This window comes from Bombina bombina, chromosome 2 (genome assembly GCF_027579735.1).
Source record: "Bombina bombina isolate aBomBom1 chromosome 2, aBomBom1.pri, whole genome shotgun sequence".
In the NCBI taxonomy this organism is placed as follows: Eukaryota; Metazoa; Chordata; class Amphibia; order Anura; family Bombinatoridae; genus Bombina; species Bombina bombina.
This window is the reverse complement of record NC_069500.1, coordinates 79,172,548-79,316,726: the sequence shown is the minus strand read 5'-3', so window position 1 is coordinate 79,316,726 and position 144,179 is coordinate 79,172,548. Positions and strand designations below refer to the sequence as shown.

Here is a 144,179-nt window from a genome sequence, read left to right as displayed (position 1 = left end):
ACCGCAAGCATTTTAGCCTGTAGTTATGAGTTTTGCGCCACAAAAATGTTTCACAAAACTCATAACTAAACTGTTACAAAGTACAATAACACCTGTAAACTACCTATTAACCCTTAAGCCGTCACCCTTCTGCATTGCAAACACTATATAAAACCTATTAACCCCTAATCTGCCACCCACCCACATCGCCAACACTATTTAAATATATTAACCCCTATTACCCTGCACCCCATCACCACCACTATAATAAAGTTATTAACCCCTATTCCGCCGCTCCCCGACATCACCGCCACTAAATAAAGTTATTAACCCCTAAACCTCTGGCCTCCCACATCTCCGCCTCCAAATAAACCTATTAACCCCTAAACCGCCAGCCCCCCACATCACAAAAGACTCAATTAAACTATTAACCCCTAAATCTAACACCCCCTAACTTTAAATTAAAATTATAATTTAACTATTTAAATAAATGAAAATTTACCTGTGAAATAAAAATAAACCTAACATTAAACTATAAATTAACCTAACATAACTAATCTGATAAAATAAAAAGTACTACCAATAAAATATCTAAATTACAAATTTTTAAAAAAATAACACTTAGAAAAAAATTTACTAAAAAAACAAATCCTACGAAAAATTTAAAAAATCTAACGGCTAGATTTAGAGTTTTGTCGGTAACGACCCGCGTAGCAAACGCTGGCTTTTTTCTGGCCGCACCTTTAAAATAACTCTGGTATTGAGAGTCCACAGAATGGCTGCGTTAGGCTCCAAAAAAGGAGCGTAGAGGCATATTTAATGCCACTCCAACTCTCGATACCAGAGTAGAAAACAATGGGGCTGTTTGAGCTGAAAAAAAACCTAACACCTGCAAAAAAGCCGCGTTCAGCTCCTAACGCAGCCCCATTGTTTGCTATGGGGAAACACTTCCTAAGTCTACACCTAACACTCGAACATGTACCCCGAGTCTAAACACCCCTAACCTTACACTTATTAACCCCTATTCTGCCGCCCCCGCTATCGCTGACCGCTTCATATTATTATTAACCCCTAATCTGCCGCTCCGTAAACCGCCGCTACTTACATTATCCCTATGTACCCCTAATCTGCTGCCCCTAACACCGCCGACCCCTATGTTATATTTATTAACCCCTAATCTGCCCCCCACAACGTCGCCGCCAGCTACCTACAATAATTAACCCCTAATCTGCCGAGCGCAAAGCGCCGCCACCTACGTTATCCTTATGTACCCCTAATCTGCTGCCCCTAACACCGCCGACCCCTATATTATATTTATTAACCTCTAGTCTGCCCCCCACAACGTCGCCGCCAGCTACCTACAATAATTAACCCCTAATCTGCCGACCGGAGCTCACCGCTATTCTAATAAATTTTTTAACCCCTAAAGCTAATTCTAACCCTAACCCTAACACCCCCCTAAGTTAAATATAATTTTATTCTAACGAAATAAATTAACTCTTATTAAATAACTTATTCCTATTTAAAACTAAATACTTACCTGTAAAATAAATCCTAATATAGCTACAATATAAATTATAATTACATTGTAGCTATTTTAGGATTAATATTTATTTTACAGGCAACTTTGTAATTATTTTAACCAGGTACAATAGCTATTAAATAGTTAAGAACTATTTAATAGTTACCTAGTTAAAATAATTACAAAATTAACTGTAAAATAAACCCTAACCTAAGTTACAATTAAACCTAACACTACACTATCAATAAATTAATTAAATAAAATACCTACAATTACCTACAATTAAACCTAACACTACACTATCAATAAATTAATTAAATACAATATCTACAAATAACTACAATGAAATAAACTAACTAAAGTACAAAAAATAAAAAAGAACTAAGTTACAAAAAATAAAAAAATATTTACAAACATAAGAAAAATATTACAACAATTTTAAACTAATTACACCTACTCTAAGCCCCCTAATAAAATAACAAAGACCCCCAAAATAAAAAAATGCCCTACCCTATTCTAAATTACTAAAGTTCAAAGCTCTTTTACCTTACCAGCCCTGAACAGGGCCCTTTGCGGGGCATGCCCCAAAAAATTCACCTCTTTTTCCTGTAAAAAAACACATACAATACCCCCCCCCCAACATTACAACCCACTCCCCACATACCCCTAATCTAACCCAAACCCCCCTTAAATAAACCTAACACTAAGCCCCTGAAGATCTTCCTACCTTGTGTTCACCTCGCCGGGTTCACCGATCGGTCCAGAGTCTTGATCCAAGCCCAAGCGGGGGGCTGAAGAGTGATGTCCATCCTCGGGCTGAAGTCTGGATCCAAGCGGCTGCTGAAGAAATCCATCATCGGGCTGAAGTCGGAAGTCCATCTTCGGGATGAAGTCTTCTATCAAGCCGCATCTTCAATCTTCTTTCTTCTGGAGCGGAGCAGAGCCATCTTCTTCCAAGCCGACGCGGAACATCCTCTTCAACCGACGACTAGACGACGAATGACGGTTCCTTTAAGGGACGACATCCAAGATGGCGTCCCTCGAATTCCGATTGGCTGATAGGATTCTATCAGCCAATCGGAAATAAGGTAGGAATAATCAGATTGAGCTCGCATTCTATTGGCTGATCAGAACAGCCAATAGAATGCGAGCTCAATCTGATTGGCTGATTGGATCAGCCAATCGGATTGAACTTGATTCTGATTGGCTGATTCCATCAGCCAATCAAAATATTCCTACCTTAATTCCGATTGGCTGATAGAATCCTATCAGCCAATCGGAATTCGAGGGACGCCATCTTGGATGACGTCCCTTAAAGGAACCGTCATTCGTCTTCTAGTCGTCGGTTGAAGAGGATGTTCCGCGTCGGCTTGGAAGAAGATGGCTCCGCTCCGCTAGAGAAGAAAGAAGATTGAAGATGCGGCTTGATAGAAGACTTCATCCCGATGATGGACTTCCGACTTCAGCCCGATGATGGATTTCTTCAGCCGCCGCTTGGATCCAGACTTCAGCCCGAGGATGGACATCACTCTTCAGCCCCCCGCTTGGGCTTGGATCAAGACTCTGGACCGATCGGTGAACCCGGCGAGGTGAACACAAGGTAGAAAGATCTTCAGGGGCTTAGTGTTAGGTTTATTTAAGGGGGGTTTGGGTTAGATTAGGGGTATGTGGGTGGTGGGTTGTAATGTTGGGGGGGGGGTATTGTATGTGTTTTTTTACAGGAAAAAGAGGTGAATTTTTTGGGGCATGCCCCGCAAAGGGCCCTGTTCAGGGCTGGTAAGGTAAAAGAGCTTTGAACTTTAGTAATTTAGAATAGGGTAGGGCATTTTTTTATTTTGGGGGTCTTTGTTATTTTATTAGGGGGCTTAGAGTAGGTGTAATTAGTTTAAAATTGTTGTAATATTTTTCTTATGTTTGTAAATATTTTTTTATTTTTTGTAACTTTGTTCTTTTTTATTTTTTGTACTTTAGTTAGTTTATTTCATTGTAGTTATTTGTAGATATTGTATTTAATTAATTTATTGATAGTGTAGTGTTAGGTTTAATTGTAGGTAATTGTAGGTATTTTATTTAATTAATTTATTGATAGTGTAGTGTTAGGTTTAATTGTAACTTAGGTTAGGGTTTATTTTACAGGTAATTTTGTAATTATTTTAACTAGGTAACTATTAAATAGTTCTTAACTATTTAATAGCTATTGTACCTGGTTAAAATAATTACAAAGTTGCCTGTAAAATAAATATTAATCCTAAAATAGCTACAATGTAATAATAATTTATATTGTAGCTATATTAGGATTTATTTTACAGGTAAGTATTTAGCTTTAAATAGGAATAATTTATTTAATAAGAGTTAATTAATTTCGTTAGATTAAAATTATATTTAATTTAGGGGGGTGTTAGTGTTAGGGTTAGATTTAGCTTTAGGGGTTAATACATTTATTAGAATAGCGGTGAGCTCCAGTCGGCAGATTAGGGGTTAATAATTGAAGTTAGGTGTCGGAGATGTTAGGGAGGGCAGATTAGGGGTTAATACTATTTATTATAGGGTTAGTGAGGCGGATTAGGGGTTAATAACTTTATAATAGTAGCGGTGCGGTCCGCTCGGCAGATTAGGGGTTAATAAGTGTAGGCAGGTGGAGGCGACGTTGAGGGGGGCAGATTAGGGGTTAATAAGTGTAGGCAGGTGGAGGCGACGTTGAGGGGGGCAGATTAGGGGTTAATAAGTGTAGGCAGGTGGAGGCGACGTTGAGGGGGGCAGATTAGGGGTTAATAAATATAATATAGGGGTCGACGGTGTTAGGGGCAGCAGATTAGGGGTACATAGCTATAATGTAGGTGGCGGCTCTTTGCGGTCGGCAGATTAGGGGTTAATTATTGTAGGTAGTTGGCGGCGACGTTGTGGGGGGCAGATTAGGGGTACATAAGGATAACGTAGGTGGCGGTCGGCAGATTAGGGGTTAAAAAATTTAATCGAGTGTCGGCGATGTGGGGGGGCCTCGGTTTAGGGGTACATAGGTAGTTTATGGGTGTTAGTGTACTGTAGAGCACAGTAGTTAAGAGCTTTATGAACCGGCGTTAGCCCAGAAAGCTCTTAACTACTGACTTTTTTCTGCGGCTGGAGTTTTGTCGTTAGATTTCTAACGCTCACTTCAGACACGACTCTAAATACCGGAGTTAGGAAGATCCCATTGAAAAGATAGGATACGCAATTGACGTAAGGGGATCTGCGGTATGGAAAAGTCGCGGCTGAAAAGTGAGCGTTAGACCCTTTTTTTAATGACTCCAAATACCGGCGGTAGCCTAAAACCAGCGTTAGGAGCCTCTAACGCTGGTTAACACGGCTACCGTCAAACTCCAAATCTAGGCCTCAGTTTGCCAAATATAATTAGCACTAAGTTCACGAAATATTAAAAACACTAAGATTACAACCCCCCCCCCCAAAATTATCAAAAATAAAAACAATTACACCTAATCTAATAGCCCTATAAAAATAAAAAGCCCCCCCAAAATAAAAAAACACCCCCTATCCTACAATAAACTACCAATAGCCCTTATGCTTGTAGGGCATTGCCCTAAAAAAATCAGCTCTTTTACCTGTAAAAAATACAAAGTACCCCCAACAGTAAAACCCACCACCCAACCAACCCCCCAAAATAAAAAAACTTAACTCTAAAAAAAAACCTAAGCTACCCATTGCCCCTAAAGGGGCATTTGTATGGGCATTGCCCTTAAAATGGTATTCAGCTCTTTTTCATTGCCCTTAAAAGAGCATTTTCAAAGCCCAGAGCCCTAAACTAAACCTCCCCACCCAAATAAATAAAAAAAACTAACACTAAACCCAGAAAATCTACTCACTGTTTCTGAAGTCCGGATATCCATCTCCATCTAGGCGGTGAGGACTTCATCCAGGCGACGAAGTTTTCATACATGTCTTCTATCTTCATCCCGGCGGCGCGGAACGTAGCTATTCTGGATCCCATCCTGCGCGGAATGTCTTCTTTATAGGGGCGCCGCCATACACTGAAGTTGAATGCGAGGTAGCCGTTTCAAAATAGCGTACCTTGCATTCCTATCGGCTGATTTGATTCTTCACATTCAAATCAGCCAATAGGATGGGAGCTTCTGAAATCCTATTGGCTGTTCAAATTGGCTGTGAGTAGATCTTCTGGGGTTAGTGTTAGGTATTTTTTGGGTGTTTTTTTTTTTTTTTAGTTTAGGGCTTTGGGCTTTGAAAAGGAGCTAAATGTCCTTTTAAGGGCAATGCCCATACAAATGCCCCTTTAGGGGCAATGGGTAGCTTAACTTTTTTAGAGTTAGGTTTTTTATTTTGGGGGGTTGGTTGGGTGGGGGTTTTACTGTTGGGGGACTTTGTATTTTTTACAGGTAAAAGAGCTGATTTTATTGTAGGTTAGGGTCTGTTTGTATTTTGGGGGGCTATTTTATTTTTATAGGGCTATTAGATTAGGTGTAATTGTTTTGTTTTTTTGTTTTTTTTAAATATTATTTTTATTGAGGCATTCAACAAAAGTATAACAGGCAGGGTGCATTAGACAGTTTCAATGTGGACATAAATATACAAGAAATGCAGGTGGGTCACAGGTCAAATTACTTTATCAAAACAGTGTTATCTAAACATCCAATTGCTCCCAGTTAAATAAGACCTCATTTTCTAATATATATTATGAAAGATAAATGATCCCCCCTAATGATCTGTAGCGGCCGCTCTTGGACCTCTCTAATTGTATAGTCACCTTGATGGGGGGTTATGGAGGGGAAACATAAAAATAAAACACAAACAAATAGGGCCACTCTTGGACCCTTAGGATACATTTGAAGGCTGTTAGACCTTAGAGGATGATAAAACAGGGATGATATAACCTTCAACTAGGGTGAAATATGTATTCAACTTGTAGGTGAGGACAGAAATCGTAATGAGGCTTGTTTGCTAAGAGGCATATTGTACCAAGCATTAATACAAATTAAAGGGGGGGGGGACCCCATACAGCACCCAGTTGGATGGTAAGTAGTTAGAGGGGCTGAGAGCAATACAAGTATATGGGGAATAACAACTTTTGAAGGGAGATAGAGACCAGCTGGGAGAGCCCAGAGAGAAAAACTGTGGTTTAAAAAGTACAAATAACTTATGGTGTCTGACGGTTTACTACATGGCTATGGTAATTGCTGTAGCAACTAAAGTTATAGGCAATATACAATACCTAGGTTAGTTAAAGAAGATATTCACTCATATACAATTCCTATAAAAAAGAAATATACCCCTTATGCCTGAGCAATCTCTGTTTTGCTCTAAGGGCAACAGTATACTATAGTGCAGTATAGTGAGAGGCATTGTATGCTTATATAACAAGGCATACCAAAACTGTTAGTTTGATTACTGCTATATATCCTCTGCTAAGTAGAACAATAAACATAAACGTAAAGAATAGGTAAGCAGAGGAGGGAGTGGATTGGGTTCATAAACTGTGAAGAGCAGAGGAGACTTTATAGGCCGCACTAGTCACCAAAAGCAGGAAAACAGTAGCATAGTAACATGGGGTATATGGGGGCACTTGACAGAGAGTCTATGCACAGATATTTTGCCAAGTCCGACTTAGGGCCAAGTTAGACAGGTTCAGGGCACTCCGTTTAATATCTAATTAGATCTGTCCCAGGGTGGCCATGACTACTGGTATCCAGCAGCCCGATGTATGAGAAAAAACAAACAAAAAGAAGATGCCGTCTGAGTGTCGGCTGTTTACTAGTGCTGTTCACATATTTACCCCACTCCAACTCTGCACAGGGCTGCTTGTAGTAAGAGTACAATTGAAGCCGTCTCTGCGGCAACTTCTCCCGCTAAGAGCAAGCCACCCGGGCTCACACTGGAGTTGTTCCAGGCCCCAGCGCTCGGCTGTGCTTCTGCCACATGAAGGTCTGCAGTCCCATGATGGATGACGAGGTAGGCACTATCTGTTCCTCCCAAAGCCATCTCTGATGCCTTATTAGGTCTCGCCTGCACAGTGGTCATTTTGCGGTCCAGTTCTGCGACGGACAGGGCAGTCTCCGAAGTTTGCCGGCTCCTTGCATCATGTGGTGGGAACCTCTGTTCATCATGCCGGTCGCTAGTGTAGGAGCTGCCATCCGATTGGTAAGTATTGAAGATTATAGGCGGATCAAGGGGCTTCTGGACAGGGATATTGGCCACTCTCAGTTTATCACATGTGCCGATCTCCATTGAGGCAAGTGAGTGTCCTGCAGACCGCACATAGCTCTTTGTAGCAGAGGCCTGTATCACACTCGGGGAGATGTGGTTTATCAGCCCGGGCTCAAACGAGGCGTCTCTCTCTGTCTCCACAGGATCGCAGTCTCTCCGCGGGTCTCCCACCCGGTTAGTAGCTGAGGGTAGGTATAGCCCATTTTGTAGGGTTATTTCAAAGGTAGCCTGGTAGTCTTCCAAAAGATTGCTAAGCTCTGTTAGCAATGAAGCAGCTGAATACATATTAAGCTTAGTTTGGGACTGCACACTCAAGACACAGCTCGTTACGGGGACAGGCTGAGGCTTCTATTATAGGGGAAGGCCTCAAAGTGTAAAGTCCGGTACTGAGGGCCGTGGAGCCCAGTCACCTTCCAAAACCCTATTTCTGGAATGTAGACCTCTTCAGACAAGCCTCTCCACCTTTTTATACAAAGTCTTGATAGAAATGTATCTTTAATTTGGAAAGTAATGAAGGAAGCTTGAGGAGCTGAAGCTCAGTGCGACCTGCAAGATGGCCGCCGCCCGGGTGTCCCCCAATTGTTTTTATTTTTGATAATTTTGTTTAATTGTTTTTTGCATCTTAGTGTTATTTATTTTTCATGATTTTAGTGTTAATTATTTTTGGTAAACTTTTTTTTAAAATTTGTAATTTAGATATTTTAATTGGTAGTATTTTTTATTTTATTAGATTAGTTATGTTAGGTTAATTTATAGTTTAATAGGTTTATTTTTATTTCACAGATAAGTTTTTATTTATTTAAATAGAGTTATATTGTAATTTTAATTTAAAGTTAGGGTGTTAGGTTTAGGGGTTAATAGTTTAATTTAGTGTTTTGCGATGTGGGGAGCCGACGGTTTAGGGGTTAATAGGTTTATTTAGTGGCAGAGATGTGGGAGGCCGGAGGTTTGTGGGTTAATAGCTTTATTTAGTGGCGGCGATGTCAGGGAGCGGCGGATTAAGGGTTAATAACTTTATTTAGGTGTCGATGATGTCGGGGGCGGCAGATTAGGGGTGTTTAGACTTGGGGTTTATGTTAGGGTGTTAGGATTAAACTTAACTTTTTTTTCCTCATAGACATCAATGGGGTTGCGTTTCGGAGATTTTTCATTCCGTGTTATTTTTTTTTCTGACACTCTCTCCCCATTGATGTCTAGGGGGAAAGCGTGTACGAGCACGTCAAACCAGCCTTTGGATTTTGTGCGGTATGGAGCTTAACGCCACCATATCGCACGGACAAGGAGGCTTTTCAGAAACTCGTAATGGCAACTCTATGGGGGGTGAAATAACACAAATTTTGTTGCGTTCGTTTCGCACCCTGTTTAGCGCAAAACTCGTAATCTAGTTGTATATTAGTTGAAAGTAAACTAGAAATTTGGCCCTCAATGTCCACATAGTCCCTATTCCTCCTCTTTCTCTTTTGTTAGTAACAAGATAAGTGCTTTCTAATTACTAATCTTGTTTATTGCATAATAAAAAAAAATGTCTACACGTATATATTTTCCTGTCCCTTCTAACTACTTTATTATTCACCCCCACTATCCTTTCCTTAGTTTTGAAACTTTCCGGTAACACTTTTCTTTTTTTGTATATCCTTATATACTTCTTACTTTTCCTAGTACTCTTTCCAGCAATTTTTCCTCACCGGCACACTTGCCTCCCCTCCTCTTTCCTTTTGAAAGCTTTTCTTCTCTATCTCCAAGCCGGTCAGTTCCCCTTTAGACGCAGCTCCTTCCGATGCAATTTAGCTGTGATGTCATGCCTTCTGTTTTCCCGCCCCTTCTTCCCGCCCTCCGGCTTACCTCAGCATCAATGCCCATTTTCTTTATCCTCTGGCTCTCAAACAGATACTGTTGCGGTTCTGCAAATAATTTATAGTGCAACTTTGTAAGTCAATATATTATTTTCAACCATTTCTCCTGTAATTGCTATTTTAGTTTTCTTCACTGAGTCTCTCCCTCCTTTTTTGTTTCAGGCTGCCTCAATATATATATTAAACACACCTTTTCCCTCACATTATTTCTTTTTCATTGCCCTCCCTTTCAAACAGTAATTTTTATTTTTTTATTAAAAAAAAATCACAATCTGACAAGCAGAAGAATCTGTCAGTTTTTTTAACAATAAATTAACATCCTTTATTTAAAATATGGATGATAAAATGAATTCCCTTATGGCTTTAATTAACTCTGAACATAATCCCTCTAAATAATGTAAAGCTAAAACAAAACAATTAACTTCTTCATCATCTAATAAAGCAAACAAAATACCTTTAAGCCTGTCTCAATCAGACATCATTATTGCTGCTACACTGAAAAATGCAGACAGTACCTCTTCTAGCTGGTACATTGTCCAAGGCACCAGAACCCCAGATCATATAAGAAGCCATATGTCAGGGCACATTTTTTCAGATTCAGATCTTAACAATTCCTTTTTGCACAGACCAGTTTCTGACCTTTTTAAGGCTCATAAAACCACATAAGAATATTTCTCCAATAAGGACAGCCAAAAATTTTCTGAAGAATATTCATCAGATTCAGATTTTGATTAATTTCTTAAACATAAAAGATGGAAGAAGGCCCATACGGCTACTTCTCATAATGAAAAAGTATTTTTGGACTCTGTAATGGAAGCCTCAGTTACTTTTGTGCTTGGAGAAGACTGCAGGCCAGCCTCCTCCCCACCGACTATTGACCTTGAAACTTAAGGGGATTCTGTGTTTTGAGAGGTGGGTGCCCAGGGGACATTTGGAGTAATTTTACCCTGGATTCAGGTTTACCCCTTTTCCACAAATTCCCAGAGACTCTGAGAACTATAGGGCCCTGATGCAGGAGTTCAGGATCCTGTGTTTTGTTTGGGTATAAGGTGACAGCCTAAACCAGCATTGCCTGCTCCAACCCCCCCCCCTAGACTCAGAGACTCAGAGTAGGAGGTTGCAATCAGCATAGACATTCTAATGCTGAGGTCTCCTGCTGTTATGTGTCTGCATATCCAGTCTAGGTGTGAAGTGTCTTTCTGTCATTGTGTGAGTCATCCATTGTCCTTTTGTAAGTCAGAATGTGATTAAAGTCTTGTTTAACTAACCATTGTCTGATGTTTATCCTGTTGTATAATTTTTTGTTTCTATTGATCATGTGGTTACTATCCCCCTTGTGTTTTCTATGCAATAAAGCAGTTCCTGTTTTGACTCTCAAGCATTCAGTCTCAGCTTATGTTCTTGGGGGTAGCTATAACAACTTACAGCGGCCGTTATTCTAATAGTGACCGGTATCCAGTAAAGGTTCCTTGGTTGGCGTTTGGCGAGAGGAAGCTGACTTTAGCAGGTATACCCAGTCTGGGGTATCAAGATCTGCTACACTACAGACTCTCTTGGTAATCCCTTAACTAAACCAGATTAATTGCAACATCTCCTTTCTTACAAATAGTTCCCTTCAAGGGAAATTGCTGACTATATGAATCATTACTTATGTACCTCTCTCAAAAAAATCTGCAAGGCCTAAACTCAGAATTTAATGTCCTAGACCCTTCCTATCTAACAATTCTACCACCACCCTTGACATTGACCCTTACATTATTACATTTCTCTGCCCAGCCTTAAAAGAGGCTCTGACAGACTTCTTAGAGCCTATCAAGACAAGCTATTAGATACCACAGGCCAAATAGCAAAAAATGTTGACCTTACAGAGGAAGCAATCGCCTCTAACTGCCCTCTTGACCCCTTTACAATAAGAGAGTGGTTACTAAGATCAATTGCATTCTTAGGTAATACTAATGAAGCCATTGTTGCAGAGAGAAGGAGAAATATTATTTGCAGATTAGAACCAAAATTATCTGATTTTACCTGGCCGCTCCTCTTACAACTCATACAATTCCAGGTCCCAATACTACTACTCCAACCAATAACAAACCGAAGCTCAAAATCAAACATTCTTCCACTCGAGAAGCCATCCTTGGCACTCAAGATCCTTCAGGTCTAGAGATTGCTCCAGGAACAACCCAGGTAACTTAATTTCTTCGTTCATTTAAAAAAAAATTCCCCACAAAAAATAGGTGGCAGACTCACTTTTTCATTCAAAATTGGCATTTAATAACCTCAGATCCCTGGGTTCTCCAAGCAATTTTTGGAGCAACAATATAATTAATTTCTCCTCCCTACAACTTACAAATCCAAATCCCATAAAGTTCTCAAAGCAAGATAAGTCCTCCAAAGATTTAGAAATTTCATCTCTAACCTCAAAACAGGCAATAGAACTTGTTCTCATGGAGGCGAACAGCTACACAAGCAATTTATTCCTTGTAAAAAAAGAAAAACTGATCATTTTGGCCAGTCATCAACCTCAGAAAGCTGAATTCTTCTTTACTTTAACAACTCTTCAAGATGGACGGCATTCATCTTTTTGGAGACTCCAAGACTGAGACTGGTTAGTTCTCTTATGCCTAACCTATGCTTATTTAACTGTTCCCATCCATTAGTCCCACAGGAGATTCCTTTGTTTCTACTGGAACAACATCTTATGGCAATTCACTTGTCTTCATTTCAGACTTTCCTCTGTCCCCTGGATCTTTACCAAGATCTTAAAACCTGTCACTGCTTGGCTCAGATTTAGAGGTGTTCATCTTGTAATTTACATGGATGACATCCTGATTATGAATCAGAATCTCTCCATTCTTATTTCACACCCCAGCCTTACCATTTCTCTCTTAAAAATCTTGATAAACAAGGAGAAGTCTGTCCTTCCTACACAGAACCTAATCTGTCTAGGTTTACAAATCGACACTCCATCCTCCATTCTCAGTCTTCCTCAAGACAAAATTTACAAAAGTAAAGAACAAATATCCTCTGTTCTCAAAAAATCATCCTTTCATTTCAGACTCCTAGTCCAGATAATTAGATTCCTCTCCTCCTCGATCCAAGCTATCTTTATTGTTCCATTGCATTATCGTGCCCTTCAATGGGCTCCATGTACTAATCGGCGGACGGACAGCTTCTTAACTCGCGAAGCTGTCCGCCCGCCTTCGCTACACACGGGTAGTGGATCTGTTAATCAGCTTGCCCGTATGTATCATTACACACTCATCGGAGTGTGTAATGCCTGCCCCTTCATTTGCGCAACCAATCACGTGACTGAAAGGGTTGTCAATCACTGAGAGCGAGCAAGCTCTCGTTGATTCTCCCTCGCTACCTCAGAGGTGGCGTAGGGTGTAAGAAGCAGTGGTCTAATGACTGCTGCTTCATACATTGCGGGAAGCAGGCTCTCATATGCGAACCTGCCCCGCAAGGGCTCCAGAGCAGCTTTCGCTGCTTCGTACATGGAGCCCTATGCCTCAAAATCTTTTTTTGCCATGATCCAACTTAGACTTGAACCTGGGAACTGTTTTTACATCTGCTACAATTGTTTTCCTACATTTAGTCACCAATAAACACGCATAACACAGGTTCTGACCAAAAATGGGCTGGCTCCTAAGCTTTACATTCCTGCATTTTAAATAAAGATAGCAAGAGAATGATAAAAATAATAATAGGAGTAAATTAGAAAGATGCTTAAAATTGTTTGCTCTATCTGAATCATTAAAGAAAAAAAATGGGTTTATTTCCCTTTAATATACAATGTTCTAGATATATTTTTTATCATCCTTTACTATTGGTTGGTTCTTTATCCATATTAATTGCCTAGTTATATGTACTACCTAAACAACAATCGCAAACTCTGGTAAACCATTGTGCAAACGCCATGATGCAATCCCTGTATGTATTCAATATATGCATTAGTGTAATTTCAATTTACACTATTGTCATTATTCAAAACATGATTTTTCTCCTTAAGCACATCATGGCTTTGTGCTGAAAGGGGTTTTTTTTGCTTTCAAGAACCATTGTACGATCTTTCAAAAATATCAAGATGAAATATGAGGGTAAGTAATAGACATCATTTTGAATGTACAGTATTTCAAGCCATGGTGTGTGGTGACAATTACAAATATATTTATAGGTTCTGTAATCAATCATTTGTCTTAAAGAAAATAAAAAATTATTGTTTAATCCATTTGAACTAGGGCATAAAGGGTACACAACGCATGTGTTTAGAGCGTATTATTTATATGTATTATACAGTAAAATTGTTCATTATACAGTTATTTTCTAAACTTCATTTATTATATTTTATAATATTATATAAAAAAATGTTTTAATTTTGTGAAGTTTTGCTCTAGAATCAAGACGATGCAGGATATTAATATCTCACATATAAAATGGCTGTAACTTTTCATGTACACAATACTAGGCTTTTAAACTTTTCGTACATTGTACAACGTGTTTTGTACATTTTCTAAAATGGCACTGTTTCTACCATTGAAACTAAAGAGTATAATACATATAACTAACATCATACACGCATGCTCTATATTCAACATGTTTATTCACAGGTTTCTGATACCTCCGAATGCGGAAAAAGGTGGCCGCTCCCGGCATCTGTCTCTTTCCAGAGCCCGATTTCTGCTTGTGACAGTGCAGCACACTCAGATCTGTCTTTACATAGATCTTAGTATATTGCACTTTTACAAGCAGACATCTTTCTCCGAAAAGAGCCAAACACTGCAAGTGGCTGCCATTTTCCAAATTTAAAGTCATCCAAAACCTCAGAATGCACATGTCTACACTGTTTACCCATAATGCTTCAGCTCAAATCTATGAAAATTTAATTTACAAGTTTTCCTATTAGTTTGGAAGTGTAAAAACTTTACTTTCAATTTCACTCAATTTACACTAGAAATCTGGCACTCTTATTGTAATCTAATACAAAATCAGTGTATTGTTATAACAATATACAGTGTTTAATCTCATACATTGCAGAAGATATCAGATCAAAGTTTGAAATGTGTTGCATATGACAGTGATTCTGTCACAGCTGGTGGTTATTACTGAAAGATCTTAATCTTATCCCTGTTGATCAATGAATCAGGGAGATAAAGTCAGACCCAAAGATACATCACTCACAGATCCATAAACGATAGATCAATGGAGATACACAGGTCTATTTATCAAACTCCGAACGGAGCTTGATGATCCGTGTTTCTGGCGAGCCTTCTGCTCTGAATTGGCGGACAGAAATCAACCCGATCGAATACGATTGGGTTGATTGACACCCCCTGCTAGCCGCAAATCTGCAGGGGGCGGTATTGCACCAGCAGTTCACAAGAACTGCTGGTGCAATGATAAATGCCGTTAGGGTATGCTGTCAGCATTTATCGATGTGCCGCGGACATGGTTCACTATAGCGGATCATGTCCGTCCGCACAATGATAAATGGGGGCCACAGTGTGCACTTAACCTTAGATACTCAGGGTTCCAATATGCCACTATATGTCATAGGTACAACACAAACACTGGTACCAGGTTTCCAGCTTTACAGTGAGGACTCAAGTGAAATAATTTTGACCTTAATCCGCTCACGATCAACTAAATATCAAAATCTAACTTAATAGTTTAAAGTCAATCATAGCATTTGAGATCCAGCATTGGATTACTCCCATAAAGATATGGGGCTGATTCATCAAGCTCCGAATGGAGCTTGATGCAGCTGTTTCTGCACGAGCCTTCAGAAGTTAAAGGGACAGTAAAGTCAAAATTAAACTTTCATGATTCAGATAGAGCATGCAATTTTAAACAACTTTCCAAATTACTTCTGTTTTCAGATTTGCTTTGTTCTTTTTGTATGTTTTATTGAAGAGTAAAACTAGGTAGGCTCATAAGAGATCAGGAGTGTGCACGTATCTTTATTGAAGGAACTGTATGTCTACATTTTACAGTCTCTTGCCATTTGTTGTGGCGCATGTTAATTTGTCTCATGGCAGGAAGCCGGTGCAATACCTTATATTTGTTGGTTTGTACAGGTTAAGGTGATTAAATATTTATTACATTTCAAGCTGCTGCAGTTTACATAACTAAGGATCAACAGTGTGCATCAGTATGTTTGCTTAATATCTATGTTTACTTTAAACTGGCTATTTACACTTAGTAAAAATATTGGATATAAATACAATAGTCATTTCCAGATGAGTTTTTAAATATTACACTTGCACAAGATCAGCCAGGATCAATTTTGCATTGTGATAGTTATAATTCATATGTGTGTTTATTACAGGGTCCCCGTATACTACTGTTTTTAACTTGCTGTGTGCATATAGTGTATGCGTTATACTAAAGTCACAACCAGTAGTGCGACAGCACAGGATAGGGAGTTGTCATGGTTACTATGAACATCAGGCCACATCAGACTCAACCTTGACATGGTCTCCTGTTTCATCTGTTATTGTGTGTCACTATGGCTTAGTGACATCATCAGACATCACGCACATGCACACTCTTTACTTATTTGGGTAGAAAATATTTTACACCAGAAGCTGAGCCCTTCTTCATATTTGCAAGATTCAAAGTTCTGAGAAAAGTAGATCTCTGAAATATTAAAACTAAAAGAAAATTCTACAAGTGCAGTTATATCCTCTACACACATATACACACACGCACACCCACACATCCACGCACCCACACACCCACACACACCCACACACACACACACACACACACACACACCCCCACACCCACACACACCCACTCACCCACACCCACACCCACCCACACCCATCCACACACACACACCCACGCACCCACACCCACACACACACATATACACACACACCCACACATCCACACCCACGCACCCACACCCACACACACACATACACACATATACACCCATACACACACACACACCCACACACACCCACACACCCACACCCACACCCATCCACACACACCCACGCACCCACACACACACACACACACACACATATACACACACATATACACACACACCCACACACACACCCACACCCACCCACACCCACACACACCCACACCCACACACACACCCACACACGCACACACATACCCACACACACACACTCACACACCCACATACCCACACACACACACAAACACACATACCCACACACACACACTCACACACCCACATACCCACACAAAAAAACACACACCCACACATACACACACCATATATATACTTAGGAGTAGTAAAGGTGTAATAACCCTTTGTATATTTTACTTAAAGGACTAGTAAATACAGTAGATTTGCAAAATCAATAAATACATGATATAAAGAAATGCAATAGCACTTAGGGGGAAATTTAATAAGCAGTGGATGCTGCTTTCTCTGCCCGATGTTTCTGGCTCGCCGTAAAAATAAGTTAAGAAGCAGCGGTCGTAAGATGGCGGACTGCAATCATACTGATCCGATCGGGATGATTGACACCCTCTGCTAGCGGCCGATTGTCCGCATATGTGCAGGGGGCAGCATTGCACAAGCATTTCTTATGAAATGCTTATGCAATGTTAAATGCCAACAGCGTATGCTGTCAGCATTTAGCGATGCAGGGCGGACATGATTCCCTATAAGGGTTTAATAAATTTATTTAGTCTGAAATTCAAATGAGTAGTAGATTTTTTTCTGACAAATTTCAGTTATGTCTATTTCCCCTCCCCTTGTATCATGTGACAGCCATCAGCCAATCACAAATGCATATACGTATAATCTGTGAATTCTTGCACATGCTCAGTAGGAGATGGTGACTCCAAAAAGTGTAAATATAAAAAGACTGTGCACATTTTGTTAATGGAGCTAAATTGGAAAGTTGTTTAAAATGCCATACTCTATCTAAATCATGAAAGTTTTATTTTGACTTGAGGGTCCCTTTAATAATACTTGTTCTGTTATTAGTGACCCTTTCATCAGCATCCAAGACATTTTGGTCCACTATGTCTAGCTTTGAGTAGTAATCAATAAATAGGAATTAACCTTAACCACCTTAAACATTAATTAGCTGTCTACTTTCCTTTAAAGGTTTACATAATCTGTATTGAAAGTATTTTGTATTCTTAGAGGGCTTTTTTTGGAGTTGCTCTATTATTTTTAACTTCCCCCTGCAACTCTCCAATAGTAATTTTTTTTTTTATTCAGATGCCCTAAACACGTTTATCATTTGGGGACTTTTTCCACTATTTCATGTACATTAACAGATAATGTTTGTATAGTTATCTTTAGAGCACAGTTCACTCTCTTCCTCTTGTTATTAATAAGACTGTTATTGTGCTCCGTGTGGATTTTTTTGTGTTTTAATTAAGAATCCCAAAGCCTATCCAGTGAGTTTATATTTCTTATCAATAGGATTGTTAAAGCCTGGCAGATGGATGTTGACAATAGATACTATAGTCTATAACTATTCTCCACAGTTTCATTGTTTATATATTATAAGTACCTAGTATCTATACTAAATTCTTTCTATACCACTTGCTTTCCTAAGTTTTCTAAATGTTACATTGTTCTAAGGCCCAAAAGTGGCCCTATGACCCCACAGTTAGCTAGCTAGACTCCTCCATGTTTCATAAAAATGCTTAGGTCCAATTATTACCCCTGACTAGGGGGAGGACTTTATATTAAGAAATAGAGGTTTCATTATAAATGTATATTTTTATTGCTGTAATTTATTCTTTGGGTACTATGCTGTTTGAGTATTTTTGTCATGTAATTATATTCTGCAATACTATGGGGCCAATTTATCAAAGTTCTTGCGGACCTGATCCGACAGTGCGGATCAGGTCGGCAAGACCGCACTGAATGCGGAGAGCAATACGCTCTCCGTATTCAGCATTGCACCAGCAGCTCACAAATGCCGCCCCCAGCGGACTCATGGCCAATCAGCCGCAAGCAGGGAGGTGTCAATCAACCCGATCATACTCGATCTGGTTGAATTCCGGCGATTCCTGTCCGCCTGCTCAGAGACCGCTCTTTAGACCGCTGCTTCATAACTTCTGTTTCTGGCGAATCTGAAGACTCGCCAGAAACACAGGCCCACAAGCTCCGTTCGGAGCTTGATAAATGGGCTCCATTATGTCTGTATTCGTGTCTTAATTATAAAAAGATAGAGAGATGCACTCAGCTGAGACAGAACAAAAGCTGGAAAAACTTCTGTGCCTGTTCATTTTTGGGTGCCACTCAGGGTGCATACTCTTTTAGCACACTATGCCCCTTCACAGAAAAAAAATATCCTGTAGCATATCAGTCTGATCCTGCCCAATGACAGTCCAGCGCCAAAATACCAGGCAATTCTTCTCTGAACAAGGGAAGCAACAACCCCAGACAATCGTTTCGGCCTTCTTTGGGCCTCGTCAGTGAGGTGCAGTTGTATCTCTCTAAGGGCATGTGTGCAAGGAGTCCACGTCTGGTTTCCCCTTTTACTCTTAGGGAGACCCAAGAGCAATTTGCATAAATATAAAAAGAGAGAGAGATGCACTCAGCTGAGACAGAACAAAAGCTGGAAAAACTTCCGTGCCTGTTCATTTTTGGGTGCCACTCAGGGTGCATACTCTTTTAGCACACTATGCCCCTTCACAGAAAAAAAATATCCTGTAGCATATCAGTCTGATCCTGCCCAATGACAGTCCAGCGCCGAAATACCAGGCAATTCTTCTCTGAACAAAGGAAGCAACAACCCCAGACGATCGTTTCGGCCTTCTTTGGGCCTCGTCAGTGAGGTGCAGTTGTATCTCTCTAAGGGCATGTGTGCAAGGAGTCCACGTCTGGTTTCCCCTTTTACTCTTAGGGAGACCCAAGAGCAATTTGCATAAATATAAAAAGAGAGAGAGATGCACTCAGCTGAGACAGAACAAAAGCTGGAAAAACTTCCGTGCCTGTTCATTTTTGGGTGCCACTCAGGGTGCATACTCTTTTAGCACACTATGCCCCTTCACAGAAAAAAAATATCCTGTAGCATATCAGTCTGATCCTGCCCAATGACAGTCCAGCGCCGAAATACCAGGCAATTCTTCTCTGAACAAGGGAAGCAACAACCCCAGACGATCGTTTTGGCCTTCTTTGGGCCTCGTCAGTGAGGTGCAGTTGTATCTCTCTAAGGGCATGTGTGCAAGGAGTCCACGTCTGGTTTCCCCTTTTACTCTTAGGGAGACCCAAGAGCAATTTGCATAAATATAAAAAGAGAGAGAGATGCACTCAGCTGAGACAGAACAAAAGCTGGAAAAACTTCTGTGCCTGTTCATTTTTGGGTGCCACTCAGGGTGCATACTCTTTTAGCACACTATGCCCCTTCACAGAAAAAAAATATCCTGTAGCATATCAGTCTGATCCTGCCCAATGACAGTCCAGCGCCGAAATACCAGGCAATTCTTCTCTGAACAAGGGAAGCAACAACCCCAGACGATCGTTTCGGCCTTCTTTGGGCCTCGTCAGTGAAGTGCAGTTGTATCTCTCTAAGGGCATGTGTGCAAGGAGTCCACGTCTGGTTTCCCCTTTTACTCTTAGGGAGACCCAAGAGCAATTTGCATAAATATAAAAAGAGAGAGAGATGCACTCAGCTGAGACAGAACAAAAGCTGGAAAAACTTCCGTGCCTGTTCATTTTTGGGTGCCACTCAGGGTGCATACTCTTTTAGCACACTATGCCCCTTCACAGAAAAAAAATATCCTGTAGCATATCAGTCTGATCCTGCCCAATGACAGTCCAGCGCCGAAATACCAGGCAATTCTTCTCTGAACAAGGGAAGCAACAACCCCAGACGATCGTTTCGGCCTTCTTTGGGCCTCGTCAGTGAGGTGCAGTTGTATCTCTCTAACGGCATGTGTGCAAGGAGTCCACGTCTGGTTTCCCCTTTTACTCTTAGGGAGACCCAAGAGCAATTTGCATAAATATAAAAAGAGAGAGAGATGCACTCAGCTGAGACAGAACAAAAGCTGGAAAAACTTCTGTGCCTGTTCATTTTTGGGTGCCACTCAGGGTGCATACTCTTTTAGCACACTATGCCCCTTCAGAGGTTGGGGTTGTTGTTTCTCTTGTTCAGAGAAGAATTGCCTGGTATTTCGGCGCTGGACTGTCATTGGGCAGGGTCAGACTGATATGCTACAGGATATTTTTTCTCTGTGAAGGGGCATAGTGTGCTAAAAGAGTATGCACCCTGAGTGACACACTATAATAAAATGAACAGGCACTGAGGTTTTTCCAGCTTTTGGTCTGTCTCAGCTGAGTGCATCTCTCTCTCTCTTTTTATTTATGCAAATTGCTCTTGGGTCTCCCTAAGAGTAAAAGGGGAAACCAGACGTGGACTCCTTGCACACATGCCCTTAGGGAGATGCGACTGCACCTCACTGACGAGGCCCACAGAAGGCTGAAACGATCGTCTGGGGTTGTTGTTTCTCTTGTTCCGAGAAGAATTGCCTGGTATTTCGGCGCTGGACTGTCATTGGGCAGGGTCAGACTGATATGCTACAGGATATTTTTTCTCTGTGAAGGGGCATAGTGTGCTAAAAGAGTATGCACCCTGAGTGACACACTATAATAAAATGAACAGGCACGGAGGTTTTTCCAGCTTTTGTTCTGTCTCAGCTGAGTGCATCTCTCTCTCTCTTTTTATTTATGCAAATTGCTCTTGGGTCTCCCTAAGAGTAAAAGGGGGAAACCAGACATGGACTCCTTGCACACATGCCCTTAGAGAGATGCGACTGCACCTCACTGACGAGGCCCACAGAAGGCCGAAACGATCGTCTGGGGTTGTTGTTTCTCTTGTTCAGAGAAGAATTGCCTGGTATTTCGGCGCTGGACTGTCATTGGGCAGGGTCAGACTGATATGCTACAGGATATTTTTTCTCTGTGAAGGGGCATAGTGTGCTAAAAGAGTATGCACCCTGAGTGACACACTATAATAAAATGAACAGGCACGGAGGTTTTTCCAGCTTTTGTTCTGTCTCAGCTGAGTGCATCTCTCTCTCTCTTTTTATTTATGCAAATTGCTCTTGGGTCTCCCTAAGAGTAAAAGGGGAAACCAGACGTGGACTCCTTGCACACATGCCCTTAGAGAGATGCGATTGCACCTCACTGACGAGGCCCACAGAAGGCCGAAACGATCGTCTGGGGTTGTTGTTTCTCTTGTTCAGAGTAGAATTGCCTGGTAATTCGGCGCTGGACTGTCATTGGGCAGGGTCAGACTGATATGCTACAGGATATTTTTTCTCTGTGAAGGGGCATAGTGTGCTAAAAGAGTATGCACCCTGAGTGACACACTATAATAAAATGAACAGGCACGGAGGTTTTTCCAGCTTTTGTTCTGTCTCAGCTGAGTGCATCTCTCTCTCTCTTTTTATGTATTCGTGTCTTACCTTTTTTATATATTACCTGGTAGACAATTTGTAAGCCTGATGTCATCGTTGCTGAGACTTTAAAGGGACGGTAAAGTGAAAATTAAACTTTCAGGATTCAGAATGAGCATGCAATTTTTAACATTTATTAATTATTTATTTATTTATTTTCGTAGTGTTGTTGTGGTCAAACACAATACTTGTAAGCAAAAAGTGTTAGATATTGTATATATTTTTTTTTTAAACATAATTTTTTATTGAGGTTTAGTTAAAGGCATACATAGATCATAATAACCAATTCTTATGTCACATGAGGTAAAGCTTTCAATGTTACAGGAGTAGTAAAATAGGCATAAAAGAGACGTATAATATATAATAGCCGACAAGTTACATAGCCTGCAAGCATTATACAGGTAGGATACTGATCTTTCGGGAACCTTCTATATGACACATTAAATCACTTTTGAACCAACAAAAGAAACAGGTTGTAATAAAGCAAAAGAAGGAAATTGTACCTAAGGAGATCACTTTTGGATCTCATTAATAAACCTTGATTTTTTAAGATTAACAACAGTTTTGTTCTTGAGGTCCCGAGGACTCATACACCATAGAACAAGGAGGGTATTAACTGGGACTATTAATAAATCCACAGGACTACTCATAAATTGTATAGATTATTAAAGTAAATAAAGGAAATATTGTGGACTAAAATTAGCTAGTTGAATGGGTGCTTTTGGACCTGTTAGTGTAAGGTAGTTAAAGGTTGGTATTGTAAGCACCAATATGAGTAAATATATAGATTTGTTGTGTAGACATTATGGTGGAATATGCAGGTAAAAATAATTAAAGTATGGCATAGGCAAGATAAGCCATATAGATAGCCCTCCAACATTAGGGGGTACCTTAGGGGTTGGGGGGAGAGGAGGTGGTAAGTTGAATAAGGTTTATGCGATTTATATGGAATACCATGAATATGGTGTTAATGGTAACAGAGCAGGTCCAGCCTGCACCAGGAACCTATCTACTGCGTGCCACTCAGGGTGCATACTCTTTTAGCACACTATGCCCCTTCACAGAAAAAAAATATCCTGTAGCATATCAGTCTGATCCTGCCCAATGACAGTCCAGCGCCAAAATACCAGGCAATTCTTCTCTGAACAAGGGAAGCAACAACCCCAGACAATCGTTTCGGCCTTCTTTGGGCCTCGTCAGTGAGGTGCAGTTGTATCTCTCTAAGGGCATGTGTGCAAGGAGTCCACGTCTGGTTTCCCCTTTTACTCTTAGGGAGACCCAAGAGCAATTTGCATAAATATAAAAAGAGAGAGAGATGCACTCAGCTGAGACAGAACAAAAGCTGGAAAAACTTCCGTGCCTGTTCATTTTTGGGTGCCACTCAGGGTGCATACTCTTTTAGCACACTATGCCCCTTCACAGAAAAAAAATATCCTGTAGCATATCAGTCTGATCCTGCCCAATGACAGTCCAGCGCCGAAATACCAGGCAATTCTTCTCTGAACAAAGGAAGCAACAACCCCAGACGATCGTTTCGGCCTTCTTTGGGCCTCGTCAGTGAGGTGCAGTTGTATCTCTCTAAGGGCATGTGTGCAAGGAGTCCACGTCTGGTTTCCCCTTTTACTCTTAGGGAGACCCAAGAGCAATTTGCATAAATATAAAAAGAGAGAGAGATGCACTCAGCTGAGACAGAACAAAAGCTGGAAAAACTTCCGTGCCTGTTCATTTTTGGGTGCCACTCAGGGTGCATACTCTTTTAGCACACTATGCCCCTTCACAGAAAAAAAATATCCTGTAGCATATCAGTCTGATCCTGCCCAATGACAGTCCAGCGCCGAAATACCAGGCAATTCTTCTCTGAACAAGGGAAGCAACAACCCCAGACGATCGTTTTGGCCTTCTTTGGGCCTCGTCAGTGAGGTGCAGTTGTATCTCTCTAAGGGCATGTGTGCAAGGAGTCCACGTCTGGTTTCCCCTTTTACTCTTAGGGAGACCCAAGAGCAATTTGCATAAATATAAAAAGAGAGAGAGATGCACTCAGCTGAGACAGAACAAAAGCTGGAAAAACTTCTGTGCCTGTTCATTTTTGGGTGCCACTCAGGGTGCATACTCTTTTAGCACAGTTTCTCTTGTTCAGAGAAGAATTGCCTGGTATTTCGGCGCTGGACTGTCATTGGGCAGGGTCAGACTGATATGCTACAGGATATTTTTTCTCTGTGAAGGGGCATAGTGTGCTAAAAGAGTATGCACCCTGAGTGACACACTATAATAAAATGAACAGGCACTGAGGTTTTTCCAGCTTTTGGTCTGTCTCAGCTGAGTGCATCTCTCTCTCTCTTTTTATTTATGCAAATTGCTCTTGGGTCTCCCTAAGAGTAAAAGGGGAAACCAGACGTGGACTCCTTGCACACATGCCCTTAGGGAGATGCGACTGCACCTCACTGACGAGGCCCACAGAAGGCTGAAACGATCGTCTGGGGTTGTTGTTTCTCTTGTTCCGAGAAGAATTGCCTGGTATTTCGGCGCTGGACTGTCATTGGGCAGGGTCAGACTGATATGCTACAGGATATTTTTTCTCTGTGAAGGGGCATAGTGTGCTAAAAGAGTATGCACCCTGAGTGACACACTATAATAAAATGAACAGGCACGGAGGTTTTTCCAGCTTTTGTTCTGTCTCAGCTGAGTGCATCTCTCTCTCTCTTTTTATTTATGCAAATTGCTCTTGGGTCTCCCTAAGAGTAAAAGGGGAAACCAGACATGGACTCCTTGCACACATGCCCTTAGAGAGATGCGACTGCACCTCACTGACGAGGCCCACAGAAGGCCGAAACGATCGTCTGGGGTTGTTGTTTCTCTTGTTCAGAGAAGAATTGCCTGGTATTTCGGCGCTGGACTGTCATTGGGCAGGGTCAGACTGATATGCTACAGGATATTTTTTCTCTGTGAAGGGGCATAGTGTGCTAAAAGAGTATGCACCCTGAGTGACACACTATAATAAAATGAACAGGCACGGAGGTTTTTCCAGCTTTTGTTCTGTCTCAGCTGAGTGCATCTCTCTCTCTCTTTTTATTTATGCAAATTGCTCTTGGGTCTCCCTAAGAGTAAAAGGGGAAACCAGACGTGGACTCCTTGCACACATGCCCTTAGAGAGATGCGATTGCACCTCACTGACGAGGCCCACAGAAGGCCGAAACGATCGTCTGGGGTTGTTGTTTCTCTTGTTCAGAGTAGAATTGCCTGGTAATTCGGCGCTGGACTGTCATTGGGCAGGGTCAGACTGATATGCTACAGGATATTTTTTCTCTGTGAAGGGGCATAGTGTGCTAAAAGAGTATGCACCCTGAGTGACACACTATAATAAAATGAACAGGCACGGAGGTTTTTCCAGCTTTTGTTCTGTCTCAGCTGAGTGCATCTCTCTCTCTCTTTTTATGTATTCGTGTCTTACCTTTTTTATATATTACCTGGTAGACAATTTGTAAGCCTGATGTCATCGTTGCTGAGACTTTAAAGGGACGGTAAAGTGAAAATTAAACTTTCAGGATTCAGAATGAGCATGCAATTTTTAACATTTATTAATTATTTATTTATTTATTTTCGTAGTGTTGTTGTGGTCAAACACAATACTTGTAAGCAAAAAGTGTTAGATATTGTATATATTTTTTTTTTTAAACATAATTTTTTATTGAGGTTTAGTTAAAGGCATACATAGATCATAATAACCAATTCTTATGTCACATGAGGTAAAGCTTTCAATGTTACAGGAGTAGTAAAATAGGCATAAAAGAGACGTATAATATATAATAGCCGACAAGTTACATAGCCTGCAAGCATTATACAGGTAGGATACTGATCTTTCGGGAACCTTCTATATGACACATTAAATCACTTTTGAACCAACAAAAGAAACAGGTTGTAATAAAGCAAAAGAAGGAAATTGTACCTAAGGAGATCACTTTTGGATCTCATTAATAAACCTTGATTTTTTAAGATTAACAACAGTTTTGTTCTTGAGGTCCCGAGGACTCATACACCATAGAACAAGGAGGGTATTAACTGGGACTATTAATAAATCCACAGGACTACTCATAAATTGTATAGATTATTAAAGTAAATAAAGGAAATATTGTGGACTAAAATTAGCTAGTTGAATGGGTGCTTTTGGACCTGTTAGTGTAAGGTAGTTAAAGGTTGGTATTGTAAGCACCAATATGAGTAAATATATAGATTTGTTGTGTAGACATTATGGTGGAATATGCAGGTAAAAATAATTAAAGTATGGCATAGGCAAGATAAGCCATATAGATAGCCCTCCAACATTAGGGGGTACCTTAGGGGTTGGGGGGAGAGGAGGTGGTAAGTTGAATAAGGTTTATGCGATTTATATGGAATACCATGAATATGGTGTTAATGGTAACAGAGCAGGTCCAGCCTGCACCAGGAACCTATCTACTGCGGCTATGTGACAGAGCTGCAGATCACATCATAGTTCTACCAGGCTCACAGAAGAATTAAGCTGTAGCCCAATTTCTTAACTACTATTTATGTGGCTTTAGAGGTTATGTTGCGGGAATAAAAGAGAACATATATACATAGGTAATCCAAACCAGTTATTGATATGTGAGGGTTGAAACTAACCCCTTATATTGAAATATGAGTAATTATGTTGCTCATGGCTCACCGCCTCGGCCGCCGGCAGTGGCACCATACAAGACCAGTCAGCAGGGGTTGGAAGAGTATTTTTAAGTAGATATATAGCAGTCAAAGTTTATGAGAAACTGCGTTTAGAACTTAAACCATTCCTATGTGTAACATATTCTTTTACTGAGGAAAGTCTTCAACATTACTGCCATACAGCTGACTTGCAAACTAGAGGTACTGTTAGGTAGTTGAGAATTATAAATTAGAATGCTACCAGGGATATCTATGGGTACATATTGACATTAACCGTCAGGCAGGTGCTTAGCACCTCTGAACCAAGTGTATTAGGGTAAACATATAACTAGGAACTGTGCCATAACCTTAGAACCTTACGTAAACATTAATATTGCGCCAAAATAAGATGTGCATGGGATAGGTTTTCTGTTTTGTAGGGACTTACAGTATTCTAAAGCCCATTGGAGCTAGAAGTGTAGGATATCGCAATTAAACATGGTACTAATGCATCAAGAACTGCAGGAAATACAATATACAAAAACCCTCTACATGTTGGCTCCACTATAATAAGAAGAGACTCTAAAATAGTGGCTAATATAAACAAGTTAGAATTCAGAGAGCGGTAATGTTAAGGGTAAGCAATTGCAAGCATTGGGATCATTAAAGTGAGAATATTGAATTGCAAACAAGTGTATAGCCTGTACACTGCGGAGGTTAGTTTAAAACAGGAAGCAAGGTAGAAGAAGTGAGCTCTTTGGATTGATGTGAATGGGTGCGGTCTACATTATGTTATGAGTGTGCTATAATTAGTGCTCAGCACGTGTGTAAACCAGACAGAATTGGAGTTGTAAATTGCTCCTTTAAGCTCTACAACCTAGATGGGAGTGTGGCCCTATGGAGAAAAGCTATCTGGAAGAGCTGTGAATGAGAGGCTGCACGAGCAATAATATAAACAACATGTACAAACATCTATATGCTCTGCAGCGGTATGACCTGAGAGACTGAGCTCACTTCCTGTTTACTGAAGTAATAATGCCTTGGTACCGTAGTCAGCCACAGGCCTACTCATATAGTGTGAAATATTGTCCCTGGAAACAATGAGCTCTCAACTCAAATATAGGGGCCACACACATGAAAGTCAGAGCATAGCAATATTAAAGGACAAAACAAGTCTATGGTAGTTGTACTAAAAGTAATTGTTATGGCTAAAGAAATGTAGCAGCACAATAAGCAGTCCCATTAGTATGTGTGCGGGAGGATGTTCAGACTGGAAATAGTTTTCATACATGCTGTAAATCAAAAGCTGCTAGCATAGTCATAAGGAGCTCCAAATTAGCCGATGCCACTTCTCAGGTTACCGGGAGCATATTGTACTTGTAGTGTGAGGCCCATTAATGCACACCAACTTACAGTGCTCATCCTGTGCTGAGACTCCCAACGTGAACACAGCGCATAGGCTCTGAGTCTATCTGTCCCTGTGAGAAATGTGTTGTGCGGTCCGTACCTCTCCAGTGGGTTCCAAGATGTCAGCAGGAATTTGCGCGGTCCCTGCCTTTGTGTCCAGCTGCAGCTGCTCCGTAGCGCATTTGTCTGCGGCGTTTCTCTAGAGGCTTCAAGGTGCGCAGCTGTTGGGGAATCGCCCAGATCATCCTCGGACTGCGATCCGCCGCCGGTATCCAGCTGAGTGAGCTCCCTGGTCCTCTCGACCATGCTTTGTAGGCAAATGGGTGTCGGTCTTGGAAGAGAAGATGGCGGCTGCCTCTGTTCTAAGCTGCTTTCTGTGTCTTCTGAGTTCCTCACATGAGTAGTCAAGGTGGGTAGATAGTTAGCATGTCTGGCGTGAGGCTTACAAAATTCAGTCAATGTGTTACTAAGAGTCCCGCCATATCGGTCTATTAGTACATGCATCTGACTCAAGATGGAAGCTGCAGTGTCGTCGCACATTGTAGGCCAGAGAGAATCAGAGAGCCCGGGACTCGAAAGATAGGGCGGTAAGTGCTGTGCTGCTTTCCAGAAGTAGTGATAGATAGATCTTCCACATACACCCCTTAGGCAAAGTGAAAAGTGGAGAAAATAGACAGTAGATCACTTGAAAATAATAAATATATCAGGAGCTCTGTAAAAGTGCGTCTTGTCTTAGTGAAGGTTGGCTCCTCCCCCCAGATATTGTATATTTAATTTGCATATCTTACCCAGAGTTCCCTGATGAATTGATAACAAAGTACTTCTGGGGATACTTGCCTAGATTTGCTGATTCTCTGTACAATAATTCTATGGCTCTTACTTTTATGAAATGGATGATTTTAATCTCATGCTTTTATCTCCATCAACACTCAAATGAGTGTATATATGGTAAAATACACAAAAAAGAAAAAATAGACACAACGGCTATATATATATATATATATATATATATATATATATATACTAGTCCTAAAGCCCGTGTACACGGGCCATTTTTTGCAGTACAGCGGTCCCACCCCTTGCTCTCTCTCTATCCCCCCTCTCTTTTGCTCTCTCTTTCTCCCCTCTCTTTTGCTCTCTCTTTCTCCCCTCTCTTTTGCTCTCTCTCTCCTCTCTTTTACTCTCTCTCTCCCCCCTCTCTTTTACTCTATCTGTCCCCCCTCTCTTTTGCTCTCTCTCTCCCCCCTCTCTTTTGCTCTCTCTCTCCCCCCTCTCTTTTGCTGTCTCTCTCCCCCCTCTCTTTTGCTCTCTCTCTCCCCTCTCGTTTGCTCTCTCTTCCCCCTCTCTTTTGCTCTCTCTCTCCCCACTCTCTTTTGCGCTCTCTCCCCCTCTCTTTTGCGCTCTCTCCTTCTCTCTTTTGTGCTCTCTCCCCCTCTCTTTTGCGCTCTCTCCCACTCTCTTTTGTGCACTCTCCCCCCTCTCTTTTGTTCACTCTCCCTCCTCTCTTTTGTGCACTCTCCCCCTCTCTTTTGTGCACTCCCCCCCTCTCTTTTGTGCTCTATCCCCCCTCTCTTTTGCTGTCTCTCTTCCCCCTCTCTTTTGCCGTCTCTCTCCCCCTCTCTTTTGCCGTCTCTCTCCCCCTCTCTTTTGTGCTCTCTCCCCCTCTCTTTTGTGCACTCTCTCCCCCCTCTCTTTTGTGCACTCTCCCTCCTCTCTTTTGTGCACTCTCCCCCTCTCTTTTGTGCACTCTCCCCCCCTCTCTTTTGTGCTCTATCCCCCCTCTCTTTTGCCGTCTCTCTCCCCCCTCTCTTTTGCCGTCTCTCTCCCCCCTCTCTTTTGCCGTCTCTCTCCCCCCTCTCTTTTGCAGTCTATCTCCCCCCTCTCTTTTGTGCTCTCTCCCCCCTCTCTTTTGTGCTCTCTCCCCCCTCTCTTTTGCTGGCTCTCTCCCCCCTCTCTTTTGCTGGCTATCTCCCCCCTCTCTTTTGTGCTCTCTCCCCCCTCTCTTTTGCTGTCTCTCTCCCCCTCTCTTTTGTGCTCTCCCCCCTCTCTTTTGCTGTCTCTCTCCCCCTCTCTTTTCCTGTCTCCCTACCCCCTCTCTTTTGTGCTCTCTCCCCCCTCTCTTTTGCTGTCTCTCTCCCCCCTCTCTTTTGCTGTCTCTCTCCCCCCTCTCTTTTGCTGTCTCTCTCCCCCTCTCTTTTGCTGTCTCTCTCCCCCCTCTCTTTTGCTGTCTCTCTCCCCCCTCTCTTTTGCTGTCTCTCTCCCCCCTCCCTCCTCTCTTTTGTGCTCTATCCCCCCTCTCTTTTGCCGTCTCACTCCCCCCTCTCTTTTGCCGTCTCTCTCCCCCCTCTCTTTTGCCATCTCTCTCCCCCTCTCTTTTGCGCTCTCTCCCCCTATCTTTTGCGCTCTCTCCCCCTCTCTTTTGTGCACTCTCTCCCCCCTCTCTTTTGTGCACTCTCCCTCCTCTCTTTTGTGCACTCTCCCCCCTCTCTTTTGTGCACTCTCCCCCCTCTCTTTTGTGCTCTATATCCCCTCTCTTTTGCCGTCTCTCTCCCCCCTCTCTTTTGCCGTCTCTCTCCCCCTCTCTTTTGCCGTCTCTCTCCCCCCTCTCTTTTGCCGTCTATCTCCCCCTCTCTTTTCCTGTCTCCCTACCCCCCTCTCTTTTGTGCTCTCTCCCCCCTCTCTTTTGCTGTCTCTCTCCCCCCTCTCTTTTGCTGTCTCTCTCCCCCCTCTCTTTTGCTGTCTCTCTCCCCCTCTCTTTTGCTGTCTCTCTCCCCCCTCTCTTTTGCTGTCTCTCTCCCCCCTCTCTTTTGCTGTCTCTCTCCCCCCTCCCCCCTCTCTTTTGCCATCTCTCTCCCCCCTCTCTTTTGTGCTCTCTCCCCCCTCTCTTTTGTGCTCTCTCCCCCCTCTCTTTTGCTGGCTCTCTCCCCCCTCTCTTTTGCTGGCTCTCTCCCCCCTCTCTTTTGTGCTCTCTCCCCCCTCTCTTTTGCTGTCTCTCTCCCCCTCTCTTTTGTGCTCTCCCCCTTCTCTTTTGCTGTCTCTCTCCCCCCTCTCTTTTGCCGTCTCTCTCCCCCCTCTCTTTTGCCATCTCTCTCCCCCTCTCTTTTGCGCTCTCTCCCCCTCTCTTTTGCGCTCTCTCCCCCTCTCTTTTGTGCACTCTCTCCCCCCTCTCTTTTGTGCACTCTCCCTCCTCTCTTTTGTGCACTCTCCCCCCTCTCTTTTGTGCTCTATCCCCCCTCTCTTTTGTGCTCTATCCCCCCTCTCTTTTGCCGTCTCTCTCCCCCCTCTCTTTTGTCATCTCTCTCCCCCCTCTCTTTTGCCGTCTCTCTCCCCCCCCTCTTTTGCCGTCTCTCTCCCCCCTCTCTTTTGCCGTCTATCTCCCCCCTCTCTTTTGCCGTCTCTCTCCCCCCTCTCTTTTGTGCTCTCTCCCCCCTCTCTTTTGTGCTCTCTCCCCCCTCTCTTTTGCTGGCTCTCTCCCCCCTCTCTTTTGCTGGCTCTCTCCCCCCTCTCTTTTGTGCTCTCTCCCCCCTCTCTTTTGCTGTCTCTCTCCCCCTCTCTTTTGTGCTCTCTCCCCCCTCTCTTTTGTGCTCTCCCCCCCTCTCTTTTGCTGTCTCTCTCCCCCCTCTCTTTTCCTGTCTCCTACCCCCCCTCTCTTTTGTGCTCTCTCCCCCCTCTCTTTTGCTGTCTCTCTCCCCCCTCTCTTTTGCTGTCTCTCTCCCCCTCTCTTTTGCTGTCTCTCTCCCCCCTCTCTTTTGCTGTCTCTCTCCCCCCTCTCTTTTGCTGTCTCTCTCCCCCCCTCTCTTTTGCTGTCTCTCTCTCCCTCCCTCCCTCTTTTGCTGTCTCTCTCTCCCTCTCTCTATCCCCCTCTTCTGCTCTCTCTATCCCTACCTCTTTAGAGCTCTCTGTCTCTTAGCAGCCAGCCCCGCCCGCGTCACACCCACATCCCACCCGCCCGGCCGCGCCCACTCCACCACACGATGCCAGGTTAGTTGGAAGGCCAGGTGCGTTTGTCCTCGTGCGCAGTCTCTACTGCACATGACAGCTTCGGACAAACACACTTGGCCTTTTATTATATAGGATATATATATATATATATATATATATATATATATATATATATATACAGGTGACCCTCGGTTTACAAAGGTTCAATTTGCACCGTTTAAGATTAACAATCTTTTTTTCCAGTCATGTGACTGCTATTGAAAAGCATTGAGAAGCAGTGCATTGATTAAAATAGCCAGTAGGTGGAGCTGTCCGCTTGTGTTGCAGCAAAGATATGCAAGCCAAGCAAGCTAAAATAAATCAGTATAACTAGACCTGAGCTATCAAGCAGCTTTCATAGGAACAAGATCTTCCTGTCTATAAATCAGTCCAAATTGGAATGCATAGAAAGGATTGTTTGCAGAAAAATGCAAGTAAAGTGTGTGTTGTGTGATTATTGTATTAGGTTTATAATGCTGTTTAACAAATGTTTTTGTTCATTTAACTTAGTTTAATTATATATTCTGTGTTGTGTGATTATTTTATTAGGTTTATAATGCTGTTTAGCATTTAAAGTCTTCATTTCAAAGCTTTAAAAATAATGTGTTAGGTGTTACTTATGACAATTTTGAGAGGGGCCTGGAACCTAACTCCCTCACTTCCCATTGACTTACATTATAAACTGGGTTTCAATTTACAACGGTTTCGATTTACAACCATTCCTTCTGTAACCTATCCCCAGCGTAAACTGAGGGCTACCTGTATATGTATATATATATATATATATATATATATATATATATGTGTGTGTGTGTGTGTATATGTATGTGCATTTGTTGTCTCATGTACAAATATAGCAGCAGTCAGCAGAATTAGACCATTGTTAGTGCCAGATTTCCTCATATGAAAGTGAGTTGTACTTTTACATAAAGAAATCTGGCACTAAAAATAGACGAATGGCACAGACTGCTGCCACATTCACCATTCGTTTTGCACATGAAACAGCAAATTCCCATATGTAATATATATATAAAATCTTCAGTTCTTTAAAGAACAATGTGCATGAAAATCATGTTATGTAGCAATTATTTTTAAGCCATGAAGATGCAAAATTTCCACATATACATGTTTGCTGAAAGATGTTATTTATACTTTAGGTTAATAGGTTCCAGGGGCCATGTGCACTCAGTAATACAATTAAAAGGTTGTGACTCCCCTACTAAATGTGAACTTCCCTTAATCTTATATAAACATGATTTAGGTCACAGCAGACAATGTCACATTATATACACTGATGATACAGCAGTGACATGGAACAACTAGTGTACCTGCTGCTGGGTGCTTGTGGCGCTTCAGATCTCCTCACAGGAGAAATGCCTTAGTTTCACCACAGTTAATAGAGATCACATATTTTATACAACATAACACCCATATGACATCTTAATCTTAACATCTATTTTCTTCTTTAAAGGGACAATCTAGTAAAAACTAAACTTTCGTGATTCAGATAGTGCATGCAATTTTAAACAACTTTCCAATTTACTTTTATCATCAAATTTGCTTTGTTCTTTTGGTATTCTTTGTTAAAAGCTAAACCTAGGTAGACTCATATGCTAATTTGTAAGCCCTTGAATTTAGGAGTCAGCACTTATTGGCTAAATTGCAAGCCTGTCAAAAGAACTGAAATAAGAAGGCAGTCTGCAGAGGTTTAGAAACAAGGTAATCACTGAGGTAAAAAGTATATTAATATAACCGTGTTGGTTTTGCAAAACTGGGGAATGGGTAATAAAAGAATTATCTATTTTTTTAATCAATAAAAAAAAATTTATTGTCCCTTTTATTTACTTCCTCCCCCAACACACATGGTCACTGGTGTATACATAATAAAACATAATGCTCCATGAGATATATATTTTTTTACCAATTTTCCAATATTTGAACTCTGAAAATTGTGCTTCTTCTACTGCTCTAGTGCCGATGGAAAACCTGGAAGGCCTGTGGCAGATTAAAGCATTTCACCCATCAACACTCTTTAGCTAGCCTCAGCATAAGAGTCAAGATTAACAGGCTCAAGAAGCTTTTCAAGAGGTGTGTTCCTGGACTGCAAAATAATGTAAGTTGTGCTAATAAACAGTCAGCCAGATTACGAGTTTTGCGTTATCGCTGCTCGCTAATTACTTGTATGTTATTTTCACCGCTCACCTTTCATATCGCTGGTATTACAGGTTTTAAAAAAAACAGCTTGTGCAGGCGATATGGTTGCATTGAGCTCCATACCTCACCCAAATACAAGCGGTGTTTTGACATCAATGGGGAGAGCTGACAAAAAAAAAGCCTAACACCTGCGATTGCGGAAACAAAAGCTCCATAACACAGCCCCATTTTATGGGGAAAGAAAAAGTTACGTTTAACCCTAACACCCTAACATAAACCCCACGTCTAGAAATGACTAATCTGATGCCCCTAACAACACCGCCACCTACATAAAACTATTAACCACTAACCTGCTGCCCTTAACATTGCTCCCACATAAATAAACCTATTAACCCCTAATCTGCTGCCCCTAACATCGCCGCCAATTACATTACAGTTATTAACCCCTAAACCACCACCCTCCCGCATCGCAAACACTATTTAAATATTATTAACCCATAATCTGCCGTCCGCCTACACCACACCAATACAATAAACCTATTAACCCCTAATCGCATTCTGTTGGCTGATTGGATCAGCCAATAGGATGAAAGCTCAATCCTATTGGCTGATTGCAACAGCCAATAGGATTTTTTACCCTGTAATTCCTATTGGCTGATAGAATTCTATCAGCCAATCGGAATGTAAGGGATGCCTTCTTGGATGACGTACCTTAAAGGGAAACTTCATTCTTCGTTGACCATCGGAAGAAGAGGATGCTCAACGCCGCATGTCTTGAAGATGGACCCGCTCCGCGCCTGTCAGAGTGCCAGGAATCAGACTGAGACGAGAAGTGCAAAAATAATCACACCTTTATTAATAGCAAAAAATAATAAAAAGTCCACAAGTCAAATAACAAGCCAGGAGTCAAAACCAGAGCTTTTAGTCAGACAAGCCGAGTCAGGAGCCAAAGCGAATAGTCAGACGAGCCGGAATCAGCAACAAGGAAAACAGCAAGTCAGAAGTCAGAAACAAGTCAGGGATCAGGAACCAGGAAGGACGTCAGGCAGCAAGGTAATACACAGGAACTCTCACAGACAGGTCTGAGACAATGCAAAGGCAAAGCATACTGAACAGAGGCCCTTTAAATAATAAGTGATGACATCACAATTCTGAGACTGCATCCTGTCTCACATGGATGATGCATACCAGTCTGGCCATAAAAGGAAGTGCAGGAAATGAGCAGCATCCCCCACAATGCACCATAGTCAGGAAGAGAGGTGAGTAAAATGGCTGCCAGCAGCACATAGCAAACAAAACAGGGAAAAACCCCTGACAGTACCCTCCCCTCAATGACCCCTCCCCCGCGGGAGGACAAAAGGCTTATTGGGGAAACGGGCATGGAAGGCACGGAGGAGGGCAGGAGCATGAACATCAGAGGAGGGAACCCAAGAACGCTCCTCCGGACTGTAGCCCCTCCAGTGAACCAAATACTGTACACGGCCCCTGGACATACGAGAGTCAATAATACTGTTGACCTCATACTCCTCATGGTTGTCAACAAAGATAGGACGGGGATGAGGCAAAACAGTGGTAAACCGATTACAAACCAATGGTTTCAAGAGGGAGACATGAAAAACATTGGAGATGCGCATAGCAGGAGAAAGGTCAAGAGCGTAGGCCACAGGATTAACCCGTCGGAGTATTCGAAAAGGACCAACATAACGGGGAGCCAATTGATTGGAAGGCACAAGAAGGTTCACGTTGCGGGAGGACAGCCAAACTCTCTCACCAACCTGGTAGGAAGGCACGGGCAGACGCCTACGATCAGCCTGGAACTTTAGGCGCTGCATAGAACGATGAAGGCAATCCTGAATCCCTCAGACATGAATGAATTGCGCAACAAGGATGGTTGAAACCCATAATTCGCCATGAGCGGGGATAACTTGGAGGAAGCATTAATAGCACTATTACGAGCAAACTCTGCCCAAGGTAACAGTTCAGACCAATTATTGTGGTGATCTGAGACATAGCAATGGAGGAACTGTTCCAGAGCTTGATTAGACCGTTCCGCAGCCCCATTGGATTGAGGGTGATATGCCGAGGAGAAGGAAAGCAGGATCCCCATTTGAGCACAAAAGGAACGCCAAAATCTGGAGACAAACTGGCTTCCCTCGGTCCGACACTATCTCCTTGGGTAACCCATGTAAACGGAAGACCTCCCGGGCAAAAATTGAAGCAAGCTCCTGAGCGGTAGGCAGCTTCATCAAGGGAATGCAATGTGACATTTTAGAAAAACTGTCAACCACCATAAGGATAACAGTATCGCCATTGGAAACAGAGAGCTCGACAATGAAGTCCATGGAAAGATGTGTCCAAGGACGCTCACCATTAGCAATGGGTTAAAGAAGACCCACAGGAAGACGTTGAGGAGTCTTATTCTGTGCAAAAACTGAGCAGGAGGCAACATACGCAGCAACATCAGAACGAAGACCAGGCCAGCAGAATTGTCGAGTGACAGACCAAATCATTTGGTTCTTGCCTGGGTGACCTGCGGCTTTAGGATAGTGGTAATGTGCAAAAGTTTAGTTTGAAGATTCTCAGGAACAAAACGCTTACCACTAGGTTTCTCAGGAGGTGCATTGGTTTGTTCAGCCAGAATCTCCTCCGCCAAGGGAGAAGTCAAATTAGTACGTATGGTAGCCAAAATATGGTCAGGAGGTATAACAGGAGTAGGTACAGACTCCTCTTTGGACAGAGGCGAAAATTGTCAAGAGAGGGCATCAGCCCTAACATTCTTACTACCAGGCAGGTAGGAGACCACAAAATTAAACCGAGACAAAAATAGCGCCCATCTGGTCTGTTGGGGCGACAAACGTTTTGCTTCAGATAGATAAGTTAAATTCTTGTGGTCAGTAAGAATGAGCACTGGCACGCTAGTACCCTCGAGAAGATGCCTCCATTCCTTGAGTGCCAAAATTATGGCCAGTAATTCCCTGTCGCCAATTTCATAATTGCACTCCGCTGGAGGCAATTTCTTAGAGAAGAAACCACACGGATGCAAGGAACCGTCAGGCATAGGACATTGAGATAAGAGGGCACCTACTCCAGTCTCAGACGCATCAACCTCAAGAACGAAAGGCAGGACAGGGTTAGGATGAGCCAGAACTGGAGCGGCAGCAAAGGCAGTCTTAAGACTATCAAAGGCCTTAGTGGCAGTAGGTGACCAATGGAGTGGATCATTCGCTTTACGGGTCATGTCTGTGATAGGTTTGACCAAGGAAAAAAAGTTTTTAATAAACTTTCTATAGTAATTGGCGAACCCCAAAAAACGTTGAATAGACAGAAGACCAACTGGGCGAGGCCACCGCAGAACTGCAGATAACTTGTCAGGATCCATGGAGAACCCTGCATAGGAGATAACATAACCTAGGAAGGTTACTTGAGTCTGATGAAACTCACATCTCGAGTTTACAAAACAGGCCATTCTCACGTAGTCTCTGAAGAACCCGTGTAATATCAGAACTATGAGCCTCAAGTATGGGTGAGTGTATGAGGATGTCGTCTAAGTACACCACAACACACTGTTGCTACATATCTAGTAGGACATCATTAATAAATTCCTGAAAAACAGCAGGAGCATTACATAGGCCAAAGGGCATTACAAGATACTCATAATGCCCGCTCCTGGTGTTAAATGCTGTTTTCCTTTCGTGGTCCTCCTTAATCCTAACGAGATTGCACGCTCCTCTCAAATAAATTTTATTAAAGACCGTAGCTCCCTTGAGGCGGTCAAAGAGTTCTGTAATGAGCAGAATATGGTAAGCATTCTTAATGGTAAGACGATTAAGACCCCTATAATCAATGCATGGTCTTAACTCACCACCCTTTTTCTTCACAAAGAAGAAGCCAGCCCCTGCAGGAGAGCAGGATTTGCGGATGATGCCCCGTGACAGAGCATCAGCAACATACTCCTCCATAGCACAATTCTCTGCAACAGACAGAGGGTACACTCGTCCCCGAGGAGGAATGGCTCTGGGTTGCAGGTCTATGGCACAAGCATAAGACCGGTGAGGAGGCAACGTACCGGCACGCACCTTGTCAAAAACGTCTAGGAACTCTCGGTACTCCTCTGGCAATTGAGATACCGAATGTTAAGGGTTAATGTGAACCAGACTAGCGCCATCTTCTTCTTTGCATACATCCTGTAATGATTAAACTTTATTATAATGGGTTATTCTGTAGTGAGAAATATATGCTTGTCATTTTATTCTGCAAAGCTAACTAACCTTGTAGATGTCCCTGGTATTATCCCAAGGAGGGTATTATCTCAATAAGATGGTCCAACGACCTTGTTGCTCTCGCAGATGTTAGCTTGTTATGACTATAGATATTGTTTATGAGCTAGTACTTTTCCCTGACAAACACTGTGTATAACTGTGTAAAATGACGCGTCATAACGTGTCATCACCTTAACCCTATATGCTGTTACTGAAGTCTATAAGACATGCTTTCACTGTTCAATAAAGATGAATAGCTTTAGATCATTTTCTGTGTGGTCTGAGTCTGTTCTAAGGATATCCTTATCAGATAATCTACATCTGCTTCAGGTGGTACAGTGGGCCCACGGCTTCGGCCTGACCTGACACTTCCCCCCTGGGAATAACACCTAACAATTCTGGTGTCAGCTCATGGGATTCGCAGTCGGTGAGTATGAGTGTTTTTACCATGCTTTCCCTCTGTGAATCTGAACCTAAATTTAGTCTTGTAATAGGTGTTGGTAATATATGATAAAGGGTTAAGGGGTTCCTGCGGTGGAGGCGCAGGTTTGCGGAGGTTAAAGTCCTGCCGGCAGTTGTGATAATCCCTCCAGCCAGGTTAATAGTCCTGTGCTGGTTTAAGACAGATATTGTAGTTCTGTCTGGTAAGTGCGCAAGAGATAAAAGTTAGCATGCAATTTGACGGAAGATTTTAGGTTAAGTTCCCCGTGCAAGTTGGCAGTGCTTTGTTACAGTGAGTGAGGCTCACATGTGTTAAAGTTTTCCATATTCATTCCTATAATAGAGTTTTGTTACCCACCTGGATCTCATGTTTGATATCTGATGCTTTGCTTAGTTTATTTGTTTTTTACTGCTATAAAATTGTGCTGTGCTTAGAAAATATTAAGTGGCTATGCATTTTATTATTGTTGCTATTAGTGTGTTGAGGAATGGGATCTGCTTATAGCTAATAATGCACAGAGAAGAGTACATATTTAATGTCTACAAAAGTGTTAACAGTTTCTGTTAAAGAAAGAAACAGGATCATAAAAAATACTGTCAGTAAGCACTGCTGTGTAGATTTAATGAGCAATCTCTGTGTTAAAAGAATGTAGCGGGCAAAGAAGGGGGGCCACCACTGAGCGCACACACAGATCAGAGAAAAAAAAAACTGTTAGAGCAGCTCCGTTAAGTACAAACGCTTTCTTTCTTTTGTTTGCAGTAATGAAAAGGAAATTTTGTATATTTTGATGTGTCATGTCTCTGTGTTATGTGTCTGGTATTATGTGTCAAAGAGTTGCTTAGATCAACAGAATAACAAAATAAAAAATAAATAAATAAAAAAAGGGAATGGAAGATGTTTTTATCCTGTTTTGAAATGTTTTCTCAAGTTGTAGGGAGATGGCCATCCCTTACAATTTCAGAGACTTTTCAAATACATTGTAAATTTGGTAGAAAGTTGATCTTATGGTATTTTAATGTGTCTTTGGTATGTTATTTTGAATATTTGTTTTCCGGAGAAAAGGAAAAAAAGGGGGAGTGAATTCTGGTATGCGAGATGAGATGGGCTTGTGTGTCTGTATCGCTGTAAAAATGTTTCTTTCTGTTTCTCTGCTGGGAAATCAGACGTTGTAAGGAGGTATTTTGTAGTGTTATTTTTTTATAAATGTATTTTAAAGTTAACAGCATGTTTTAAGTATGTGTGTTATTAATAAGCAGTTTTAGTTTTAAGTGATAATTGTTGTATGCAAGTATAAAAAAAACTGTCCACCTGTTGCGGCATATAAATATATTGTTTTTGCAAGTGAAGTAACTAACTGCTTTGAAAGTGCGATGGTGTGTGTGATTTTTGTCACGCTCTAGTAAATATGAGAGTTTTTCTGGTATGATTAATGGGTTAACTATGTTGTATTTGTAAGGTCTGTGCACGGAGTTAGTGCAAAAGATAAAATATAGTTATAGGCTGTATATCATTAAATGTATCTAAAAGTATTTGGGTCCGTTTCTGTTGCAAGTAAATTAATCTGCAGGTCATGATGCAGTACAGAGGTGGAATTTGTGTGGTAAATCATACAAGCAGTCTAAATTATGGTTAGGGTATACATATGTAATTTACGTGATAAATGGTTAGTCCTTAAAGGGACAGTCCACTGTAACATAGTGTTGATATTAATGTATTGTCCATGGCTTGTTATCCAAGCTGAATAGTTTAAAATGTAGGAGAAGTTGAATTTGCAAGTTTGTGTATATATGAAGTAAATTGTAATGGGTTGAATTTCAGATAATCCTTATCTTATATTTGTCTGTAAAATCAGAGCTCAGTGCGTAGACAGAGCACTAGAAAATTGTAATTTTATTATTTAAAGGACCAGTTCACTGATGTGAAAGGAGTTCAGGAGCAGCAATAACACTGTATTAGTAGTTTGCAAAATATATTTTAAGAGACCTTTCTTTTTAAATCTGCCGTTTAGATAGCAGATATTTCTTTTGCAGTGTAACTGAATTCTATCTGTAATGCAAACTGGATTGATTAGTTGTCTACAATCTAACGGCTAGATTTAGAGTTGGGCGGTAGCCGTGAAACCCAGCGTTAGAGGCTCCTAACGCTGGTTTTGGGCTACCGCCGGTATTTAGAGTCAGTCATTAAAGGGTCTAACGCTCACTTTCCAGCGCGACTTTTCCATACCGCAGATCCCCTTACGTCAATTGCGTATCCTATCTTTTCAATGGGATATTTCTAACGCCGGTATTTAGAGTCGTGGCTGAAGTGAGCGCTAGAAATCTAACGACAAAACTCCAGCCGCAGAAAAAAAACAGTAGTTAAGAGCTTTCTGGGCTAACGCCGGTTTATAAAGCTCTTAACTACTGTGCTCTAAAGTACACTAACAACCATAAACTACCTATGTACCCCTAAACTGAGGTCCCCCCACATCGCCGCCACTCTATTAAAATTTTTTAACCCCTAATCTGCCGACCGCACACCGCTGCCACCTACATTATCCCTATGAACCCCTAATCTACTGCCCCTAACACCGCCGACCCTATATTATATTTATTAACCCCTAATATGCCGCCCCCAACGTCGCCGCTACCTACCTACACTTATTAACCCCTAATCTGCCGACCGGACCGCGCCGCTATTATAATAAAGTTATTAACCCCTAATCCGCCTCACTCCCGCCTCAATAACCCTATAATAAACAGTATTAACCCCTAATCTGCCCTCCCTAACATCGCCGACACCTAACTTCAAGTATTAACCCCTAATCTGCCGATCGGAGCTCACCGCTACTCTAATAAATTTTTTAACCCCTAAAGCTAATTCTAACCCTAACCCTAACACCCCCCTAAATTAAATATAATTTTATTCTAACGAAATAAATTAACTCTTATTAAATAAATTATTCCTATTTAAATCTAAATACTTACCTGTAAAATAAACCCTAATATAGCTACAATATAAATTATAATTATATTGCAGCTATTTTAGGATTAATATTTATTTTACAGGCAACTTTGTATTTATTTTAACCAGGTACAATAGCTATTAAATAGTTAATAACTATTTAATAGTTACCTAGTTAAAATAATTACAAAATTACCTGTAAAATAAATCCTAACCTAAGTTACAATTAAACCTAACACTACACTATCAATAAATTAATTAAATAAAATACCTACAATTATCTACAATTAAACCTAACACTACACTATCAATAAATAAATTAAATACAATTCTTACAAATAAATACAATTAAATAAACTAACTAAAGTACAAAAAATAAAAAAGAACTAAGTTACAAAAAATAAAAAAATATTTACAAACATTAGAAAAAAATTACAACAATTTTAAACTAATTACACCTACTCTAAGCCCCCTAATAAAATAACAAAGACCCCCAAAATAAAAAATGCCCTACCCTATTCTAAATTACAAAAGTTCAAAGCTCTTTTACCTTACCAGCCCTTAAAAGGGCCCTTTGCGGGGCATGCCCCAAAGAATTCAGCTCTTTTGCCTGTAAAAAAAAAACATACAATACCCCCCCCACATTACAACCCACCACCCACATACCCCTAATCTAACCCAAACCCCCCTTAAATAAACCTAACACTAAGCCCCTGAAGATCTCCCTACCTTGTCTTCACCATGCCAGGTTCACCGATCCGTCCAGAAGAGGGTCCGAAGTCTTGATTCAAGCCCAAGCGGGGGGCTGAAGAGTGACGTCCATCCTCGGGCTGAAGTCTGGATCCAAGCGGCGGCTGAAGAAATCCATCATCGGGCTGAAGTCTTGATCCAAGCGGGCGCTGAAGAAGTCCATCATCGGGATGAAGTCTTCTATGAAGCAGCATCTTCAATTTTCTTTCTTCCGGAGCCATCATCGTCCAGCCGACGCGGAACATCCTCTTCTACCGACGCCTACTAGCCGAATGACGGTTCCTTTAAATGATGTCATCCAAGATGGCAGCCGTCGAATTCCGATTGGCTGATAGGATTCTATCAGCCAATCGGAATTAAGGTAGGAAAATTCTGATTGGCTGATGGAATCAGCCAATCAGAATCAAGTTCAATCCGATTGGCTGATCCGATCAGCCAATCAGATTGAGCTCGCATTCTATTGGCTGATCGGAACAGAGCCAAGGTATAGATGGTTCTTATGGGATGTTTTTAATTCTGTTTAGTGTTTTGCGAGTGCTGTGTTTCAGGGAATGTCAGTATAGGTGTTGAATTTCAGGTTAATTGTGGTTGTTTAAAGTTTGTGTCGGCTATTAATGTTTTGTTGTGTAGAATGGACAAGTGTTTTTAAATGTTTTCTAAGACATTGTTATGTTTTTCTCTTTTGTGACTGCGTGTGGAAGCGTGCTGTATGGATGGCATATTGAATAGTGAGGTGTATTTGATTTTGCTTGCTATTGAGAATTGTATTCTGCATGCATGAGTGGAGTGCATGATTTGTCTTTTAGTTTATTGTTATGTTGTGTTTGCGTGTCACATGGGAGGTTTCACGCAAACAAGGGGGGATATTGATGAGTATTGATGAGTATCTTTATGTGATGGTGGTGATTGTTTTAGGAAAGAAGGTGAACCTAAAATGTTTTGACTCTCCTCTCACAATGTTAGTGCCTAACCACCAGCTGTGCCCTAAATTTCCCTGTCTTATCCCTATGCAGGATGGTGATGGCCACCCCGGTCGCCGCCTGTATACCCATACCCCACTCCTTTTTCCCTCCCTGGTGGTTTCTATCTCTTCATTGTCTTTCTGTGTTTTATTTTTCTCTCATATTTCAGAGACCTAAAATGTTTTTATTTTTCTATTTGGTTCTTAACACTATATTTGTATTTGCAGGATGAGATTATGCAGATTAAAGACACTAACTGAATTATTTTTGAGTTTCCATATTTAGGTAAAATCTGTACAGACAAAATTCCATAAGTGCACTCTTCAAAAAAATGAAGATTGAATGCAAGTAAACCTTTAAAGAAAGAAAAAATAAAGATAAAAGTCCTTTTGTCAAGCTTGTTTTAACCACCATACTGCAGTAAAAGTTGCTGAACTATCTTTGGATCCATTCTTTGCTTTGCATACTGGTACCAGCCCCTGAACTGGACTCTGGGTAATTCCTCTGATGTGTGTCGTCAGGACATAAAGACTATCCTTCTCTGGACTGTGCCTTGCCGGTTGATATGGAGGACCTGTTATGCTGTTACAGGGTCAACCAATTAAATTAGGGGAATATTGTTTTAACTCGGTTACTTATATTGCTTGTGTTGTATGTTCTTGTATTTGTGTTATTTTTGTTGATCATATTAGGTTTAGCAAATCATATAGTTTTGTCTGCAGAAAAGCATGCCTGATTGGTATTAGTGCACATTGTGGTTTATGTACTTAACAAAGTAACCCTTTAGATAAGTGTAACTCTAAACCTCGCAGTATTGTACCCTATTGAATGGCCCACTGAGTATAAAAATATGTTTAAGGAAAATGCTGCAATATATCAGAATATTTTAGACCCTTCACCCTCTAGAACATAAGGAGGACATGTCTCAGCTAGAAGTTTATATTAATTATACAGAGAAATATTTATTTAGGGAATAGCATAATTATAGTTTATGAAAGCAAATGTATTTTTCCCTTTTATTAATTGGTATGGTATCTGCAAAGTGAATTTGGTAATTCCTGATGTTTGTCAAAGAAAGGATTTATCTTTATCATAAAGATGTGTTTATTTTTAAAAGATTCTGTAGTTTTAGATGGTGTTAGGATTGTATTATTTCCTCATATAGGAGTGTGAGAGAATTTAGGTTGCATAAACTAATTAGTAAACTAAGAGTGTTTATATCAGATGAGATTGTTGACTATTAGGATCATGGTTGGAGAATTACAAACATTATAGATAGTAGATGTGCTGAATTAAGCAACACTTGGTTCTTTTATTTTCAGAAGTTCAGACGTTATGCCTTAGCATAAGTTCTAGCATAGCCATTCAGCCTCTTGATGAAGTCTGGCAGTTTTCACTTTCTTAGTATTCATGAAGTATCGTTTAAATTGTATAGAGAAGCTGTGAGTTATTCTCTGTAAAAGTATCAATGTATTTAGTTTGTATTATATATCAACAATGTTTTTCTTGGTTTTGACATAGGATGAGGTAAGCTAAAGGAATTGTGAAGTGTTATTTGGACATAATTGTGATTGTATTGGGGTGTGTACTCATCTTGTACTGTTTCTGTTTTCTTCCTAGACTCCCTGTGACTCAAGTGTTTGCTTGCCATGGGGATCCGCTGGCTGCCTCATCCACCCCATGAACAAACCATCAGATGTCCAGCATCTCCCTGCGGAAGAACACTGGATAAGCACCCCTACTGCAAATGAACTGTAACTGTATTAAAGCAAAGTGTCTGAGGAAGGTGGAGCGCTCTAAGGGGACAAAGACTGTTCTTCAAGTGATCAGAGGCCACCTAGAGACAGTTGTGCTGTTACCATGTCATGCTTTACTGTGGTGAAAGAACTGTTGGACATATTGGGGGGTGCTAGCAATGCAGGTGGAGAAATAAAAGATGTAGCGTTGTTTGGGGGTAGATGGGGGGCTGGTTGGGTCTTTGTGCAGATAGACCGGTAGTTTTGGGGATGCTGGAAGGTAGATGGAAGGTATTGCCCTATTGGCCTATAAAAGTATCTCAAATACATGTGAATATTTTTTCTCTCTAGTATTCTCACATAGAGTTCTGTTACCATAGTATAAGGCTCATACTGTTGTTAAAGGCTTTCCTTATTTTCTGCGCCTGTCTATTTTTATGTTATTCTGTTAGAATAAAAGAGTGGTATGTTAAGGGTTAATGTGAACCTGACTAGCGCCATCTTGTTCTTTGCATACATCCTGTAATGATTAAACTTTATTATAATTGGTTATTCTGTAGTGAGAAATATATGCTTGTCATTTTATTCTGCAAAGCTAGCTAACCTTGTAGATGTCCCTGGCATTATGCCAAGGAGGGTATTATCTCAATAAGATGGTCCAACGACCTTGTTGTTCTCGCAGATGTTAGCTTGTTATGACTATAGATATTGTTTATGAGCTAGTACTTTTCCCTGACAAACACTGTGTATAACTGTGTAAAATAATGTGTCATCACCTTAACCCCATATGCTGTTACTGAAGTCTATAAGACATGCTTGCACTGTTCAATAAATATGAATAGCTTTAGATCATTTTCTGCATGGTCTGAGTCTGTTCTAAGGATATCCTTATCAGATAATCTACATCTGCTTCAGGTGGTACAGTGGGCCCGCGGCTTCGGCCTGACCTGACACTCCCCCCCTGGGAATAACACCTAACACCGAAGAAGTGCACAAGACTTTAACTGGTTTCCGAAGACAAGTGGAAATACATTGCAGGGACCACAACAAAATTTCGGACCTGCGCCAGTCGAGACTGGGATTGTGCTTTTGGAGCCAGGGATAACCCAGAACAACCGGAAAATGCGGAGAGTTTATCATCTGGAACTTGAGGGTTTCAAAATGGAGAGCCCCAACAGCCACGGACAACGGAGCAGTTTCGTGAGTAACGAGTGCGGGCTGAAGGGGCCTACCATCAATGGCCTCAATAGCAAGTGGAACGGACCGAGGCAAAACAGGAATGGAGTGCTTTGATACAAAAGCACTGTCATGAAATAGCCTGCAGCACCGGAGTCAACAAGAGCCTGAGTGACTATGGAGGAATCCACCCAGGAAAGGACAACTGTGACCAAAGGTTTCTCCTTAAGCGGTTCCGGGGACGACGATAAACCACCCAAGATCTGCCCCAGACAGGACCTTAGGTGTGAGAGTTTCCTGGCCGTGTAGGACAAGACTTCAAAAGGTGGCCCTGTAACCCACAATAGAGGCAGAGCCCCTCCCTCCTCCTAAAGGCCCTCTCCGCCATGGAGAGACGCGTGAATCCCAACTGCATCGGCTCAGCAGTACCTGGCGACTCGGGACCAGGAGGCATGGGAGGAAAGGGAGGCATGGGTGGGAATGAACACGTAGGAGACAAAAGAACAGGAGGCTTCCGCAAGCGCTCCTTGAAAGAGGGCCTCTCTCTGAGTCTGATGTCAATTAGGATAACAAAAGACACCAATGCCTCGAGATCCTCTGGTAAATCTCTGGCAGCAACTTCGTCTTTAATCGCATCAGAGAGCCCATGAAAGAAGGCGGCACCAAGGGCTTCATTGTTCCAACCTACTTCTGCGGCAAGCGTACGGAACTCAATAGCATACTGAGCAACAGATCTTGTACCTTGCTGAATGGACATGAGTCGTTTAGCAGCAGAGGAGGAGCGAGCCGGAACATCAAATACCCTTCGAAAGGAGGCCACAAATTCAGGGTAATTTGAAATCACAGATTTATTTGTCTCCCACAAGGGATTAGCCCAGGCAAGAGCTGTGTCAGAGAGTAACGAGATGACAAATCACACATTAGCTCTGTCAGAGGGAAACGCCTGAGGTAACATCTCAAAGTAAATGCCCACCCGGTTCAAAAACCCTCTGCACTGAATAGGATCGCCTCCATATCGCTGAGGTAGAGGTGCAGAACCGGAAATGCTCCTGGTAGGCATAGGTGAAGCAGCGGATACAGGAGCAGCCATAACTTGCGGGACACTTTGGTCCAAATGTGCAGTGCGAGTCAGCAGGGTTTGCAGGGCTACTGCAAATTGATCCAAGCGGTGATCCTGTACATCCATCCTGGAAATGATGGCAGGTAAAGGTGGATTATTAGCACCATCAGGATTCATGGCCTTTGCGTAATGTCAGGGTGCCAGGAATCAGACTGAGACGAGAAGTGCAAAAATAATCACACCTTTATTAATAGCAAAAAATAATAAAAAGTCCACAAGTCAAATAACAAGCCAGGAGTCAAAACCAGAGCTGGTAGTCAGACAAGCCGAGTCAGGAGCCAAAGCGAATAGTCAGACGAGACGGAATCAGCAACAAGGAAAACAGCAGAGTCAGGAACAAGCCAGGGATCAGGAACCAGGAAGGACGTCAGGCAGCCAGGTAATACACAGGAATTCTCACAAACAGGTCTGAGACAACGCGAAGGCAAAGCATACTGAAAAGAGGCCCTTTAAATAATAAGTGATGACATCACAATTCTGATATTGCATCCTGTCTCACATGGATGATGCATACCAGTCTGGCCATAAAAGGAAGTGCAGGAAATGAGCAGCATCCCCCACAATGCACCATAGTCAGGAAGAGAAGTGAGTAAAATGGCTGCCAGCAGCAAATGGCAAACAAAACAGGGAAAAAACCCTGACAACGCCGGATGGATGAAGATAGAAGATGCCGTCTGGATGAATAGTTCTGCCCGCTTGGATGAAGACTTCTGCTGGCTTCGAGGAGGACTTCTGCCTGCTTGGATGAAGACTTCTGCCGCCTGGATGAGGATGGATGTCCGGCCTTCGAAAACTGTAAGTGGATCGTCAGGGGTTAGTTTTAGTTTTTTTTTAAGGGTTTATTGGGTGGGTTTTATTTTTAGCTTAGGGTTTGGGCAGTAAAAGAGCTAAATGCCTTTTTAAGGAAAATGCCCATCCAAATGCCCTTTTCAGAACAGTGGGGAGCTTAGGTTTATTTAGGTTTTTATTTGGGGGGTTTGGTTGTGTGAGTTGTTGGTTTTTCTGTTGGGGGGGTGTTTTTTTTTTTTACAGGTAAAATAGCTAATATCTTTGGGGAAATGCCCCACAAAAGGCACTTTTAAGGGCCATTGGCAGTTTAGTGTAGGCTAGGGTTTTTTTTTAATTTTGGGGCGCTTTTTTATTTTGATAGGGCTATTAGATTAGAAGTAATTCTTTTTTATTTTTGATAATTTTGTTTTTTATTTTGTGTAATTTAGTGTTTATTTTTTTTGGTAATTTAGATAAATGTAATTTATTAATTTAATTTATTTTATTGTAATGTTAGGTTTTAGTGTAAGGCAGATTAGGTTTTATTTCACATGTAAGTTTGTATTTATTTTAACTAGGTAGCTAGTAAATAGTTAATAACTATTTACTAACTAGTCTACCTAGTTAAAATAAATACAAACTTACCTGTGAAATAAAAATAAAGCCTAAGCTAGCTACAATATAACTATTAGTTATATTGTAGCTAGCTTAGGTTTTATTTCACAGGTAAGTTTGTATTTAGTTTAAAATAGGTATTATTTAGTTAATAATTGTACGTTTAATTTAGCTGTATTTTAATTATGTTAAAGTTAGAGGGTGTTAGAGTTAGGGTTACGTTAGGGTTAGGTTTAGGAGTTAATAGGTTTATTATAGCGGTGGTGTGGGCGGATGGTGAATTAGGGGTTAATAATGTTTAAATAGTGTTTGCGATGGGGTTTAGGGGTCAATATGTTTATTTTAGTGGCGACGATGTCGGGAAGCGACGGAATAGGGGTTAATAAATTTTTTAAATGGTGGCGATGTCCGGAGTGGCAGATTACGGGGTTAATAAATTTATTATAGTATTTGCGATGCGGGAGGGCCTTGGTTTAGGGGTTAATAGGTAGTTTATGGGTGTTAGTGTACTTTGTGACAGTTTAGTTATGAGTTTTATGGTACAACTTTGTAGCATAAAACTCATAACTACTGACTTTAGATGGCGGTACGGATCTTGTCATTTTAGGCTGTACCGCTCACTTTTTGGCCTCACAGCAAAACTCGTAATACCGGCGCTATGGAAGTCCCATTGAAAAAGGTATTTTCTTAAAGTGAGGTACTGACGTTGCGCGACGGCCAAAAAAGTGTGCGGTACAGCTATTCTGACAAGACTTGGGCCATAACGATACTTTTCCACTCATAGCCAAACTCGTAATCTAGGTTAGTATTAAAGGGCCATAATACCCAAATGTTTAAACACTTGAAAGTGATGCAGCATAGCTGTAAAAAGCTGACTATAAAATATCTCCTGAACTTCTCTATGTAAAAAAGAAAGATATTTTACCTCAAAAGTTCCTCAGTAGCCACCTCCCATTGTAAAGGATTTCTAAGCAGCATTTTAGCGTGTCTGTCCTAGGACAGCTTAGGGGATGAGCCTCATGAACTCTCATATTATTTCACCAATCAGGTAAAGGAAGCTTACTATGAAATCTCATGAGAGTTAAGTCAAATCTCATGAGATCACAGTAAGAGTTCATGACCTCAGCACTGCTGATGCTGATTGGCTGCTGACTTAATTTCTTTTTTATTTTTACCTGCAGCTGGGAGCAGGTGAAGTATAACTTTTTACACAGAACTTACTCTTCTGAGCTGAGGAGATTGTGAGGTAAAATATCTTCCTTTTTTACATAGAGATGCTCAGGTGATATTTTCCTGTCAACTTTTTACAGTTATACTGCATCAGTTTCAAGTGATTTAGCATATGAGTATTATGTCCCTTTAACTATGAATATACACTGTTCATATATTAAAAAACTTTAATGGCCTTTTAAACACTGCTGTAATAAGTCTAACAAAAGAGTAAAAAATACATTTCCAGGATTTGCAACCCTTTAAATGACTGTCACAGCAATAAGGTAGATTTGAAAATCATCGCTTTCAACAGGATGAGAAATGTGTGTATTATCTGTATAAAAATAAGCAGATCTGTTTGCCTTTCACATACAACATCAAAGGTTGACACCAATACATTTCCACTAACACTAAAGTCTACACAATATCCACTTTAATCAAATAAGACCACATTTGTTTTTTTGTAATCAAAGGACTTTTTTAAGATTCCATAAATCTTAACTAGTTTAGCAAGACATATTGACACAATTACCACACGTTTATATATATATACTTATTTATATACAGGTAGAAAAAACATTTATCTAAACTGCTTTTGGTAATAGTTTAGATTTTGGAATATTTGCATCTGTAAAATGGGAGAGATTGAAGAGGAGATATCATGTATCTCCTCTTCAATCTCTCCCATTGGATGTATTGGTAGAGGTATTTGCAGCAGAAATAGTAAGGTTCTTATGCCACTTTATAGGTCATTAGTTAGGCCTCATCTTGAGTATTGTGTGCAGTTCTGGAGACCATATCTTCAGAAGGATATTAACAAACTTGAATCTGTGCAAAGGAGGGCTACCAAAATGGTACATGGTCTAAAAAATAAAACTTACCAGGATAGGCTCAATGACCTAAATATGTATAGCTTAGAGGAGAGAAGGGAAAGAGGTGATATGATAGCAACTTTCAAGTACATTAAAGGGTTTAGTAAAACTGAGGCTGTGGGTATTTTACATAAAATGGAAAATTCAAGAACAAGGGGTCATGAGCTCAAGCTAAAGGGTAGTAGATTCAGGAGTAATTTGAGGAAGCACTTCTTTACAGAAAGAGTGATTGATTTATGGAATAAACTTCCTCAAGAGGTAGTAGCAACAAACACTGTGGGGGACTTTAAAAATGCATGGGACAAGCATAGGGCTATCCTACGAACTAGATAAGTTTATACTGTTAGGTAAGGTCGGGCAGACTTGCTGGGCCTATGGCTCTTATCTGCCGTCAATATCTATGTTTCTATGTTTCTATCATTTGTCATTTAGGCAATATTTACATGTCATAATACAATTTATACATGAAACCTAAAGGTAGTTTTATATAATTTTTAATACTTTTGTATACATAGTACCCTCAAAAAGATAGTGCAGCACTATAATCAGAAAGGTAATATTTGTTGTTTTAAATAAATATTAGAATTTCGTTTTATTACAAATGCAAATTTGTGACAAAACACAGATATTCATTTTGTATTCACATAACAAATATCCGAATGTATAACGTATGCGCCAACTACATTTAAAGAAAACAAATAAATACTGACAAAATTAAAATACTTACCTTTAACGTGATGAAAAGTTGGCTTAACCCCTTAGTGACGAGACTCATTTTCAATTTTCTTACCATTAAGGACCAGGGCTGCTTTTACATTTCTGTGGTGTTTGTGTTTAGCTGTAATTTTCCTTTTACTTTTTTAGTGTATCCACACATATTATATATGTTTTTTTTCTTGCCATTAAATGGACTTTCTAAGGTAACCATTATTTTCATCATATCATATAATTTACTATAAAAAAATTATAAAATATGAAGAAAAAATGGAAAAAACACACTTTTTCTAACTTTTACCCCCAAAATATGTTACACATCTACAGCCACCAAAAAACACCCATGCTAAATAGTTTCTAAATTTTGTCCTGAGTTTAGAAATACCCAATGTTTACATGTTCTTTGCTTTTTTTGCAAGTTATAGGGCAATAAGTACAAGTAGCACTTTGCTATTTCCAAACCATTTTAAAAAAAAATTAGCGATAGTTACATTGTAACACTGATATCTGTCAGGAATCCCTGAATAACCCTTCACATGTATATATATTTTTTTAGAAGACAACCCAAAATATTGATCTAGGCCCATTTTTGGTATATTTCCTGCCACCATTTCACCGCCAAATGCGATCAAATAAAAAAAATCTTTAACTTTTTCACAAACTTTAGATTTCTCACTGAAATTATTTACAAACAGCTTGCAGTACCTCAATTATGTTTATTTAATTGAAACAAGCCTATAGCATTAGCTAGGCTATTGCTGATATTTACTAAACGATAAAGTACTCCGTTGGTTTACTAAAATCTACCAAGCATCTCTTTCCCTATTATATAATAGGCTACGTATTACTTTAGTCACTGTACAATTTGTTTACTATACAATATTTGAATAGTATCCCACTGGTGATGTGTTTTTAAATGTGTGTGTGAGCAGCAAGATACTGCTACTATTTGCTGCCTTTTTATCTTGTTAAAAATAAAAGTTATATTTTAGATAACTAAAATCTCTCATACTTATAACTAGTGCATAAAAGCATTCTTTTTTTGGACATACTCCTTTGTGTGATCTGTTTTTATTTGAATGATTTTTACAGACATGTCTTACTTGTTTTCAGCCACAAGAGGGGGCAAAAATTTTAAGAATTCAGAAGAAAATATATAGTGAATTGATAATTTGGCTATTGAGATTTTACAAGACAATGGCATAAAAACCACATTCTGCAACACACTTTGATGTATATAATTTGTTTTGTAAATTACAGCCATGAATTATGTATTTTCTAATTTTACATAATCAATATAGCTGCAAATAATCGCCTAGATTTAGAGTTCTGCGTTAGCCGTCAAAACCAGCGTTAGGGGGTTCTAACGCTGTTTTTTTACCGCCCGCTGGTATTTAGAGTCAGTCAGGAAAGGGTCTAACGCTCACTTTACAGCCGCAACTTTTCCATACCGCAGATCCCCCTACGCCAATTGAGTAGCATATCTTTTCAATGGGATCTTCCTAACGCTGGTATTTAGAGTCTTGGCTGAAGTGAGCGTTAGAAATCTAACAACAAGACTCCAGCCGCAGAGAAAAGCCAGGAGTTAAGAGCTTTCTGGGCTAACGCCGGTTCATAAAGCTCTTAACTACTGTGCTCTAAAGTACACTAACACCCATAAACTACCTATGTACCCCTAAACTGAAGTCCCCCCACATCGCCGCCACTCTAATAAATGTTTTTAACCCCTAATCTGCCGACCGCACACCGCCGCCACCTACGTTATCCCTATGTACCCCTAATCTGATGCCCCTTACATCGCCGACCCCTACATAATATTTATTAACCCCTAATCTGCTGCCCCCGCGATCGCTGACCCCTGCATTACACTATTAGCCCCTAAACTGCCGCTCCGGACACCGCCGCAACCTACATTATAGCTATTTACCCATAATCTGCTGCCCCTAACACCGCCGACCGCTATATTATATTTATTAACCCCTAATCTGCCGCCCCCAACGTCGCCGCCACCTGCCTACAATTATTAACCCTTAATATGCCGACCGGACCTCACCGCTACTATAATAAAGTTATTAACCCCTAATCCGCCTCACTCCCGCCTCAAAAACCCTATAATAAATAGTATTAACCCCTAATCTGCCCTCCCTAACATCGCCGACACCTAACTTCAAGTATTAACCCCTAATCTGCCGACCGGACCTCGCCGCTACTCTAATAAATGTATTAACCCCTAAAGCTAAGTCTAACCCTAACACTAACACCCCCCTAATTTAAATATAACTTTATTCTAACTAAATAAAATAAATCTTATTAAATAAGTTATTCCTATTTAAAGCTAAATACTTACCTGTAAAATAAATCCGAATATAGCTACAATATAAATAATAATTATATTGTAGCTATTTTAGGATTAATATTTATTTTACAGGCAACTTTGTATTTATTTTAACCAGGTACAATAGCTATTAAATAGTTAATAAATATTTAATAGTTACCTAGTTAAAATAAATACAAAATTACCTGTAAAATAAATCCTAACCTAAGTTACAATTAAACCTAACACTACACTATCATTAAATAAATTAAATAAATTAAATACAAATACCTACAAATAAATGCAAATAAATATACTAACTAAAGTACAAAAAATAAAAAAATAATTTACAAACATTATAAAAAGATTACAATTTTAAGCTAATTACACCTACTCTAAGCCCCCTAATAAAATAACAAAGCCCCCCAAAATAAAAAAATTCCCTACCCTATTCTACATTTAAAAGATACCAGCTCTATTACCTTACCAGCCCTTAAAAGGGCCTTTTGCGGGGCATGCCCCAAAGAATTCTGCTCTTTTGCCTGTAAAATAAAAATACAAACCCCCCCAACATTAAAACCCACCACCCACATACCCCTACTCTAACCCACCCAAACCCCCCTTAAAAAAACCTAACACTACCCCCCTGAAGATCTTCCTACCTTGAGTCATCTTCACTCAGCAGAGCCGAATTCTTCATCCAAACGGGGGCTGAAGAGGTCCATCATCCGGCTGAAGTCTTCGTCCAAGCGGGGGCTGAAGAGGTCCATCATCCGGCTGAAGTCTTCATCCAAGCGGGGGCTGAAGAGGTCCATCATCCGGCTGAAGTCTTCATCCAAGCGGGGGCTGAAGAGGTCTTCCATCCGGCTGAAGTCTTCTATCAAGCGGCATCTTGAGTCGTCTTCAGTCAGCTGAGCCAAATTCTTCATCCAAGCAAGGGCTGAAGAGGTTCATCATCCGGCTGAAGTCTTCATCCAAGCAGGGGCTGAAGAGGTCCATCATCCGGCTGAAGTCTTCATCCAAGCGGGGGTTGAAGAGGTCCATCATCCGGCTGAAGTCTTCATCCAAGCGGGGGCTGAAGAGGTCTTCCATCCGGGTGAAGTCTTCTATCAAGCGGCATCTTCAATCTTCTTTCTTCCGGCTCCATCTTCATCCCGCCGACGCGGAACATCCTTCCTCCACAAACTCCAGACGAATGAAGGTTCCTTTAAGGGACGTCATCCAAGATGGTGTCCCTTCAATTCCGATGGTGGGTTTTAATGTTGGGGGGGTTGTATTTTTATTTTACAGGCAAAAGAGCAGAATTCTTTGGGGCATGCCCCGCAAAAGGCCCTTTTAAGGGCTGGTAAGGTAATAGAGCTGGTATCTTTTAAATGTAGAATAGGGTAGGGAATTTTTTTATTTTGGGGGGCTTTGTTATTTTATTAGGGGGCTTAGAGTAGGTGTAATTAGCTTAAAATTGTTGTAATCTTTTTATAATGTTTGTAATTATTTTTTTATTTTTTGTAACTTAGTTCTTTTTTTAATTTTTTGTACTTTAGTTAGTGTATTTATTTGTATTTATTTGTAGGTATTTGTATTTAATTTATTTAATTTATTTAATGATAGTGTAGTGTTAGGTTTAATTGTAACTTAGGTTAGGATTTATTTTACAGGTAATTTTGTATTTATTTTAACTAGGTAACTATTAAATATTTATTAACTATTTAATAGCTATTGTACCTGGTTAAAATAAATACAAAGTTGCCTGTAAAATAAATATTAATCCTAAAATAGCTACAATATAATTATTATTTATATTGTAGCTATATTAGGATTTATTTTACAGGTAAGTATTTAGCTTTAAATAGGAATAATTTATTTAATAAGATTTATTTTATTTTGTTAGAATAAAATTATATTTAACTTAGGGGGGTGTTAGTGTTAGGGTTAGACTTAGCTTTAGGGGTTAATACATTTATTAGAGTAGCGGCGAGGTCCGGTCGGCAGATTAGGGGTTAATACTTGAAGTTAGGTGTCGGCGATGTTAGGGAGGGCAGATTAGGAGTTAATACTATTTATTATAGGGTTTTCGAGGCGGGAGTGAGGCGGATTAGGGGTTAATAACTTTATTATAGTAGCGGTGAGGTCCGGTCAGCAGATTAGGGGTTAATAATTGTAGGTAGGTGGCGGCGACATTGGGGGCGGCAGATTAGGGGTTAATAAATATAATATAGGGGTCAGCGGTGTTAGGGGCAGCAGATTAGGGGTGCATAGCTATAATGTAGGTTGCGGCGGTGTCCGGAGCAGCAGTTTAGGGGTTAATAGTGTAATGCAGGGGTCAGCGATAGCGGGGGCGGCAGATTACGGGTTAATAAGTGTAAGGTTAGGGGTGTTTAGACTCGGGGTACATGTTAGGGTGTTAGGTGCAGACTTAGGAAGTGTTTCCCCATAGGAAACAATGGGGCTGCGTTAGGAGCTGAACGCTGCTTTTTTGCAGGTGTTAGGTTTTTTTTCAGCTCAAACTGCCCCATTGTTTCCTATGGGGGAATCGTGCATGAGCACGTTTTTTAAGCTGGCCTCGTCCGTAAGCAACGCTGGTATTTAGAGTTGCAGTGCCGGTAAATTATGCTCTACGCTCCCTTTTTGGAGCTTAACGCAGCCCTTCTGTGAACTCTAAATACCAGCGGTATTTAAAAGGTGCGGGGGGAAAAATACACGCGTGGCTAACGCACCCCTTTAGCCGCAGAACTCTAAATCTAGCCGAATGTAAGCTGCTTAATATGATACTGATATAAAGATGTACATTGTGCTGGGAAATTATTTTGTAGTAAAATAAATAGTAATGCAGGGCTCTCCACTATCTCAAATATGTCAGACCTACACAGGGTGGTGTCAAAATAGGATAAGACCTTGAGGCTTAGGTAGAGGTATAGAGGCAGACTGACCTAGGGCTCATAATTCCATAATGTGATCACTTATTCTGTGATGACTAAAGTTCTTATGAATACAATATAAAGTAAAACAAAGACACTTGGAGAATGAAGCAGCAGAACTCATGACTATAATTAAAAGCAGCCAGGACTGATACAAAGGGTTAAAACAGATTAATTATCCATTGCACAGTCCAGGTTAGTAACTGGAAAGCAGGTCAGGTACTAGGGATAAAACCAGTGGCAGATGGGAATTTTCAAGGTTGGTGCGTGGGGTAAAAGAACTCACCCCCTGACAACTACCCAAACTGCAGCACTTTGGCTCTCACCCAGATGATGGGGGAGGGCACAAGAAACTAGACCCCCTATAGTGTAGTATTTACTCACAGGGGAGTAACTATAAACAGCATCAATGTTGAACTTCAAAATAATAACATATTAAAGTCAGACAGCACATGCCTCATTAAACTTATATATATATATCAATGTCTCAGTTCTCACAATTTGATATTTGATAGTGATATTATATAATTTATTCAGCTCTGCAAATTTGAGATTCGATAAAAAAAATTTTGGTCTAATATTTGAAGGTAAATTCAGAGTCGCTCATACTTTGCTGACTTTAAATAAATACTTTCTGACAGTTAGATTTGTCAAACTTAGTTTATCCTATTACATAGGATTATCTTATTATTATTATTGTTATTATTGCTGTTACTCATCAAAAAAGGTATTGCACTGTGATTATGGTGAAAAACAGATACGTGCTACAAATATATTAGGTATAGGCAAACAGAAACTCATAGATCATTTATTCATAACAGGTTATAATGTACAAATTGAATCAAATCTACAAAATGTCCTCTTTTATATAATATAAATTGTACAAAAATATCATACATTAACATATGCAATAATCAATAAATCCTACAGTACAAAACACAACAAAAGGTTTTCATAATACAAATACAGAACTAACACTGAATTGTGGCTTTCAAATGGTGCTAATAAAATATCTCCTAAAAACAAAATAATTTCTCCATATTTATTTTTTAATTAACAAAAATAATTTGTATATAGTTTTAATTAGAGATGTGCATTCGGATCAGAATATGGAAATAGGTGGCCGCTCGTGCTGTTCAGATCTTTTCGTAGCCGGATTGATTCTAGTCAAAGATCACTAAATGTGCCTGATCTATAAGGCTCATAGGTTTCCCTGTGTAGTTAGATAAATTACTAAGCAGAGGGCTGGTAGTAACTGCCCCCTCTGCAAACAATAATCTGTTAGATATTATTTACAATACAAAAAGTTATTATGTGCATTATATATAAAATAACAAGAACATATAAAACAAAATGAGGTATATATGTGGCCCTAATGACAAGGCAGATACAGTTTAATGGATTTATAATGCTGACAGTTCTAGTATAGTGAGGTAAAGAGACTCAACAAGTGATTACTTATATTATTATTATTATTATTATTATTCTAATATAGGTATTTGTAGAGCGCCAACAGATTCAGCAGCACTATGACATAGGTGGTATACAAAATAACATTTACAGGGGTCAAGTGGGTAGAGGTCAAGAGTGTAGAGGGCCCTGCCAATAGTTGCACTGTTGTAGTAGGCTCTTATGAATGTGAACTACAAACAGCTGGGCTCATAGGCTTACATGCTATGGGGTTTAAGGGGATAGCAGTGGAGATAGGAAGGTTAGTGTAGGTTGTATGCGTCCCTGAATAGTAGAGTCTTCAGGAAGTGCTTTAAGCTTTTAAAACTAGGGGAGAGTCTTGTGGAGTGAGGTAGAAAGTTCCATAAGATGGGAGCCAGTCTGTAAATGTCTTGTAAATGGGAATGTTGGGAGGTAACAAGAGAGGAGGAGAGTAGGAGAGCAGGGGGAGCAGTACAGTTGAAGGCTTTCTGTATCAGAGTGAGAATTTTATGTTTAATCCTGGAGGCAAGAGCAAGCCAGTGAAGGGAATGGTAGAGAGGTGCAGCAGATGAAGAGCTAGATGAGATATGAGAGAGACAGTTAGTGACACGGATTAGCAAGGAAGGAGATAGTTCTGGTGCAGAGAGGTAGATTTGGGTGTCCTTGGCATACAAATGATAATGAAACTTGTGGGACTTTATTAAGGAACCTAATGATGACGTGTAGATTGAGAAGAGAAGGGGACAGAGCCTTGCGGTACCCCAATAGAAAGAGGTAATGGTGCAGAAGGTTCCCCCAGAGAAGTCTACACTAAAGGTACAGTTAGACCGATAGGAAGAGAACCACAAGAGAGCAGTGTCGCAGATGCAGAAGGAATGGAGGGTGTGGAGCAAAAGAGGTTAGCCGACTGTATCAAAGGCTGCAGACAGAAAAAAGGAGGATAAGCAGAGAGAAGTGGCCTTTGGATTTTGCTGTAAGTTGGTCGTTAGTAACCTTAACAATTGCTGTCTCTGTGGAGTGTAGGGGGGGGGGAGATTGCAGTGGGTCAAGGAGGGAGTTTAATGTAAGGAAATGGGATAGATGTGCATATACTAGCTTTTCAAGAAGCTTTGAGGCAAGAGGGAAACGGGAAATAGGGCGGTAGTTGGATGGGGAGGTTGGATTGAGAGAGGGTTTTTTGAGGATAGGTGTGACCAGTGCATGTTTAAGAGATAAGGGAAATATACCAGTGCTGAGGGAAAGGTTGAAGATGTGTGTGAGTATAGGGGTAAGGGTAGAAGAGAGGGAGAGGAGTAGCTGTGGGGGGATGGGGTCGAGGGGACAGGTAGTGAGGTGAGAGGATAGTATAAGGGCAGAAACTTCTTCTTCTGTAACAGGGGTAAAAGAGCTAAATTCTGGCTATGTGGGTTTTGGATGATTGTGTAGCTGGGCTTATGGTAGATTCAAAGATTGATCATTTGGAAAACTGGGAATCTTCTTAAATTCTTCCTGTTTCTTTAGGAATAGCTGGGCAAGGATATGGTCAGCTGTGGCATGAAAGTAATCGTCCATATCAAGGCTTTGCAGCTGTTAAAATACATAAAAAGTAAATTAAATATAAATAACAGTAACTGTTTTCACAACTAATCTGATCATTAACAAAGACAGACTGACAGTCAGACAGGGGCTGTTTTAATGCACATTTGTGCATTCATTTGAGAATTTACTGCTTGTGCATTTAATTGTTCTTACTTCAAGTTGTCAAAAAAAGCTCTTAATGACCTTTAAAGGTGTTGGGAAATACAACAGCATGTACCGTACCACATGTATGAACAACATTAAGGCTGTAGATGGCGCTGTACAGTTTAGATTACTAATTGTTTATTTCTGTGAACTTGTTCATTCACTAACTTTTTCTCTATTGTGTTTTCTCCTCTCTGTGTGCTGACTACTGTTTTACAAGTTATTGATATGTTGCTATTGCATCTATATTGAGTTTATTGAGTTAAATGCTGCTATTGCATCTATATAAGTAAAGCCTAATGCAGTATTCCTAAAAGCTTCCAGTGTCCTTTTGATAGAAAACCAACAGGCTATGGGCCCAGACACTAAAGGAAAACTACCAGTCAGTAAGTGTTGCATCTATGATCCAAGTAAATATTGTGTGAGGAAACAAGAGCTGCATCCAATTTACTGAAAGATGGCAAGTGGTTCAGATGTGAAATATGCAATAGCAAAGCTCAACAATACCAACTACCAGATGTGGAAGTTTAAGCTTGAAATGCTGTTATCCAAAGATGACTTATGGCGTAGGGTGACCATATTGCCGCTTTAAAAAGGGACACATATGAAAAATACATATGTCAGGGTTCTTATACAAACCATTTCTTTAAACAGTCTTGAAAACAGCCCTAACATATGTATTTTTCATATTTGTCCCATCTTAAAGTGGCAATATGGTCACCCTACTTATGGGAGGTGCTGGATACAAACAGACCCACTGAAAACCCAGAAGAATGGGACAAGAAAAACAGGCAAGCAAAAGCAGTTATAAGCCTGTTAGTGGAGGATGATCAACTCATTCATATAAGAAAAGAAAACACAGCTAAAGGTATGTGGACTGCACTACAAAAATTGCATGAGCGTTCAAACTTAAACAGTAAACTATATTTGCTGCGCAGACTGTATAAGATGAGGCTGGAAAAAGGCCACGGAATGTGTGAACATGTGAATGCTATGCTAGAGATTGTGGAACAGCTACATGCAATTGGAGAAGAAATGAAAGACAATCATATCATATAGTAGCATTGCTATTATGCAGCCTTCCAGAGTCATATGGTGCCCTTATCAATGCTCTAGAAACTAGACCTGAGCCAGTACTGACACTAGAATATGCTAAGGGAAAATTAATTGATGAATACAATAGAATAAAGGAAAAGCTACATAGTTAAGAAAATGAGAGATTAGAGGTAGCTCTGAAGGTGCAAAAGGCACAAAGCAAACCAGAGAAACCAGAGTGTGTTTTCGGTGCAAAAAGGCCGGAAACCTGAAAAAAAAAACGCTCAATCTGGAAAGCTGAGCAGCAAAGGTTAGAGCCACTCACAAGAGAAAGAGCTAAGGCAGCCACAAAGGAAACTGCAGTTGCATCATGGTGCGGTAGCTTTAGAATAGTACACCACATGGATGGTGCATTGACTCAGGGGCAACTAGTCACATGACAAGTGATGAGACATTCTTCACAGAAATTGATTTCAATGCAAAAGATAAAAGACTTGATGATTGATAGCTCTTTGGGCTGGCATGATTATTAAAGAATGCTCGCTAGTCCTTCTATTTCCATGGTGGAATGATCTAAAGCCACTTTTTACCCTGAAAACAGGGTGTCTCGCTAAGGGGCGTATACTGCATTTTCATATGAAAAATGCACAATTAAATTCGTATTTTAAACATCATACAAAACAAATATTTGAACCATTCACACAAAAATAAGCAGGGAAAAATTTTATTGTTAAGGTGCATCAAAAATCGTAACAAAATTCTTCACCAAAAATCATATGTTAACAAAAAATTAAAATTTGTATGTATTTTACACAGGAATAAATCAAATTAAATATGCACAGCGTAAATCGTAATTGTAGTACACTGGATGTGCAAAATCACAAAGAAATATGAACTTATAAATACAAAATGCAAAGCATAATTGTTATTTTTTCGTAAAATGGGCTGAATCCCAGCGTAATTCTATAAAGATTTTCACACTGCAAATCTGACAGTTTTTTCTCGCCAACTGAAAGGTGGCAAGCTTTTCTCAAAACAATACGAACACTTATAACCCCAATAGAAAAACAAATGCATTCTAAAATATAGGCAAATGTAAGATGCTATTAAGCAGGAAGCAGCGTAATGTGAGTTATATTGGCTGCAGGATTTTAATTTTAAAGTGCTCCCCCTGTTCACTGCTAACTTCGCACTAAGGAGCAAAGTTTTCCTAACCAGCAAGCTCCAATACTTTTAATAGGAGCCATCTCGCTACTCGCAGGGACTGCCCCTTTTTTACGATCATTGCTCGGGGGAAGCCCTGCGAGAGTCGGCGAGAAAAAGTAGAGCTGGCTAAGATTATATCATCGAGCCCAAAGTCTTCCTAGCGAATGGGAAAAGTATTACAGCGGAAGGTCAAGGGTTCCCGAATTGCATCACACACAATTCTAGAATTCTATCAGCCAATCGGAATTAAGGTAGGAAAAATCTTATTGGCTGATGCAATCAGCCAATAGGATTGAGCTTGCATTCTATTGGCTGTTCCAATCAGCCAATAGAGTGCGAGCTCAATCCTATTGGCATTTTTCCTACCTTAATTCCAATTGGCTGATAGAATTCTATCAGCCAATCGGAATTCAAGGGACGCCATCTTGGATGACGTCATTTAAAGAAACATTCATTCGTCGGGTAGTCGTCGGCCTGGAAGGATGCTCCGCGTTGGATGTCTTGAAGATGGACCCGCTCCACTCCGGATGGATGAAGATAGAAGATGCCGTCTGGAGAAGACTTCTGCCCGTCTAGAGGACCACTTCTGCCCGGCTTCATTGAGGACTTCGGCCCGTTTGGGTGAAGACGTCTCAAGGTAGGGTGATCTTCAAGGGTGTTAGGTTAACCTAGTGTTAGGTTTTTTTAAGGGGGGATTGGGTGGGTTTTAGAGTAGGGTTGGGTGTGTGGGTGGTGGGTTTTAATGTTGGGGGGGTATTGTACTTTTTTTACAGGTAAAAGAGTTGATTACTTTGGGGCAATGCCCCGCAAAAAGCCCTTTTAAGGGCTATTTGTAATTTAGTATAGGGTAGGGATTTTTATTATTTTGGGGGGCTTTTTTATTTTATTAGGTGGATTAGATTAGGTGTAATTAGTTTAAAAATCTTGTAATTATATTATTATTTTCTGAAATTTAGTGTTTGTTTTTTTGTACTTTAGATAATTTTATTTCATTTTATTTAATTGTATTTAATTGTATTTAGTTTAGGTAATTAATTTAATTATAGTGTAGTTTTATGTGTAATTGTAACTTAGGTTAGGTTTTATTTTACAGGTAAATTTGTATTTATTTTAACTAGGAAGTTATTAAATAGTTAATAACTATTTAATAACTATTGTACCTAGTTAAAATAAATACAAAGTTGCCTGTAAAATAAATATAAACCCTAAGATAGATACAAATGTAACTATTAGTTATATTGTAGCTATTTTAGGGTTTATTTTATAGGTAAGTATTTAGTTTTAAATAGGAATAATTTATTTAATGCTAGGAATATTTATTTATATTAATTTAAATTATATTTAAGTTAGAGGGGTGTTAGGGTTAGGGTTAGACTTAGGTTTAGGGGTTAATAAATTTAATATAGTGGCGGCGACGTTGGGGGCAGCAGATTCGGGTTAATAAATATATTGTAGGTGGCGGCGGTGTAGGGGCGGCAGATTAGGGGTTAATAAATATAATGTAGATGGCGGCGGGGTCTGGGAGCGGTGGTTTAGGAGTTAAACAGTTAGTTGCGGCGGGGTCCGGGAGCGGCGGGATAGGGGTTAATAACTTTTATTTAGGTGGCGGTGGTGTAGGGAGGGCAGATTAGGGGTTAATAAGTATAATGTAGGTGGAGGTGGCGGCGGTATAGGGGGCGGCAGTTTAGGGGTGTTTAGACTCAGGGTACATGTTAGGGTTTTAGGTGTAGACATTCCCATAGAAATCAATGGGATATCGGGGAACAGCGAACATGAGCTTTCGCTGCTTTCCGACTCCCAATGATTCCTATGGTATCCGCCGCCTTCAGGGAGGCAGATTGAAAACCAGGTACGCTGGGCCGGAATAGTGGCGAGGGTACCTGGTAGAAATTTGATAACTTCCAAAAGTAGTCAGATTGTGCCGAACTTGCATTCGGAACATCTGAAGTGACGTAAGCATTGATCTGTGTCAGACTGAGTCCGGCGGATCGTATGTTACGTCACTAAATTCTACTTTTACCGGTCTGTAGGGTTTGATAACTAAGGTGGATCAGGTTCGCCACAAATACGATGCAGAATTCCAGCGTATTTGCAGTTGACAGCTTGATAAATAGAGGCCATAGTAATCACTCAGTATTGCTTTCAATGAGGCACTGGCTGCAAGGGCTAAATGAGCGATAATGTCTGTTCATCGTCTCCTACTGACAGGCCACTGTTTGTTTTAAGATAGGGTTTAGGGGAAAAGTGCTGAGGAAACAAGAGAGGGTCTTAACCCTTTGAGTCTTTTATTGACACAGGAAGATATACAGACTTTATCATTCATTTCTGCAAGCCCCATAAACAAACTGCTAGGGAACAGAAAGGGTAAATATTGATCAAACATACAAGCCCAGAGCAGAGCATTGTAAACGCTCCACTATCTGACAGCTACTTTGCGATGCTGTTTTATTATACACCATATACTTTGCAACCCTCTAAGAAATAGTCACCACCAGGCATTTAACAATCCCCTCGCTCATGGGAATTTCATCTGCTTTTACCTTGTCTTCAAATGACATAGGGGGAAATCGGTATGCGGATCTCATCTAGCAGTCAAAGAGGACACTGGCAGTAAAAGTGAACTTACTAGTCAGCAGCTGTAAGACAGACCACGCAACACAACTAAGTTCAAATTACTTTCTGCTTCCTTGACTGCCTGCAGCTGTCGGATCCAGTCTGCACAGCCAGTGCTCAGTGAGTAAGACCACGGTACCCGGGAGTTGTCATTGAGCCACCGGCCAGAGCACCAGTCTCCACCCTGCTTGCATGAGTTTCACTAAGTCTAGGGAAGTTACCGGTTGCTGCTGCTGCTGCTGCTCACTCCTCACTCCTGCTCCAGTCCACTGATCAGTCTCCTCCTCTCCCCTCTCTATTTTCACTCCATCTATCACAGTGCACTGACGGATGTCACGTGACCGCTCAGTGGTAAGCCACCCAGACAAAATAAAGTTGATATTTTTGTATAGCCACATAAGTCAGTGCAGCAGCTGGGGCAAGTGCCGCCCCCCAAAATCTGTCGCATAAGGCACCGGCCTTGTTGGCCTATGCCTTAATATGCCCCTGGCATCACACCATCAGGAGATAAGCAAAGCATCCTAGTAAAGAATGTTCTGTACATCCCAAGTTTAGAAGGAAGCCTCCTCCAATGAATGCACAATTCGAAACAGGAGACATCCTAGCAAAAGGAAGGTTGAGTGAACACCTGTACAAACTAATCACTGAAAGGGAGCAAACTAAAGCAAACATTCATAATCCACACAACAAATGTATTCACCTGTGGCACAGGCGATTAGGGCATCGAAACTTAGAATCCATAAAGGAACTTGCAAAGGCGATGTTTATCAGAAGACGATAATATTGCCTTGCCACATGCTCATGAAGCGCACATGTTGTATCAAAGCAAAGTCCACACGTACCCCACTTCTACAAACCAGTCAAAGAAAAAACACTCACCCCATGGAACTCATACACAGTGACGTGTGTGGACCAATGAAATACAACTGTACCATACACTCCTGAGCAAAATGGTGTTGCAGAAAGGAAAAATTGCACCCTCATAGAAATGACAAGATGCATGCTTTCAGATGCCAATTTACCTAACCAGTACTGGGGTGAAGCAATAATGACTGCAACATACTTACAGAACAGGCTACAATCAAAAACTATTGAAAGTACCCCATATGAAATGTGGAATGGAACAAAACCTTGTATGGGGCATATTAGAGTGTTTGGATGTAAAGCATATACCTATGTTCCAAGTGAGAAACACTCCAAATTAGAGAACACAGCCATTGAATGCATTCTTGTGGGCTACAGTGAACAAAGTAAGGGCTATAGAATTCTTCATCCAAAGACCAACAAGGTCACAATAAGCCACAGTGTTTATTTTGATGAAAGCCAAATATCAGAAAAAATGTCCCTTCAATGCCATGAAGAGAAACTGTCCACTGAACCAGCAAGAGATGCTGACCAAAGTGAAGCTGTACAGGAGACAGAACAAGAAGTGGAGCTTACAATAAAAAAATTAGCTACTCATAAACCAGTAGAACCCACTGAACAACCAGAAATAAGAAAATCGACTCGGGTGACAAAAGGGATAACATCCCAAAAGCTGTCATACATTGCTAAGACACATGAAACACTTGAACCAACATCCTGGGAAGATATAGAAAAATTGCCAAAAAGGGAAGCCAATCAATGGAGAAAGGCAGCCAAAGAAGAAATAAAATCACTTAAGGAAAATAAAACCTGGACACTCACTGAGCTCCTCCCTGGTCGCAAAAGTATAGGAAACAAATGGCCTTTTAAAGTAAAATATGATGCAAAAGGAAATATCCACAGATGGAAGGCAAGATAGTTGCAAAGGGATTAGTTGCAAAGGGATACTCTCAGACATTTGGAGAAGATTATGATGAAACTTTTGCTCCAGTTGTAAAGCACTCCACCATCAGAGCGCTCCTTAACATTGTAGCCGGAAAGGGAATGCAAGTGAGGAACCTAGTCATTACTGATTTTCTATATGGAGACATCAAGGAGGATCTCTACATGGAACAGTTACCTGGATTTGAGAAGGAACAGAACCTTGTATGTAAACTTCAAAAGAGCATCTATGGACTAAAGCAAGCTGCGAGAATGTGGAATGAAAAAGTGAATGAAGTACTCATGAAACAAGGATTCTCAAGAAGCAAAGCAGATACATGTTTATATTCAAGGGATCAAGAAAACAAATGGATATACATCCTAATTTATGTTGATGATATCATAACTTGTTTTGAACAAGAAGGGGATTATGACCAAATAGTTCACATATTAAAACAGAACTGAGATTAAAGAACTAGGGAACATCACTCATTATTTAGGAATCCAAATAGAGAGGGAAGAGGATGGAAGCTATCTTCTTAACCAAAGTCAGAAAATTGCAGAAATTTCAGAGCAGTTTCACATGCAAGAAGCAAAAGAGGTGAAAACACCTATGGAAAAACAACGGAATAGAAAACTTGTTACACAATAATGACAATTACCGAAGGGCAATTGGAAAATTGCTATACATTGCCACCGTGACAAGACCAGACATTGCCGCAGCAGTGGGTATACTGTAGAAAAGTTGTGACACCATCTCAACGTGACTGGAATGCAGTAAAGAGGGTGATACAGTACCTAAAAGGAACAATTCGGTTGAAGCTGTGACTGCCAGCAACATCAAACCCAAAACTAATTGGATATGTTGATGCTGATTGGGCCGGAGATACCACTGACCACAAGTCTACAAGTGGTTTCATCTTCCAGTATGGAAAAGGAACAGTAAGTTGGTCTAGTCAAAAACAAGTGACTGTTGCACTCTCTTCAACGGAAGCAGAATATATAGCAGCAGCACATGCATGTCAAGAAGCAATTTGGATTTGCCAACTTCTACTAGATATGGGACTGGATGTGTCTAAACCCATACCAATCATTGAAGACAACCAAGGGTGTATAAAGTTGACACAATCAGAAAGAGTCAATCCTCGAACAAAGCACATTGATGTAAAATATAATTTGCTCAGGGACATGCAAGAACAAGGCATTATTGACATTCAATATTGCCCATCGGATGAGATGACTGCAGACGCACTCGCTAAACCATTGCCAAGGGAACGTCATTGTTTTCTTCAAAAGAAACTGAATGTAGTATAAGTACGTACATGCCGTTGAGAAGGGGTGTTGGGAAATACAACAGCATGTACTGTACCACATGTATGAACAACATTAAGGCTGTAGATGGCGCTGTACCGTTTAGATTACTAATTATTGATATCTGTGAACTTGTTCATTCACTAACAGGAAGGAAGTTGTGTTCTTTTTCTCTATTGTGTTTTCTCCTCTCTGTGTGCTGACTACTGTTTTACAAGTTATTCATATGCTCTAAATGCTGCTATTGCATCTGTATAAGTAAAGCCTAATGCAGTATTCCTAAAAGCTTCCAGTGTCTTTTTTATAGAAAACCAACAAAAAGGAACATGATACATCACCATAGAACAAGCTAACAAGCTATTGAGCTAGTTGGTCATTCATGAGAGTGCTCTTCTCTCTGTGTGTAATATGATACTCATAATTTTCTCTGTTCTGTTTTAAAGAAAATGTTTTTTTATTTTTTAAAGTATGTTCCTGGTATTGAATAAAACAGCTTTTTTTTATCTGTAGGTTGTCCCTGTCAGCCAGTGAGCAGCAGAGTCCTGGGATTCAGTTATAGACCTGTCATGCAATTCCTGCTAGTTTCACTTTAAATTTAAGAAGCTTATACTTGGGTTACTAGGTGTCCTCCATGAAAATCTGTAGGTGACTGGGCTGGATGGTTTGTGTGGTCACACAATTCCACTTCCCCCCATACACACACCAAAGCACTACCTTAGACCCATTATGAATTTTTGTTTTCACAACTAGGCAGTGATTTTACCTCTTGGCTGTCAGTAACATACAAGTCACCAATTGTACCTTTTTGGTTGCCAGTTATACATGTAAACAGTAGAGATTTGACCCCTTTAACTATGCCTAACTTTTTCTGCTCTATTTTTTAAATGCATTGAGGCATAGGAGGAATTATTACTTTAACACTCAGCATGGACCTAAAAATAAACTGGACATTATTTAAGTGACCGGTATTTTTGTGCAGATTTTACTGGACAGCCTGCTAAAATAGTGGGCTGTCTGGTTGAATAGTGAACATCTGGCATTCCTTTTCTTTTCTCTTGTATATATATATATTGAACAGTTGAACAGGTTTAATTGCATCACTTTTATGACAAAAAATATATTTGAGTAATATGTTGCTTTAAAATTGTATTTTCTAATGTATGGTATAAAAAATATTACTAAAATCCAGGTTTAAAGAAAATATTACAGAACAGTCTTCCTCCTAAATTTTGTTTTCCTTATTGAATCATGAGAGTCATATTTTTATTTTATTTATGAATACAGTGTTGTGAAATTTAAAGAAACTCATCATGATGCATAAATGCTTTATCAAAATCACTGCTTATAGAAATTTAGTTTACACATTGACACACTACACAATTGATACAGTGTAAAATACAAGAATTCCTCAAATGTGCACAAGGCTGTCCTGATTATTAAAGGGACGTGTTAATGCAATAAGAAAATATATATTGTTAAACTCCTGCAGGCATTGGACTGTCAGTGAAAAAACAATCAGAAGCACATACAAATGACATCCAATCACTGCCCTTAAAGCCTGGCCCAGCATCATGTCTGGTGTTAAAGGGACATGAAACCCAAAAAAATTATTTCATGATTCAGATAGAGAATACAATTTTAAACAACTTTCCAATTTACTTCTATTATTTAATTTGCTTCCTTCTCTTGTTATCGTTTGCTGAAAAGTTTATCTAGGCAAGTTCATGAGCAGCAGATAAACTAGGTTCTAGCTGTTGATTGGTGGCTGCATATATATATTGAATGTGATTGGCTCACCAATGTGTTCAGTTAGAAACTAGTAGTGCATTGCTGCTCCTTCAACAAATTATACCAAAAGAATGAAACAGATTAGATAATAGAAGTAAATTAGAAAGTTGTTTAAAATGGTATTCTCTATCTGAATCATGAAAGAAAAATTTTCGGTTTAATGTCCCTTTAAGCTTTAAAAAATGAGATCATACAGAGTTAATATGTCCTTTACATAAGCTCATATTATGGGAAGAACTATTGGCAGCCAACAAAGGAGCTCTCTGGATCTTACACACAATAAAATACAGGTGGCCCTCGTTTTACAACGGTTCAATTTACACCGTTTCAGAATAACAACCTTTTTTTCCAGTCATGTGACTGCTATTGAAAAGCATTGAGAAGCAGTGCATTTATTAAAATAGCCAGTAGGTGGAGCTGTCCGCTTGTGTTGCAGCAAAGCCAAGCAAGCTGAAATTAATCAGTTTAACCAGACCTGAGCTATCGAGCAGATTTCAAAGGAACAAGATCTTCCTGTCTATAAATCAGTCCAGATTGGATGCATAGAAAGAACTGTTTGCAGAAAAATGCAAGTGAAGTCTGTGTTGTGTGATTATTTTTTTTTTTTTTTTTTATTTTTTTTTTTTATTGAGGTTGTGCGAGAACAATACAACTTAAATTAAATAACACATCAGTAAAACAAATATAGATGTCACATTTCAATTTAACAAATTCTATAGATGTTGAAAGATAAGATTCTCAATATGAAGTATCTTATTAAAAAAAAGAACAAAAAATACAGAAAACTGGAACCTCGTTTTCTTAATTGGCTGTGTGAATGCTCATATTTAAACCAATGAACTCGAATTAGTTAGCAATTGACATGTTAAATATTAACACAAATGAAAATACAGTTCTACTATGTAGGTAATATGGTAAGATAGATAAATATAGATAGGTAGGTTGCGGCATAGACAAGAGAAGCCGCATAGCTAGACCTCCTGAATTAGGAGGTTCATTATGGGGGGGGGGGAAGGTGGGAAATTGAATGCGATGGATAGGGTATGTAGCTAAGGAGGCATTTAAATTGTAGAATATCACAGGCAGGGCAGGTAAACCTCAAGTAATGGCTCATCAAACATATTAGGTGAATGTTAATGTTAATAACCTGGCGTCTATTGGGAAAGATCTGACAATACTAGTGGTATATTATGGATTTTAGATCTGTTATTACCTTAGTAGACAATCAGGACCTCTATGGATTTAATTATAAGTATGGGAACAAAATAAACAGCCTGTGCTGCTGCATTGAGAGAAGGAACTGATGAAACGTTGGGCTGATGTCATACTTGGCATATTTAGGCATAAGATCTAAACTTAGGGATTGGGCACTAGACATGTAGCTCAGTTAAGATAATGCGGGTAAGGCAATTATAAATAATACTAGTAGTGTAGGTCCAAAAAAAAAAAAATAAGAGCGTTACTTATATACATTGAATTACAGTACGGTGTAAAACTATGTCTGAAACTATGGAGCTATGTATTTTGTAAAATGTGAATGTCCCACTGCCCCGGCCGCTGACAGCAAGATGTCGAGTTTAGAAATCATAGTTGAACTCCAAATATATGTAGGAAGTATAATAAGCTGCAGACATGTAGGTATTATAAGATGAAGTGTTTAAATGCTATTTATATAAGAGTGGGTATAAATAATCAGAGAGGGACCTGCAAGTGTAAAGTGGTACCTATACATGATAACTAGAGAGGTGACGGTCTGGCCTCGTTCAAATATGCATCAATCACACAATACAATAGACCACAAGTAATTGGCTTTATAGTACATTAGGGAACATCTGAGTGATGTATTCAACTGGTAGTGAGCTACTACTTTATAATGAGGTAATTCAGCTTTGATGGACATAGCTGGATTAGAAGCCTATAAATGCACTGGTATAACAGTGAGCTAAACTTCTGTTCTGGGTAGGTGGTTTCTCTATAGTGTATGATATCTAATGACAAAGAAATAGAATGGCGTATAACATGTAGGGTGTAGTTTTAAACGAAATGACATCAGCATAAATATAATTATCACACCTCAGTGGTAAAATGTAAGGGTTAACAAATGGCATATAGGCATAAAGATATAAGCACTTAAAATAATGAATAGAAGATGAGTAATAAACAGTTCCATTGAGCAAGACCATATTAATGCAGGGTATAACTTATATGTGAATAGCCATTAAGTGTCTACATAAATACTAACAGGAGGTGGCAAGAGACATATGAACCATATAAGTGAGTGGTATACCTAAAAGGAACTCAAGCCTTCAGTGTGAATTAGTAAACAAACAAACTACATCAGCAATTTTTGTGTGAGATCCCCACTTACCCCTCCTTATGTATATGAAGCAATTATTGCATAAAATTTCAAACATTTTGTTGGTACACTGTTAAACAAATAAACAAAAGCAGCAACTAAAGAAAAACAACAACAGAACAGTATGTTTGATATTTTGTTATAGAATGTTCTGCAACCGCCAAGGGCGATTTAACCAATACCAGATCTAGAGGCTGAATAGAAAGTCATCAAATGTCCGGTCATTTGGGTACAATTTAGCTGGCTACCCGATACTGGCTCCATACAGCCCTTGCATAGCTTTTGGGATACCAGAGCATTGTTTGGTGCCTGTCCCCTGCAGAGTTGCGCAAGTGTCATACCAGCCGGACCAGCCGTCGCCGGTCGGGTCAACATATGTAGGTGAGCCATAAAAGTTTTAGGAACAGGTGCCATGGTCTTAAGTTTTACCTTCTGTGTTGCGGCTGAAGATATAGGATCCAGCCCTCCATTTCTTTCAGTAGGGGCCGACTCCTGTACAAGCTGATCAGACCTCAGACAGGTCACACCACGATCCTTATTGGCAGAAAATCTAAATCCCATAGCGTCAGTATGGACTCTCTGTCCGAGATCCGGTTGGGCAGGTAGCTGGACATCTCTGAAGTCACTCCCATGGAGCGCCGTGTGCAGGGCCCCTTCAAATGCAGCATGGTGCTTCGCCAGCATGCGGGCTAATTCTGTGATAACGCCCCGGGCAGTCAGCTGAGGAGCCATATCGTTAGTAATCCGTTCCTTTTGGTTGATATCTGTTATGTCGCTGACTCCATTCCTTTGCCCACGTGGAAATATTAAAAGGCTGGAACTATTCCGCATGTAGCTTCTATGTAGGGTTTTCTTCCACCCAACATATATACTTGGTTAGGTAGCTTCAGTGTTTCTTTTAGAGTAACCAGTTTAGTGTCAGATCCTCTGCTGGTTACGTTATATTGAAGGTAGCATTTTGAGCCAAGAATCTTAGCAAAGGGAAGGTACGATAGCCCAGGCCTGTAGATAGAGTGATGGTTCTTGCTGCATAGCGTGGTTGAGAGGTGTAAGTTGGCTAAGCATTCCCAAAGTAAGGCAACTCTGCATCTCTTAGTGTCTTTAAAGGTCTTTGAGTGTAGTTGTGGAGATTTAGATCATATATTGATGAATTAGCTCAGGATTTTATGAGGAGCTCCACAAAAACACGTCTGGATGCCTCAATAACTGGCTCCGCCCCCCTTGTGTGATTATTTTATTAGGTTTATAATGCTGTTTAGCAAATGTTTTTGTTCATTTAACTTAGTTTAATTATATATTCTGTGTCGTGTGATTATTTTATTAGTTTTATAATGCTGTTTAGCATTTAAAGCCTTCATTTCAAAGCTTTAAAAATAATGTATTAGGTGTTACTTATGACAATTTTGAGAGGGGCCTGGAACCTATCTCCCTCACTTCCCACTGATTTACATTATAAACTGGGTTTCAATTTACAACGGTTTCGATTTACAACCATTCCTTCTGGAACCTAACCCCGGCGTAAACTGAGGGCTACCTGTATATGATTCTCTTTAGACTTTTTTAGTTTATGATTAAACACAAGAGCACAGTCACACTCCATGTTATAAAGAGACATATGGTCTGTTTTTTCATATTAAAAAAATCAACACTAGTCAACAATTTACAGAATAATATTTTCCTGGTAAATATAAGAAAGATCAATTATATGTATTCACTCCATAGTTCTTCAAAAACAGAGATAGAATTTATTATAAAATGGTGTAAAGTTAAATCAAAGTACGACATATATATTTTAAAAAAAATGTAACATCTTAAACCAATGATTCATTTATGAAATAAAATGTATTTTTAATTTAACTTTATTTAGTTTTATAATAAATTCAATCAGTGTTTTGAAGAACTTGAGGCATTTTAGCGAGCTCCTTTTTGAAACTTAAGACATTTTCTTTCTGTTATTTGCAATTGTCCAGGAGGGGAACAGTTTATTACAGGTGCCCTTTTAACCTTACATTGTTTCATTTACTCCATACAACACACCAGTATGTGGAAAATCATAAAAAAAAACAACCAAAATAAATCACTAATGATGGCTGCATTTACTTTATATGCAATGCTCACCTGATTCCCAGTGCAGAAGGCACTTATCATATATAAGTCTTCCGTACATGTACTTTTAATGTAGTGCTGTGTTCCAATCGGGAAGAAGAAGACATCACCAATACCAACGGAAAACTCAGGAATCGGCTTATCGCCTGCAATCCCAATCTAAAAGTAAGTAAGTCACTGGTATGAGGTACTGAGATATGACAGGATGTCTACAGACAGAAGTTACTCAAAAGGATTGAAACGGACATATCTACTGTAAAATTTTGGAAGTTTAATGTTTTCCCACTGAATCCTTTTAGTCTGCTGGAGTGTAGTAAACTGGTTACAAAAATCTTTACCTTTATTTTGTTATTTGAAAGTGCTGATTTTGACCATCCCCGTCCAATTAACATTTTAATATCTAACTACTGGGGGCCGATTTATCAGTCTCCATATGGAGCTTTTACAAATAAACTATGTTAATACTATTAATACTATTAATATTAATTATTCTTAAAGGGACACTATACCCAAACATTTTCTTTCATGATTAAGGTAGAGAATACAATTTTAAACAACATTCCAATTTACTTCTATTACCTAATTTGCTTCATTCTTTAGATATACTTTAATGAAGAAATAGCAATGCACATGGTGAACCAATCACAGGAGGCATCTATGTGCAGCTACCAATCAGCAGCTACTAAGCATATCTAGATATGCTTTTCAGCAAAGAATATCAAGAGAATGAAGCAAAATAGATAATAGAAGTAAATTAGAAAGTTGTTTATAATTGTATGCTCTTTCTAAATCATGAAAGAAAAAAATTGGGTTTCATGTCCCTTTAAGTAAATTATCATGTTAGTGAAGGGAAATCCATATTCAAATGAAATATTCAAATGTTAACATTCAATATTCTACTGTTAAATTCTGTATATTAGTGCTAATATTAAATATACAATTGTTACAGTCAATATTCAAATGTTAACATTATTCTACAGAAACATTTGAATGGCAAAACAAATGTCATGGAGAACATTCATTCTACAATTCAAATGTCAAAATTGCAACATTCTTTGTGTACATTATATAAACATTGCAGAGTTGTGCTAAGTATGTTCATATTGCTTACAAATGAAGCAGCTCAATAGTATTACAAAATGAATAACAGTATATTAAATTAAACAACTAGCAGAAACCTCATCCTATTTAATCATAGACAATATGGAATAAATTGGGAGAAGCCCCTGTAGTCAGAAAACTGCTCTCTTTTAATAGGTCAGTTTATTTTGAGCAAGTGCTATCTGGGAGGGTTAACAATATAAATATATTTAAGAGGCATGGGACACGGGGGTTGTTCTGGACAAGGTATATCTAGACCTCCTCTATCATCTATTCCTATTTTTATGTTTTTTTATCCCCATTTCTCTTCTTTACCTCTTGCCCTGCTTAGAATACTAGAAATGTATAAAAAGACTACCTTGTATGTTCAGGGCAGCTGATACCTTTGAGATTTGGGGTTCTACAATAATAAAGGCATAAAAAACCTGCGTATGTGTCACTAATGGAGCTGTAGGTGAAAAAGTATTAAATCAGGGGTTTATTTCGGCCTAGGCTGGCTATAATTTAGCCAAGGTCAGCAGAGACCAGTGGGATAGAACATTTTGAGAGCTACCTTTATTTTATGGCATGGTATATCAAATCAATGGTCCCACTGAGGGTTCAGGGGCAGAGATTTCCCTGGGCCAAGGGCAGCACACAAACAAACTTCAACAGTGGTTTACCCCACGAATATGCTCTAGAAGTGTATAGGGAGGCTACGTTATATTTCCAAGTTAAAATGCTGGGACACTGTTAACTATACAAACATGTAAAATAACATGAAATGGGTAAGTTCATGCACATAAAAAATTTAAAACGTTAATCCACTTTTTTTTTACAAAATAATTAAAAAGAAAAACATTCAGCATGAAGCAATGGATAAAGCACAAACTAACGCGTTTCAGCTACAGAGATCCTTACCCTCATGTGTTGGGGGTGTGTTTATAAATCTAAAAACAACCCTTAGCTGATACAATATTAAACCAAACACTGATAATGCTTAGTTCATATAGAACCTGGATAGCTACAATCATGTTACATAGCAACATATTTAATCACATGTTACATAGCAACATATTTAATCACATGTGACATAGCAACATATTTAATCACATGTTACATAGCAACATATTTAATCACAACATAAATCAGCATCATCTCAACTTAGAACTATGAAAATAGCGTATATCAATACATACACTTAAAGGGACATGAAACCCACATTTTTTCTTTTGTGATTTAGAAAGAGAATGGCATTTTAAACAAGTTTCTAATTTACTTCTATTATCTAATTTGCTTCATTCTCTTGATATCACTTGCTGAAAAGCATATCTAGATATGCTCAGTAGCTGCTTATTGGTTGCTGCACATAGAGGCCTCGTGTGATTGGCTCACACATGTGCATTGCTATTTCTTCAACAATGGATATCTAAAGAATTGAGCAAATTAGATAATAGAAGTAAATTGGAAAGTTGTTTAAAATTGCATGCCCTATCTGAATCATGAAAGTTTAATTTTGACTAGACTGTCCCTTTAAGGTAAAGTACTACATTTTGATTTCACCATATTTTATTAATTTATAATGAACTTACGCCTAGATTTAGAGTTGGGCGGTAGCCGTGAAAACCAGCGTTAGAGGCTCCTAACGCTGGTTTTTACTGCCCTCTGGTATTTGGAGTCAGTCAGGAAAGGGTCTAACGCTCACTTTCCAGCCGCAACTTTTCCATACCGCAGATCCCCTTACGTCAATTGCGTATCCTATCTTTTCAATGGGATCTTTCTAACGCCGGTATTTAGAGTCGTGGCTGAAGTGAGCGTTAGAAATCTAACGACCAAACTCCAGCCGCAGAAAAAAGTCAGTAGTTAAGAGCTTTTTGGGCTAACGCCGGTTCATAAAGCTCTTAACTACTGTGCTCTACAGTACACTAACACCCATAAACTACCTATGTACCCCTAAACCGAGGTCCCCCCACATCGCCGCCACTCGATTAATTTTTTTTAACCCCTAATCTGCCGACCGCCACCTACGTTATACTTATGTACCCCTAATCTGCTGCCCCTAACACTGCCGACCCCTATATTATATTTATTAACCTCTAATCTGCCCCCCACAACGTTGCCGCCAGCTACCTACAATAATTAACCCCTAATCTGCCGCCTGCAAAGCGCCGCCACCTACGTTATCCTTAATGTACTCCTAATCTGCTGCCCCTAACACAGCCGACCCCTATATTATATTTATTAACCCCTAAAAAATGCCCTACCCTATTCTAAATTACAAAGTTCAAAGCTCTTTTACCTTACCAGCCCTTAAAAAGACCTTTTGTGGGGCATGCCCCAAAGAATTCAGCTCTTTTGCCTGTAAAAAAAAACATACAATACCCCCCCCCAACATTACAACCCACCACCCACATACCCCTAATCTAACCCAAACCCCCCTTAAATAAACCTAACACTAAGCCCCTGAAGATCTTCCTACCTTGTCTTCACCATGCCAGGTATCACCGATCGTTCCAGGCTCCGAAATCTTCATCCAAGCCCAAGCGGGGGCTAGACATCCATCATCCGGCGGCTGAAGAGGTCCAGAAGAGGCTCCAAAATCTTCATCCTATCCGGGAAGAAGAGGCGATCCGGACCGGCAACCATCTTGATCCAAGCGGCATCTTCTATCTTCATCCGATGACGACCGGCTCCATCTTGAAGACCTCCACCGCGGACCCATCTTCTTCTTCCGACGACTTCCCGACGAATGACGGTTCCTTTAAGGGACGTCATCCAAGATGGCGTACCTCGAATTCTGATTGGCTGATAGGATTCTATCAGCCAATCGGAATTAAGGTAGGAAAATTCTGATTGGCTGATGGAATCAGCCAATCAGAATCAAGTTCAATCCGATTGGCTGATCCGATCAGCCAATCAGATTGAGCTCGCATTCTATTGGCTGATCGGAACGTCCCTTAAAGGAACCGTCATTCGTCGGGAAGTCGTCGGAAGAAGAAGATGGGTCCGCGGTGGAGGTCTTCAAGATGGAGCCGGTCGTCATCGGATGAAGATAGAAGATGCCGCTTGGATCAAGATGGTTGCCGGTCCGGATTGCCTCTTCTTCCCGGATAGGATGAAGATTTTGGAGCCTCTTCTGGACCTCTTCAGCCGCCGGATGATGGATGTCTAGCCCCCGCTTGGGCTTGGATGAAGATTTCGGAGCATGGAACGATCAGTGATACCTGGCATGGTGAAGACAAGGTAGGAAGATCTTCAGGGGCTTAGTGTTAGGTTTATTTAAGGGGGGTTTGGGTTAGATTAGGGGTATGTGGGTGGTGGGTTGTAATGTTGGGGGGGTATTGTATGGGTTTTTTTACAGGCAAAAGAGCTGAATTCTTTGGGGCATGCCCCACAAAAGGTCCTTTTAAGGGCTGGTAAGGTAAAAGAGCTTTGAACTTTTGTAATTTAGAATAGGGTAGGGCATTTTTTTATTTTGGGGGTCTTTGTTATTTTATTAGGGGGCTTAGAGTAGGTGTAATTAGTTTAAAATTGTAATTTTTTTCTAATGTTTGTAAATATTTTTTTATTTTTTGTAACTTAGTTCTTTTTTATTTTTTGTACTTTAGTTAGTTTATTTAATTGTATTTATTTGTAGGAATTGTATTTAATTTATTTATTGATAGTGTAGTGTTAGGTTTAATTGTAGATAATTGTAGGTAGTTTATTTAATTAATTTATTGATAGTGTAGCGTTAGGTTTAATTGTAACTTAGGTTAGGATTTATTTTACAGGTAATTTTGTAATTATTTTAACTAGGTAACTATTAAATAGTTCTTAACTATTTAATAGCTATTGTACCTGGTTAAAATAATTACAAAGTTACCTGTAAAATAAATATTAATCCTAAAATAGCTACAATATAATTATAATTTATATTGTAGCTATATTAGGATTTATTTTACAGGTAAGCATTTAGCTTTAAATAGGAATAATTTATTTAATAAGAGTTAATTTATTTCATTAGAATAAAATTATATTTAACTTAGGGGGGTGTTAGGGTTAAAGTTAGACTTAGCTTTAGGGGTTAATACATTTATTAGAATAGCGGTGAGCTCCTGTTGGCAGATTAGGGGTTAATACTTGAAGTTAGGTGTCGGCAATGTTAGGGAGGGCAGATTAGGGGTTAATACTATTTATTATAGGGTTATTGAGGCGGGAGTGAGGTGGATTAGGGGTTAATACATTTATTATAGTAGCGCTCAGGTCCGGTCGGCAGATTAGGGGTTAATAAGTGTAGTTAGGTGGAGGCGACATTGGGGGCGGCAGATTACGGGTTAATAAATATAATATAGGGGTCGGCGATGTTAGGGCAGCAGATTAGGGGTACATAGGGATAATGTAGGTGGCGGGGGTGTACGGAGCGGCAGATTAGGGGTTAAAAATAATATGCAGGGGTCAGCGATAGCGGGGGCGGCAGATTAGGGGTTAATAAGTGTAAGGTTAGGGGTGTTTAGACTCGGGGTACATGTTAGAGTGTTAGGTGCAGACGTAGGAAGTGTTTCCCCATAGCAAACAATGGGGCTGCGTTAGGAGCTGAACGCGGCTTTTTTTGCAGGTGTTAGGTTTTTTTTCAGCTCAAACAGCCCCATTGTTTTCTATGGTTAATCGTGCACGAGCACGTTTTTGAAGCTGGCCGCGTCCGTAAGCAACGCTGGTATCGAGAGTTGCGTTAAATTATGCTCTACGCTCCCTTTTTGGAGCCTAACGCACTGAAAACCCAGCCATTCTGTGAACTCTAAATACCAGCGGTATTTAAAAGGTGCAGCCAGAAAAAAGCATGCGTTAGCTACGCGGGTCCTTACCGACAAAACTCTAAATCTAGGCGATATTTTCTACAAAGCTTGGCTACAAAGTAACTCCCAATAGTTGATTAAATCAAACTGTGAATTGAAGCCACACTTTTTGACATTACAAAATTGTCAGTTTATTACCCCCTCTCTTTGGTAATCGTATGTCTTAAATTGTATTCCACTTAAAGGTATCAACCAACTTATATGGACATCAATAAAATGTGCAAGAGCTGAGCATGGATCATTGTTATGTAACCAAGATTTTCCCTGATCCTTGTATGGACATCTCTTGTGGTGGGATCTATATACTGTTTCTTACATTGGGAGTACTCAATCAAATAGATTACAAAATGTGTAGAATAATTAATACATCCCCCTGTCTCATAGGTCTCCCCTGTAACATAAGATGTAAAACTCGATCCCTGTTTTGGGTAATAACATGCTTTGCCGCATGGATTACCACAGTAATATATACCTAAAATCCTCAACCATGAGTTGGACTGGTCACACTTGGGCAACATGACTAGGGGCATATTTAACAATGTGCGAGCGGACATGATACGGCGCTTGATAAATATGCCCCCTAGTGTTAAATTCCTGGAATGTAAGTTACTACCATGATGATCTTTTTTAACTTGTCATCACCATACAATATTGGCAAGTATCTTTTAATTATTCTGCATATTTAAAAATACTAATTAGAGTATTTGGTGATGAATTTGTCTTTTTAGTTTAGTAATCAAAAGATAATTTCTGTAAACTGTCTTAACCTCATCAAAGGCCCCTTTTATAAGGAGTAACCTCTATTCTTCAGGTGTTTCCTTAGATTTAAACTTTCTTTATCAAAAATATGCTGCTCAGAACAGTTTTGTTCTGCAAAAACTGTCCCTTTGCTAATTCCTCTAAAAACATGTTTTGGGTGGCCACTCTGGGCATGCAACAAAGCATTGCCAGAAATAGGTTTACAATATAGTCATGTGTTTACTCTTTCATGTTTATTGTCCACTATCAAAATGAGGTCTAAAAAGACCACCTCCTCCATGTGCCTATATATGTGAACTTAATCCCCATATCACACAAATTTAGGTATTTTACAAATTGTTCTCCTTGGTTCTTTTGGTCTCTCCACACAAAAAGGAGGTCATCGATAAACTTCCTATGGAAACCAATTTTATCTCTGAAGGGATTCCCATCTGCATATAGTACGGCTGTCTCCCACCACCCCATAAAGAGGTTAGTGTAATTTGCCCCCATCTACACTAACCTCATTATGGGGTGGTAGGAGATGTCTGTTTGGTTCATGCCCATGATGATTTCCTTCGAGTTGAGTGGCTCAGTGACTAGGATGAACAGCGCAGTTCCACAACTAAGTAAAGGGGTACGTCAAAAAAATTTGCTGTTCTATTCTACTTGTGAGTCTTGGGTAAAGTTATTTGGGACTGGGAGCGGAGTCATCCGCAGTGCCCCATTAAACCAGGATGCATGACTGGATGTATCAGCGCTGACTATTAACATCCCCTACAAAAGTGGTTAGCTGTTGGTCACTGAGACTCTTTGATTGGACTCCCATTATAATGGATTTAGGAGTACACGGAGTGGATGAATTTCATAGTGCCCCTTGAAGATTATCTACACAAGTGGTGAGTCCATTTCCCTTTGATGTCTTGGTCGGTTTGAACTGTTAATAAAGGAGGTATGCTACCCATCACTGCAACTTATATTTTTTTTTTTTTGTAATTTAACCCAATCCAAGTTCTTGTCCTTTATATCTTAAGTTATTTGAGACTGAATTTTTCTCGGCTTTATGTAAAAAAAAAATCTCTATCATATGAATAACAAACTCTCTCAAGACTAAAAGTTTCTTATTCACTATTTTTCTAAATGTGAAGACTATTAATAGTTTATGCTACACCCACTGATTATGAATCAATATGGAAGTACTGAAACTTTTTTTATCCATTGCTTTTTTGTTTATTGCAAAAGTAGCATTTCTAAGTATAATTACCTGCCCACATCCGCTGATGACATAGCCAATTTCATGAGCGTTAAAATGAAAATGAGGTTGTTTCATACCATTGCTGTAAATCCTTAATGTTCCAAGTGTGAGAGCATCTTCATGCTGAGAAAAGAAATGACCAATCAATACAAAGCTTCTGATAGATATATACGTATTTGTGGCCACGGTAAATTAATACTGAGTGTGAACCTTATTAGAGGATACGTGTATTAAAGCAAAATTAAGTTTATAATGAAATAGTAGGAAAAACAATCAAATTTGTTATATATTGAAAAACTCACTATAGAGCAACTGCATCAGCACGTTAAAGGAACATTAAAACACTTGGAGATGGTAATATAAAATGATAAATTGGATATAAAAGGAAGTCTGTAATATACTTTTATTATTTATTTTGTCCCCTTTTCCTGTAATTCCATTCTGAAATTATGAGCTTTTTCAGTTTCTGTGCAGAACACTGTTATATTCCCACAGTCATTGGGGGGTAGTTATCAACGTGTCTACTTTCCTGCCTTCGCCGGCCCAATACGCCCGCCTAAGCTCGCCTACCTTCGCCGCCGCGGACCTGAAAAAATACGCCTAAGTTATCAAAAAAAGCTGTCAAAAAGCCGCGGGCGATGAGCATCGGACTGTGACAGTTATCACTCATCCGATCTCGCTGCTCTTCGGCTGTTTTACAGCTTTCTTGCTAGCCTGTCACTAAGCACTCACACTAAACTACACTGCTCTAACCCCTATACCGGCGCCCCCGGAGCCCCCCGCAACTAAATAAAGTTACTACCCCCTAAACCGCCACTCCTAGACCCTGCCGCAAGTCTTATAAATGTATTAACCCCTAAACCGCTGCTCCTAGACCCCGCCGCAAGTCTTATAAATGTATTAACCCCTAAACCGCCGTTCCCACACACCGCCGCAAGTCTTATAAATGTATTAACCCCTAAACCGCCGCTCCCGGACACCGCTGCCGCCTACATTATACCTAGTAACCCCTATCCTGCCCCCCCTATACCGCCGCCCCCTGTAATAAAGTTATTAACCCCTATCCTGCTGATCCCGCACCTCGCCGCAAATAAAAAAATAGTTTAACCCCTAAACCGCCGCTCCCTGAACCCGCCGCAACCTATATTAAATTTATTAACCCCTATCCTGCCCCCCCTACACCGTCGGCACCTATAATAAATTTATTAACCCCTATCCTGCCCCCCCTACACCGTCGGCACCTATAATAAATTTATTAACCCCTATCCTGCCCCCCACTACGCCGCCGCCACTGTAATAAAATTATTAACCCCTAAACCTAAGTCTAACACTAACCCTAACACCCCCCTAACTTAAATATTAATTAAATACATCTAAATAATATTTATATTATTAACTAAGTTAATCCTATTTAAAACTAAATACTTACCTATAAAATAAACTCTAATATAGCTACAATATAAATAATAATTATATTGTAGCTATCTTAGGATTTATTTTTATTTTACAGGTACCTTTCAATTTATTTTAACGAGGTACAATAGCTATTAAAGAGTTATTAACTATTTAATAGCTTACCTAGCTAAAATAAAGAGAAATTTACCTGTAAAATAAAAACTAACCTAAGTTACAATTACACCTAACACTACACTATACTTAAATAAATTATTCCTATTTAAAACTAAATACTTACCTGTAAAATAAACCCTAAGATAGCTACAATATAAATAATAATTATATTATAGCTATCTTAGGATTTATATTTATTTTACAGGTAACTTTGTATTTATTTTAGCTAGTTAGAATAGTTATTAAATAGTTATTAACTATTTAATAACTACCTAGCTAAAAGAAATACAAAATTACCTGTAAAATAAATCCTAACCTAAGTTACAATTAAACCTAATACTACACTATCATTAAATTAATTAAATAAACTACCTACAAATAACTACAATTAAATACAATTACATAAACTAACTAAAGTACAAAAAATAAAAAAAGCTAAGTTACAAAAATTAAAAAATTAGTTACAAACATTTTAAAAATATTACAACAATTTTAAGCTACTTACACCTAATCTAAGCCCCCTAATAAAATAACAACCCCCCCAAAATAAAAAAAATGCCCTACCCTATTCTAAATTAAATAAAGTTCAAAGCTCTTTTACCTTACCAGCCCTTAAAAGGGCCATTTGTGGGGGCATGCCCCAAAAAGTTCAGCTCTTTTGCCTGTAAAAGAAAAATACAACCCCCCCCCAACATTAAAACCCACCACCCACATACCCCTAATCTAACCCAAACCCCCCTTACAAAAACCTAACACTAATCCCCTGAAGATCATCCTACCTTGAGTCGTCTTCACTCAGCCGAGCAGCGATGGAACCGAAGTGGACATCCGGAGCGGAAGAAGTTAATCCTCCAAGCGGCGCTGAAGAAATCTTCCATCCGATGAAGTCATCATCCAGGAGGCGCTGAAGAAGTCTTCGATCCGGGCGATGTCATCTTCCAAGAGGCGCTGAAGAGGTCTTCTATCCTTGCGATGACATCTTCCAAGCCGGGTCTTGAATCTTCCTCCCGCCGACGCGGAACCTCCTTCTTCACCGACGGACTACGACAAATGAAGGCTCCTTTAAGGGACGTCATCCAAGATGGCGTCCCTTCAATTCCGATTGGCTGATAGGATTCTATCAGCCAATCGGAATTAAGGTAGGAAAAATCTGATTGGCTGATGGAATCAGCCAATAAGATTCAAGTTCAATCCGATTGGCTGATCCAATCAGCCAATCAGATTGAGCTTGCATTCTATTGGCTGATCGGAACAGCCAATAGAATGCGAGCTCAATCTGATTGGCTGATTGGATCAGCCAATCGGATTGAACTTGAATCTGATTGGCTGATTCCATCAGCCAATCAGATTTTTCCTACCTTAATTCCGATTGGCTGATAGAATCCTATCAGCCAATCGGAATTGAGGGGACGCCATCTTGGATGACGTCCCTTAAAGGAGCCTTCATTCGTCGTAGTCCGTCGGTGAAGAAGGAGGTTCCGCGTCGGCGGGAGGAAGATTCAAGACCCGGCTTGGAAGATGTCATTGCAAGGATAGAAGACCTCTTCAGCGCCTCTTGGAAGATGACATCGCCCGGATCGAAGACTTCTTCAGTGCCGCCTGGATGATGACTTCATCGGATGGAAGATTTCTTCAGCGCCGCTTGGAGGATTAACTTCTTCCGCTCCGGATGTCCACTTCGGTTCCATCGCTGCTCGGCTGAGCGAAGACGACTCAAGGTAGGATGATCTTCAGGGGATTAGTGTTAGGTTTTTGTAAGGGGGGTTTGGGTTAGATTAGGGGTATGTGGGTGGTGGGTTTTAATGTTGGGGGGGTTGTATTTTTCTTTTACAGGCAAAAGAGCTGAACTTTTTGGGGCATGCCCCCACAAATGGCCCTTTTAAGGGCTGGTAAGGTAAAAGAGCTTTGAACTTTATTTAATTTAGAATAGGGTAGGGCATTTTTTTATTTTGGGGGGGTTTGTTATTTTATTAGGGGGCTTAGATAAGGTGTAAGTAGCTTAAAATTGTTGTAATATTTTTTAAAATGTTTGTAACTTATTTTTTTATTTTTTGTAACTTAGCTTTTTTTATTTTTTGTACTTTAGTTTGTTTATGTAATTGTATTTAATTGTAGTTATTTGTAGGTAGTTTATTTAATTAATTTAATGATAGTGTAGTATTAGGTTTAATTGTAACTTAGGTTAGGATTTATTTTACAGGTAATTTTGTATTTCTTTTAGCTAGGTAGTTATTAAATAGTTAATAACTATTTAATAACTATTCTAACTAGCTAAAATAAATACAAAGTTACCTGTAAAATAAATATAAATCCTAATATAGCTACAATGTAATTATTATTTATATTGTAGCTATCTTAGGGTTTATTTTACAGGTAAGTATTTAGTTTTAAATAGGAATAATTTATTTAAGTATAGTGTAGTGTTAGGTGTAATTATAACTTAGGTTAGGATTTATTTTACAGGTAAATTTCTCTTTATTTTAGCTAGGTAAGCTATTAAATAGTTAATAACTATTTAATAGCTATTGTACCTAGTTAAAATAAATTGAAAGTTGCCTGTAAAATAAAAATAAATCCTAAGATAGCTACAATATAATTATTATTTATATTGTAGCTATATTAGAGTTTATTTTATAGGTAAGTATTTAGTTTTAAATAGGATTAACTTAGTTAATAATATAAATAATAAATATTATTTAGATGTATTTAATTAATATTTAAGTTAGGGGGGCGTTAGGGTTAGTGTTAGACTTAGGTTTAGGGGTTAATAATTTTATTACAGTGGCGGCGGCGTAGTGGGGGGCAGGATAGGGGTTAATAAATGTATTATAGGTGGCGACGGTGTAGGGGGGGCAGATTAGGGGTTAATAAATTTATTATAGGTGGCGACGGTGTAGGGGGGGCAGGATAGGGGTTAATACATTTAATATAGGTTGCGGCGGGTTCAGGGAGCGGCGGTTTAGGGGTTAATACATTTATTATAGTTGCGGTGGGCTCCGGGAGCGGCGGTTTAGGGGTTAATACATTTATTATAGTTGCGGCGTGGTCAGGGAGCCGCGGTTTAGGGGTTAATATGTATAGAGTAGCTTGCGGTGGGCTCCGGGAGCGGCGGTTTAGGGGGTAATAACTTTATTTAGTTGCGGCGGTGTAGGGGGGCAGATTAGGGGTGTTTAGACTCGGGGAACATGTTAGGGTGTTAGGTGTAGACAGCTCCCATAGGAATGAATGGGATGTCTGGCAGCAGCGAACTTGTACTTTCGCTATGGTCAGACTCCCATTGATTCCTATGGGATCCGCCGCCTCCAGGGGTGGCGGTTTGAAAACCAGGTACGCTGGGCCGTAAAAGTGCCGAGCGTACCTGCTAGTTTTTTGATAACTAGCAAAAGTAGTGAGAGTGTGCCGCACTTGTGTGCGGAACATCTGGAGTGACGTAAGAATCGATTTGTGTCGGAGTCCGGCGGATCGAAGCTTACGTCACAAAATTCTACTTTTGCCAGTCTCGAGCCTTTGATAACTAAGGCGAATCAGCCTCGCCACAAATACGCTGCGGAATTCCAGCGTATTTGAGGTTGACGGCTTGATAACTAGGCCCCATTGGCTGCACACTCTAGTCACCTATTTATAACTGTCTCTAATTGGCCACAGCAGATAAGGTAACCTAAGTTACAACATGGCAACTCCCATAGTTTTATAGACACTAAAACTATATTACACTTATTTTGTCAATTTTTAAACAACTAAGTAAATCTTAAAAAAATACATCTACATGTTATTCTCAGACTAATCTTTTCTTTGAATGCTTCATTCTATCTAGCATTTATTTAGTGTTTAATGTCCCTTTAAGTAAAGTAACTCATGTTGGTTGGATGCATTTGCTTCCTATAGGCAAATTTTAAACGTTTGCCAAATTTTCTCTATGTTGAAGGTAACATTTATTATTTAATATGCAAATGTTGATTCTCATAATGGCAGGACCCATGATTAGAGGGAGGTGCATGGAATTTATTTAGGGCTAGATTACAAGTGGTGCGGTATATTTCATTTTCACTATCATGAAAACTCTGTTAGAGTTAAGCTTTGTGCTCTAGTGAGTTGCGCTCATATTACAAGTTCCTAAAAAAGGTATTTTGCACAAGCGGTAACCCGACTATCACAAAAATCTCAACATCAAATATCGCGTGCACGTTCACGTATTCCCCATGGAAGTCAATGGAGAAAAATTGTTGAAAAAAACCCTCTCTCGCACGCAAACACCATCACATATTCTCAATAGCGCTAACCCGACATGAAAATATGAATGTTTCATTTTCCAATGTTCTTTACATAGCGGAATATGTTCTATTTATTCATAATTAAATATTTCTACATGTATCTGATGTTTTTTTATACCTATATATCTATATGATCATATATATATGTATAGATATATCCAGGTATATACAGTATATAGGAATATCTATTTAAAAATTCTTAGAAAATATTCCTCTATGTGCAGAAAATTGGAATGAGAAATATTTACAGTAAATATACAGTTAAATAAATATAAATAAATATAGTCCTATAAATAATTTTCTGCTGGATTAGCCCATCTTGATATTTTCTTTAATTTTTTTTAAATAATCAATTTGAGGACTCTGGGCACTAGGTGACCTGACAGTATTTAAAGCTCAGGAATCTTTTTTCATTTATAACCTTTTTGAGCTGATACAATTTTTCAAATAAATAAATATATATATTTACATACATACATATATACATCTGTAGCAACGTATCTGTATGTATCTCTATGTTAAAGTACTTCACCCAAGATTTAATATCTTTGGGCCCTTATAACTTTTGGGTGCAATATTTTTTGGAATAATTTTTATTAGATAGATTATGAGTGTAAGTGTACTTTGTAATGTATTTTTGTTTTGTGCAACTTTTTTGTTTCGGAAAACAGTTAACCACAGCTCTGAGATCACAGTACGAATTGTAGCATAAATCGCGATTTCGATCAACTTGTAATATATGTGAAATTAAAACGGATTGCGAAAACATAATATCGCTTGCGCAAAACATTTGCGTCTCACTTGTAATCTAGCCCTTAGTGTTTAGTGTCCCTTTAAAGAAGTATTTAGTAGAAAAATGCAGATAGCTTTTTAAACTAGAATAGGAGCAATGCTATGGAAAATAATACAAAAGAAGCAATTAATCTTTAATAATATTTTTGCAAGCAATACTAGTGATATCTGTACAGTTTACTGTATAAGATTACAAAATGAGTAAGTAGCAAAAAAAAATGATAGCAAAAAATATTTACTGTGTTTAAAGATTCACTGTAGATTTTCTCATTGTCATTTAAACCAACCCCATTTTTACGGTAACGGGCCCACTGAATTATTCCTCCAGGGAAAATGAATTGTTTAGAACCTTCAAGGAAAGAAAAATACTGCTAATTATTCTCCAACATTAAAACAGTCTTTGATTAGATGCGCCTTTCTGAGCGCCATTTTGTCAGATGTTTCTGCCATTTCATGAAATAGTTTAATAGCGCAATATAAGATTCTCCTGTGTGAAAAAAATGCTACATTGACTAGCACTTTCCAGGTGTAAACTTAATAAATTTTATTAACAAAAACCTGTATAGACTTTAATAAAGATTTTTTTTGTTACTCCTAGTTGTTCAACTTACAATTAGAATGTGACTTCTCCTCAGGGGCGGAACAACCATTGGTGCAGCAGGTGCAATGGCATAATATGTTGCAGGTCTGTCTATCTATCATCTATCTCTTTATCCTCAAAACCATTATATATATGTTGCTTACTACTTTTGTTTTTTACCAGGACCATCTGTTGAGTAGGTTCGCTACTGCTTCTCCCATTTTAGAGGAAACTGTTTATAATGTCCCACATGATCAAACATAAAGCTTGAAAAAAATGGACTAGCTAAGACTTTGTTGAATCAAATTTTATATATATATATATATATATATATATATATATATATATATATATATATACACAGAGCTTGAAATTTCCAGTGGTCCAGTGGTCCCGGACGACTTTGAAATTTGACCTTTTTGTATCTTTAAAATTGAGTGGACTAGTAACTTTTAACCCCTGACTAATAAACCATAGTGATATTTTTCCAATTCTGCATATGTGTGTGTATATATATATATATATATATATATATATACTGTATATATCCTATATAATAAATGGCCAAGTATGTTTGTCAGATGCAGTCATGCGCAGTAGAGACTACACAAGGAAAAACATACCTGGCCGTTTGGATCCTGACAGAAGAGAGGACAGAGCAAGGCTAAAGCGGGGGCATCAGGGGGCGTGGCAGGGTGGGGTGCCATGATGGGGGCGTGGCCAGACGGGCCGTGAGAGAGAGAGAGCAAAGGGTTTGAATGAGAGAGTCAGAGAGAGAGGGGAAGAGAGAGCAAGAGAGGGGGGCAAGAACAAAAGAAAGGGGGAGAGAGAGAGCAAAAGAAAGGGGGATAGAGGTCAAAAGAGAGGGGGGAGAGAGCCAAAGAGGGGGGAGAGAGAGAGCCAAAGAGGGGGGAGAGAGAGAGCCAAAGAGGGGGGGGAGAGAGAGCAAAAGAGGGGGGAGAGAGAGCAAAAGAAAGGGGGAGAGAGCCAAAGAGGGGAGGGGGAGAGAGCCAAAGAGGGGAGGGAGAGAGCCAAAGAGGGGGAGAGAGAACAAAAGAGAGGGGGAAGAGAGCACAAAAGAAAGGGGAGAGAGAGAGCAAAAAAGGGGGATAGAGGTCAAAAGAGAGGGGGGAGAGAGCCAAAGAGGGGGGAGAGAGAGAGCCAAAGAGGGGGGAGAGAGAGAGCCAAAGAGGGGGGGGAGAGAGAGCAAAAGAGGGGGGAGAGAGAGCAAAAGAAAGGGGGAGAAAGCCAAAGAGGGGGGGGGGAGAGAGCCAAAGAGGGGAGGGAGAGAGCCAAAGAGGGGGAGAGAGAACAAAAGAGAGGGGGAAGAGAGCACAAAAGAAAGGGGAGAGAGAGAGCAAAAAAGGGGGTAGAGAGAGCAAACGAGGGGGGAGAGAGAGAGCAAAAGAAAGGGGGGAGAGAGCCAAAGAGGGGGGAGAGAGAACAAAGAGATGAGGAGAGAGCCAAAGAGGGGGAGAGAGAACAAAAGAGAGGGGGGGGGAGAGTGCAAAAGAAAGGGGGGAGAGAGCCAAAGAGGGGGGAGAGAGAGCAAAAGAGAGGGGGAGAGAGAGAGCAAAAAAGAGGGGGGAGAGAGAGATCAAAAAAGAGGTGGGAGAGAGAGAGAGCAAAAAAGAGGGGGGGAGAGATAGCAAAAAAGAGGGGAAAAGAGAGAGCAAAAGAGAGGGGAGAGAGAGAAAAATAGAGGGGGGGAGAGAGCAAAAGAGAGGGGACAGAGAGAGCAAAAGAGAGGGGGGAGAGAGCAAAAGAGAGGGGACAGAGAGAGAGCAAAAGAGAGGGGAGAGAGAGAAAAATAAAGGGGGGAGAGAGCAAAAGAGAGGGGACAGAGAGAGCAAAAGAGAGGGGGGAGAGAGCAAAAGAGAGGTGGAGAGAGCAAAAGAGAAGGGAGAGAGAGAGCAAAAGGGGAGAGATAGAGCAAAAGAGAGAGGGAGAGAGCAAAAGAGAGGGGGAGAGAGAGCAAAAGAGAGGGGGATAAAGAGCAAAAGAGAGGGGAGAGAGAGCAAAAAAGAGGGGGGGGGGAGAGAGAGCAAAAAAGAGGGGGAGAGAGAGAGCAAAAAAGAGAGGAGAGAGATAGCAAAAGAGAGGGGGGAGAGAGAGCAAAAGAGAAGGGGGAGAGAGCAAAAGAGATGGGGGAGAGAGAGCAAAAGAGGGGGAGAGAGCAAAAGAGAGGGGACAGGGAAAGCAAAAGAGAGGGGAAGAGAGCAAAAGAGAGGGGGGAGAGAGCAAAAGAGGTGGAGAGAGAGCAAAAAAGAAGGGAGAGAGAGAGCAAAAGGGGAGAGAGCAAAAGAGAGGGGAGAGAGAGAGAGCAAAAGAGGGGGGAGAGAGCAAAAGAGAGGGGACAGAGAGAGCAAAAGAGAGGGGGGAGAGAGCAAAAGAGAAAGGCGAGAGAGCAAAAGGGGAGAGAGAAAGCAAAAGAGAGGGGGAGAGAGAGCAAAAGAGAGGGGGAGAGAGAGCTAAAGAGAGAGATAGAGCGCAAAAGAGGGGAGAGAGAGAGAGCAAAAGAGGGGAGAGAGAGAGCAAAAAAGAGGGGGAGAGAGAGCAAAAGAGAGGGGAGTGAGAGAGCAAAAGAGGGGGGAGTGAGAGAGCAAAAGAGAGGAGGAGAGAGAGAGCAAAAGAGAGGGGGAGAGAGAGCAAAATAAAAGGGGAGAGAGAGAGCAAGGGGTGGGACCGCTGTACTGCAAAAATGGCCCGTGTACACGGGCTTTAGTACTAATATATATATATATATATATATATATATATATATATATATATATATATATATATATATATATATATATACTGTATATACACACACACACTAAATATTGTTACACAGTTTAAATTTAAAGGTATGTGGTAGCTAAAATGTAAACGTATATTTAAATTGCGAATAGGTTATTGCAATATACTTGTTTCCTAAAAAAAATATTTACATACCTTTTAAATCATAAAAATACTTCCAGACACTTGTGTTTTCAGACTGAACATAGCTGACATTCTGAATCAGATCTGCCAGGTTTTCCGGGAGATTTATTTCTTGATCCTCTTTTTGCTTCTGAAAGGTTCTGATAAACTGAACATTATCTTGTGGCTAAAAATAAAAAAATAAAAAATATGAATTCAACCTTTATGTGAAACATTGGAAGGAAAATAAGTGTAGAACCCTAATCTTTTCATATTTACCAATTGCAATTAATAAAGTATACATGGTTCATTACAGTTACCATATATCTCTCATACAGTACATTACAAATACATTGAAATAAAATATTCCCTCGTTGAGATTCTAGCTGTTCTGTATAAGGGTTCAGCCTAGCAGATGCTTTTCTTTGCTTTTAAATAATCTGATGTAATCTTATATATTTTGAAATGATAAAACTGTAATGTTGGGGGAACTTCAGGGCAGCGGGCAGCGGCCATGTCTAGTCGCACAACTACATACTGCTCCAGCATTTCAACTCTTTTTATATGATATCAACTCTTCACTGACTCTTCGAGCAACATAATTAGATCTATGACCCACTAAAGAACCTGCACCTGATGAGATCAATACTACAGAAATAGCTGCTGGTATCAGTACCCGGAGCAACTTGTTAGGGTGAGGCCTTTATCGTACCCCCCAGCAAGGCGCCTCTGGCCTTGTCGTTACGCGGCATCCAATGTTTGCTGAATATATATAAAGTTTGCTACACTGCAAGGCACTGCAAGAACTTTATATACTTAAGATTGCACAACTATGCTTGCCTAACACCAATTGTGAAAGCTTATTATGGAGGCCGCTAAAGCTATTCTTGAAGATCTGCGCTGCCAGCTGAAGGCATATCTAATTACTGTTGATGTGACACTACATAGAGAACTCAATGGAGAAGGCGATCGTGCTTCAGAACAGCCTATCTCAATGGAACTATCTACTCTTCATAAGGGGGGTGGTTGGGGCGCTTTTGGGCCCTGGTGCCCACCACCCACCTACACTAGACCCTTGATGGCTTCTGGTGCTGGTCTGGAGGATGCAGAGGCATGGTGTGGAGGAGCTGCGGTCCGCTTCCCCTCCATGCTGACAAACTATATCATGGCACCCAGATCTGCAGACACCTTTGCCAGAGTCTCTCTTAGGAGTATTGGAGACGCTTCGCTACAGCCTCTAACCGCATCAGGATTTGATCCTCCACAGCCTAGATGTCCTTTTACCGCAACTACATTCTTAGCCCAGCTGCAAACGACCAAAGCGACAATGAGGGGTCGGTCAATTAGTTTACTCTATGGAGCCCTCAACTGCTGCAATACTACTGAATATTGCAAGTTTAAGGAGAAATCTGGAATTGAGTAAAAAAATTTTACTCCATTCCTGGACTGATATTGAACACCCAGTTTGCTACAATGCAGTGGTCATGGTGATATCAGTAAACTTCATTAGGAGTTTAGCTAATCTATTTTTTCCTCAAAGCACATTTTATGATATCTTAATATATTGGATGTACTGTTTACTGGTGTTCTCTCTGTGTATTTGTTTAGCATGGGTCACATATTCTCATAGTATGGGTTAAGCTTCCACAGCTGCCATTGATAGTGAGTTAACATAGTTAAGTATATGTATTGCCAGAACATTGAATGTTTATAGGAGCTATGATTAATAAGCCCAACTAATGATAGACTAGCATATAACCTTCTTATTGAGCTGATGGTATGATAATGTTCCATGAAAGTTGTTACTATACTTCTGCCAGCGGCCGGGGCAGAAACCTTTGTCAACATCCCAACAGTTAGCCCTACGATTTCATAATCCTGCATTACTTTAGACCCCTATTAGCTTGCGGTTATACAAGCGTTTAAGTATAGATTCAGGGTGTTAAAATCTGTTAAGCTCAGTTTATGTATTCTACTACCAGTAATATTATATGCATATACTATTGATGTTGACAATCTCTTGCTGAATCCTTATGGCTTAAGTTTACCTATTATTTGGCATCATGTTCTTGACCTAACTAATATGAGAGGTATCTACCTATCTTGCAATGTATCTAGACTCCTTTTACATTTATGTCTCCATTAGTACCCACCTATCATAGGTCGATTCTGGCTTGGATTACTATTGGAACATTTTCATATAGCTTTCCATGCCCCATACATTGAGAGAATGCTAACATTGTGTGAAACATATGTATTTGCTTCCTCCTGACAGTATAAAACAAAATACATATGTGCTTCCAATAGTGTACTGATTTGCAGTTTAGGCCTCTATAAGTGAGTGCGTTCATTTTATTATTGTGCAATCCACTCATACCTTCCTATTATTCTGTATCATATATTGTTCTTTGGGATCCAACCCCCACTTATTAAAGTATCAGAGCACTTTATTTATTTTACTCGGATACATAAAAAGCGGTTTCTCTCACAATAAAACCGCAGTTAATCCAAGAACTTCATTTATATACATCACTAACTACTAAATAGAACCAATCTTGTGAACACAAGTTTACAGTTAATCCAATAATTTTATTACCCAGAACTAATATTGTAAGCATAAATTTATATTTACAGTGTCGACATTCAAGATTTACAATATATATCCCAATTGACGCATGGTTATTTTTATTTATATATGGCCACTGTATAGTTGTATTGTTTATTAAGATAATAAATAGTTTACACTCTCATATAAGATATACTAGTTGGTGTTAACACCTTTGGGCGAAAACAACATAGCATTTTGATTTATATATGGTTACTCAACATTTGAGCTTATTGTTTATTAAGATAATATATAATTTGCATTCTCATATAAGATATACTAAATTATCATCTATTAACCCTATTAGGGTATGAGAAATTGGAAATGTTACACTATACAGATATATAATTGGGTTTGCCAATGAGACCTAATTTATACAAATTGTTTGAGCAAATGATCATGAAGATGTTTAATATACCAGAGGGAAGATATTTACGCTTGTTTCACTGCAATTTAAGATGTATATTCTAATTGACAATTGTTTATGCTACCTACTTGTATCCCGACACTATTACAGGCCCATTTATCAAGCTCCGTACGGAGCTTGAAGGGCCGTGTTTCTGGCGAGTCTTCAGACTCGCCAGAAACACAAGTTATGAAGCAGCGGTCTAAAGACCGCTGCTCCATAACCCTGTCCGCCTGCTCTGAACAGGCGGACAGGAATCGCCGGACATCAACCCGATCGAATACGATCGGGTTGATTGACAGCTCCCTGCTGGCGGCCGATTGGCCGCGAGTCAGCAGGGGGCGGCGTTGCACCAGCAGCTCTTGTGAGCTGCTGGTGCAATGTTAAATGCGGAGAGCGTATTGCTCTCCGCATTTAGCGAGGTCTTGCGGACCTGATCCACAGTGTCGGATCAGGTCCGCAAGCCCTTTGATAAATGGGCCTGTTAGACTCTTTGGTCACTGTTCTCATTGGCAGCTTATAAATATTGTTTAACATTTACCATTCAGTAATACCCACTCTAGATATTTCATATATAATGGTTTAATTCCTTAAGCTATAGAAATTCAACAATATTATGTGTACAAAAGAATCATATCTTATATTGTTATGTTAAAATTTGGGTAACAAAGACTAATCTTGTAACCTGTTTGCGTGTAAAACAATAGGTATATTGATGTATACACCTGAAATTTTACTCATACTGTACATTTTCAAATTACTATTTCTGTATTATGAAAAACTCAATAAAAAATATTAAAGAAAAAAACAAAAACAAAAAAACTAATTTTAAGAAGATAAAAGCTCCTAACAAATACTGATTTTAAAGGGACAGGTAATAAAATGATAGAGCATATTATTATTGCCCAAAAGGAAAGTTTTCCCTAAAATTTTCTCCCCTTTATTTTGTTCTCAATGATCCGTTTTACCTGCTGGAATAGCTGACTTTGCCTTGATATCCCTACCTATACAGATTGTTCCTATATATCACGGGAATAGGGAAGTCAGTTCAGGAAAGGGACATGAGATTGGGAAGTGACAATAGGACACACTGCCCCAGCACAGATGGCTAGACCCACGACATGACAAATCCAGAAGACAAAATCAAGGTCAGTTCTGGCAAAAGGTCAGTATCATGTAGGCTAAATACAATGACAAATCAAGATCCAAAGGGGTAAACAATGTCCAGGCCAAAGGGCAACAACAGAACCAAATCAGAATCCAAAGGCTAAGTCCAGGAACCAGGCAGGGGTTGTACACAGAGAACAGAACAAACAGGAATGGAAGTAGCACACGTAGGAATACACGGGCAAACACAGGAAGCAGCTTATATAGGGTGCTCTTTGAGTAACTGCCTGCAGCTGGCAGACAGGGGGAGCCAGAGAGCCAGTCAGCACAGGCAGAAGAATAAGCATCTCTCAAACAGAGCCTGAGTCCTTCAGTGGCTTAGGAGGGAAGACAACTCTGGGCACCGACGTGACACTATAATTATGTATTGGCTATAAAAAAGCTGTGTAAACATAGCCAGCAGAAGAAATTACACTCCCAGTGGGAGGTAGGTGAGATGGTAGATGGGAAGTAGTAAAATGTTAAATTCCAATTGTATTGGGATTTAATATACAAACAGAGATAAGCATTTGCGTGTAGAGAAAGTGATAACACAAGTAGATCTTCAAACTCAATCCATTTGAATGGGTTGCGGGTCAAACAACAAAAACAGCTATTTCATATACAAAATTAAACGTAAAGAATTTTATACTCTGCTGCTGGTATAGCAAATCCTCTCAAACACATTAAGGCAAAAACTATTTTACAGTATACTGCCCCTTTAAGGGACACTAAAGTCAAAATTAAACATTAGATAGAGCATGCAGTGTTAAAGGGACACTGAACCCAAATTTTTTCTTTCGTGATTCAGATAGAGCATGCAATTTTAAACAACTTTCTAATTTACTGCTATTATCAATTTTTCTTCGTTCTCTTGCTTTCTTTATTTGAAAAAGAAGGCATCTAAGCAATTTTTTGGTTCAGACCATGGAAAGCACTTGTTTCTTGGTAGGTGAATTTATCCACCAATCAGCAAGAACAACACAGTGTGTTCAACAAAAATGGGCCGGCATCTAAACTTACATTCTTGCATTTCAAATAAAGATACAAAGAGAATGAAAAGAATTTGATAATAGGAGTAAATTAGAAAGTTGCTTAAAATTGCATGCTCTATCTGAATCATGATAGAAAAAAATTGGGTTCAGTGTCCCTTTAATATACTTTCCAATTTACTTCCATAATGAAATCAGGCGAAGTCTTTTTATATGCACACATTCTGAGGCATCAGCTACTACTGAGGATGAGAGTTCATAGTGTATAGATATATTAGCCTGTGATTGGCTGAGGGCGCTACCTGATACAGGAGGCCAGGTTTAAGTAAATTTTTAAATTTGTCAGAAAAAAAACTTTTGCTCAATTAAATTCAGAGTGAGTATTGTTGCATTGGCTTTTTATTTTGCTCTTACTGATTATGTCATTTTACTGTATTAAATGATCCTGCTCAGGAATCACAATGCATTCTTGCTCCTCAGCACAGAACACAGCCAGTAAGCCAATCATAAACGGAATTTGTATGTAGCCAACCAATCCCCAGCTGTGTCCTGCTCAGAAAAAAATGGGCAGAGCTCTGTCATGCAGGTTTAAACACAGATTACCAAAGAGCATTTGTACAATTATACAATACAATAGCAAATTAAAGCATTCTACTAACGTGTGTATTTAAAGGACCAGTCAACACAGTAGATTTGCATAATCAACAAATGCAAGATAAAAAAACAATGCAATAGCACTTAGTCTGGACTTCAAATGAGCAGTAGATTTTTTTTCTGGCAATTTTAAAAGTTATGTCTATTTCCACTCCCCCTGTACCATGTGACAGCCATCAGCCAATCACAAATGCATACACGTACCATGTGACAGCCATCAGCCAATCACAAATGCATACACGCTTGTTCTGTGAATTCTTGCACATGCTCAGTAGGAGCTGGTGACTCAGACAGTTTAAATATAAAAAGACTGTGCACATTTTGTTAATGGAAGTAAATTGGAAAGTTGTTTAAAATTGCATGCGCTATCTGAATAATGAAAGTTTCATTTTGAATTGAGTGTCCCTTTAAGGGGACATACAAGTGCAAAAAGAAAATACCCTAATGTATTACAGCATTTTATTATTGCACTATTGCTTGCATATATCCATGTATTTAACCCCTGCAAAAGGGGTTAAACACATATTTAAAGTAAGCTCCAGAGTAGCAATGCACCACTGGGAGCTAGCTGAACACATCTGTTGAGACACTGTTCTATCTGCATCATGAAAGTTTAATTTTTACTTCCATGTCACAATTTCTCACCTTTAGCGACCGTGCAGCAATATCTTCTGGCAACGAGAAAAATGCGTCATCCACATCAAGAGTTTTGAGTTCCTCGTGGGTGGTGAAGAAAAGAATAAATAGACAATCTTCTTTGCCCACGTTCTTCACCCAGTGTAGAGTATTTTTGGGGAAGAAAATGACCTGTCCAGCTGTAACATTATAGGTAGCAACAGTGTTGGCTCCATCATCAACAACTCCAATCCAAGCTTTGCCCTGATGGACAGAACAAAATATTATAACATTACAATATCATTATTGACCATTTCTTCCATATCACTAAGTTGCATTTTTCTAACAGCTTTCATGAATAATAAAGGAGATTTGTTAGGTAAAATTAGTGCCATCTAACTATTAATAAGCAACTCTTTTTACTGAATTGGCCGGAAGTTAACTTTTCTTAAAAGAAACAATAACATTTATAAACAAAGTTATAGCATAATAGAAGTTTTACAGAGGTTTTATCTTTATTGTTTTCTTGCAATGAGGCATAGTTCAAATACGGTTTTTATAAGAAGGAAGGGTACAAAATAAATAAATAAATGTGCTGGGGAAATACAACTAGATGTGTACATAAGAGGTTATATTTAGATAAAGAAAGGGTGTGTTGAGACAATGCCGACTGAAGAGGAATGCAGGTAATGTTTGGGTAATAGGGATTTATGAGATGTGTTTTTGATCAGGTTGCTTGTGAAAATAAATACTTGAGAGGTTTTATATGATGTCTGTCTCTTGCTGCTGTAGCAAAACTGCACTCTACAATATTGGGGCTGCAGAGTCATGGGCTAAGATTTTAGTCTGTACAGAGATCTTGCCCCATGGCATTGCACTTCTCTGGGACAGTATGTGCTGGCACTATAGTAGTTATGGTTTGGACTAGGGTTAATCTTGTTAGGAATATGATAGGGCTAGGTTTACATTAGGGCTACCGTAAGGGCTAACTTCAGGTTTAGGACTATGGTAAGGTCTACATTAGGATTAGGAGGTAAGATGAGGTCTACATTAGGATTAGGAAAACCAGTTTGAGGATAAATGTAGGTTTAGGGGTAAAGTTAGGATGAGGGATAAGTCATAATTTAGCTAGGGCTATGGTAGGACTGGGATAAGAGCTATGGTAAGGCTAAGTTAAATGTATGGTAGGGCTAGGATGAAGGATAAAGAAGTGTTAGGGGCAAGGCTTTTGTAGGATTAGGGTTATGGTAGGGCTACAGTTAAGGTTAAAGGGACATGAAACCGAAATTCTAGCTTTCATTATTTAGATAGAGCATGGGGCTTTAAACAACTTTCCAATTTACGTCTATTATCTAATTTTCTTCATTTTCTTGATATCCATTGTTGAAGTATCAGCACTGCAGTACTGGGGGCTAGCTGAACTTACCAGGGGAACCAATGACATAAAGAATTTATGTGCAGCCAACAATCAGCAGCAACTCCCAATACTGGATTTCTGCTCCTGAGCTTACCTAGGTATCCTATTTAACTAAAGGTACCAAGAGAACTAAGAAAATTACATAATAGAAGTAAATATGGAATTTGTTTAAAATTGTGTGCTCTGTCTGAATTATGAAGGACATTTTTTGGGTTTCATGCCCCTTTAAGGCTACAGGAAGCGTTAAGCTCAGAGTTATGCACAGGTGACAATGCTGCTGCCATGTTTTATTAATGGTGGTATTGTTACCATGGTGATAATTCAGTTAGGAGACTGGTATATTTTATTGTTTGATTGTTTTGTTTGCTTTTTATTATTACCACTAATAGGTAGGGAGCCATCTACATTATGCATATTAAAGGGAAGAAAAAAAATCTATGTAGTAAAAGATTAAAAAGTAATATTCTGACATTTCCCTGTGCAATATGTAATTAACAAGAGAGTATGAAGACAAGTGCCACATACCTGCACTAGGAAACCATGTTCATTAGCATTTAAATGCCAGTGTGGTACTCTCAGTCCATTGCTTGCAATACGTAAAGTGCCCACAGTCATTTTTGACTGACGACTGTTGATACTTGTCCCAAACTCCAGTTCGTTGTCATTAGAATAATCCTGTGGATTATTCCTAAACCGAGCCCATTGGGTAGCGCCTCCTTGGAACTCAAAAACCTGGAAAACAAAACAAAAAGTAGTTACACCAAGATCATCACCATCTTTTATGCAGGATACATATACTAAGATATATATATATATATATATATATATATATATATATATATATATATATATATATATATATTCTTCAATAAAACAGGAACCAGCCAGGATTTTTTTAAAAACAGGGGTCAAAATTTATTGACGTTTCGGGGAGTAAACCTCCCCTTCCTCAGAACATAAAGTGTACAAGCACACTGCACCTTAAATAAGTAAACAAATACAAAAAACACCTCCCCCTTCCTGTTCAGAAAGAGCGCCAAAAACACACTACTTCTGGTTTAACATGCATGACCCGGAAGTGCTTAATCAAATTATTCCAGTGTACATATCATAGTAACAATAGTGCCATAAAAATAATAAAAATAAATGCCCACACACTATGTGTACATTCTGTGTCTCTTCATTGTATCCTTAACATATTTTAACAATCTCATCACATATAAACATCGTAAACCATAGTGTACATCATGGCGATGTGTGTTTATCCACACCCGGAAGTTACACAACCACTTCCGGTATATCGTGACTAACATTCTTTGTGCCTTACTTCTAATTAACCTGTTAATCAAATGTGGTGCCTTATTGTGATCTATCTATGTGAAAATATGGTCATGATCCTCTTAATTGACCACGCTTGCATCGTTGATGCCTACCTCCGTGTTCTCATACGCTTATGTGTCATGTGACCTCCACCGGAAGTTACATCCTGTCTGGTTCCTGTTTTATTGAAGATTGTTTACTACACAGAACCTTCAGGTGGTTGGCTCATGGAGGGCGGATTCACATTGTGAGTTATGTGATAGATATATATATATATATATATATATATCCATATGAAAAATAGAGGGCACTCACAGGTCTTTTTTTGATGTATTCAGTAAAAAATGACATAATTCATGTCAACGTTTCGGCTCCACAATTGAGCCTTTTTCAAGACAATCGTAGTTTGTGTGTGTGGCTTGTTCACATCGCCATTATCCAAATGCTGGCGATGTGAACAAGCCACACACACAAACTAAGATATAACATGCATCAATGTTCAAAAAAGGCAAAACTAGGAAATGGCTGCAATAAATATAGCAATTACTCTCACTCTATAGCTCACTCTGGCCTCAGCAGGGGATATGAGATATGAAGAGGTTGCTTTTACCTCTCGGATAACTATATTAGAACATAGCAAGAAATCAGTCTACAATTTTCAGAGTTAAATAACAGGAAAAGTGGAAATATAGATAATAAATGTATATTGCAATTTTGTTTTATTACACACAATTACACCTTTTATATTACAATTTTAAAGTGTTTAATAGCTCTTTAAAAATACATAAAAGCTCTAATGTGTCAAAGTGTCAATATTTTGTGTGGCCACCATTATTTTCCAGCACTGCCTTAACCCTCATGGGCATGGAGTTCACCAGAGCTTCACAGGTTGCCACTGGAGTCCTCTTCCACTCCTCCATGATGACATCACAGAGCCGGTGGATGTTAGAGACATTGCGCTCCCCTACCTTCCGTTTGAGGATGCCCCACAGATGCTCAATAGGGTTTAGGTCTGGAGACATGCTTGGCCAGTCCATCACCTTTACCCTCAACTTCTTTAGCAAGGCAGTGGTCATCTTGGAGGTGTGTTTGGGGTCCTATCATGTTGGAATACTGCCCTGCGGCCCAGTCTCCGAAGGGAGGGGATCATGCTCTTCTTAAGTATGTCACAGTACATGTTGGCATTCATGGTTCTCTCAATGAACTGTAGCTCCCCAGTGCCGGCAGCACTCATGCAGGCCCAGACCACGACACTCCCACCACCATGCTTGACTGTAGGCAAGACACACTTGTCTTTGTACTCCTCCCCTGGTTGCCGCCCCACACGCTTGACACTATCTGAACCAAATAAGTTTATCTTATCGGACCACAGGACATGGTTCCAGTAATTCATGTCCTTAGTCTGCTTAACCTTTAGCAAACTGTTTGCAGGCTTTCTTGTGCATCATCTTTAGAAGAGGCTTCCTTCTGGGATGACAGCCATGCAGGCCAATTTGATGCAGTGTGCGGCATATGGTCTGAGCACTGACAGGCTGATCCCCCACCCCTTCAACCTCTGCAGCAATGCTGGCAGCACTCATACGTCTATTTCCCAAAGACAACCTCTGGATTGGACACTGAGAACGTGCACTCAACTTCTTTGGTCGACCATGGCGAGGCCTGTTCTGAGTGGAACCTGTCCTGTGAAACCGCTGTATGGTCTTGCGCACCGTGCTGCAGCTCAGTTTCAGGTTCTAGGCAATGTTCTTATAGCCTAGGCCATCTTTATGTAGAGCAACAATTCTTTTTTTCAGATCCTCAGAGAGTTCTTTGCCATGAGGTGCCATGTTGAGCTTCCAGTGACCAGTCTGATAGAGTGTGAGAGCGATAACACCAAATTTAACACACCTGCTCTCCATTCACACCAGAGACCTTGTAACACTAACGAGTCACATGACACCGGGAAGGGAAAACGTCTAATTGGGCCCAATTTGGACATTTCCACTTAGGGGTGTACTTACTTTTGTTGCCAACGGTTAAGACATTAATGGCTGTGTGTTGAGTTATTTTGAGGGGACAGCAAATTTACACTGTTATACAGGCTGTACACTTACTACTTTACATTGTAGCAAAGTGTCATTCTTCAGTGTTGTCACATGAAAAGATATAATAAAATATTTACAAACATGTGAGGGGGTGTACTCACTTTTGTGATATACTATATATAAGTATTTATTTTTTATTGAATATATTTTAAAATGTCATTAGATGCAAAAATATACGATGACTTTAAATTTCCTTTAATGAATAAAAATTTGTTGAAATTCTAATAAAAAAAATATACTTCATGTACTTTATTGCAAATAAATATAACTAGCTGTAGTTCAGTGTTTTTATTCTTAACAAGTACTGATTTTTACTAAATAAGCTAAGTTCTGTTATGTGAAGTATAAATATAGCCAGGTGCTGTAACATTATCACCTGAGGTCTGTACATTGCAGCAATATCAGCCAGTCATGGAACACATAATCTCTCTGCAGTATTTAGCTTATGTGCAATTTCTTTATAGGGTAACGTGGGTCATGTAGACCCCACTTTATAAGCAGATACTTCATTGCATCCCGCTCTGGCATCTCAGGGGTTAAATATATTTGGTCACAAATGAATAGCTATATAAATGGGAAGCGTGCTTACAGTTACTATGCAAATAAAAGGATAACATATAATCCATAAATCGTACAGCAAATGCTCTTTAAGCAAAAAAGTTTATTTTAGTAACTTTTTGAGGTGTGTGTATATAGTGTATAACCTAAAGTTTCCTTGTTCTTATAATGCAAAAAAACAATACACAGATCCGGAATATTAAGGATATTTTAGATGGAGTTTAATTCATCAATTGTAATGAAGATGCGCTATAACTTACTTTTTAATATAGATATAAAATTAAAATACCCCGCGCTCCGCCGCCCACTTCAAGGCCCCTATTTATGAACGGTCTGTCGGACCTGATCTGACAGTGTGAATCAGGTCCGACAGACATCGCTGAATGCGGAGAGCAATGCACTCTCCGTATTCAGCATTGCACCAGCAGATCTTTGCAACGCCGCCCCCCTGCAGATTTGCGGCCAATGGGCCGCCAGCAGGGGGGTGTCAATCAACCCGATCGTACTCGATCGGGTTGAATTGCGGCGATGTCTGTCCGCCTGCTCAGAGAACTGCCTGTGACTCTGGGGACAGCACAGCTTCTTGTGAGTGCCAGTGAGCACCCAGGGCTGAGCATGTTGCAGGGTCATGGGATGTGTACCCAGTCCGGTCTAGGAGTGTAGTCCCTTTTCGTGTTTTGTATATATATATATATATATATATTAAACATGGAAACTCTGCTGTATACTTTCATTATCTATTTTGTCCCCTTTTCCTGTAATTCCATTCTGAATTTATGAGCTTTTCAGTTCCTGTCAGAAATGGAACTGCAGAACACTGTTATATTCCACACAGCCATTGGCTGCACACTGTAGTCACCTATTTATAACTGCCCCTAATTGGCCACAGCGGAGAAGGTAACCTAAGTTACCACATAGCAGGTCCCATTGTTTTATTGACACTAAAACTTTACACTTATTTTGTCAATATTTAAACAGCTAATGAAACCTTAAAAAATACATCTACATCTTATGTTCAGACAAATGTTTACTTTAAATGCATCATTTTATCTAGCATTTATTTAGCGTATAATGTCCCTTTAAGGAATAACGCAACCCCTCTAGACAGAAGAAGCATTTCACTGGCTCATTAGGGCCCCAGTCACATTCAGCTATTCACAGTTGTTATTAACTATATTCCCTTTAATGATACAATTATCTGACGTTCATAATAATGTAATAATGGACGTAACTTATTTTACACGATGACGCTACCAGTAAGGGGATTGTTACTATTACTCTTACCTTAGATTTACCAAGATGAGTCATGAAACTGTACTGAGTATTTTTTATGTCCTGTGATGGGCTTTTCTCAGCATCAGGATTCATTGTGTCTTTACTAGTATCAGTATTGAAATGCCCCAAATAAACAAGGGAAAGAATCAGCACTCCAATGGCAGTGGTAATCAGGCATGCCAGAAAGCACACCAGAAATATCCTCAGCAGAGAGAAATAACCTTTTTTATCCTGGAAAACAAAGATTTTATGTCTGATTTAATATATAACTTCCTACATAAATATAATATATAGCTTCCTACATAAATATAATATATAGCTTCCTACATAAATATAATATGTAACTTCCTATATAAATATAATATATAGCTTCCTACATAAATATAATATATAGCTTCCTACATAAATATAATATATAGCTTCCTACATAAATATAATATATAACTTCCTATATAAATATAATATATAGCTTCCTACATAAATATAATATATACAGGGAGAGCAGAATTATTAGGCAAGTTGTATTTTTGAGGATTAATTTTATTATTGAACAACAACCATGTTCTCAATGAACCCAAAAAACTCATTAATATCAAAGCTGAATAGTTTTGGAAGTAGTTTTTAGTTTGTTTTTAGTTATAGCTATTTTAGGGGGATATCTGTGTGTGCAGGTGACTATTACTGTGCATAATTATTAGGCAACTTAACAAAAAACAAATATATACCCATTTCAATTATTTATTTTTACCAGTGAAACCAATATAACATCTCAACATTCACAAATATACATTTCTGACATTCAAAAACAAAACAAAAACAAATCAGTGACCAATATAGCCACCTTTCTTTGCAAGGACACTCAAAAGCCTGCCATCCATGGATTCTGTCAGTGTTTTGATCTGTTCACCATCAACATTGCGTGCAGCAGCAACCACAGCCTCCCAGACACTGTTCAGAGAGGTGTACTGTTTTCCCTCCTTGTAAATCTCACATTTGATGATGGACCACAGGTTCTCAATGGGGTTCAGATCAGGTGAACAAGGAGGCCATGTCATTAGATTTTCTTCTTTTATACCCTTTCTTGCCAGCCACGCTGTGGAGTACTTGGACGCGTGTGATGGAGCATTGTCCTGCATGAAAATCATGTTTTTCTTGAAGGATGCAGACTTCTTCCTGTACCACTGCTTGAAGAAGGTGTCTTCCAGAAACTGGCAGTAGGACTGGGAGTTGAGCTTGACTCCATCCTCAACCCGAAAAGGCCCCACAAGCTCATCTTTGATGATACCAGCCCAAACCAGTACTCCACCTCCACCTTGCTGGCGTCTGAGTCGGACTGGAGCTCTCTGCCCTTTACCAATCCAGCCACGGCCCATCCATCTGGCCCATCAAGACTCACTCTCATTTCATCAGTCCATAAAACCTTAGAAAAATCAGTCTTGAGATATTTCTTGGCCCAGTCTTGACGTTTCAGCTTGTGTGTCTTGTTCAGTGGTGGTCGTCTTTCAGCCTTTCTTACCTTGGCCATGTCTCTGAGTATTGCACACCTTGTGCTTTTGGGCACTCCAGTGATGTTGCAGCTCTGAAATATGGCCAAACTGGTGGCAAGTGGCATCTTGGCAGCTGCACGCTTGACTTTTCTCAGTTCATGGGCAGTTATTTTGCGCCTTGGTTTTTCCACACGCTTCTTGCGACCCTGTTGACTATTTTGAATGAAACGCTTGATTGTTCGATGATCACGCTTCAGAAGCTTTGCAATTTTAAGAGTGCTGCATCCCTCTGCAAGATATCTCACTATTTTTTACTTTTCTGAGCCTGTCAAGTCCTTCTTTTGACCCATTTTGCCAAAGGAAAGGAAGTTGCCTAATAATTATGCACACCTGATATAGGGTGTTGATGTCATTAGACCACACCCCTTCTCATTACAGAGATGCACATCACCTAATATGCTTAATTGGTAGTAGGCTTTCGAGCCTATACAGCTTGGCGTAAGACAACATGCATAAAGAGGATGATGTGGTCAAAATACTCATTTGCCTAATAATTCTGCACACAGTGTAGCTTCCTACATAAATATAATATGTAACTTCCTATATAAATATAATATATAGCTTCCTACATAAATATAATATATAGCTTCCTACATAAATATAATATATAGCTTCCTACATAAATATAATATGTAACTTCCTATATAAATATAATATATAGCTTCCTACATAAATATAATATATAGCTTCCTACATAAATATAATATATAGCTTCCTACATAAATATAATATATAACTTCCTACATAAATATAATATATAGCTTCCTACATAAATATAATATATAGCTTCCTACATAAATATAATATATAGCTTCCTACATAAATATAATATATAGCTTCCTACATAAATATAATATATAGCTTCCTATATAAATATAATATATAACTTCCTACATAAATATAATATATAGCTTCCTACATAAATATAATATGTAACTTCCTATATAAATATAATATATAGCTTCCTACATAAATATAATATATAGCTTCCTACATAAATATAATATATAGCTTCCTACATAAATATAATATATAACTTCCTATATAAATATAATATATAGCTTCCTACATAAATATAATATATAGCTTCCTACATAAATATAATATATAGCTTCCTACATAAATATAATATATAGCTTCCTACATAAAATGTGATCTTTTTGTTGCAATAATGTATATACTCAGAAGTAAATGTAAAACAACAACCTATCACCCCTACGCGTTTTTAAATAAGCTGTTACAACACAACTAACTTGTGCACTCTTATATTGGAGCAAAAAACAAACAAACATAAAATATATCAAATATAAATTAATTTTAATGTAAACAAGACAATTTTGAATCCTAAAGCAAGTATTTAGCAAAATAACATTGTCATTTTTTAATGAATTATCCAAAATCTAGAGGGTTATGTGACCTATCATTTGAAGAAATGAGACTCTGTTCCTTATAATTGTACTTTGGCTTCTTTTTCTAGAGGGTGGTCTCATTAACATATTAATTTAATTTCAATTAACTTTTTGTCTAATGGATTAAATATCTACCATTTTTATCCACCATAAGATATATATAGAATAATTCTAACTCTCTTATCTTTCTACATAAAATGTGATCTTTTTGTTGTAATAATGTATATACTCAGAAGTAAATGTAAAACAACAAACTATCACCCCTACCTATCACCCCTACGCGTTTTTACATAAGCTGTTACAACACAACTAACTTGTGCACTCTTCTGTTGGAGCAAAAAACAAACAAAATAGCAAAATAACATTGTCATTTTTTAATGAATTATCCAAAATCTAGAGGGTTATGTGACCTATCATTTGAAGAAATGAGACTCTGTTCCTTATAATTGTACATTGGCTTCTTTTTCTAGAGGGTGGTCTCCTTAACATATTCATTTAATTTCAATTAACTTTTTGTCTAATGGATTAAATATCTACCATTTTTATCCACCATAAGATATATAGAGAATAATTCTAACTCTCTTATTAAGAGGAATCTTGTATCTTTCTCATTAGGGTTTCATGGACTTATTGATTTAATTTGTGCTGAGACACAATATCAGAAATCCACCCCCATTATGTTTTTAACCTGGTATATAATGAATTGACATTTTTACATCAATCATGTTATATGATCGCTCATTTGAAAGTGGTTTTCTTACAATATTTTTTGCTGAAATAAATCAACCATTTCAGAGGTATCCTGCGTTTATTATTATTTCAACCTATGTTAGAAAACGTTTCTAAATGCAGACAGCGTATGTTGTCGCATTCAGCAATGTCTGTTGGACATAATACGCTAAAGTGCATCAGGTCGGACAGACATTGGTAAATCTACCCCAAAGGCTCTTTTACTAACTTATCTCATGATCAGACATTTGCTTAAAGGGATTCCTTCATGATTTAGATAAAGCAAGCAATTTTAAACAACTTTCCAATTTTCTACTATTATCATATTTACTTTGTTCTCGTGGTTTCCTTTGATGTGTAAACTTAGAAGTGTGCACATCTTTAGATTAAACATTGTTGCAAAAAATGCTACCAGATGAATAAAGACACATGCACACTCCTGTGCTCGACTAGGATTACTTTTTAACAAAGTATACCAAGAGCACACAGCAAACCGATATAAATTGGAATGTTTTCTTAAAGGGACACTGAACCCAATTTTTTTTTTTTCGTGATTCAGATAGAGCATGCAATTTTAAGCAACTTTCTAATTTACTCCTATTATCAATTTTTCTTTGTACTCTTGATATCTTTATTTGAAAAAGAAAGTCCAGAACCCTGGTCAGCACTTGTTTATTGGTGGATTAATTTATCCACCAATCAGCAAGAACAACCCAGGTTGTTCATAAAAAATGGGCCGACTTCTAAACCTACATTCTGGCTTTTCAAATAAAAATACCAAGAGAATGAAGAACATTTGATAATAGGAGTAAATTATAAAGTTGCTTAAAATTGCATGCTCTATCTGAATCAGAAGAAACAGATTGGGTTCAGTGTCCCTTTAAGTTTTAAGCTCTAGCCAATCCATTAAAGTTTAATTTTGACTTTACTGTCCCTCTAAGCCAGGGAGAGGAATTTGCCCCTTTAAACTCATGTCCCTGGCACTCACTAATGCCGAACTACAAATCTAATACCCATTAGTAGGTACTATGGCTTTAGTCTCCAAATGGATTAAAGGGGCAGCAAAGTTTGTACTTTGCATCACACAGAATGTAAGAAAAGGCAAAATTGCATAACTATCCACAGCCCCTCTTAGTAGGGTACCCTGGGAAGCTGCGTCTTAAAACAAAATGATATTAAAATTTAAAATATAATTTAAAAGGACATGAAACCCATTTTTTCATTCTTGATTCAGATAGAGCATACAATTTTTTTTTTTTAAATCTTTTATTTATGAACCAAAACATAATTCAGAAAACAGAAACAAGATATCTGTTATCATGTACATAAAAAAAACATACAATAAGACAAATAAACAGTTAACGGCTAGCATGCTATTGCAGCGTTATATAATCTTATTACCTTATTTAACTTAAGCATTGTTATGTTAATTCCTCTTAACATATAACTTTGAGATTATATTTCATACAGTTCATAATAATGTTACATCTTAACATCTTATACATTTGTCTCTGAAAATGTCTTGGGATTTTATTTGCTTTTTTTTTTTAACCCCTGCCCTTTACCTTCTCCCCCACGTGCGAGGAGAAGAGAGAAAAAAAAAAAAAAAAGAAAAAAAAGGGGAAAAAGAAACAGTAAAGGATCCTTCCCTCCCGTCTCCCTCACTCGCCCAACTCCCAATATCTACCAGTTCCCTAATAAACCTATTTCTGTATTTTTGAAAGGGAAAATTATATGATTTATTTCAGTAGGGGAGAATATTTTTAAGAAATTTGCCCAGTTATTGAAAAACCTATTGATGTCCTGATCATTTTCTAGGTTTATATCTCTTTGTTCTAACATACATTGTTTTTTCATGCAATTTTTCACTTCAGAGATGCTAGGAATTGAGCGACTCTTCCATTTTTTGCAGATTAGATATCTGGTAGCAAGGATAGTGGAGATTACAATTTTTTCATTATTTTGTTTACCAGGTTCTTTCTTTAAACAGAATACTGTCTGATAGAAAGTTAGGGAAAGAGGGGCTATTTTTAATACATTTCTTAGCCAGTATTCCACTTTGAGCCAGAAAATTTTAATTTTTGGACAATACCATATCATGTGTGGGAAATCCGCTGCGAAGTATGAGCATTTGGGGCATTTATTAAATCCTAAGTTGCCAGATCTATAGCCTCTCTCGGGGGTAAAACATGCCCTATGGAGGAATTTAACATGAGCCTCTCGCCATGTAGCTGAGAGTGTGTTCTGAGCCACCTTTTTAATTGAAAGTTGCAAGGTTTTTTGATCTATGTTACACTGAACCATTAATGTGTTCCAGAATAGTACCAGATGTGTTAAAACGGGGAGACCCTTATTTGAACCCAGGAAATAATAACATGGTGCAATGGACATATGAGCATTTCTAGTTAATACTAACCAGTCATCAAGTTTGCCCATGCTCCAGTTCCAGCCTTTTTCTTTGACTAATTCCAACGCAAAGTGTCGAAGTTGCAGATAGGCAAAGAAGTCTCGATTTGACAAGTTAAACTCTGTGTTTATTTCCTGAAATGATTTAATGCATTGTCTCTCTTTGTCTATTATTTGGTAAACATTCTTTAGACCAGCAGAGTCCCATCTTCTGAAGACCGCAGAATGAATTCCTGCTTGGAATTTAGGATTTCCTAGTATCGAGAGATAGATAGAAGCTTTACTGTTAATTAGAAGGAGCTTGGTTATTTTTTGCCAGGCTTTAAGCGGGTTGTAAAATGTTTTAAGCTTTTTAATTTCTGTCGGGATTTCTTTAATGTCTAGATGAGTCAATGCGGAGGGCCAGTAAGGATAAGAGACACTGGATTCCAGTTCGTTATTTAAAACATAGTTATTACATGCAATCCAGTCTGTGACTATACGTGCAAGAAAGCAGAGGTTGTAAAGCCTTATATCAGGTAAGGCCAGTCCTCCATATTCTTTTGGTACTGAAAGTTTCCCGAAAGAAATTTTTGATCTTTTCCCTTGCCAGAGAAATTTTTTAAGTGCACTATTGAATGAACGGATGTCTTTTCCAAGTAATAATAATGATGTATTTTGAAGAATATAAAGTAGTTTCGGTAAGAGGGCCATTTTAAATAGAGCAATCCGGCCAGATAGTGATAATGGCAGATTTTGCCAATCTTTAAGTTTTTCTTTAATCGTTTTGAAAACTGGAAGAATGTTAAGATTGTAGAGATCGGTGCTTTTGACCGGGATATGAATCCCTAAGTATTTAAAAGATTCCGTAACCTGTCTGAAGGGGATATTTGTTACTGAATTTATATTGTTCCTAAGCCAAAATATTTCAGATTTCGTCATATTTACTTTGTAACCTGAAAAGGAACCGAAGTGATCCATTATATGAAAAAGCTTAGGCATGTTTAATTTGGTATTTGTCATATAGACAAGCAAATCATCTGCATAGAGCCCAGTTTTTATTTCATGGTTGTGAATTTTAATACCATCCAAAGATTGTCTTATTTTAATTGCTAACGGCTCAATGGCAATATCGAAAAGGAGCGGGGAGAGAGGGCAACCCTGACGCGTTCCTCTACCTAAAAAAATAGGAGAGGAGATGTTCCTATTTACTATCAGTTTTGTGGAAGGTTGGGTATAAAGATTCGCAACAAAATCAGAAAAATTACCCCTGATACCGAAATGATTTAAAGAAGAATAAATATGCTCATGAGTGATAGAATCAAATGCCTTTTCAGCATCAATGGATATGATAGCAAGATCCTGTGTACCCTCTCCCCCACTGTCCCTCTCAGATACTGTCTCGTAATACTCTGTCACAACCAAGACCTCCCTAATTTTTGCAGCAGAGTTCCTATTATTTAGGAACCCTGATTGATCTGTATGAATGATTTTTGTGAGAGCCCCTTGTAGTCTGGATGCCAAAATTGCAGCTAAGATTTTATAATCGCCGTTAAGTAAAGCAATTGGTCTATATGACTCCTTATAAGAAGGATCTTTACCTCCTTTGAGTATCAATGTTGTATAGGAATGTGAAAAGGAGGGGGGGATGGGTTTGCCGTCAATAAAGAAACTGTTAAAAAGAATACAAAGATGCGGAGTAACTTCAGTAGACATAATTTTATAGAACTCGCTAGGGAGACCATCGGGGCCGGCTGCTTTATTGAAAGATAGGTTAGATATTATTTTCCCGATCTCTTCTGCCGTGATGGGGGCATTGAGACTGTTAGTATCTTCTGATTTTAGTGTAGGATATTTAATTCCACTCCAGAAATCAGCAGATTTCTTTATGTCATTGCTTTTGAGCATGTAGAGCTCCTTATAGTATTGATGAAATACACCAAGAATATCGTCAGATTTAGTAAGGTAATCCCCTTTATGCTGGAGTTTATCTATATTTGGTTGTTTTTTTTCATTTTTGATTAATTTAGCCAGCATTTTACCAGATTTGTTGCCATATCTATACATTCTGGCCTGGATTTTCAGTTCTTTTTGAGTTTCTTGGGATAAGATGAAGGAGTCTCTCTCGCTTTTAGCTCTCATATATTTTGCCCAGTTAAGGGGAGTTTTGTTAAGCAAATATTGATTATAGGAATTAAGCAAAAACTTACATGCTTCTTTTTCTTTTAATCTAGTTTTCTTAAGTAGAGCAGCATTGTATGCAATGATTTCACCCCTCATTACTGCTTTCGCAGTCTCCCAGAATAATTCAGGGTTTTCCAAGTGCTCTCTATTAAACTGTACATATTCTTTATATGTATTTAAAAGCCGACTTTTAAATTTTGAGTCAGATGAAAGATAATATGGAAAAAAGAAACGAGCTGGGTTAGGGAATATATGAGCTAATTGTAACACGAGAGAGATAGGTGCATGATCCGATATGAGTATAGGCATTATCTCAGCCTTGACCCTTGTTGATATAAGGCGCTCATCAGTCAAGAATACATCGATTCTAGACATGGTCTTGTGAGCCTTCGAAAGGCATGTAAACATCTGAGCAGATGGGTTCTGAATCCTCCAAATGTCACATAGAGCTAAGTTGGTCTTGATTTTTCTATACATTTTAGATTCTAAGTTATCTCTTTTTTGTTTCGGATGTTTAGTATCTTGTCTAAGCCTATCTACTGGGCATTGTGGTGCCATGTTGAAATCGCCCCCAACAATCAAAAGGCCTTCTGCATAAGATAGGAGCTTTGACTGGAGAATATTCCAGAATTCTGCATCGAACACATTTGGGCCGTAGACATTACAAAGCGTATACAGCCTCTGTGCAATTTTTATTTTTATTAGGACATATCTCCCCCCCGGATCGGCCACAAAGCTGACAACTTCTGCCCCAATCCTTTTACCTATTAATATTGCTACCCCCCTCTTTCTCTTAATACCAGCAGCAAAGTATATTTCTTTAACCCAGGAAGTCTTTAATTTTAAAGATTCTTCAGCAGATAGATGGGTTTCTTGTATGAAACCAATATCAGTTTGGGATTTACGTAATTGTGTAAGAATTGCCTTTCGTTTAATGGGTGTAGAAATCCCTCCTACGTTCCAAGACACTATTTTACATTTTTCTATTGGATCCATTTAATACATAAAAAGAGGAGAGGAAGAGAGAAGGAGAAGGGGAGAAGAGACCAAGGGAGGGAGAGAGAAAAAAAAAAAAAAAAAGGGGAAAAAGAGAAGAGAAAAAAAAAAAAAAAAAAAAATTAGTTTACCCCGCACGTGGGGGAAAAGAGTCCCAGGACCCATGTCTGTTAGACAGCACGGGTCTACCCTAGTAGGAACCTGAATTTCAGCCATTTTTTTATTAACTTCCAGTGTTTGTTGTACTCCTGTCCTCTATTTATTAAGTTAAAGGTTCGAGTGTTTTATAGAACTTTTCAGCCTGACTGGCTTCATCAAACCAGTGTGTTCTCTCAAGTGCTATGACCTTAAGTTTGTGGGGGTATATTATCATCGCCCGATAGCCTTTTTCTATAAATTTGGAGCAGATGGGAGCAAGCTCCCGTCTTTTAGTTGCTGTATCCACAGAAAAATCTTGGAACAGTAAGATTTTTGCCCCTTCAAAAGTAATCGGTTGCTGTCTACGGTAATACTGAAATAAAGTTACTTTGTCCTGGTAATTCAGTAATTTTGCTATAACCGGTCTAGGTTTATTTCTGCTTTTATTATCTGTACGAAGGGGGCCAAGTCTATGCGCTCTCTCAACCAAAATAGGTTGATGTGTGGATGGTATTTTCAAAAGTTTGGGTAATAACTCTGAAATAAAGGGAATAAGGTTCTCATTTTGTTGTTCCTCTGGAAGACCCACAATTCTCACATTGTTCCTTCTGGATCTATTCTCTAGATCCTCTAATTTGTTTTGAATTTTTTGTATATTAGAATTTGCATTTTCAAGATTGGAACCATGTAGAATTGTTAGGTCCTCCAGATCAGATACCCTTTGTTCCGCTTCCTGCAGTCTGGTAGAAAACTGCCGAACTTCCTGTGTTAACAGGAAAATATCTTGTCTAAGTTCCGTTTTGAGAGCATCAAATTTAGGGGCCAGAGCATTTGAAATACTAGTAACAAGATTTTGAATACTTGTTGCTTCTTGTAATTCTGATACATTAGCTATACTTGGTTGTATATCAGTGACAGTTTCTTGCGTGTTCCTAGGTTTCCTATCCTTTTGTCTAGCTGCCATGGCTGGAGAAGGGGTCTTGTGTGTAGTGTGTAAAAATGTATCCATGGGTTGGAAAAAAAAACAATAGTGAGAGTTGTTACCGTGAAAAAAAGAAAGAAAAAAAGATAAATAAAAAATAAAAATACAAAAAAGTAAAGGGTGGATGTGAAGTTTTGAGGAGGTAATTAATCCTCCAGCTAGGAGGTGAGGATAAAGTGAACTGGTGAAAGTGACGTGAAGGTGGAAAGAAAAATAAAAAGTGCCTATATGGGGGTGCTTAGTTATTTATGTGAGAGGTCCAGCCATACAGGTAGAAAAAAGTGAATCTTTATTGAAAATGTGTGAGTTTTACCCCACTTGTTTACACCTAGGAGGAGGGGTACATTTTTAGACCCTCGCTACAGAGTATCAAAATCCTCTAATTAGTTTTGCGTCTTTAATTCTCTTTATGTAAACTTTATTGAGTTATATTACCAGTGGATATTCATAAAGAGTTATGCTTTAACAAATATTTATTTGTGTTCAAAAGAGAAGAGAAAATATATAGTTAACAGGTAGATTTACCTTGAACCTAGAACCAATTAGTAGGTTATGACAATATTGTTATACTCTAGCTACTTAGTTTGTGTAGGTTTATTAGGATCTAAAACATATCGTTAGCAAAGACTGCCTTGAGTTATGCCCAGATGTTAGTGTACAAAAAAAAAAAAAAAAAAAAAAAAAAAAAAAGAAAAAAGTAAATAAATATCCGATTCTAAACCTACAAATTCCAGAGGTGTTAGTTGCACTATCCTAAGGGTATAGACCTCTATGTCAGCATAGATATTTCTGAAAAGTACATAAAAGGGAGGCCAAAAAGATAGGGTTTTTATAACCTCAATAACACATCTAAAAAGCTGTTTCTGAGAGAAATAGATAGGAGGAAGAATAGAACTGCTATTAAAGAGGGTTAAATGTTAGCCCCGCAGACCTCTTATTTTTATTTAGGCACAATATGAGGTTGATTCTAGATTTAGTAACACCTAGTGATTAAGGTCAGTATTCATCATTTTGGGATAATCTTATAGCCTTATAAAACTCTTATAGTAGTGCAGACATTAATAGTACTACATGAAAATTATAACAAAAGTGAGGCAGTCTATGTCCTGTAGTATATATATTTTCTTCTTTTCCCTCCTCAGGGTACTGGGCAGCAAGTCAGTAAAGATCCGATCATATATTGTAGGAAAACATGCAGAAAAGTTACCTGACTTGTCCCAGGTGTTCCAACAATCACCTTGGCCCAGGGCAGTCCCCCCTCACGCAACACCGGTGGGAGAGGGGCACTTTTCAAGAGGGAGAGAGGTACAGCTATATTGCTGCAGAGGAAGAGCTGATCATGGAGCCGTAAAGAAAATCCGCCTGGAAACCACAGGAGCGGAGCAAGCGTAGGAGTAATCTTTCCCCTTGTTCAATATGGAAAGGGGCCCAAGCGTGGGGCTGTGAGGCAGAGCAGTCAGGAAGCCACAGGAGAGCACCAGGGCACTACAGAAATCCTCCCCTCCAGTCGATGCACAAGGAGAGCCGAGCGTGCGGCAGAGCAGTGAAGCAGCAGAGAACCTCAGGAGCGCACCAGGGCGCATCGACCCGCACCCCTCGCGCAGCACCGGTGGGAGGGGCCGACAAGCGGGGAAGCTTGAGGATTCCTAGCGACTCCGGGCAGGACAAGCAGAATCACCCCAAGGGCCGCATCCGACAACCAAGCACCGGTACCATTCCAAACAGGGTAAGTCTTGCAGCATCAATGCGGGGGATCAGATAAGAAGCGGGTATTCAATCCAGGTATGCGGCAGTATAAATAGGCTCCAGGCAGCTCATCACAGCTTACAGCCGGCCGGAGCGCTTGACTTAGATAGATATTGCGGGAACAAGAGCGGCAGAAATGCCTCAGCAAAGCCAATTAGCCTCGGCCCTCAAACAGCAGTGTACCGTTCCCCAGCTAAACTTCACATCATAGCCTCAGTTTGTAAAAGTCTCTCATATACAAAGGACAGTGTTGTGAGTCATTATTTGCTTTTTTTTTTGTGGATATTTGCCAGAAAAAATCAGGTCCCAATACAAGCTGCCGGGACAGCTTTTTTTTTTAGTGCAATGTTATGGCACTAAAAGTTCGAGTAGCAGTATTTGCTCGCTAAACAAGCCACCCAAGGTCAAAGGGTTTGGGCGCGAGTTTCACCAAGGCTTGTGAGGAAGGTAGATCAGCACAGGTGCATCACCTGACCTTGCACCTGGGCTCCTCCTCTCTCTGGAAATCAGAGAGCATCAGAGCATACAATTTTAAACAACTTTCCAATTTACTTAAATTATCTAATTTGTTTGGTTCTCTTGGTATTCTTTCTTGAAAAGAATACCTAGGTATGCTCAGGAGTCGGGAGATAACTGCTGATAGGTGGCTGCACATATACACCTCTTGTCATTGGCTTACAAATGTGTTCAGCTATCTCTCAGTAGTGCACTGCGTCTCCTTCAATAAATGATACAAAGATAATGAAGCAAAATTAATAATGTTGTTTGAAAAACTGTATGCTGTGTTTGAATCATGAAAGAAAAAATTTGGGTTTCAGATCCCTTTAATATTCTCTAGACTTCATATCAATTATAGGTGCAGATAGATGATAGATAGATAGATATTTTTTTAATAAAAAGGTTAAAAAATAAAGATACATTGTAATATATACCTTTAAATCCTCTGATATATTAATTTTAGTTCACATATTTTTGATGTTCCAGCTTTGAAATTTAGGCAGTTATTTTTTTCATATGATAAAACAAAGCAGAGTCAATTGGTAGTTTAAGGCAGTAACAACATTTGCAAATATAATATGATTGCTGAATTCTGTAGCAAAATCATTTTTTATGAATACGCATAAATAGAATAATAATTATAATACAATGGAACTTGATAAAATAATGTTTTTCATACCTGCACGAATGAGTGATGCCTTTTTTTATTCTGAAATTGTTGTGGGGACGAATTTGCTATCCCATCTTCCTGCATCTCAAATCCACCGTTATCCATTGTTAGAATGGCTGAGCTGAGTTACTAAAGTTTGTAGAGACTTCTCAATATCTGCTCTGCTAATGTCTGAGGGTGTTTGTCCATTTTTATACTTGTTCCTCAAGGAAACAGATTTTTATTCTTAACCATAAGAATGTTTGAAGGAACCAATTACAAAGAAAAATGAATCTCCTCAAAAGCTATGGGGATTTTTTTTTCTTTATGTTGTTCCTCAATAAGTATGTCTAAGAGTCATGTTTACTTAAAAAATATATTGATATATTGATTTCCCAGGTTATGTATTTATTACAAAAGATGAACTAGAAATCAATTAATCACAAATGATTCTTATGATTCTTATGTAGTTTATTGAGTCATTGATTAATGTAATTTGAGACACTATACAATAATAATGAATATCCAAAAATATACCCAATAAAAAGTACTTTCTTGTAGCTTTATGAAGATAAGTGTGTGGTATGTGCGTGTGCTACTTCATGACGAGTGTCATGTAGATAACATTGTTCTCACTGCCATGGAGTTATTTAAGAATCAGCACTGATTAGCTTAAATGCATGTCTGTCAAAAGAACTGAAATAAGGAGGCTGTCTGCAGAAGCCTAGATACAAGGTAATCACAGAGGTAAAATGTATATTAATATAACAGTGTTGGTTATACAAAACTAGGGAATGGGTAATAAAGAAATTATCTATCTTTTTAAACAATAAAAATTCTGGAGGAGACTGTCCCTTTAAAGACTCATGAAACTACAAATTTTTCTTTCATGACACAGACAGAGCATACAATTTTGAAAACAATTCCAATTTACTTCTATTATCAAATTTGCTTCATTCTCTTTGTATTCTTTGTTGAAGAAGCAAACATGCACTACTGGGAGCTAGCTGAACAACTAGTGAGCCAGTGACAAGAGGCATATATGTGCAGACAACAAAAGGTACCAATAGAACTAAGCAAATTAGATAATAGAAGTACATTTTAAAGTTGGTTAAAAGGTCATGCTCTATCTGAATCATGAAAGTTTAATTTTGACTTTACTGTCTCTTTAAGAATTATGATAAATTGATACTTAAAGGGACATAATACTCATATGCTAAATCACTTGAAACTGATGCAGTATAACTGTAAAAAGCTGACAGGAAAATATCACCTGAGCATCACTATGTAAAAAAGAAAGATATTTTACCTCACAATTTCCTCAGCTCAGCAGAGTAAGTTCTGTGTAAAAAGTTATACTTCACCTGCTCCCAACTGCAGGTAAAAAAAAATAAAAAAATGAAGAAATGAACAGCAGCCAATCAGCATCAGCAGTGCTGAGCTGAGGTCATGAACTCTTACTGTGATCTCATGAGATTTGACTTAACTCTCATGAGATTTCATAGTAAGCTTCCTTTACCTGATTGGTGAAATAATACGTGGCCGGACTTTTGGCCGACGGACACTTGGCCGACGGACACTTGGCCGACGGACACTTGGCCGACGGACATTTGGCCGACGGACATTTGGCCGAAACACAAGTGGCTGTCACATAACAGTGCGGCCACGAGATAGATAGATTTGATAGATAGATAGATACATAGATTAGATAGATAGATCAATAGATGCAATAGATACATTTGATAGATACGATAGATAGATAGATTTGATAGATAAATAGATAGATTTGATAGATAGATAGTTTCCCAGACAGAGAATTACAAAACGTGCGGCCTAGGACCCATGGTAAGGTTCCCAGAGGCAGTTGCGGCGCCCGAGGCTGTGATTAGAACAGAGCACTCTGGAACGTATCTGCCCTCGGCCGAAATCGGAACATTCTTTAGCTTTCTGTCTGTCAGCCAAATGTCTGTCGGCCAAATGTCCGTCTGCCAAATGTCCTTCTGCCAAATGTCTTTCTGCATTTTGTCAGAGCACCAAATAATATGAGAGTTCACGAGGCTCATCCTTTCAGCTGTCCCAGGACAGACACACTAAAATGCTGCTTAGAAATCCTTTACAATGGGAGGTGGCTACTGAGGAACTTTTGAGGTAAAATATCTTTCTTTTTTACATAGAGATGTTCAGGAGATATTTTCTAGTCAGCTTTTTACAGCAATGCTGCATCACTTTCACGTGTTTAAACATTTGGGTATTATGGCCCTTTAAAGGGACCTTATCTTCAAAATATAATCTATATGTTTCATTATATGCAGTTAATTTGCTGCAATTTCACTCCAAATTGTAAAAGAACAGCATACAAAATATATGTTTTATATACATTTAGAACTTTAATTTTGTTAACATTAGAATTGTTTTACAGACCAGTGATTAACCCCTTGAAAGGTCTCTCAAGTATATTTCTTGTGCCTCCTTTGCATGGAGAGTATATGTATGAATATATCAAGTAGGCATGTGCATTCGGTTTCGTCACAAATGCCAATTTGTGACGAAACAAGAATATTAATTTTTTTTCCACTAAATGAATATCTGAACGAATGCAACCCGAAAATTTAAAGAAAACAAATAAATACTAATGAAATTATTCATTATTCATTAATTTCCTTTAAATGGTTAAAATACTTTCACCTGTAGCTTTATACTTATCCTTTGCACGCTGGAGAGCCATGCTAACTCGGTCCTCTTCTTCACAGAACCTCAACCTCGTTAATAGGAGCTTAGTGTGGTGGCTCCCAGGGACTGAACTAAGGGCGAAGGTCCTTTGAGCCGCCACACTAAGCTCCAACTAACACGGCTGAGGCTCTGTGAAGAAAAGGACCAGGATTAGCACAGCTTTTTCACCTGTAGCTTTGAAATATATATATTTGTTTAACAAAAATGGAATGTAAATGTTCTAAGAATATTTATTATTCGTTTTGTTTAAACCGAAACGAATTCCGAATAGTGCAGCCAAAGAATATTTGGGGAAACTAATTTCCCCAAATATTCCTTCTGAAAAATTTGGCCGAATCAAATTTTTCACAGCTGCACGTCTAATATGAAGTCTCTTTGGAATTAATATTTAACATGGTAAAAACATTGTTCTTGTTTTTGTTTTGATTCATTTATTCTAATATCCATTTAAGTGATGTAAAGCTCTTAAATGGAATTCCCCATACAGGTCTAGATTGGAAAACAATTGTTGCTATGAAAAGAGCAAACACAATCTCTAAGTTGCAATACTTTTACTGCTAGAACCAGTATTACAAGTCTCGCATGAAATACAAAAAATTGTGGCCTCACTTGACCAAACTCACGCTCATATTACAAGTCCATGATTAATCCTTTTACTCAGGTGAAAATCACATTGAAGCAGGAAATGCTCTGGTAAAGTTATTGTCAATGCTTATACAGGACTTCAGACACTAGCAGGCCCATTTATCAAAGGGCTTGCGGACCTGATCCGACACTGCGGATCAGGTCCGCAAAGACCTCGCTAAATGCGGAGAGCAATACGCTCTCCGCATTTAACATTGCACCAGCAGCTCACAAGAGCTGCTGGTGCAACGCCGCCCCCTGCTGACTCGCGGCCAATCGGCCGCCAGCAGGGAGCTGTCAATCAACCCGATCGTATTCGATCGGGTTGATGTCCGGCGATTCCTGTCCGCCTGTTCAGAGCAGGCGGACAGGGTTATGGAGCAGCGGTCTTTAGACCGCTGCTTCATAAGTTGTGTTTCTGGCGAGTCTGAAGACTCGCCAGAAACACGGCCCTTCAAGCTCCATACGGAGCTTGATAAATGGGCCTGCAAGGGCGAGATTACATATGAGGCGTAGCCCGCAAAAGAAAAATGAATCTCCTCAAAAGCTATGGGGATTTTTTTTTCTTTATGTTGTTCCTCAATAAGTATGTCTAAGAGTCATGTTTACTTAAAAAATATATTGATATATTGATTTCCCAGGTTATGTATTTATTACAAAAGATGAACTAGAAATCAATTAATCACAAATGATTCTTATGATTCTTATGTAGTTTATTGAGTCATTGATTAATGTAATTTGAGACACTATACAATAATAATGAATATCCAAAAATATACCCAATAAAAAGTACTTTCTTGCAGCTTTATGAAGAAAAGTGTGTGGTATGTGCGTGTGCTACTTCATGACGAGTGTCATGTAGATAACATTGTTCTCACTGCCATGGAGTTATTTAAGAATCAGCACTGATTAGCTTAAATGCATGTCTGTCAAAAGAACTGAAATAAGGAGGCTGTCTGCAGAAGCCTAGATACAAGGTAATCACAGAGGTAAAATGTATATTAATATAACAGTGTTGGTTATACAAAACTAGGGAATGGGTAATAAAGAAATTATCTATCTTTCTAAACAATAAAAATTCTGGAGTAGACTGTCCCTTTAAAGACTCATGAAACTACAAATTTTTCTTTCATGACACAGACAGAGCATACAATTTTGAAAACAATTCCGATTTACTTCTATTATCAAATTTGCTTCATTCTCTTGGTATTCTTTGTTGAAGAAGCAAACATGCACTACTGGGAGCTAGCTGAACAACTAGTGAGCCAGTGACAAGAGGCATATATGTGCAGACAACAAAAGGTACCAATAGAACTAAGCAAATTAGATAATAGAAGTACATTTTAAAGTTGGTTAAAAGGTCATGCTCTATCTGAATCATGAAAGTTTAATTTTGACTTTACTGTCTCTTTAAGAATTATGATAAATTGATACTTAAAGGGACATAATACTCATATGCTAAATCACTTGAAACTAATGCAGTATAACTGTAAAAAGCAGACAGGAAAATATCACCTGAGCATCACTATGTAAAAAAGGAAGATATTTTACCTCACAATTTCCTCAGCTCAGCAGAGTAAGTTCTGTGTAAAAAGTTATACTTCACCTGCTCCCAGCTGCAGGTAAAAATAAAAAAATAAATGAAGAAATGAACAGCAGCCAATCAGCATCAGCAGTGCTGAGGTCATGAACTCTTACTGTGATCTCATGAGATTTGACTTAACTCTCATGAGGTTTCATAGTAAGCTTCCTTTACCTGATTGGTGAAATAATATTAGAGTTCACGAGGCTCATCCTTTCAGCTGTCCCAGGACAGACACACTAAAATGCTGCTTAGAAATCCTTTACAATGGGAGGTGGCTACTGAGGAACTTTTGAGGTAAAATATCTTTCTTTTTTACATAGAGATGTTCAGGAGATATTTTCTAGTCAGCTTTTTACAGCTATGCTGCATCACTTTCAAGTGCTTAAACATTTGGGTATTATGGCCCTTTAAAGGGACCTTATCTTCAAAATATAATCTATATGTTTCATTATATGCAGTTAATTTGCTGCAATTTCACTCCAAATTGTAAAAGAACAGCATACAAAATATAGGTTTTATATACATTTAGAACTTTAATTTTGTTAACATTAGAATTGTTTTACAGACCAGTGATTAACCCCTTGAAAGGTCTCTCAAGTATATTTCTTGTGCCTCCTTTTCATGGAGAGTATATGTATGAATATATCAAGTAGGCATGTGCATTCGGTTTCGTCACAAATGCCAATTTGTGACGAAACAAGAATATTCATTTTGTTTCCACTAAATGAATATCTGAACGAATGCAACCCGAAAATTTAAAGAAAACAAATAAATACTAATGAAATTATTCATTATTCATTAATTTCCTTTAAATGGTTAAAATACTTTCACCTGTAGCTTTATACTTATCCTTTGCACGCTGGAGAGCCATGCTAACTCGGTCCTCTTCTTCACAGAACCTCAACCTCGTTAATAGGAGCTTAGTGTGGTGGCTCCCAGGGTCTGAACTAAGGGCGAAGGTCCTTTGAGCCGCCACACTAAGCTCCAACTAACACGGCTGAGGCTCTGTGAAGAAAAGGACCAGGATTAGCACAGCTTTTTCACCTGTAGCTTTGAAATATATATATTTGTTTAACAAAAATGGAATGTAAATGTTCTAAGATTATTTATTATTCGTTTTGTTTAAACCGAAACGAATCCCGAATAGTGCAGCCAAAGAATATTTGGGGAAACTAATTTCCCCAAATATTCCTTCTGAAAAATTTGGCCGAATCAAATTTTTCACAGCTGCACATCTAATATGAAGTCTCTTTGGAATTAATATTTAACTTGGTAAAAACATTGTTCTTGTTTTTGTTTTGATTCATTTATTCTAATATCCATTTAAGTGATGTAAAGCTCTTAAATGGAATTCCCCATACAGGTCTAGATTGGAAAACAATTGTTGCTATGAAAAGAGCAAACACAATCTCTAGGTTGCAATACTTTTACTGCTAGAACCAGTATTACAAGTCTTGCATGAAATACAAAAAATTGTGGCCTCACTTGACCAAACTCACGCTCAAATTACAAGTTAATCCTTTTACTCAGGTGAAAATCACATTGAAGCAGGAAATGCTCTGGTAAAGTTATTGTCAATGCTTATACAGGACTTCAGACACCAAGGGCGAGATTACATATGACGCAAAGCCGGCAATGCTAGTTTTTATTTGAAGTGAGCCATCACATATACGGCACCGCATATAAATGTGGCACTTACATTTCACAGTTTTTACTCCCATAGATTAACATAGAACCGGCGTCGGCTGTCAGTATCACATATTCAGTGCAAGGACTTATGCGGCAAAAATTGAGAAATTTTACTCCATTTACACCTCGCCACACATACGCAGGCGCAGCAAGCCTTGTGCTAAGTATATGAACACTGTAACTCCCTGAAAGTATTAACTAACACCTAACGCATGTGCAATATCTACCTGTCAACCGCAATCCCCCACAGCAATAACTAATCAAATCTATTAGCCCCAATCCCCCAACCCCCACATCGCAAAGTACCTAATAAACGGCTAGATTACGAGTTGTGCGTTATGCGTGAAAAAGCCTCCTAATGCTGCTTTTTCCCTACCGCTGGTATTACGAGTTTACGTAACGCCACAAAAATATCCATCTCCGCTCAAATCATTAACTTAAACCCAGACCCAGTAGTTAATCATATACCACTAACAAAAACATCCACGAATCACTTCAAAAACATTACACAAAGTACACTTACACTCATACAAACACTACACAATATTTATTTTTGAGATTTTACATTTTCATGTCAAAATAGAATGGTTCAAAATTACGAGATCTCGTGTGTTTGAAAAAAACCCCACACAAATCCATTTTCCATAGACTTGCATAGACAGACGGGAACATACACTCATATAGCTACATCTAACTACAAATATTATTACATACATACACAATGAGATACATACAAACAATATACAGCACATTACCTACACAAATAAGATTTTTATTAGGAAATAAACACGATTTAGCTACTTTTTCACACAAGAACATGACATCACTCACTTTACGCTCTAAACAAGTGTTGGATTTTATTTCTCAACAAATTTTTCTCCTCCATTGACTTCTATGGGTAAGACGTGCTCATGCACGCGACAGGCAGATTTACCTAATGCACAGAAAATGCATAGACAAGAAAACTCGTAATACCAGCGTTACAATTGTGAAACTAACTCATTCTTTCTTGCGTTAGTCCCGCTATGACAAATAGATCAAGAAATTACTATTTCCCTATGGATTTATGGCTTTTACTTTTAGCTCCAAACAGATATGTAGCATGTCTTAGCTTAAATGGGCAGCTCTAGGATGCAATTTGACCATTTAATTCTCTTTTAGCAAATGTCTGGTTTATGCGAAATACGCATATTTAGCATGTCTTAGCTTAAATGGGCAGATAGAGATAGAATGCGCTTTAACCATGTAATTGTCTCTTTCCGCAAATGTCTAGTTTTAGCTCCAAACAGATATGTAGCATGTCTTAGCTTAAATGGGCAGCTCTAGGATGCAATTTAACCATTTCTTTCTCTTTTAGCAAATGTCTGGTTTATGCGAAATACGCATATGTAGCATGTCCTAGTTTAAATGGGCAGATAGAGAATGCGATTTAACCATATAATTGTTTTTCTGAAAATGTTTATTTTAGGGGATTTTCGTGTACACAAATGAATTGTATTTTAATATAATAATTTTAACAATATTTTTAATATTTGTCATTTTGTTATGTTAATTATTTATAGGTGATTCGGGTTACATGAGCCGGCCTTGGCTAATTACACTGTTACGTAACCCCACGGACGAGGCCCAGGAGCACTACAATCGGGCGCACAAGCGGACTAGGGCTGTAGTGGAGAGGATATTTGGGCTCCTCAAAATGAGACTAAGATGCCTGGACAGGTCTGGAGGAGGCCTCCAATACAGCCCTAGTAAGGTGGCGAAGATCGTTATAGCCTGCAGCATCCTGCATAACATTGCTCAGCAGGCTGGGATGTTGCTGGCCATCCAGGTCGCCCCGAGACCTGCTCCAAGAGGAGGAGCATGACTCTGTTCTAGAGGGGCCATTCTGGGATGAGGGACTCAATGTCAGAGCAAACATCATCAACTGCCACTTCAGACGGTAAATACTAGAAGTTATATAGGAGCATTGCGAATATGTGTGAATTTTAGGGAAATGAGAAGTAGAGAATTGTGCAAACATGTTCATCAAATGATTTTAAAAAAAGATAATTTAAAATTATTATTATTATTATTATTATTATTTTAGGTAATTTATACATAAGATGATTCTGGCATTGGGTCCTGTAATGACTTTGCCACCTTGTTTTCAAAGACAACATCAGATGGTAAGTATAAACAATGTATGGACTGTGGGTGGGGGGAATTTTGCCCAATCAGCCATCATATGGCATACATTTTAAAATGTAGTATTTAGTTTACACATTACTAGATTTTTGGATACTCCGAAAGGGATCCTCTAGCAATACTATATGCTTCCAAGTCAAGAATTTGGAATATATACATGTCCTATATTAGAATATGAATATTTTAGATACATTACCCCTACTTTGTGCTAGAGAGGACTCAGATTCTGACCAATCAGACAAAGGGATACATTTTATAGTTGATATAGAGGTATATTATTTGAAGGGACATGAAATATTACATTCAATTATGTTCCTCATACAATCCAATATAAAAATATTTTAAAAAATTGATATCCATTATTTTGACTAATTTTAAATGCGAATGTGTAATTCAACTATTGATTAGACAATATAATGGTATTAATTTTAAATTATGGATAGATATAGATTTCAAGTATGAACCTGTTTTTAATATCAAGACAAAAAATACATGTTAGAGCATAGACACAAGATTATTTATCAATTATTAGATTGCATGAATATGTTAAGACTAGTGATGTCGCAAACCTAAAAATTTCGATTCACGAACGGCGGACTTGAACTTCCGCAACTGTTCGCGAACGGGCGAACCGGGCGAACCGCCATTGACTTCAATAGGCAGGCAAACTTTAAAACTAACAGGGACTCTTTCTGGCCACAATAGTGATGGAAAAGTTGTTTCAAGGGGACTAACACCTGGATTGTGGCATGCCGGAGGGGGATCCATGGCAAAACTCCCATGGAAAATTACATAGTTGATGCAGAGTCTGGTTTTAAGCCATAAAGGGTATAAATCACCTAACATTCCTAAATAGTTTGGAAAAACGTGCTTTAAAACATCAGGTATGATGTTGTATCGATCAGGTAGTGTAAGGGTTACGCCCGCTTCACAGTGACAGACCAAACTCCCCATTTAAAGGGACAGTCTACACCAGAATTTTTATTGTTTTAAAAGATAGATAATCCCTTTATTACCCATTTCCCAGTTTTGCATAACTAACACATTTATAATAATATACTTTTAACCTCTGTGATTATCTTGTATCTAAGCCTCTGCAAACTGCCCCTTTTTTCAGTTCTTTTGACAGACTTGCAGTCTAGCCAATCAGTGCCTGCTCCCAGATAACTTCTCGTGCACGAGCACAGTGTTATCTATATGAAATACGTGAACTAACATCCTCTAGTGGTGAAAAACTGTTAAAATGCAATCTGAAAGAGGTGGGCTTCAAGGTCTAAGAAATTAGCATATGAACCTCCTAGGTTAAGCTTTCAACTAAGAATACCAAGAGAACAAAGCAAAATTGGTGATAAAAGTAAATTGGAAAATTGTTTAAAATTACATGCTCTATCTGAATCATGAAAGTTTATTTTGGCCTAGACTGTCCCTTTAACGCACCGCAAACAACCGCAAACAGTCCATTTGCACAACCGCAAACTTCCCATTTGCACAAGGTTGGATACCAAGCTAGCCATGTCCCGTTCCTTGTCCTCACTGATGTCATTGAAGGTCTCTTCCTCCACCCAGCCACGTACAACACCAAGGGTCCCCGAAAGGTGACAACAAGCCCCCTGGGACGCCTGCTGTGTTTGGTCTTCCACCTCCTCAAAGCCACCTTCCTCCTCTGACTCCTCTTCTTCAGACTCCTCTCTCTGCATTGCCTCTCTCTGAATTATTATAAGGTGTGTTAAGTAGTACTATTCCTATCAGTTTAATCCCTGTTATGTCCCCTATCAGGGGACGTGTATATGGCATGGATTTTAGGAACCGGGAGATGGAAAAAGATGCTTGGTCGGTCCGGCCACGAGATAGATAGATTTGATAGATAGATAGATAGATAGATAGATACATAGATTAGATAGATAGATCAATAGATACATTTGATAGATTCAATAGATAGATAGCTAGATTTGATAGATAAATAGATAGATTTGATAGATAGATAATTTCACAGACGGAGAATTATAAGACGTGCGGGCTGAGACCCATGGTAAGGGTCCCAGAGGCAGTTGCGGCACCAGGGGACGTGTATATGGCATGGATTTTAGGAACCGGGAGATGGAAAAAGATGCTTGGTCGGTCCGGCCACGAGATAGATAGATTTGATAGATAGATAGATACATAGATTAGATAGATAGATCAATAGATACATTTGATAGATTCGATAGATAGATAGATAGATTTGATAGATAAATAGATAGATTTGATAGATACATAATTTCCCAGACAGAGAATTACAAGACATGCGGTCTGAGACCCATGGTAAGGTTCCCAGAGGCAGTTGCGGTGCCAGGGGACGTGTATATGGCATGGATTTTAGGAACCGGGAGATGGAAAAAGATGCTTGGTCGGTCCTCCTACTTCAAACTTGGGGCACTGCGCATGGAATCTACTGTGCCACCAGATATGAGTGGTGTGTTAAGTAGTACTATTCTTATCAGTTTAATACCTGTTACGTCCCCTATCAGGGTACGTGTATATGGCATGGATTTTAGGAATCGGGAGATGGAAAAAGATGCTTGGTCGGTCCGGCCATGAGATAGATAGATTTGATAGATAGATACATAGATTAGATAGATAGATCAATAGATACATTTGATAGATTCAATAGATAGATAGATAGATAGATAGATTTGATAGATAAATAGATAGATTTGATAGATAGATAATCTCCCAGACAGAGAATTACAAGACGTGCGGCTGGGACCCATGGTAAGGTTCCCAGAGGCAGTTGCGGCGCCAGGGGACGTGTAAATGGCATGGATTTTAGGAACCGGGAGATGGAAAAAGATGCTTGGTCCGTCCTCCTACTTCAAATTTGGGGCACTGGGCGTGCAATCTACTGTGCCACCAGATATGAGTGGTGTGTTAAGTAGGACTATTCTTATCAGTTTAATACCGGTTTCGTCCCCTATCATGGTACATGTATATGGCATGCATTTTAGGAACCGGGAGATGGAAAAAGATGCTTGGTCGGTCCGGCCACTAGATAGATAGATTTGATAGATAGATAGATACATAGATTAGATAGATAGATAGATAGATAGATAGATAGATAGATCAATAGATACATTTGATAGATTCGATAGATAGATAGATAGATTTGATAGATAGATAAATAGATAGATTTGATAGATAGATAGATAATTTCCCAGACAGAGAATTACAAGACGTGCGGTCTGGGACCCATGGTAAGGTTACTTCCTTTTGCACAATCGAGTACAGGTTGGGGATTGCCTTTTGTGCAAAGAAAATTTGGCCGGGTACCTTCCACTGCGGTGTCCCCTATCAGGGGACGTGTATATGGCATGGATTTTAGGAACCGGGAGATGGAAAAAGATGCTTGGTCGGTCCTCCTACTTCAAATTTGGGGCACTGTGCATGCAATCTAATGTGCCACCAGATAGGAGTGGTGTGTTAAGTAGTACTATTCCTGACAGTTTATGCCTTTTTTTTGGTTTGGTTTTTGAAGCCACAGTGCAGCACCAGAGGCCAGAAAAATTTGGCATGTACACATGCCTGAAAAATTAGGTATTGTTGCAGCCGCTGCTGTAGCAGCAGCCAGAAAAATTGATGTTTGTTTCCCAGGCAGAAAGTGCCCTAAAACATTGCAGCTTGAACCCTAGTTGGTGGCGGATAAGTCACGCAAGTCATCCGGCATTCGAAGATAAAATACAGCAGCGTGTGGACCATTTTTAGCCCAAGGCAGCTCAACTCATCAGGCCTTTTTTACTCGAATGTATCGCTCAATGTCAGTCCCTTCGGGATCCATCCCTCACTCATCTTCATAAAGGTGAGGTAATCTAGACTTTTTTGACCTAGGCGACTTCTCTTCTCAGTGACAATATTTCCTGCTGCACTGAAGGTCCTTTCTGACAGGACACTTGAAGCAGGGCAGGCCAGAAGTTCTAGTGCAAATTGGGATAGCTCAGGCCACAGGTCAAGCCTGCACACCCAGTAGTCAAGGGGTTCATCGCTCCTCAGAGTGTCGAGATCTGCAGTTAAGGCGAGGTAGTCTGCTACCTGTCGGTAACATTTCAGGCACTTTATGCTTATACCGGGGGTCTAGTAGCGTGGACACCCAGTACAGGTCGTTCTCCTTCAGCTTTTTATACGAGGGTCACTCAACAGGCACAACAGCATGAAAGACCCCATTTGCACAAGTTTGGATGCCGAGCTACTCATGTCCCGTTCCTCGTCCTCAGTGATCTCACTGAAGGTATCTTCTTCCCCCCAGCTACGTACAACACCATGGGTACCAGATAGGTGACAACGAGCACTCTGGGATGCCTGTTGTGGTTGGTCTTCCTCCTCCTCCTCAAAGCCACATTCCTCCTCTGACTCCTCTTCCTCACAATCCTCTTCCAGCGTTGCCGCTGGTCCAGCAAACGATGCTAATAAGGCTGTTTCTGGTGGTGATGCTGACCACAATTCTTCCTCTTCACGCTCATCTAAGGCCTGATCCAGCACTCTTCGCAGGGCACGCTCCAGGAAGAAAACAAATGGTATGATGTCGCTGATGGTGCCTTCGGTGCAACTGACTAGGTTTGTCACCTCCTCAAAAGGACGCATGAGCCTACAGGCATTGCGCATGAGCGCCCAGTAACGTGGCAAAAAAATTCCCAGCTCCGCAGATGCTGTCCTAGCACCCCGTTCATACAAATACTCGTTAAAGGCTTTTTCTTGTTGGAGCAGGCGGTCGACCATTAGGAGTGTTGAATTCCAACGTGTCGGGCTTTCGCAAATCAAGCGCCTCACTGGCATGTTGTTTCGCCGCTGGATATCGGAAAAGTGCTCCATGGCCGTGTAGGAACGCCGGCCTCAAATGGCCACACACCTTCCTGGCCTGCTTCAGGACGTCCTGTAAGCCTGGGAACTTATGCACAAAGCGTTGTATGATCAGATTACACACATGTGCCATGCATGGCACATGTGTCAACTTGCCCAATTTCAATGCCGCCACCAAATTACTTCCGTTGTCAGAAACCACTTTGCCGATCTCCAGTTGGTGCGGAGTTAGCCACTGATCCACCTGTGCGTTCAGGGCGGACAGGAGTGCTGGTCCGGTGTGACTCTCTGCTTTCAGGCAAGTCAACCCCAAGACGGCGTGACACGTATCCGGGATGTGGAATAGTACCTGCGGAGCTGGGGAGTGACGTTGATGTGGAGCAAGACGCAGCAGCAGAAGAGGACTCAGCCGAGGAGGTTATGGAAGAGGATGGAGTAGGAGGAGTAGAGGAGGTGGCAGCAGGCCTGCCTGCAAGTCGTGGCGGTGTCACCAACTCATCCTCTGCAGAGCCACACATTCCATGCTTGGCAGCCGTCAGCAGGTTTACCCAATGCGCAGTGTAGGTGATATACCTGCCCTGACCATGCTTTGCAGACCAGCTATCAGTGGTCATATGGACCCTTGCCCCAACACTGTGTGCCAGACATGCCATTACTTCCTTTCACACAATCCAGTACAGGTTGGGGATTGCCTTTTGTGCAAAGAAATTTCGGCCGGGTACCTTCCACTGCGGTGTCCCAATAGCTACAAATTTTTTGAATGCCTCAAACTCCACCAGCTTGTATGGTAAAAGCTGGCGGGCTAACAGTTCAGACAAGCCAGCTGTCAGACGCCGGGCAAGGGGGTGACTTTGTGACATTGGCTTCTTATGCTCAAACATGTCCTTGACAGACACCTGACTGTGGGCAGATGATGAGCAGGAACTGCTCCGGAAGAGAGACGGAGTGGCGGATGGTTGAGAGAGGGCAAGGAGGACAGCAGTGGTTGGCGTGGCTGAAGATGCTGGACCAGGAGGAGGATGGCGGCTTTGAGTTTGTGTGCTGCTTCTACTCATGTGTTGATCCCATAGGCGTTTGTGATGTGCGATCATGTGCCTTCGCAAAGCAGTTGTACCTAGGTGGGTGTTGGACTTCCCACGACTCTTCTTTTGGCACAGTTTGCAAATGGCATTGCTGTTGTCAGAGGCAGACACACACAAAAAATGCCACACTGCTGAGCTCTGCGATGACGGCATTCTGGTGGTGGCAACAGCATGCGTTGATTGGCGTGCTGTCTGGCTGACTCCGGGTGCCGATGCATGCTGTCTGACTGTGCCACTAGCTCCTTGCGACGACCTCCCCCTGCTTCCAACTTGTCTCCTCCTCCTCCTCCTCCTCTCTGTCTCCCCATCTGAACTTTCCCCCTGTTCTTCTTCTCTTCTAGCGGGCACCCACGTGACATCCACGGACGCATCGTCATCATCAACCGCTTCACTTGTATCTGACAAATCAACAAAGGAAGCAGCAGCGGGTACAACATCATCATCATCACACTGTACGTCCATGTCTGTAATGCTGCCTGACTGAGACATATCACTGTTATCTACATCCTCTGTCAATGATGGTTGTGCATCACTCATTTCTTCCAACTGATGTGTAAAAAACTCCTCTGACACATCAAGTGAAGCGGCTGTGGTGCTAGTGTTGGTGGTGGCGGCAGGCGGGCGAGTGGTAACTTGAAAGGTGCCCGAAGATAAGCTGGAGGAGGATGGTGCGTCAAGGTTCGGAGCAGAAGCTATAGAAGATTGGGTGTCCTGTGTTATAAAGTCAACTATTTCCTCAGAACTTTTCGAGTTCATGGGACGTGGCCTCCGAACACTGGGCATTATTCTAGTGCCAAAGGGAATCACAGCACCACGACCACAACGGCACCTGCGGGGTGGCCTGCCTCTGCCTGTCATTTTTTTTTTAAATGTACACTTACACTACTATTAAACAAGATATGAGTGGTGGCACTGGGCAAGTGGGCCCAGTATAAGCTGTGAGCCTGACACAAAAAAGCAGACTGATGTTTCACAGTCCAAAAAGTTTTTTTTGTTTTTAAATGTACACTTACACTACTATTAAACAAGATATGAGTGGTGGCACTGGGCAAGTGGGCACAGTATACGCTGTGAGCCTGACACAAAAAAGCAGACTGATGTTTCACAGTCCAAAAAGTTTTTATTTTTTTAAATGTACACGTACACTACTATTAAACAAGATATGAGTGGTGGCACTGGGCAAGTGGGCCCAGTATAAGCTGAGAGCCTGAAACAAAAAAGCAGACTGATGTTTCACAGTCCAAAAATTTATTTTGTTTTTAAATGTACACTTACACTACTATTAAACAAGATATGAGTGGTGGCACTGGGCAAGTGGGCACAGTATACACTGTGAGCCTGGCACAAAAAAGCAAACTGATGTTTCACAGTCCAAAATGTTTTTATTTTTTTAAATGGACACTTACACAACTATTAAACAAGATATGAGTGGTGGCACTGGGCAAGTGGGCACAGTATACGCTGTGAGCCTGACACAAAAAAGCAGACTGATGTTTCACAGTCCAAAAAGTTTTTATTTTTTTACATGTACACTTACACTACTATTAAACAAGATATGAGTGGTGACACTGGGCAAGTGGGCCCAGTATAAGCTGTGAGCCTGAAACAAAAAAGCAGACTGATGTTTCACAGTCCAAAAAGTTTTTTGTTTTTAAATTTACAATACTGTTACACCAGATATGAGTGGTGTGGCACTGGGAAAGTGGGTCTGGCACACACGCTGGCAGGCAGGAAACTGCAATTAGATTACACAAGCAGACTGATGTTTCACAGTCAAAAAAGATTATTTTTTTTAATTTACACTACTGTTACACCAGATATGAGTGGGGGCACTGGGCAAGTGGGCCTGGCACACACGCTGGCACGCAGGCAATTGCTATTAGATTACACTAGCAGACTAATGTTTTACAGTCAAAAAAGTTTGTTTTTTTTAAATTTACACTACTGTTACACCAGATATGAGTGGGGGCACTGGGCAAGTGGGCACAGTATACGCTGTGAGCCTGGCACACACGCTGGCAGGCAGGCAACTGCAATTAGATTACACTAGCAGACTGATGTTTCACAGTCCAAAAAGTTTTTTTTTTTTAAATTTACACTACTGTTACAACAGATATGAGTGGTGGCACTAGTTGGCAAGTGGGCCTGGCACACACGCTGGCACGCAGGCAATTGCTATTAGATTACACTAGCAGACTAATGTTTTACAGTCAAAAAAGTTTTTTTTTTTAAATTTACACTACTGTTACACCAGATATGAGTGGGGGCACTGGGCAAGTGGGCACAGTATACGCTGTGAGACTGGCACACACACTGGCAGGCAGGCAACTGCAATTAGATTACACTAGCAGACTGATGTTTCACAGTCAAAAATGTTTTTTTTTTTAATTTACACTACTGTTACAACAGATATGAGTGGTGGCTCTAGTTGGCAAGTGGGCCTGGCACACACGCTGGCAGGAAGGCAATTGCTATTAGATTACACTAGCAGACGGATGTTTCACAGTCAAAAAAAAAAATAAAAAAAAAATGTACACTACTGTTACAACAGATATGAGTGGTGGCACTAGTTGCCAAGTGGGCCTTGCACACACGCTGGCAGGCAGGCAACTGCAATTACATTATACTAGCAGACTGATGTTTCACAGTCAAAAATGTTTTTGTTTTTTTTTAATTACACTAATGTTACAACAGATATGAGTGGTGGCACTTTGCAAGTGGGCCTGGCACATACGCTGGCAGGCAGGCAACTGCAATTAGATTACACTAGCAGACTGCTGTTTCACAGTCAAAAATGTTTTTTTTTTAAAAAAATTACACTACTGTTACAACAGATATGAGCGTTGGCACTTTGCAAGTGGGCCTGGCACACACGCTGGCAGGCAGGCAACAGCAATTAGATTACACTAGCAGACTAATGTTACACAGTCAAAAAAGTTTCTTTTTAAAAAATTTACACTACTGTTACAACAGATATTAGTGGTTGCACTAGTTGGCAAGTGGGCCTGGCACACACGCTGGCAGGTAGACAACTGCAATTAGATTACACTAGTAGACTGATGTTTCACAGTCAAAAATGTTTTTTTTTTTTTTTTAAATTACACTACTGTTACAACAGATATGAGTGGTGGCACTTTCCAAGTGGGCCTGGAACACACGCTGGCAGGCAGGCAACTGCAATTAGATTACACTAGCAGACTGATGTTTCAAAGTCAAAAAAGTTTTTTTTTTTTAAATTTACACTACTGTTACAACAGATATTAGTGGTTGCACTAGTTGGCAAGTGGGCCTGGCACACACGCTGGCAGGCAGGCAGGCAACTGCAATTAGATTACACTAGCAGACTGATGTTTCACAGTCAAAAAAGTTTCTTTTTAAAAAATTTACACTACTGTTACAACAGATATGAGTGGTGGCAATTTGCAGGTGGGCCTGGCACACACGCTGGCAGGCAGGCAACTGCAATTAGATTACACTAGCAGACTGATGGCACTAGTTGGCAAGTGGGCCTGGCACACACGCTGGCAGGCAGGCAACTGCAATTAGATTACACTAGCAGACTGATGTTTCACAGTCAAAAAAGTTTCTTTTTAAAAAATTTACACTACTGTTACAACAGATATTAGTGGTTGCACTAGTTGGCAAGTGGGCCTGGCACACACGCTGGCAGGCAGGCAACTGCAATTAGATTACACTAGCAGACTGATGTTTCACAGTCAAAAATGTTTTTTTTTTTTTTTAAAATTACACTACTGTTACAACAGATATGAGTGGTGGCACTTTGCAAGTGGGTCTGGCACACACGCTGGCAGGCAGGCAACTGCAATTAGATTACACTAGCAGACTGATGTTTCACAGTCAAAAAAGTTTTTTTTTTTTAAATTTACACTACTGTTACAACAGATATGAGTGGTGGTACTAGTTGGCAAGTGGGCCTGGCACACACACTGGCAGTCAGGCAACTGCTATTCAATTACACTAGCAGACTGATGTTTCACAGTCAAAAAAGCTTTTTTTTAAAAAAATGTACACTACTGTTACAACAGATATGAGTGGTGGCACTAGTTGGCAAGTGGGCCTGGCACACACGCTGGCAGGCAGGCAACTACAATTAGATTACACTAGCAGACTGATGTTTCACAGTCAAAAAAGTTTTTTTTTTAATTTACACTACTGTTACAACAGATATGAGTGGTGGCACTAATTGGCAAGTGGGCCTGGCACACACGCTGGCAGGAAGGCAATTGCTATTAGATTACACTAGCAGACGGATGTTTCACAGTCAAAAAAAAAAAAAAAATGTACACTACTGTTACAACAGATATGAGTGGTGGCACTAGTTGCCAAGTGGGCCTTGCACACACGCTGGCAGGCAGGCAACTGCAATTACATTATACTAGCAGACTGATGTTTCACAGTCAAAAATGTTTTTTGTTTTTTTTTAATTACACTAATGTTACAACAGATATGAGTGGTGGCACTTTGCAAGTGGGCCTGGCACATACGCTGGCAGGCAGGCAACTGCAATTAGATTACACTAGCAGACTGCTGTTTCACAGTCAAAAATGTTTTTTTTTAAAAAAAATTACACTACTGTTACAACAGATATGAGTGTTGGCACTTTGCAAGTGGGCCTGGCACACACGCTGGCAGGCAGGCAACAGCAATTAGATTACACTAGCAGACTAATGTTACACAGTCAAAAAAGTTTCTTTTTAAAAAATTTACACTACTGTTACAACAGATATTAGTGGTTGCACTAGTTGGCAAGTGGGCCTGGCACACACGCTGGCAGGTAGACAACTGCAATTAGATTACACTAGCAGACTGATGTTTCACAGTCAAAAATGTTTTTGTTTTTTTTTAAATTACACTACTGTTACAACAGATATGAGTGGTGGCACTTTCCAAGTGGGCCTGGAACACACGCTGGCAGGCAGGCAACTGCAATTAGATTACACTAGCAGACTGATGTTTCAAAGTCAAAAAAGTTTTTTTTTTTTTAAATTTACATTACTGTTACAACAGATATTAGTGGTTGCACTAGTTGGCAAGTGGGCCTGGCACACACGCTGGCAGGCAGGCAGGCAACTGCAATTAGATTACACTAGCAGACTGATGTTTCACAGTCAAAAAAGTTTCTTTTTAAAAAATTTACACTACTGTTACAACAGATATGAGTGGTGGCAATTTGCAGGTGGGCCTGGCACACACGCTGGCAGGCAGGCAACTGCAATTAGATTACACTAGCAGACTGATGGCACTAGTTGGCAAGTGGGCCTGGCACACACGCTGGCAGGCAGGCAACTGCAATTAGATTACACTAGCAGACTGATGTTTCACAGTCAAAAAAGTTTCTTTTTAAAAAATTTACACTACTGTTACAACAGATATTAGTGGTTGCACTAGTTGGCAAGTGGGCCTGGCACACAAGCTGGCAGGCAGGCAACTGCAATTAGATTACACTAGCAGACTGATGTTTCACAGTCAAAAATGTTTTTTTTTTTTTTAAATTACACTACTGTTACAACAGATATGAGTGGTGGCACTTTGCAAGTGGGCCTGGCACACACGCTGGCAGGCAGGCAACTGCAATTAGATTACACTAGCAGACTGATGTTTCACAGTCAAAAAAGTTTTTTTTTTTTAATTTACACTATTGTTACAACAGATATGAGTGGTGGCACTAGTTGGCAAGTGGGTCTGGCACACACGCTGGCAGGCAGGCAGGCAACTGCTATTAGATTACACTAGCAGACTGATGTTTCACAGTCAAAAAAGTTTTTTTTTTTTAAATTTACACTACTGTTACAACAGATATGAGTGGTGGTACTAGTTGGCAAGTGGGCCTGGCACACACACTGGCAGTCAGGCAACTGCTATTCAATTACACTAGCAGACTGATGTTTCACAGTCAAAAAAGCTTTTTTTTAAAAAAATGTACACTACTGTTACAACAGATATGAGTGGTGGCACTAGTTGGCAAGTGGGCCTGGCACACACGCTGGCAGGCAGGCAACTACAATTAGATTACACTAGCAGACTGATGTTTCACAGTCAAAAAAGTTTTTTTTTTAATTTACACTACTGTTACAACAGATATGAGTGGTGGCACTAATTGGCAAGTGGGCCTGGCACACACGCTGGCAGGAAGGCAATTACTATTAGATTACACTAGCAGACTGATGTTTCACAGTCAAAAAAGTTTCTTTTTAAAAAATTTACACTACTGTTACAACAGATATTAGTGGTTGCACTAGTTGGCAAGTGGGCCTGGTACACATGCTGGCAGGCAGGCAACTGCAATTAGATTACACTAGCAGACTGATGGCACTAGTTGGCAAGTGGGCTGGCACACACGCTGGCAGGCAGGCAACTGCAATTAGATTACACTAGCAGACTGATGGCACTAGTTGGCAAGTGGGCTGGCACACACGCTGGCAGGCAGGCAACTGCAATTAGATTACACTAGCAGACTGATGTTTCACAGTCAAAAAAGTTTTTTTATTAAATTTACACTACTGTTACAACAGATATGAGTGGTGGCACTAGTTGGCAAGTGGGCCTGGCACACACACTGACAGACAGGCAACTGCTATTCGATTACACTAGCAGACTGATGTTTCACAGTCAAAAAAGTTTTTTAAAAAAAATTTACACTACTGTTACAACAGATATGAGTGGTGGCACTAGTTGGCAAGTGGGCCTGACACACACGCTGGCAGGCAGGCAATTACAATTAGATTACACTAGCAGACTGATGTGTCACAGTCAAAAAAGTTTTTGTTTTTTTTAAATGTACACTACTGTTACAACAGATATGAGTGGTGGCACTAGTTGGCAAGTGGGCCTGGCACACACGCTAGCAGGCAGGCAACTGCAATTAGATTACACTAGCAGACTGATGTTTCACAGTCAAAAAAGTTTTTTTTTTTTTTAAATTTACCCTATTGTTACAACAGATATGAGTGGTGGCACTAGTTGGCAAGTGGGTCTGGCACACACGCTGGCTTGCAGGCAACTGCTGTTAGATTACACTAGCAGACTGAGGTTTCACAGTCAAAAAAGTTATTTTTTTTAAATTTACACTACTGTTACAACAGATATGAATGGTGGCACTAGTTGGCAAGTGGGCCTGGCACACACGCTGGCAGGCAGACAACTACAATTAGATTACACTAGCAGACTGATGTTTCACAGTCAAAAAGTTTTTTTTTAAATTTACACTATTGTTACAACAGATATGAGTGGTGGCAATAGTTGGCAAGTGGGCCTGGCATACACGCTGGCAGGCAGGCAATTGCTATTAGATTACACTAGCAGACTGATGTTTCACAGTCAAAAAAGTTTTTTTTAAAAAAATATACACTACTGTTACAACAGATATTAGTGGTTGCACTAGTTGCCAAGTGAGTCTGGCACACACGCTGGCAGGCAGGCAGGCAACTGCAATTAGATTACACTAGCAGACTGATGTTTCACAGTCAAAAAAGTTTTTTTTTTTAAATTTACACTACTGTTACAACAGAAATGAGTGGTGGCACTAGTTGGCAAGTGGGCCTGGCACACACGCTGGCAGGCAGGCAACTGCAATTAGATTACACTAGCAGACTGATGTTTCACAGTCAAAAAAGTTTTTTTTTTTACATTTACACTACTGTTACAACAGATATGAGTGGTGGCACTAGTTGGCAAGTGGGCCTGGCACACAAGCTGGCAGGCAACTGCAATTAGATTACACTAGCAGACTGATGTTTCACAGTCAAAAAAGTTTCTTTTTAAAAAATTTACACTACTGTTACAACAGATATTAGTGGTTGCACTAGTTGCCAAGTGGGCCTGGCACACATGCTGGCAGGCAGGCAACTGCAATTAGATTACACTAGCAGACTGATGTTTCACAGTCAAAAATGTTTTTTTTTTTAAAAAATTATACTACTGTTACAACAGATATGAGTGGTGGCACTAGTTGGCAAGTGGGCCTGGCACACATGCTGGCAGGCAGGCAACTGCAATTAGATTACACTAGCAGTCTGATGGCACTAGTTGGCAAGTGGGCCTGGCACACACACTGGCAGGCAGGCAGGCAACTACAATTAGATTACACTAGCAGACTGATGTTTCACAGTAAAAAAGTTTTTTTTTTTAAATGTACACTACTGTTACAACAGATATGAGTGGTGGCACTAGTTGGCAAGTGGGCCTGGCACACACGCTGGCAGACAGGCAACTACAATTAGATTACACTAGCAGACTGATGTTTCACAGTCAAAAAAGTTTTTTTTTTAAATTTACACTACTGTTACAACAGATATGAGTGGTGGCACTAGTTGGCAAGTGGGCCTGGCACACACGCTGGCAGGCAGGCAACTGCAATTAGATTACACTAGAAGACTGATGGCACTAGTTGGCAAGTGGGCCTGGCACACACGCTGGCAGGCAGGCAACTACAATTAGATTACACTAGCAGACTGATGTTTCACAGTCAAAAAAGTTTTTTTTTTTACATTTACACTACTGTTACAACAGATATGAGTGGTGGCACTAGTTGGCAAGTGGGCCTGGCACACACGCTGGCAGGCAGGCAACTGCAATTAGATTACACTAGCAGACTGATGGCACTAGTTGGCAAGTTGGCCTGGCACACATGCTGGCAGGCAGGCAACTACAATTAGATTATACTAGCAGACTGATGTTTCACAGTCAAAAAAGTTTTTTTTTTAAATTTACACTACTGTTACAACAGATATGAGTGGTGGCACTAGTTGGCAAGTGGGCCTGGCACACACGCTGGCAGGCAGGCAACTGCAATTAGATTACACTAGCAGACTGATGTTTCTCAGTCAAAAAAAATTCTTTTTAAAAAAATTACACTACTGTTACAACAGATATTAGTGGTTGCACTAGTTGGCAAGTGGGCCTGGCACACACACTGGCAGGCAGGCAACTACAATTAGATTACACTAGCAGACTGATATTTCACAGTCAAAAAAGTTTTTTTTTTTAAAACTTTACACTACTGTTACAACAGATATGAGTGGTGGCACTAGTTGGCAAGTGGGCCTGGCACACACGCTGGCAGGCAGGCAACTGTAATTAGATTACACTAGCAGACTGATGTTTCACAGTCAAAAAAGTTTGTTTTTTTAAAAATGTACACTACTGTTACAACAGATATGAGTGGTGGCACTAGTTGGCAAGTGGGCCTGGCACACACGCTGGCAGGCAGGCAACTGCAATTAGATTACACTAGCAGTCTGATGGCACTAGTTGGCAAGTGGGCCTGGCACACACACTGGCAGGCAGGCAGGCAACTACAATTAGATTACACTAGCAGACTGATGTTTCACAGTCAAAAAAGTTTTTTTTTTAAATTTACACTACTGTTACAACAGATATGAGTGGTGGCACTAGTTGGCAAGTGGGCCTGGCACACACGCTGGCAGGCAGGCAACTACAATTAGATTACACTAGCAGACTGATATTTCACAGTCAAAAAAGTTTTTTTTTTTTAAAAATGTACACTACTGTTACAACAGATATGAGTGGGGGCACTAGTTGGCAAGTGGGCCTGGCACACACGCTGGCAGGCAGGCAACTGCAATTAGATTACACTAGCAGTCTGATGGCACTAGTTGGCAAGTGGGCCTGGCACACACACTGGCAGGCAGGCAGGCAGGCAACTACAATTAGATTACACTAGCAGACTGATGTTTCACAGTCAAAAAAGTTTTTTTTTTAAATTTACACTACTGTTACAACAGATATGAGTGGTGGCACTAGTTGGCAAGTGGGCCTGGCACACACGCTGGCAGGCAGGCAACTACAATTAGATTACACTAGCAGACTGATATTTCACAGTCAAAAAAGTTTTTTTTTTAAATTTACACTACTGTTACAACAGATATGAGTGGTGGCACTAGTTGGCAAGTGGGCCTGGCACACACGCTGGCAGGCAGGCAACTGCAATTAGATTACACTAGCAGACTGATGGCACTAGTTGGCAAGTGGGCCTGGCACACACGCTGGCAGGCAGGCAACTACAATTAGATTACACTAGCAGACTGATGTTTCACAGTCAAAAAAGTTTTTTTTTTAAATTTACACTACTGCTACAACAGATATGAGTGGTGGCACTAGTTGGCAAGTGGGCCTGGCACACACGCTGGCAGGCAGGCAACTGCAATTAGATTACACTAGCAGGCTGATGGCACTAGTTGGCAAGTGGGCCTGGCACACACGCTGGCTGGCAGGCAGGCAACTACAATTAGATTACTCTAGCAGACTGATGTTTCACAGTCAAAAAAGTTTTTTTTTAAAATTTACACTACTGTTACAACAGATATGAGTGGTGGCACTAGTTGGCAAGTGGGCCTGGCACACACGCTGGCAGGCAGGCAACTGCAATTAGATTACACTAGCAGACTGATGATTCACAGTCAAAAAAAATTCTTTTTAAAAAAATTACACTACTGTTACAACAGATATTAGTGGTTGCACTAGTTGGCAAGTGGGCCTGGCACACACACTGGCAGGCAGGCAACTACAATTAGATTACACTAGCAGACTGATGTTTCACAGTCAAAAAAGTTTTTTTTTAAAATTTACACTACTGTTACAACAGATATGAGTGGTGGCACTAGTTGGCAAGTGGGCCTGGCACACACGCTGGCAGGCAGGCAACTGCAATTAGATTACACTAGCAGACTGATGGCACTAGTTGGCAAGTGGGCCTGGCACACACGCTGGCAGGCAGGCAACTACAATTAGATTAC

At 39.6% G+C, this 144,179-nt stretch overlaps 1 protein-coding gene across 1 annotated transcript; it reads right to left on the bottom strand.

Moving 5' to 3' along the window:
• Positions 1-57,746: 57,746 nt before the first annotated feature.
• Positions 57,747-118,845, bottom strand: LOC128647659 (uncharacterized). The gene is made up of 9 exons (XM_053700409.1): positions 118,714-118,845; positions 105,430-105,651; positions 100,709-100,915; positions 98,797-99,030; positions 92,382-92,535; positions 89,104-89,213; positions 82,242-82,355; positions 74,337-74,483; positions 57,747-59,968 (listed from the first exon to the last, which is right to left on the bottom strand). Exons 1-9 carry the CDS (start codon positions 118,807-118,809, stop codon positions 59,834-59,836), a joined length of 1,419 nt encoding a protein of 472 aa, XP_053556384.1. The 5' UTR covers positions 118,810-118,845; the 3' UTR covers positions 57,747-59,833.
• Between the last annotated feature and the right edge of the window lie 25,334 nt (positions 118,846-144,179).

Bases quoted from the DNA above. Each gene is read 5' to 3' on its own strand.
- LOC128647659 (XM_053700409.1), bottom strand. From the start codon at position 118,809: ATGGATAACGGTGGATTTGAGATGCAGGAAGATGGGATAGCAAATTCG. The intron at 100,916-105,429 runs GTAAGAGTAATA...TTTGTTTTCCAG, and splicing joins CTCATCTTGGTAAATCTAAG to GTTTTTGAGTTCCAAGGAGG. The intron at 89,214-92,381 runs GTATGTAAATAT...CTTTCCTTGAAG, and splicing joins GTATTTTTATGATTTAAAAG to GTTCTAAACAATTCATTTTC.